General features: G+C 38.9%; 3 protein-coding genes and 3 non-coding genes across 6 annotated transcripts; 1 reads left to right on the top strand and 5 right to left on the bottom strand.

Annotated features, from left to right (window-relative positions):
- Window positions 1-30,439: 30,439 nt before the first annotated feature.
- WDR43 (WD repeat domain 43) lies at window positions 30,440-80,868 on the bottom strand. The gene is made up of 18 exons (XM_055327004.1): window positions 80,366-80,868; window positions 72,491-72,628; window positions 70,098-70,219; window positions 64,880-65,000; window positions 63,981-64,120; window positions 60,442-60,544; window positions 59,794-59,858; window positions 57,432-57,603; window positions 55,314-55,400; window positions 54,316-54,447; window positions 53,443-53,574; window positions 45,647-45,733; window positions 44,855-44,886; window positions 43,238-43,301; window positions 40,395-40,508; window positions 39,802-39,871; window positions 30,967-31,016; window positions 30,440-30,862 (listed from the first exon to the last, which is right to left on the bottom strand). The coding sequence occupies exons 1-18, from the start codon at window positions 80,588-80,590 to the stop codon at window positions 30,671-30,673; spliced, it is 2,046 nt and encodes a 681-aa protein (XP_055182979.1). The 5' UTR covers window positions 80,591-80,868; the 3' UTR covers window positions 30,440-30,670.
- LOC129511230 (small nucleolar RNA SNORD53/SNORD92) lies at window positions 53,938-54,013 on the bottom strand. The gene has a single exon (XR_008664779.1). It is a non-coding gene; the product is annotated as a small nucleolar RNA SNORD53/SNORD92 (small nucleolar RNA).
- LOC129511229 (small nucleolar RNA SNORD53/SNORD92) lies at window positions 54,763-54,842 on the bottom strand. Its single transcript, XR_008664778.1, has one exon. It is a non-coding gene; the product is annotated as a small nucleolar RNA SNORD53/SNORD92 (small nucleolar RNA).
- LOC129511231 (small nucleolar RNA SNORD53/SNORD92) lies at window positions 64,428-64,512 on the bottom strand. Its single transcript, XR_008664780.1, has one exon. It is a non-coding gene; the product is annotated as a small nucleolar RNA SNORD53/SNORD92 (small nucleolar RNA).
- Window positions 80,869-92,532: 11,664 nt separating the features above from the next.
- Window positions 92,533-107,825, top strand: TRMT61B (tRNA methyltransferase 61B). Its single transcript, XM_055327006.1, has 7 exons — window positions 92,533-93,180; window positions 97,455-97,557; window positions 100,614-100,804; window positions 105,346-105,437; window positions 106,307-106,533; window positions 107,451-107,531; window positions 107,615-107,825. Exons 1-7 carry the CDS (start codon window positions 92,551-92,553, stop codon window positions 107,656-107,658), a joined length of 1,368 nt encoding a protein of 455 aa, XP_055182981.1. The 5' UTR covers window positions 92,533-92,550; the 3' UTR covers window positions 107,659-107,825.
- Window positions 107,826-107,873: 48 nt separating this feature from the next.
- Window positions 107,874-136,092, bottom strand: SPDYA (speedy/RINGO cell cycle regulator family member A). Its single transcript, XM_055327007.1, has 7 exons — window positions 135,843-136,092; window positions 132,831-132,889; window positions 130,403-130,488; window positions 125,353-125,524; window positions 114,913-115,201; window positions 114,839-114,841; window positions 107,874-108,003 (listed from the first exon to the last, which is right to left on the bottom strand). Exons 1-7 carry the CDS (start codon window positions 136,075-136,077, stop codon window positions 107,915-107,917), a joined length of 933 nt encoding a protein of 310 aa, XP_055182982.1. The 5' UTR covers window positions 136,078-136,092; the 3' UTR covers window positions 107,874-107,914.
- Window positions 136,093-139,811: the final 3,719 nt, after the last annotated feature.

Below are 139,811 nucleotides of genomic sequence, written 5' to 3'. Positions count from 1 at the left end.
TCAAGCCTGCCTGAAACACAGCCACTGGCTGCCACTCGGAAGCCTTCTGCCCATCCTCCCTGACATTTCCACCATTGAGGTCTGAGTGGTCCAAGGGTTTGATCCTAGTCCTGGAGTCTGACGCAAAGTCGCCCAATCCACTGCCCCAGGAAGGCTTTCTGCTTGGCTTCTCCGCTCGGGGACCCCTGCCCAGCAGCGGGAGCTCCACTCCGTGAGCACTTACAGGTATGAGAGGACCTGAAGGGCTGAGAAGAATTAAACATCTCTTCCAATCAGCATCTCAGCAAACTTGGGGTGGCCCTGCCTAGCGTCTAAATGACTGTTCTGTGCCAGGAAATGGCTCTTCACAAAAGTCTCCCTGTTAGAAGCTCAGCAGACTTTGGACCACTAGCTCTGTCCTTTCCCGGTGGCCCCAGGAGAAAGCTGACTGTGCTTGACCAAACGCTAGAACCTTCCAGGTGCCTCTCCAGGACATATGCCAGGTTTTGCCTGGAAAACTGAAAGGGCTTCTGTGGAGGGCCATTTCTTCTGTCCTTATTTTACTGAAAGGGAAAGCCAAGGCCCAAGAAATGACACAAGGAGGGCCCAAATCCATAGGTTTTGAAGTACAAACACAGAGAAAATCTCAGACCTGCAGACAGCTGCTCAGAAGTCTGGGACTGCTGCTCCAAGATCGATGGCAGAGGAATGACATGGATGAATGATTGTCCCCTCAGAAGGAGAATGGAGGCAAAGGGACAGAGGGGTCTACAGGACAGAGAGGAAAACAGAGATTGGGAAACAGCACAATGAAGATGCTGAGCAAGGAGACCAGGGGCAGGTCCAAAAAGGAGGGAAGCCAGGAGGAAGAAAGACAAATAAGGCCCCGACCCACTGCTGATCAGGAAAATGCAAATTAGTTAGGACACTTCCAGTCTGCAAAGATTGCCAAAAAAATGATGACATCCAGTGCTGCTGTGACGCAGCGCAGCCGGGCCCTGATGCAGGGCTGGCGATTGGGACAGGGGCACAGCCTCGGGGGAAAGCCGTCTGGTTCATCTAATAAAGTTAGAGACATGCAAGCCCTATGCCCAGCAAGACCACCCCCGGGCATGTACCCTAGAGAAAACCTTGCACGTTGTGAACCAACACAGAAGTATGAGAATGTTCCAAGCAGCTCTGATGGCAATGGCCCAAATCTGGAAATAATCCCAATGCCCAACAGGAAACTGGAGAAAAAAGTTATGGGTATTGATGCCGTGGAATATTCCACGGCAATGAAAATGAGAAAAACTACTCAACCCCACTCCGCTCAGCGCCATGGTGACTCCCCAGAGCAGTGTTTATTGGAAGAAGCCGGGCACGAAAGACTCCAGAGGGTACCATTCTGTTTGTATGGAGTTCAAAGGAAGACAAAATTCAACAGCTTAGATATGCATGCAGAGATGCTAAGACTTCATGGGAAAGCCAGAGGACGTGGGGAGTGTGGTCAGCCCTGGGGGGCAGGGAGGGGCCTGTGGGGGAGCCTTCAGGAGGCTGCCATGGGGGGCGTCTCTTTCCTGCCCTGGGCGGTGGTGGCTACACATTGACTTTATAATCCTACTTGACACAGTTGGTGAGTTTTATACATTTTTCTGGCTGCCAAGAGGTTGAGTATAAAACAATAAACTTCTAAGCGTCCACGCCAGTGAGCAGAGCCAGGTGCCTGTGAGGTGGCCCCAGTAGGTCCCTCCCGAGCTCAGCCTGACACCTCCCCATCACTTGCTCCCATGACATTCCTCCTTCTTCTAGACTCCTAGGCCAAGGCTACAGGGCCGAGGTGGCAGCCTGGGGTTAGAGGGGACCCGCCTGGCTACACCCCTGCACCCTCTGCCTGGGTGACCCTCTGCAGCGATGCATCCGCAAAGCTCAGGCCCTACAGCCCCTCCCAGGGCTCTGGAGGTAACACTAGCCCTTTGAGGTCCCCAGCCAATGTGAGTCCTTGTCCTGGAGACGTGGTTCACAAAACCCTTGTTTCTGGAGCCTTTGTTTCTGCTCTGGAAAGGAACACGATCATCTCCCCTGTAGTAATAATGGCATCAACAAAAGTAACTTCCGTTTAGCACAGGGGCCAACACTCTCCCCTCTCTCTCCTTACCACCTCCACCCTTCACAGGCAGCCCCAAGGGACACATCACTTAACCCCCACTTTATAGGCAAGGAAACTGAGGCTCAGGATGAAAAAACCCTAAGTCCACACAGCCAGTAAGAGGCGGAGCCAGAATTCAAACCCAGCCGCAGAAACACAGGTAGTGTGAACACCCAGGCCTGGGCAGCCCGAAGTGTTGGCTTTGAATCCTGCTTTTTCCAGCCGGCCCACAGCCTGTGCCCCTAACACAGAGTCCTCCTCATCCCTCCGACACCTTCACCCTCGGCATCCCAGGGAGTGGAGCTGGCCCCCACTCAGGAAGCTCTGCCAGAGGTCATGGCCAGGAGGAGAGCACAGCCCCCTTCTTTAGCTCCAGGCTCAGAGAACCGCAGGCTCCAGAGAGAGGAGGGGCCTGCCCACGCCCCACAGCCTCCATCCCTGGGTGCCCTTTGTCCTTGCTCTAGATCTGTCCTCCAAGGACTCCAGGCAGGCTGACCCTCCGCCCACTCCCTTTGCCTTGCACACCCCCTTACCTCTCTGTCCAGAGGCCAACCCCTGTCACTGGAGGAATCCAGGCTCTGCAATCTCTCTGTGGACAATGTGGCCCATGGGCCCAAGGGGGCAAGGACGACGTGGCCCCACACCTGGCCAGCCCCAGGCTGTTGGAGAGCCCCTGGTCCTGCTGCTGGCGTGCTCCTGGCCTCTGCCAGGCTCTCCTTGAATAAACAAGGCTGCATAGCAACCACTGCCCTGAAGGAGCCCGTAGCTCCTGCATGAGGGAGAGAGGGAGCCAGGAGACATTTCCCCTTGGCCTCATTTCCTCTGGGGCCGCGCCAGGCGCTGGGCACTCCCAAGTGGTTGACCTGTTCTGTGGGGCTGCCGGTGAGAGTCACCTGGGCCCTACTTCTCAGTGACCACGGCAAGGGAGTGCACGGCAGGCTTGCGGCAGGAATGCCCCTGGCAGTGAGCCCCTGGATTTGCTGCAGGGGCCCGTGGGCCCAATTCTGGGTAGTTCTCGAGCTATGTCTAGATGCAGAAGAGCAGGTAGTGTGAGCGCCCAGGCCTCGGCAATCGGCAGAACTACCTTTGAATCCTGGTCCTGCTTTTTCCAGCTGTATGACCTCTGGCCAGTCTTTAACCTTTCTCAGCTTCTGTTTCCTCATCTATAAAATGGGGACAACAAGACTGACTTGGTAGGGGAGCTGTAAGGATTAAGCAGAGCATGTAACAGGCTTGTGATTTTGTCCAGCCCACCATACACCCCGCATCCGTTAGTGCCCGTCGCCAGCACGTGCAGAAACAGATGCATAGCAAGAAGCCTCTGGTCTCTGCCTCAGCCAGATTGCACTCCCCCAGCTTTTGGGAAATGTGAGTCCTAGTAGCTCATGTGTGCTTCCTCGTTGAGCCCAGGCCCTTGGCAGAAACACCTCATTGACATTGCCCTGCCTCAAGTGACAACTGCTTCCATTCCTCACGCCACCCCCTTCTAACTCTCACCACCCAAGGGGCACGAGGTGGGGACAGGGGGAGCCAGAGGCCTCATTGACTTTATGCAGCCTTGTAAAGAGCCACTTGCCCAAAGACACTACACAGTTTTCCAGGCAGATCCCCCAAGTTTACAGGGGACCAGGCAGGCGTACAGAGCAGGGAAAGCTGGCAGGGGGTTGGTCGCACATCCAGGAGGCCTGGCTGACTGATTCATATGTGCCCAGGGCTGACTGACTGAACCCTTTCCTGGACCTGCCAGCACTTTCCTGGGTTCTCTCCTTTTCTCTGATACACACCGAGAGCAGGTTTCTCTCTTGAGGCCCTGAAAGGAGCAGGTTTTGTTAACCACCCTCCATGAGGGGCCTGGGAGTGCCAGCCCATGAGCACTGAGAAGATGACCCATGGCAGACACTGGCCCTGGGCCGGAAACCCACAAGTCCCCATCACTCCCCAGGGGGCAAGCTGGCAAGGTGAACTGAGCTCCTGAGCATCCTTTAGCAGAGGCCCCAGGAAGGAGGCACTTCCTCCAAACCAGAACTGGTGGCAGCTAGAAGCAGGAAGAGGCTTCCATTTGTTTTGCACTGGACTCTCCCCCTGCACCGTAGGCATGAAGTGACAGATGGCCCATGTGACTGAGTGTCACATACCTTGAAGTGACTGAGGCCCAGCAGGGTAAGCCCTTGCCCCGGTTTCATAGCTTATAAGTGACAGTGATTCATCAGTGGCAAGGCCAGACAGGGCAGGGACAGGATGAAGCCAGCCTTTATGTTCCTGAGCTCTGCTAGGAGAGGGCATGTGTGTACTGCCCCCTGACTGCATCCTCACATCACAGCCCGAGAGCCAGAGCTTCAGAACTACAGATCCGATGATCACTCCCCAGCCGGACACCCCTTGTGGCTCCCAGTGCCCTTGGGTAAAGGCCACGCTGGGCACCACGTCTGACAAGCCCCTCCACTGTGGTCCCCGTCCGGTCCTCTTGCTCTCTACCTGCCCCTGCTAGACCATGGAGCATAACGCATCTCCTGAGGACTTCCTATGCCACATTCTCTGCCAGATGCCAGAAACACGGGAAAGACTACAGTTTGCCCTCAGGAGCTGGATAATGCAGAGAGATCCTCCCCCCTCGCAAACCACCTGTGTATTCCTGCATCCCCTGCACTAAGGGAGGTACATTTTGTGCAGCCCTTGAGAAGTGGAGCTTGCGAGGTGGGCTGGATGTGATTCCAGCCCAAGCATGACCTTGGGCAAGAAACAAGCTCTTGGAGCTTGGGTTTCCCCACATGCCAGCCTGGGAGGAGCACAGCTCTCCCCTCCTCCCAGTGTATTGAACCCACAGAGGGCACTCTGTGCTCTGCTGGGCACAGAACAGGCCCTCGGGGAGTCACATGCTCCCCACTGCTGTGACCACGTGATGAGAGTAAGCCCAGGGGCCGTGATGCGTGGCGTAAGCCTGAAGCCTGAAGGGTAAGGAGCTGGCCAGGTGCCAGCAGGGGTGGAAGCTGCAGAACTCCATCCACTCCCAGGGCCTGGGAGCCAGAGGAGTTGCCCAAATGGGAGAGGGGGCCTGGGGGCAGGCTGCCATCTGAAAGCTTTCTAGTCACTCACCTGAGGAGATCCCAGAAGGAAGGGCCTTGAATCTCCTGCCTCACCAATTTGTTGTGATTTCTTGTGTCATCCTAAATATTTTCAGATCTAATTTTGTCTTCTTTCTTAAAAAAGCCCCTGAATTGTTTAAGCTGCAAGTCCCACAAAGCTTGGATCAATCCCCAGGCAGAGGAATTCCAGGAGGTGGGAGCCTGCAGGGCACAGGTGAAGGGGTAAGGGAGGAGAGATCAGATCTCAGCATCATCCAAGCCACCTGAAAGACCCCCACCAAATGGCTCTCAGGCCTCTGGGTATCTACCTACGTGGCACCACACACCCACACACCCACATATGTACCCACATACCCACACATGAATGCACACACACACACACACATGCACATATACATGCATGCACTCACACATATACTTGTGCATATACACATGTGCACACACGTGGATAAATGTGTGCTCACACACATATACACACATGCACATACACACATGCATAAATACACACATATATCCATGTGCATATACACATACACATGGGCATACAAATATACATACACCCATGCTTGTTTGCTTACTGAACCCCCAGGCAAGACATAATTTTTTACGGGTTGAATTGTATCTTCTGAAAATTCATGTGTTGAAGTTTCAGGCCCCAATAACCCAGAATGGGACCTTACTTGGAAATAAAGTCTTACAAATCTAATTGGCTCAGTTAAGAGGAGGTCCTACTAGAGTTTGGTGGGCCCCTAATCCAATATGACTGGTGCTCTTATAAAAAGGGGAAATTTGTAGGGTTTTTTCATTTAAATTCAATTAATTAACAGTAATTAATTGAATTAATTGAATTTTTATATTACAATTGAATGATTATAATAAACAATTAATAGTATATTATTAGTTTCAGAGATAGAGTTCAGTGATTCATCAGTCTTATGTAACATCCAGTGCTTATCCCATCATGTGCCTTCCCTAATGCCTATCACCCAGTCACTCTATCCCCCCCCTCCCCCTCCCCTCCAGCAACCTGCAGTTTGTTTCCTATGATTAAGAGTCTCAGGGAAGCCCGGGTGGCTCAGTGGTTTAGCGCCGCCTTCAGCCCAGGGCATGATTCTGGAGACCCGGGATCAAGTCCCACGTTAGGCTCCCTGCATGGAGCCTGCTTCTCCCTCTGCCTGTGTCTCTGCCTCTCTCTCTCTCTCTCTCTCTCTCATGAATAAATAAATAAAATCTTAAAAAAAAAGAGTCTCTTATGGTTTGTCTCCCTCTCTGATTTGCCTAAAAAGGGGAAATTCGAACATGTGAGCACACATAGACACACACACGGAGAACGCTGTGGGAAGGTTGGAGTTAGGTTGCCACAACCAAGCAACTACCAGAAGCTGGGAACAAGGCCTGCACCATCCTTCCCTAGCACCTTCAGAGGATGTGTGGCCCTGCCAATAGGGTTGATTCTGGACTCGTGCGCATCTGTACTGTGAACCAATACACTTCTGATGTTCTAAGCCACCCAGTGTGTGGTACTTTCTATAGCAGGCCCAGGATACAGATACAGAGCTCAATCATCCTCTCCTGAGAGAAGCACCCCACTCCTTCCAGTAAGAGTCTGAGTACAAGATATCTCCTACTCCCCATTGCACCCCCATCCTCTCTCCCTCCTCTTCACTCTGCTCTGTGCCCACCTCGCCAGGCTACATCAACAGGCCCCCTGCCTTCTGGCTCCCTTGGGTTTGGCCAGTGGAAGACGGAGGAGAGAGGCCAGGGTTCTATTCCCCCAGCATCCTTCATGTGGTCCTGCTGCACTGGCTGTGCCCCTCACCTGAAGGTAACGGCTCTTCACACAAAGGTCATGGCTCCTGACAGGGAGCCCTCGTGTTTCTGAGGTCCTATAACTACTCCCTTCAAGCCTAGGGATGGTGGAGGCACCCAGCATGACCAGCAGACCCCAGTGCTTCCTCAGCGGTTTCTCTACATCCTTCCCACACCTGTATAAAACCCTCCCATGAAACTTGCCTCCAGTCACCCAATTTGAGTATGAGGCTGTCTCCATCCAGTCCCTATGTTCCCTGTCATCTCACTAATTCTCAAGTGAGCTTGATGACTCTATGTCTGTGCCCCCCACCATTCTGTGAGTTCCCTGAGCACAAGGACCATGAGTAATTATTTACATACACCCAACACAGGGCACAAGGCTCAGCTCACCCCAGAAGGCACTGAATAAATATTTCAGTGATGAATTAAATGGACTGACTGTGCAGAATCACAAGCTGGAAGGACTCTTGTACACACCAGATAAGTAGTCCCCACCATGTCCACAGAGGACAGTCCCTGCCTACCCAGCAGCAGCTGAAGATTTCAAAAACTGATAGACTTAAACTTACAACACATGATTGGGTAAATGGATGATGATTACATTTTACCCTATCCCTTCACTGAAAATATCCCTGAGGGTCCTCTTGGACCTTATTGACTTGTAAAATGAATTAAGCTGCTCTATTTCCAGCAGTGTAAAGGATTGGATATCCTGAACACACTTCCCATTGTAAAATATCTAGACATCTGGTTAAAATATGCCAATAAACCTCTAAATACATAACTGAGGGCACCCGGGTGGCTCAGTCAGGTTAAGCGTCTGCCTTCAGCTCAGGTCATGATCCCAGGGTCCTGGGATGCAGCTCCATATCAGGCTTCCTGCTCAGTGGGAGTCTGATTCTCCCTCTCTCTCTGCCCCTTTCCCCAGTCATGCTCTCGCTCGCTCGCTCACTTGCTCTCTCTCTCAGATAAATAAATAAAATCTTTTTAAAAAAATACATAACTGGGAAAAAGCCTTTCTCAAACCTTTTCCTACCCCTACATATACATATTGCCCCTGGCCAACTCCTGCTGTCCCTTGGGGAGCCCTCCTTGACTACTCAGGATCCCCTCTACTTCTCTAGCCTCACATGTCCCTGTCACAACTCCATTCAGCACACTGAGCTGTGATGGTCCACCTGGCCCAGCCCCCTCCCCCTGCCCCCAGCTAACTGCACACACACACTAAGCCATGAGCTCCCCAGACCATAGCACCAGCCAGAGTACACATAGACACTCAGTTCATGTGATGGGATTGACACAAACCCTGATGATGTAGAGAACAGAGGACAGTTAGTGGCACAGTGCTCCATTTCCTGTAACATTCAGCGCTTTTCCCAAGAACAGATATTAAAAACATCATCTCCAGGCCACAGACCAGTGTCCGAGCACCACATATCATATGGAAGTTGGAAAAGGGGGTCTGGGGTGACCCTTTGGCCAACATTGCCTCATTAAAAACCAGCATTGTCCTAGCCACAAATTAAGGTTAGCTCACATGCAGCAGGTGGGGAAGGCCCTTCTGCTGGAGACCCCAAAGAGGACAATGCCCAGGCTGGGCCTTGGGTTCACACCTCTCAGGATAAAGCAAGTCCAGTCTATTGATGATTAGCACATGGCCAGACCACGGGTTTAAGACAAGAAGACAAGGGGGTTGGTTCCAGTCCTGACCCTGTCATCAACTTTACTGGGTGGCTTCTGGCAAGTCCCCATCCTCTGTGGGCTTCCAAACTGTCATTTGTGAAACAAGGGGATCTGGTTCTAGATGACCTTCAGGTCCCTTCACACTGAGATACTGTGTATCCTGAGTCCTTCCCTGGCTGAGGAAAAGAGCTAGACGTCTCCCTCCCTTCCATATGACACACACTCCCACACAGGGAAGTAGAACAATGGGGGCAAGCTGGTACTGTTTCTAGACTGACACTTTGGCTGACTCATCCTCCCAAAATATCACTCATGTTCCTTCTTATCCCAGCCTACCTCTCAAAGCCCAGCCCACGGGAGCCTGGGAGGTGCTGACTACAGTGCAGGCTGGGTGCAGGTGCTCAGACTGCCAAGGGTACAGAAAAGGCCCCACTAAATGGGCATCCCCCTGTGGGCTGGCTCATTTCCTGGGAAGTTCCTGGGAAACTCCAAAATGATAGAGGCAACCCAAGTCACAGGGTCAAAGAGAGGACCAAGCCAAACCCTTCATATTACAGATGAGGGAAACTGAGGCCCAGAGGGTCTCAGAAGTCAGTGGTAGTAAGAGGACATGGACTGAAGCTTTCTGATTATGCTGCTTCTGGGCCAGCTGCCTCTCAGGGACTTCTCCCAAGAAAAGCCAGGCCCTCAGGGCACCTGGGTAGCTCAGTGGTTGAGCATCTGCCTTTGACTCAGTACATGATACAAGGGTCCTGGGATCAAGTCCTGCATCAGGTTCCCCATGAGGAGCCTGCTACTCCCTCTACCTATGTCTCTGCCTCTTTCTGTGTGTCTCTCATGAATAAATAGATAAAATCTTAAAAAAAAAAAGAAAACCCAGGCCCTCACCAAAGAAAACCCAGGCCATCACAAAACATAGGGTGTGCCCCTCCTTCTTTACCCCCACAGAAGAGTGTTAGAGAATAAAAGCTTATTGCCCCTACAGCCACAGAAGGAACATGAGGAAGGATACCTGTTCCTTCAATGATGGATGGATGGATGGATGGATGGATGGATGGATGGATGGATGGGAAGGAAAGGAAGAAAACTGATATATGAATAAATGAATAAATAAATGAAAGAATGAATGTAAAGAAAGATGCGGGGTAGAAGGAAAGAAGGAATCAGTAAGTGAATGAATAATTCTGGAGAATTCTGGGTGGGGAATAATAAAGAAAAATGATTTGATACATTTTTAATAGAACATGCCAAGATGGGGTATCTAGGTGGCTGAATCTGTTAAGCATCTGCCTTCAGTTCAGGTCATGATCCCAAAGTCCTAGGATCGAGCCCCTAGCTTCTCCTTTACCTCTGCTTGTGCTCTCTCTAATAAATAAGTTAAAAATCTTAGAAAAGAAAAAAAATGCACACATACAAAGAAATCAGAAAATTCTTAAAATGCCCCCACATTTCCAGTCTGTAAAAATTCATCACATGATATGTATACATTTCTGTACGTTTGTTTTTCTTCTTAAGGCTCCACCCAGCAGGGTCCAGTGGGGAATGGAACTTCCATCCCCACCCATTACAATCAGGCAAGGCATGGCAGTGTGAGGCAGGGCCCTGCTTTTGCTAGGATGGTGCCAGTGGGGCTCAGTGGGAAAAATCCCCACTTAGATCTTGGGCTACACCTAGATAGCCTAACTGCCTGAAAAAGAGGAGGCCAAGTAGGATCTAGAGTCTCACCACCTAATATCCAAAAGTCCAAGATACAACTGAAAATTATTCATCATACCAAGAACAAGAAAAATATCAAATGAGAAAAGACAATCAATGATACAACACCAAAATGACACAGATGTTAGGATTATCTAACAAGGATTTAAGAGCAACCATCATAAAATACTTTGATGAACATGCTTGAAACACATTAAAAAGTAGAAAGTCTTAGCAAGGAAATAGAATATATAAGGAAGAACCAATTGAAATTTTAGAACTGGAAAGTACAACTTAAATAAACAACTCAATGTGAATATAACTATGACAGATGGCAGAATCAGTAAACTTGAAGAGAGAAGAATAGAAATTACCCAATATGTACAACAGAGAGAAAACAGACTGAAAAGAAAGGAAAAGAACCTTGGGGACTTGTGGAACTATAACCAAAGCTCTAACATTTGTACAATTGGAGTGGAGAGGGAAAAGAGTGTGGGGCTAAAAAAAGTATTCAAAGATATAATCCCTGAAAGCTTTCCAAACATAGTGAAAGACTTTAATCTACAGATTCAAGAACTGAGCAGATTCCAAATGGAATAAACCTAAAGAAATCCACTCCTGGGGATCCCTGGGAGGCTCAGTGGTTTAGCACCTGCCTCCGGCCCAGGGCGCAATCCTGGAGTCCTGGGATCAAGTCCCACATCCAGGCTCCCTGCACGGAGCCTGCTTCTCCCTCTGCCTGTGTCTCTGCCTCTCTCTCTCTCTCTCTGTGTGTGTCTGTATGTCTCATGAATAAATGAAATCTTTAAAAAAAAAAAAGAAATCCACTCCAGGACATATCATAATCCAAGTTCAAAAAACTAAAAACAAAAACAAAAAACAAAAAACAAAAAAAATCTTGAAAGAAAAAAGCTGTCAACCCAGAATTCTATACTCATCAAAAAATACCCTTCAGGAATGGAACTGAAATCAAGACATCCTCAGACAAAAGAAACTAAGAGAATTTGTTATTCTCAGACCTAACCTAAAAGAATGGCTAAGAGAAGTTTTTCAAACAGAACAGAAATGGCAAAATAAGGAAACTGGAGACATTAGGAATGAAGAAAAAGGAAAGAGTAAAAAATACTGGTAAGTGGTTTTTTTCCCTGGAGCAGGGCAGACACATAGAGTAGCAACAGAGTGTCCCAAAGGCTTGTAAACCCTCACACAATTGGACACTATCAAGGGACAAAGTGAAAGGGTATGTTTGAGGCACTTTAGGCCACTGGGTCAAGCAACCCACAAGCCTTACTACCAAATGCCAACTGGTGTGCATGTAAGGTTTTTTTATTATGACATTTTGAGGAGGGTTTTCTATTACTTGAAGATGACAGTTTCCTAAATGATAAGGCAACTTGCTTGCTGAGACTTTCTACTCAAAGACCCTGTGCTAAAAACATAATGACTAAAATGGAAAGTCTTGACAAATCCTCCTCATTAGGGTGACACCTAATTCAGCCCATGTGAATACAAATCACATCTTTGGTGTGTACCTGTGTGGCATGGACAGTCTGTCTAATCAAAGAACCTATACATAAAAATTGCTGCCCTAGAAGACAAGCAGGTGAGAGCTTGACCCCTTCTAGACCAAAGACTAGAGGCAGGTGCTGCTCCAGACTCTGAAGGGAAATGTTCAGTCTGCTTTCAGACCTACTTCTCCTTACACCCTGTGGGAAGGATATTAGCAAACCACAGCCCATCCACAGGAACAAGAACATGACAGTGAGATCACAACATCATATAAGCAATTGTGAAGACATCAGAAAAAATGGACTCAGAGGCAAGTGTGAGGGCTCTGTTGATCCACTGAAGGGATAACAAGTCAAAATAAACTAGGCTTGGCTGCACAGGTCGAGAGGCTAGGGCACTACTTACTGGATGTGCAGGATGCTGCACTTCCTAACCCTCTAACAAATAGCTTCCCAGAAAGGAGTGAGCTCTCTATCCTTAGAGATGTATGAGGAGAAGCCAGACAACATCCTTCCAGGATGCTTAATAGGGATCCAGCCTCCTCCCACCTGGCCTTCCTTTCTCCAACCCCACTAGAACATTTATAGCTCCATGACTCTATAATGCACAGGAGATGGGAGAAGCAGTCTCCTGCATTTCAGGTGAATTCTATGTTTCCTTCCAGCTACATTCTGGAATGTAGAATGAATCTGGAATGTATAAAGAATTGCAATCAAGCCATCCCTCAATTGTGTTTCATGGAACAATTATGAATACAAAAAAAATTCCAATAAAGGAAGTTTAGGAAACATGGACTCAGATAATGTTGAACTAGTTTCTTAACTTGACCATGTTTCAGGACCTTTAATGTGTTCTATGTATTGTAATGCTCCAATAAGGGGTAGAGTATGAAGTGATTTCCAAATATATATGACCATAGACCCATATGAAGCAATTTCTAGATCTATGTGACCTTACAACTGTTTGTTCATGAACTACTTCTTAGGACCAGAGTTGTGAAGAATACATGTTACAAAACAAAGTTCTAATCTGTCTCAAAGTTTCCAGGGCAATTAGCCCAGAACTTGAGCCCAACTAAATAAGAAATGTATAATTCAATGCAAATCATATTTTACCTCTTGGTACCATCAAGACAAATCAGATCTCAAGAAAGTTGTTCAGATGAGTCAAGGTATGTATCTCCCTTGCCAGCTGGTACCAGAACACCAATACTTCCCTCCAGAAAAGTCATCAGAGCCATAAAAGGAGGAAAAAACCCTTCAGAGAAAAAAAAATACCTCAGAGCAGATATAAAAGAGAGATAGGATGTATCTTCCTACCATCATAAAGTCAATCAAGGATCTCCCCCCACAGACATCACCACCAATCTTCTTTCTAAATAAACATAAACTACCACAAATACAAGCTTTATTGAGTAATTTTGGCCCCCTCTGGACTACATCTGATAAATACTTCCCCAAGCCTCCCACCCATTACCTGAGGTACAGGCTTCGGGAGTGTTTTCAAAAGCAAGAAGTACCAGGCCCAGTTCTGCAGTGTCCAGGCCTGCTGGTCCTCAGCTGCCTCAAGCAGTCAGGCAGTGCACCCTGGGAGGGAGAAGTGAGGAGGAGGAGACACCCACATCCTCTCTGAAGAGATGAGCCAGCGCCAGCTGGAAGGAGAGCCAGGCCTGATGGTCTCTGAGCACCGGCTCTGTTTGATGAGGATGGAAAGAAAAGACTCTTGTTTCTCACTGTTCCCCTGGGTGACAGTTACCATGGATATGAATCAATTTAGGGTGCCTGTCAGTTGCCAATTGAATATAAAGAGCAAGCTCACCCTGAACCATAGTCATGCAGGGACACACCTGGCAGAGAGCCTGATGCTGGCTTGGGTCCACTGATGGAGTGGACACAAGGGGGTGGCTGCTCAGGGACCCCACCCTGGATCCTAACATGGCACTCACACATATACACAGGTCCTTGTGGAGAAGCAGTGTGACATAGGTAGGTACTGACTAACTCGCTTTACCCTTCATTAATATGCAGGATACCCAGAATTCTAAAGGACACATGACGTGTGCCTCCCAGAATGCCCAAAGAAAATATCCAAAACAAGCACCTGGGAGTAGGCCCTACAAGTAATGGGGCATTTTATTAAATGAGAGCCACCCCTTAATTGCCAGTCTAAGTACTTTATAGATACTAGCTCATTTATCCCCACAACAATCCTTGGGGGTAAATACACTACCTCCACTTTACAGACAAGGAAACTGAGGCACAGAGGTATCACCCAGGCAGCAGCAGTAGGGCCAGGATCAAAAACTTATCAAGTTCCCTAACAGTTCTCCTGTAATATCCAAGACTTTGGGGACCCAGACCCAGCTTGTCCCTGTGGCCTCGTGCAGATCAGTACATGTCTCTGTACCCCATTTTCTCATCTCTAAAATGGGAATAAAAATATTTTCCCTGCTTATGTCCTAGAACTGTTATAAGAATCATGTCAAGGCTAATCCAAATTTAGGGAAGAGAAAAGGTAAGGAAATTAGCATTCACTAATCACCTACTGTGTATCAGAGCACTTACATGGTTCTCACATAATGACTTATCTCTAGTTCTGCAAGAAAGATAAGGAACCTAAGCAGAAAGCCACGTATCAAAGACCTCATAGTCAGGAAGCCCAAGAGTCTGGATTCAGAAAAAAAACTTTTGTTTTTTATATTTCCTGTTCATTTGTTTTTGTATTCCAAATGTTATGGGTACAAAAAGACCCCACTAGCATTAATAATCTAAGTACCCATGGGACTCTGGTCTTCTAGAATCCTCATTTACCCCACCAGTGTGGGCATGTCCTGTCTCATGGGCCACAGAAAGGCTGCAGCTTCTAACTTCTGAAGTTAGGAAAGGTGACCACCCTATCCGAAGGCCCTCTGCCTCTGAGTCACCTGTAGCACCCACTGCTCTGTAGCACATCCCACCAGGCAATTACAGGCCCAAAACATTCACCTTTCAAAGGAACTAAAACCAGAACTGAAGGTTGCATGGCAAATCTCAACTCCTGGAGGTAGCATGCAGTACAATGCAAACGTTGCAAAACTCCTAAAGCCCAGCTATGATCCTCCTGAGACCTCTCTGTGCACAGAGTATCCCGATGCTTCATAAAACCCAGATGGGCATTTGCCATTCTTGCTGCAAACAGGAATGGCACATTCTTCTGGTGAGATCAAAGAGCAAAGAACCTGTATTTCTCTCATGCTGGTCTTCTTGGAGCTCACAAGATGGTTGGGAGATGGCCTCAACCACCTCAGGGGCAGGGTAAGCCTGCTTTGGGAACCCTCTGAAATGATGCCTGTGACTACTGCTGAAGCAATGGCTCTCTAAGGATCTGGAGGGTAACGGGGGAGTGGATCCCTAGAAACACATCCAGCATGTACACTTCCCTTAGGAGGTGAGCAGGTTAGAGGAGGGCAAAGGTGTAAAGGACAAAGATGGCTTCATCTCCACCAAATAGTCACATTGAGGAAAAAGGAAGCCTCGTGGATGGGGCAGAAATGGAGAAGACAGAGTCAGAGAGCAGTGAAGAGTCTAAAAGAGAGTGACAGCACAGCACATATCAGAGTGTAGAAGCCAAGGTGACTGCATAGAGAATTTGCAGCATTATGGGCAAAAAAAAAAGAGGCCCTAACTGGAAAATAGACAACGGTAGGGGGGATGAATGTATTCAGGGTTTGAAGAAGTGATTTGGTACTTACTTGATGATCTGCTGGCTCTACAGCCTGAAGCTAGTTTTGTAACATCTCTGTACACTGTGTGCTGCTGCTGCGGGACACACTAGAAACTTTAGTTTACTGAATCTTCACTGCCACCTTCAGAGCTGTACTCACTTTCACTCTGGATGAGGACACTGAGACTTGAGAAAGGTAAGGGCTTGCCAGAGCTCTGGGGCCTCCACACTCTACTACAAAGCTTCTGCCATCCTGGATTTCTTTATAGGAAAAGGCACGTGTGGCCAGGCAATGGCCACCTCTTATTGAGCCACTGTAGGCCGTGTCATGAGAAGAGCTAAAGAGTTTTAATGTGCACAGTTTTTTAAGCAGCATGGCCTATTTGTTTTTTCTTTTTAACTTTAAAAGATCCAAATTGATTAACAGTCTAGACTTGGAAAAATTTCTTGAAATCTGACAATCTGTAAAAAAAAAAAAAGTGTTCTTGGGACGTCTGGGTGGCTCAGTGGTTGAGTATCTGTCTTCAGCTCAGGTCACGATCCCGGGGTCCTGGGACTGAGTCCCGCATCGGGCTCCCTAGAGGGAGCCTGCTTCTCCCTCTGCCTATGTCTCTGCCTCTCTCTCTGTGTCTCTCATGAATAAATAAAAATCTTTAAAAATAAAATAACATTCTCAGTCTTTGCCCACTCAAACAATACATTTGAGGACAAGCCCCTTGGGGGCCTAAGAATTTAACATCAAACCTATTGCTTCTCTCCCTCTCTCTCACAAAATAAAAGTCTTCCTCTTATAAAGTTTTACATTTGCAAACTTGCAGACTTTAAAAAAAAAAAAAAGAACAAAGATAGTTTTCTCTTACACATGAAATTTCTCAAGTCCAGAGTCTTGCAAATGTCTCTGAAATGCAGTAGGGTTCTCCTGTGAAACTCATGAGTTGTCATAAAGCAGACGAAAAATGGACACCATTTCCCCAAGTTCTTGGAGAGTAGGCAGGTGTTATAAACCACCGTTGTGGTGGGGAGCGTAAGGTCTTATTTTTATATTTATAGATACATATGCACATAGAAAAGTCTCGAAGGATATATGCTAAAACATTATTTCTGCTTACTCTATGATGGAGGGGATTATGGATGATTTCTACTTCAATTGGTATTTCAAGGTTTTCTACTATGAACATAGATTATTTATATGCATTTTTAAATTACTATAATAAAGACTATGTAGCCACATAAAAAAGATCAATAATCAAAAGTTAAATGGGACTTCTTGTTCTGACATGAAAGAATAACATAGACTGGATTTACCCTCCCACAATAAACAATTAGAAAAACAGACAAAATATATGAAACAATTCTTTTCAGATACTGGACAACAGGTAGCACTCTGACTCTTGAGGGAAAGGAAATGGAAGTAGTAAGGCCTGAAGGAATCTTAACTTTCTGCTTGGAGGCACATTCCAGACCACAGAGCAGAGAAGGGGAGCCCCAATTCAGCTGAGGTTACAGAGATAGGGGGTTCAGAGAAGCTGAAGCAGCCAGAAGTTGCAAGACAGAGTTCTGGTAGAGAGAGAGGTAGGTGGAAAAACAGCTCCAAAAAAACCTACCCAGGCATCCCCTTCAGTCTTTACTGAATATCAAGATGCTCACATGTAGAGTGCAATCCTGGGAGGTCAGACAAAGCTATCAAGAAACAGTGAGCAGAGCAGTTCTCAGAACTTACACAGTATTGAATTTCCAACAGGCCAGAGAGGAGAGTCCTTCTTAATAACTCAGGGCATTCACTAGGGACTCATAGGGTCCTGTGCATTGTGATACATGTGGAAACCTACAGCCACCAGTAAAGAAAAAAAAAAAAAAAGTAGAGCAAATAAGACAATAGTGAAGATACAGTGGAATTTGTAAAACTATTAACCAAAAGTCAGTAAAAGAGATGGAATGAGGAAACAAAAGAGCAGAGAACAAACAGAAACAAAAAATTAGTAGCAAAATGATACACTTAATCCCAATCATACTGACTACTATAGTAAATGGACATAGTCTAAACATGCAAATCAAAAGAGTCAGATGACAAAAACAAGACTCAACTACAAGCTGCTTACAAGACATATACTTTCAAATTTAAAACACAGATAGGTATGGGGCAACTGGGTGGCTCAGTCAGTTAAATGGCTGGCTCCTGGTTTCAGCTTAGGTCATGATCTCAGAGTTCTGGGATCAAGCCCCACATCAGGCTCTGCACTCAGCAGGGAGTCTGCTTCTGGATTCCCTCTCTTCCTCTCCTTCTACCCCATCCCCGCTCATGTGCATGAGTGCTCTCTCTCTTTCAAATAAATAAATCTCTTTTTTTTTTAGATTTATTTTCTTATTTATTTGACAGAGAGCACAAGTAGGCAGAGTGGCAGGCAGTGGGAGAGGGAGAAGCAGGCTCCCTGTGGAGGAGAGAGCCCAATGCAGGGCTCCATTTCAGGACCCTGGGATCATGACCTGAGCCAAAGGCAGACACCCAACTGAGCTACCCAGGCATCCCATAAATAAATCTTTTTAAATAATACTTTAAAACACAGATACACAAAAAGTAAAAGGGTGGTAAAAGATTGATATCACACAAACAATAAGCATAAGGAAACTAGAATGTCTATGTTAATATCAGACAAAGGAGACATTAGGATCAATGTCACCAAGTACAAACAGTGACAAAGAATTCCATTCATCCAGGAGATATAACAATCTTAAATGTGTGTGTACCCAATAACAAAGCTTAATATACATGAAGCAAAAACTGTCAGAACTGAAGGAAAAACATTTATAGTTAAATAGTTGAACAGACTTTTTTCAATAATTGACAGGATAAGTAGACACAAAAAGTAGAAAACCTGAACAATACTGCCAGACAACTTGGCCTAACTGATATATTTTTTAAAGGTTTATTTATTTATTTATTTATTTATTTATTTATTTATTTATTTATTTATTTGAGAGAGAAAGAGAGAACATGAGTGGGAGGGGTAGAGTGAGATGGAGAGAGAGAATCTCAAGCAGACTCCACACTAGGGGGGAGCCCAATACAGGGGTCAATCTCACGACCTTGACATCATAACCTTGAGATCATGACCTGAGCTAAAACCAAGAGTTGGGCACTTAACCAACTGTGCCACCCAGGTGCCCCAGCCTAACTGATATTTATAGAACACTCTACCCAACAATAGCAAACACTCATTCTTTTTAAGTGCATAAGAAACATTCATTGAGATAGATAGGTTATGTTCTGAGCTATAAAAAAAAAAGCCCCAATAAATATAAAGAATTAGGTCATACAGAGGATGCTCTCTTACCACAACAGAATTAAGTTAGAAAATAATAATAGAAAAAATCCTCAGGAAATCCCCAAATAGCTGGAAATTAAAAATCACATGTCTAAATAATCCAGGAGTCAAAGGAGAACTCAAAAGAGAAAAGAGAAATTAGAGACTGTTTTGTACTGAATATAAATGAAAACACACAGCCTATCAAAATTTGTGGGTTACAGCAATGGGAAAGTCTGGCTTTTCATGCTAAACTGGAAACAACCCAGGTCTCCTTTAACAGAAGGAGTAAACAAATTGTGGCATACCCATGCAATGGAACACCACTTGGCAATAAAGGAAACAAATGTAGGTTCATGCAACAACATCAGTGAATCTCAAACACGTTATGTTGAATATCCTTCATTGGAAACTCAGAACCAAAAGAATACATTTATATGAATTTATTTACATAAAGCTCTTGGAAAGGTATCTATTCCGCAGTGACAGAAAGCCTATCAGTGGTCGCCTCAGACTTAGGGGGAGGAAGACATTTGGGATTTGTCTAGGAAGATGTACCAGGGAAATTTTGAGCTGATGGAAATTTCCTGTATTGGATCATGCCATGGTTATACAGATGGAAACATCTGTTTAACATGTATGCTTTTATTGATTATAAATTGTACCTCAATGAAGGGTTTTTTCAAACTAGCATCACTAATAGTGAGACAATGTGTTATTATCTTGCTTCCTGTTGTGTTGCCATATCAAGTATACAATGTCATCTTTAATGTCATATCAAAACTTTAAAGCCAAATCTGATTAAGTCTTAAGATCTGTGCTGTTCCCACCGAGGATCATAGGATAAGGGAGGGAAAACTGAGTGGGAAGTCATTAGAGTAGGAGAAAAACCATGAGAGACACTTAACTACAGAAAACAAAATGAGGGTTGCTGGAAGGGGGTAGGGGTGGGGGATGGGGTAATTGGGTGATCAGCATTAAGGAGAGCACATGAGCACTGGCTATTATACACAACTGATAAAATATTGAACTCTACATCCGAAATTAATGATGTACTATTTGTTGGCTGAGTTTAAATTAAAAAAAAAAAAAAAAAGATCGGGATCCCTGGGTGGCGCAGAGGTTTGGCGCCTGCCTTTGTTTGGCCCAGGGCGTGATCCTGGAGAACCGAGATCGAATCCCACGTCGGGCTCCCGGTGCATGGAGCCTGCTTCTCCCTCTGCCTGTGTCTCTGCCTCTCTCTCTCTCTCTCTGTGTGTGTGTGTGTGACTATCATAAATAAATAAAAATTAAAAAAAAAAAGATCTGTGCTGTTCAATACCATAGCTACTAGTTGCATGTAGCTATTTCAGTGTAAATGAATGAATGAAAATCTTAAAAAAAATGTAAAGTTCAGTTACTCAGTCATGCTGGCTACATTCTAAGTGTTTGATGACCACATCTGCATAGTGACTTCCATATTGGACATCTCAGAGAACATTTCCATCCTCACAGAAAATTCTATTGGATAGTACTGCAATGTCATATCCAGATTATAGAAAACACAGGGGATAAAAGAATTAGTCATACCCACACAGAGAAACCTTTAAATCCAGCATGTGGCTCATTCTACAAGACAACTGGCCTGGTCTCTTCTGTACATTGATGTCATAGAAAAACTAAAGAGGAAAAGGGGAAGAGATTGTTTTAGAGCAAAAGTAACTAAAGAAGACTTAGCCAGATCCAATGAGCAAAACTTGACTAGATCCTGGCTTGAAAAAAAAAGGACAGCTTAAAAAAATAAAAGAAAAATAAATAAATAAAAGTCATTTGGAGGACAGTTGGAAAAAAAAATTAAGTATGAACCAGACATCAGACAATATTAGGGAATTATTGTTTGGGTTTTTTTTTGGTATAATATTGGTATTATGATCATGTTGGAGGTCACAATTTTTAGTAACTTCACAATGAAGTATTTAGAAGTGTCATGACATCTCCAATTTCCTTTCTAAAACGTCAGCAAAAATAAATATGCCCACAAATATAGATGATGCAAAATATTAACAATGGTTTAATGTAAGTGGTGTGCATATAATAATTACATTATTCTTTTAGCTTTTCTGTATATTTGAAATTTTTATAAGTTGGGAGAAGTAGAAAAAATTCCTACCCCCCCCCTTCCTTTATTGTCATAGTATAAAATCATGGTTACCATGGATAAGGTTCTACAGGGAAAACTAATGCATTTGGTGTATGATATGTGTGATTTTTCTCTGATTTTTGGCTTTATCATTATTACTTCACTTTTAAGGGAAATGCAGAAAGGGAAATATTCAAACTTCCTAATGCTGGGCAACTCATACAAACTGCTGCTTCTGTCAGCTGGGCATTTTGTCAGGCAGATGCTTGTGGTCCAGTAGGGGGCAGGGGGAAGTGGTTGGCAAGCAGTTCTGAGAAGAGTGTAGACAAACCAGTTGCCTCCTCCGCAGCCACTGTCCAAATGGGCCAATCACCTGGAGACTGAACCTCCTCTAAATAGGGTTCACTTCAGGGTCCCTCTCACAATGCGCATTGCTGGGCCTGAGACACTCAGGCTCTGCTTTAGGACCAAAGTACCAGAAAAGAGTTGGGAAATTTGCAAAAAGCAAGGATGGCACCTAGTGGCTGTTTCTATATTGATGCTGTCCTTCTAAACTGATAAAGTAACCAGGGCAACTAGAAAAGGCCTGGGGAAGATGAGAGAAATTGCAATGCCCTGGTTCTAAATGCACCCACTAGATTCAGCAAACTGGAGCAAGAGCAATAAGCAACACACATGTGCACTCTAAACTGGACACTGTCGAGTGAGGGAGAAAGGACCATGTGGGACTACCTGAGAAAATTTTGCCATAGGCTCTCTGTTCATCAAAACTCATTTTGATTTCTTAAAAGTAGATAGTCTCCCACATTTCACTGATCAAAGACCTCAGTTCTAAGGTGTTCATGTTAGAAGTTTCTAGAACGTACATATTAAGCACCTATTTGCTGCTCACTTTTGTTGTTCTTGCTTCCTAAAAGACCCTCCCTCAGGCCTAGATCTATGTAGTAAAGTCATTCTGATCCCTGGTTGGCAAAAGTTTGTCCCCCCTTTCTCATGACTTCCTGGCACCTCTCTTATAAATGACATTTACTTCATTCTACCTTGTTTTCTAATTAGTTGTTCCATTTATCTCCTCACTTGTCCTCACTCCTAAACCGTTAAGTGTCCAAGTAGCAGTCCCAAGGACCTTCAATGCTGCATGTCAAACGCAGTCAACTGTGTGCAAAGGACTGAATACTCAGTCATGAAAGAAGAGAGGTCAAAAAACCCTTCCCATTGAAAAGATTCTCACTTATGCAGAACCACAGTGTTTCCCTTAGCCTATTGGAGTCCTAAATAAACATACAAAGTCATTCAAGCCTGAGGCAACAGCATAGCAAATATCTTGTGTAAGAATCTTTTTTTTTTTTAAAGAAAGATTTTATTTATTTACTCATGAGAGACAGAGAGAGACAAAGACACAGGCAGAGGGAGCAGCAGGCTCCATGCTGACGTGGGACTCGATCCCGGGTCTCCAGGATCAGGTAACCATCACAAGTGGTAAGATCCAAGGTGGTGGGCAAATTCAGTTTAGCCTTATACATAATGTTTTCATCCTTTCTTACAAGAATGGATTTCTGTGTTACTTGTCTAATTAATATTTATTTTTAAATGAGGTACCTAGAGTAATCAAATTCGAAGGCAGAAGGGCGAACAGTGATTGCCAGGGGCTACGGGGAAGGGGAGATGAGGAATTAATGTTTAATGCGTAAAGAGTGTCAATTTTAGAGGATGAAAAAGTTTTGGAGATGGATGGTGATGTTTGTAGAGTGTGAATGTACTTAATGCCATTGTACTATATACTTAAATGGTTAAAATGGTAAATTTTATACTATATATATTTTACATTAACTCAAAACTTGTTAAATATATTTTTTAAATGCTTCAACTCTCCTGAGGTAGACCACAGCTCAGTTCACAATGAACCTGACTTTGAGCAGACGACTGCCCCCTTCACTGAGGTAGGCTCCTGGAAGTCACCACTGTGGCACAGCTGATTGGGTATGGCAGACACCTGAATTGAAATAAAGCCAGTCTCCCAGGAATTAGCCATTTGGACTGGCTCAGACTCCCAGAGGAAGACAGGGAACTCCAGGGTGTCCGAGGAGTTTCATGAAGGGGCTACTTGCAAAGGCGTGACCAGAGTTAGGGGAAATTGTCCAGAGAGGGCAAGGCATTCCGAGACAGGCAAAGAAAGCAAAGCAAACTTTAAACTGCAGCCACTGGAGGAGCCAAGGAGGAGATTGTCACTGGCCTCCAGCTAGAGCCAAGCCCCTGACACCCCACAGCGAGGCAGGAAGCTTGCCAGCCCCAGGTGAATAAATAATGGCCTCCAGGTCTCCCATCCTCCAGGTCCTGCCAGGACCACCCACTGGCTGATCCCAACCAGTGCCCAGCCCAGGAGCCAGGCTGATGTAGTGCATAAAACTCAGCCTCCCAGGGCACAGAGCAGATGGAGAAACAGGAGAGTGGATCTGGAGAGGCAGAGAATACCCAGCTTCTCTGGAGACAGCAGTGGCTGGATTGTAACATCATAAACGTGGGCACTGTGGGGCCGCCAAATGACAAGAGAGATTTGAGGCAGCAGAGGGCAACAGAAAGGGACCTCAGGAAGACCCTGGCGGTTCGTCCCCCTCCCACCTGCAATGCTAGGACCCAGCTGGCTCTCTCTGCCTGTGTCCAGCGATGCTTTGGAACATACTACATTTGTTTTGCTTATGCTGCCTCCAGTTAAGTTTTCTTACATCTAAAGAATCTTTCCTTAATAGTATGGAAGAAAGAAAAAAACACACACACTTAGGAAACTATAGAAATAAAGATACCAAAACCAAAATTGAATTAATTATAAAGCTACAATAGTTCAAACTAATGTAGTACCGGTACAGGAAAACAGAGGTGTAGACAGAACAGATGGCAACGAAACAGACCTACCACCAGAGCAAGAGTCTATGGAATAAAGAGCATTAGTCTGCTTGGGCTGCTGTAATAAACTACCACACACTGGGGGCTTAGACGACAAACATTTAGTTCTCACAGTTCTGAAGGCTGACAAGTCCATGATTAAGGTGTCAGCAGATCTGGGGCCTGCTGAGAACCTGCTTCCTGGTTTGCAGATAGTGGTCCTCATTGCGCCCTCATATGGTCTTCCCTATAAGGCACTAATCCCACCATGAGGGATCCACTCTCCTGACTTGATTACCTCCCAAAGGCCGCAACTCCAAATACCATCACGTCAGGGATTAGGTTTTCGATATAAGAATTTTGGGAGGCCACAAATTCAGTCTGTAACCCACATTATTCAACAGTGTAGAGAAAACTGATGTGTGTAAGAGAAAACTAAGTTAGAGCCTCATCTCACAGAAACACACAAAGGAATTCCAAATGGATTACGGCAGCAGCTTTCAAGTATCTTACCCATAGAAACACATTTTACATTGCAACCTAACATATATATGCTCCTCAACAATTACTCTCAACTACATACATTTACTCTCAATGTACTGATAGCTCTTCTAGTTGTTTTTTCTACTTTGAAAAATGGTATCTGCAACCAACTTTATTTCCACATGTACTGATAAATCACAACTTGTTACTAGAGAGGTAAATATGAAAAAAGATAAAAATATAAAAGGACTAAAAATACAGGGAATATCCTCCTAGGGAAAGGTTTTTTTTAAGCTTAAAAATAAGAAAACTATAAAGGCAAATAGTATCATGCAAAAAAGGAAAAGGCAAAGTGGGGGAAATATTGGTGGCATATGTCTGGCAAGGGATGAGTATTTCTAATATATAGAAAGCCTTTACAACAGGTAAGTAAGACAATCCTTTGAAGCAAAGACAAGGACCTGAACTCACAAAACTCTAGAAATACAAGTGGCAATGAACAAAGCAAGTGAATGGGGTTCACAGTGAAACAGAAACATAAGCATTGCTTGTGGGACTAAAAAAGTCAATACAACCTTTCTGGAAAAGTAACAAATTTCTTAAGTCTGAAGAGCATATTTGGGGCACCTGGTGGCTTAGTCGGTTGAGCATCTGTCCTCCACTCAGGTCATGATCCCAGGGTCCTGGGATCGAGCCTCAAGTCAGGTTCCTTGCCTGGTTGGGAGTCTGCTTCTCCCTCTCCCTCTGCCTGCCACTCCCCTTGCTTGTGCTCTCTCAAATAAATAAATAAAATCTTAAAACAAAAAAAGCATATTCATGTACCTGAAATAATGCTACCCTTAAGAATATCTCATAAGCATACATTTAAAAAGAAATACAAAATGTGAGTAGAATTGTTCACCGTAACATTACCTCTAACAAATTTAGTTCAAGTATAGCATGGAATACCGAAAGAACCACAGACAGCATTATTTCAAAGGATAATTAATGATACTCTGTGACAAAGGGTAAAATGAAGATACTAGGATTCCAATTTCATAAGAAAGCTGTGTGTGCACTCAAAGAGAAAAAGATTAAAAGGAGATACACCAAAACAGTCTAAATGGTTATCTGTTAATATAATTTTATTTTCCTTCTTTATGCTTTTTGGTATTTTCCAAAACTTACTCAATGGATGTCATTACTTTTTAAAATAGATTTCAAAAATAAAGACAAGGAAAACGGTTCATTTCATTTTCACCTGTGGTCATGGGGGAGGGTTTACCCATAAGGTTGTGTGAATTAAGAATGCCAGAGACAGAAAGGAGTTTCCCTTAGAACTTGCACCCCATCCTCCCTTCTCATATTGGAAAAATGTCTGACAATTGTTCTGAAAACAAGCTCCTCACCAAGTACTGTGCCCTGGTGTTTGGTGTTCAGGGTCCCACGGACACTGCTGCATTTGGTTCTCACAGCATTCTTGTAATAGGCAGCACTGTTACTACTCTCCTGTCACAGACCAAAAAGGGAAGAATTTAAGTAAGTTTGTCATTGCCATGGTGCAGTGTAGGCCTAGAACTGAAATTTCTGGCACTAAATTTGGTTTCTCCACAATATACCGACTAAATTCATGTTTGCCCTCTTTCATTTCCTGGACCTGATCCTCTGACAAATTTCACCAATTGACTTTACCAGTTGCAACACAAGGTAAACATAATGAATGCCACAAAATTGTACACTTAAAAACCGTTTAAGATGGTGCATTTTATGTATATTTTACTAATAATAAAAGAAAAAGGGAGGAGCCAGATTTTGCTAGCTTAAATATAAAAAACAAGGTAAAAGTTTGTCTGAAAATAGCAAGTTTATTTCTCAGGCATTAACAGTATGGTGATGGTACCCATGGTCTGGAGAAAGCTGCCCCCTAAAAGATTGGAGTGTACACTAACTGGCTGTCCTAAGTGGGTGCCTGAGGAGACCCAAACCATTGGTATTCCAACCACAGCAACTGTCCTGTTAAAAGGAAAAGGATCAGGGGCACTGGGTGGCTCAGTTAAGTGTCTGCCTTCAGCTCAGGTCATGATCCCACAGTCCTGGAATCCAGCCCCACATCCGGCTCCCTGCTCAGTGGGGAGTCTGCTTCTCCTCTCCCTCTGCTCTATTGTGCTCTCTTTCTGCGTCAAATAAATAAATCTTAAAAAAAAAATCAGTATGAAGTAAGAGGACTCAGAGCAACACGTAGGGAAGCCAAGATCCCAATCTCTTCAAGTACAGACTACACACTGCCAATAACACTAGCTAATAAGACCAACCAGTTCATATCTTACTCCAATCCCACACACTAGTTCAAAGACAATCTTCCAGTTATAAAGCCATTTACTCTGTGGCTTCCCTGTGCAGAAGGAAGACAGGTCACCATGCAACATGAACACTCTGCTCCACTTGAGAGGTAGACTTCTCACTGTAAATACACCATTCAAATACCAATTCTTCTTAGAAGCTTGGTTAATGACTTCACTACATGAAATTGCATCGAGTCTAAGGACAAAGACAACATTAAGTTTTGGGGTTTTTTTTAACATTAAAAAGTTTTTGAACCTGTGAAGCTTTGACTCAGTTTCGGCGTATCACAACCACACCAGGCCAGTGAAGGCAGTCACCAAGTGGCCTCAGACTTCACCATTGGCACTGCCCCTTCCCCTCTAACTAGGGCCCAGGGTAGACCAAAATGCTTTCATACCTACTTACTTCCATCAGGAAACCCTTTAACTTCAGCAGAATACTTCCTCCCTCTTTGAGCCATTATTACCTACAAATATGCCAGGCAATTTTTACAGTGCTGATTTTCAACTTTTGGGTTTTTCATTTGATGTCCCTCACCACCTAAACAATTGCCCTGTTCTTCTCAAATCTACCTTCCTAATAAAAATTATCCACATATATATATATGAAAACCCATCATAGTACTGCCAAGAACAATCTGATTTTCTTACATCCTGTCAGCCAGCACTACAGAATGAACTCCATCTATCCTGTTCCTCGGCCAGACTGTTTCCTAATGATGCTGTCTACACTGCTATGGCCTCTCGTTCTGCGTTTTCTGATCCAGTATACAATTTGGAAACACAGTGGGTCAGCATTACAGTGGACAGTACTGAGGTGCCATAATGGTGAAGACTGATGACATTAGATTAATAAACTGTATGCCTGAGTTGCCTCTAAAAGAAGGGGATCAACAAATAGGCATATGAAGGGTAGGCACCATAACCACTGCGGCCTGAGAGGACTCATGGTAACACCACTTAGAGCTGAAAAAAAATCATAGCTGAAGGTTTTCATGAATTCAGATTTGAAGAGAATGAAGAGTAAATAAATGTCAAACCCTCCTACCTCTCAGTGTTTCTTGGATGTGTCCCTTGTGGTTTCTCTTCTTATTCTGATGCTGGAGCATGAGACCTGGGTGTCCGTACATTCACTCCATGGGAAGCTCATGCAGTCGCATGGCTTTATGTCACATACCCATCAATACCAAATCTCCATTCTCCCCTTCTTCCTGTTTGTCTCATTGACATCTCACTACAACAATCACTGGCGCTTTCCTTACCTAGAACACTCTTCCAGATACCCACTTGCTAACTTCTTCACCCCTCTTAGTCTATGATCAAATCTCACCTTCTCAATAAACCCTAACCTGATCATGTATTTAATTCTACAACCTACACTCGCCCACGCAGGCTCCCCATTTCCTTACTCCACTTCCCACCCCCTGTAAATTACCACCCTCTAACATACTACATAGAATTTACTTATTCTTTATACGTTGTTTTTGCCTGTTATCTTTTAGAACATCAGCTCCTCAGGACAGAATTCAGTGATATATATAACAAGGAACTACATATCTCCTGGCACAGAGTTGGCAATCAATCAATATTTGTTAAATGAATGAATGTACCATGCTAAGAGTTAACTTCCACAGAAAAGTGTTCTCACTACCAAGATCCAGTTTCTGACCCTCAAGCACCCCTCTGCACTACAACTTCCATTCAGAAACCTAAAAACTTGACCTCTACATATGTCAAAACACTTATAACCAATAGTCATCTGTACTGAAAGAACTTTTTACAAATTAATCTCAAATACCACTACCTATTTAGTATTCTTGCCCCAAAAGAAGAAAATTTAAGCCAGAATCTAATCATAAGTAAATAGACAAACCCAGATTGTAAAACATTCTACAATACAGCATAATACATGTGAAATCATTTAAATATCAAAATCATGAAACACAAACACAAAGGGAGAATTCTGATTATAATACAGCAGTAACACAACCAAATACAATGTGTAATCCTTGATGATGAACGGAAAGTTAACTTTTCAAAATAAAAGGTTGGGGGTGAAAAACTAATCTCAGAAAAGATGACCTCAGCCACACAGTGCTGTTGCCTGGACTAGTTGTTGAACAACATAGTGAAAAATACCCTGAACCAGAAATGTCTTTGGAACAAGCCTAATTAAGCCCTGGATGTCTAACCCAAAAAGTAATTAGGAAGCAATCACTACACCCTACAGTCTTCTACTCCTTCAGGGAGAGTAAGGTATAGTGAAATCAGACTCCCAGACCACAAGGCAGGATGCAGTACATGAGCATATAGGTCCTGGAGACTGCCACTGCAGCCTCGGGCTGTGGAAACACCACCCAGCCAGTGGAGCTGCATCGAAATTCAAAGTTCTTGGTTCATTCACTTCACTACGAAGTCTAGGGTTTCCAACAAACCCTGAGCACATTTACTTTTTAATGCTAGTGGAATAAAATTGCTTTTCTTGATATATTCACACAAGCCCAACCATATGGGCTGTGTTCCTCTACATATATCACAAGACAAGCACTGGGTAAAGATGAATATTTATTCACTTTACAAAGAGAATGGTATTAAATTGTCATAAACAGTTCCATTTATAGACAAATATAACTGTACATTACACCAGTAGCTGGCTCAAACTTGCTTTCCCAAGATGCTTGTGTGGCTCCAGCTCTATAAGTAGAGCACAGAAATCTCTGTTCTGCCACTGATGTTAAAAAGTCCCTCAGAGATAATGGTTTTTGTGTTTTACATATTCACAGGTGGTAAAAATAAACCCATCTCCCCTGCCCTCCCTTAGAGTTGAGCTTCCATCTGTATGTTCCCTAGTGAGCACTAAACAAATACTGGCTCATTTAAAAAAAAAAAAAACTGATAATATGAGGCTTTTGTAGCACACCAAAATACTTATTTATACATACATAAAAAATCTTGAGTCAGATTTATTATTTTAAAGGTAAACAGATATCCTAACACTGCCAAGAGTGGATAATGAAAAGGAAAACATTAAATTACTGAATTATAAAAATATTTTCTTTGGAAAAAAATTCCAACAAGGTTATCATTAATATCTAAAACCAAAGAGAAAAAATAAACAATTGTTCTTTGATCCATTAGTAATTTAAATAAAAATGAAAACCTCTTCAAAAGCAGCTATAACTGAATTCTTTAAAAAGTTGCAGGTAATGAGTACTTCTAAATCTATACACTGATGATTCTTTACAGGCAACTTGCAGTCAAGAAAAATCCTTAATATGGCTAATTCTTTAGTTTTTTAATTACCATAATTTTTTGTGTGTTTTAAAAAAATATTCCACATGACAGCTTAAAAAATAAGTGGCTGTTTGGGGGAAGCACTCCAAATATTCAACCTGACTCAAATCAGACACCTCCATTAATAGATAAGCTAGGGATACTGATATTTAACTTTTAAGTCCCAACCTTTTTTTACTCCAAATCTTTAGTTACCCTTTCATATTTTATGAAAATGTACTAAATTAAAAATTTTCACTAGTGCTGCTTCATATCTGGATCTGATGAAAGATACCAACCTGAGATAAGAGCTGACTCCTTCACAAAAGTCCAGTTCTTGAAACCCTACATGGGAAATGTCTGTGTCTTCACTTATGTCAATTCTTGCTAGAACCAACCATACTGGGATATTATATTATAAAAATATACCAAATATTGGACACTCATGTCAGTACATTGCAGAAAATGTGTCTATTTGCTGTGTAAAGTTTATTAACATTTGAAGGAAACACTCTTATTTACACAGTGAAGACTGGGGTGCTCAGGACAGCAAGACGGCATGGGGACCAGCACGAGGAATCTGGATATGTGCAACAGTCCCTGGCGCCTGTCCCAGAGACAACCCTTCCCAGGAGAAGTCGGCAGCATGGGGGAAGGCGCGTGCCAGAAGTGACAGAGTTCCATCAGCTTGTTCTCCATCCTCATTCTTCTTCACTTTCATTTTCAGGATCTAAGTCAGAATCTCCATTTAATTCTTTCTCACTGGCCACATCCCTGTCCTCCCCATTCTCCTCATCTCTTTCCTCAGCATCTTCCTCTTCTTCTTCATTCTCTTCATCAACATCCTCATCTTTTTCACTTTCATTCTCCTCCTCATCTTCATCCCAGTTATCCTGTTGGAAAGAGATGAAGCATAGAAAACATTCATGAAGCCCTTGTTCATACAGACTAGAAGGGTATAAAGGCAGATTTATGGACCAAAAAACAAGGTACTCACATCAGAGTCCTTCTCTGCAATTTCATCATCTGACTCCTCTTCAGAAGATTCTGCAAGGGGAAAAACCCAGCCTTAAGTATGTGATCAACTCTGCAGAGGGCAGAGCCCTAAAAACTAAATAAACAGAGTCAGATTCTTGAATTTACTTTTAGAAATATTACATTCAGTGATCATCCATCTAAGCAGTAACATTAATAATCTTATCTGCATAAAAGTCCATTAATTATTCCACCAAGATCTCACTGGGTAGGACAAAGTACCAAAACCCTAACAAAATCATCTTAAAAAACTAAGCCAAGGATGTGGAGAAAAGGGAACCCTCATGTGCTGTTGGTAGAAATGTAATTGGTGCAGGCATTATTGAAAACAGTATGGAGTTCCCCAAGAAATGAAAAATAAAGCTATCAGATGATCTGTCAATACCATTGCCGGACATATGTCAAAGGAAACAAAATCAGGATCTCAAAGAGATCCCTGCACCGCCCCCACATTCACTGCAGCATTATTTACAACAGCCAAGACATGAAAACAACCTAGGAGTTCATTGAAGGGCTGGATGGATGGTTAAAGAAAATGTGATATACATTCAGCCATTAAATTCCATTCAGCTATTAAAAAAAGGAAATCCTCCTATCTGTGACAACACAGATGGTGAGGGGACTGTACTAGGTGCAATAACACTGGAGAATACTGTATGATCTTACTCATGTGTGCAGTCTAACAACACCAAGCTTCTAAGACACAAAGAACAGACTGGTAATCACCAGAGGTATGGAGGGTGTAGTAAAGGAGTGAAAATCAGAAGGTACCAAGTTCTGGGGCACCTGGGTGGCTCAGTGGTTGAGCATCTATCTTCGGCTCAAGGTCATGATCTCAGGGTTCTGGATGGAGTCCCATATCGGGTTCCCATGGGGAGCCTGCTTCTCCCTCTGCTTATGTCTCTGCCTCTCACTCTGGCTCTCTCATGAATAAATAAAATCTTTTTTTTTTTTTTTAAAGGTACAAACTTCCAATTACAGGTCAGTCCTGGGGATATAATGTACAGCATGGTAACCACACTTAACAATACCATACTGTGTATTTGGAAGCTGTTAAAAGAGAGTAAAAAAAGTTCTCAGCATAAGAAAATAACCGCAACAATGAGTGGTGATGAATGTTGATTAAACATATTATGGTAATCATTTCACAATATATATCCAGAGATCATCAAATAATTATGTTGTATACCTAAAACAGTACAATATTATATATATCTCAATAAAACTGGAAAAAGTCTAAGTAATTAATAATAAAGTCTAATTTAGGTATGCTTTTATGTCCTTCAGTTATGTTTTATCATGCTCTCTATAAAGGTTTTGTTTCACTTATATTTCTAGGTACTTCTAGTTTTGATTCCTGCTGTGAATGAAATCTTTTTTCCTAATATATTTTCTGTAATACATTACTGAGACAATCATACTACTGACTCCTTTTTGTGATCTTGGTATTCCAGTAAACTTGTTTATTTTCATCTCATTAATGATGGTGTAACTAGATTCTGCTTCATTTTCTAAGTTGAGAAGGATAACTGCCAAGTCCAATGTTCTAGGATTCACTTCTTTCATACAATACTAGGCAGGATATGCAAAATAATAAAAGGTGCATTATTGTCTAGTTCCTGACTTTGTGGGAATACTTTCAAACTCTGATAAGACTAAGGAAATTCCTTTAAATTCCTAAGTTGCTTAGATTATCAATAATAAGATGATGAAAGGCTGAATTTTACTGAATTCTTTTTCTGTATCTACTAACGTATATTGTTCCCTGTTAATTTGTTAATGTGGTAACTACATTTAATAGATTTCCTGCTAATTTCCCTTAAAATCTTTAAATAAATTCTCCTCGGTAATGACATATTCTTTTACACAAGCACTTCTATAATAATCAACTTACTAGAGGCAGGAGGGGCAAGACTGCGGAAGAGTAGGGTCCCCAAATCACCTGTCCCCACCAAATTACCTAGATAACCTTCAAATCATCCTGAAAATCTACGAATTCGGCCTGAGATTTAAAGAGAGACCAGCTGGAATGCTACAGTGAGAAGAGTTCGCGCTTCTATCAAGGTAGGAAGACGGAGAAAAGAAAGAAACAAAAGGCCTCCAAGGGGGAGGGGCCCCACGAGGAGCCAGGTTGAGACCGGGGCGAGCGTCCCCAGGACAGGAGAGCCCCGTCCCGGAGAAGCAGGAGCTGCACCAACCTTCCCGGACGGGCGGAAAGGGGCTCGCAGGGAGGTGGAGCAGGACCCAGGAGGGCGGGGATGCCCTCGGGCTCCCTGGGACACTTAACAGACACCTGCGCCTGGGAGAGTGCGCCGAGCTCCCTAAGGGCTGCGGCGGCTCAGAGGGGCTCCAGCGGCGGCTCCACGGAGGGGGCTGCGCGGCTCCGGGAGCAGCTCGGCGGCGGCGGCTCGGGCAGAGGAAGAGGCTCAGCGCGGAGCGGGCTGCGCGGCCGGGAGCAGCTCGGAGGGGCTTGGGCGGCGGCTCCGCAGAGCGGCGGCTGCGCGACCGGGAGCGCGAATCCAACAGCGCAGGCCCCAGACCACAGGGCGCCAGGACACAGCCCAGGATCTGGTCTCCCCCCGGGACAGGCAGAGGCCGGGAGGGCCCAGGACAACCAGGACGCTCCTGCCCCGAGCTGAGCAGATCAGCGGCCCCGCCCCAGAGCCTCCAGGCCCTGCGGACGGAGAGCCCCATAGTTCCTGCGGGGGCTGACTCCAGGCTTCCAGAGCTGCCATAACCACTGGGGCTGTTCCTCCTGGGGCCTCACGGGGTAAACAACCCCCACTGAGCCCTGCAGCAGGCAGGGGCAGAGCAGCTCCCCCAAGTGCTAACACCTGAAAATCAGCACAGCAGGCCCCTCCCCCAGAAGACCAGCTGGACGGACCAGTTCCAGGGGAAGTCAAGGGACTTAAAGTCTACAGAATCAGAAGATACTCCCCCATGTTTTTTGTTTTTTTTCTTTTTTCTTTTCTTTTTGATTTCTGATTGCTTCCCCCACCCCCCCCTTTTTTTTCACCTTTTTCTTTCTCTTTTTCTCCTTTTTTCTTTTTTCTTTTTCTCTTTTCTTTCCTTCTCTTTCTCTCCTTTTCCCAATACAACTTGTTTTTGGCCACTCTGCACTGAGCAAAATGACTAGAAGGAAAACCTCACCTCAAAAGAAAGAATCAGAAACAGCCCTCTCTCCCACAGAGTTACAAAATCTGGATTACAATTCAATGTCAGAAAGCCAATTCAGAAGCACTATTATACAGCTACTGGTGGCTCTAGAAAAAAGCATTAAGGACTCACGAGACTTCATGACTGCAGAATTTAGATCCAATCAGGCAGAAATTAAAAATCAATTGAATGAGATGCAATCCAAACTAGAAGTCCTAACGACAAGGGTTAACGAGGTGGAAGAACGAGTGAGTGACATAGAAGACAAGTTAATGGCAAAGAGGGAAACTGAGGAAAAAAAGAGACAATTAAAAGACCATGAAGACAGATTAAGGGAAATAAATGACAGCCTAAGGAAGAAAAACCTACGTTTAATTGGGGTTCCCGAGGGCGCCGAAAGGGACAGAGGGCCAGAATATGTATTTGAACAAATCCTACCTGAAAACTTTCCCAATCTGGGAAGGGAAACAGGCATTCAGATCCAGGAAATAGAGAGATTCCCCCCCCCAAAATCAATAAAAACCGTTCAACACCTCGACATCTAATAGTGAAGCTAGCAAATTCCAAAGATAAAGAGAAGATCCTTAAACCAGCAAGAGACAAGAAGTCCCTGACTTTCATGGGGAGGAGTATTAGGGTAACACCAGACCTCTCCACAGAGACATGGCAGGCCAGAAAGGGCTGGCAGGATATATTCAGGGTCCTAAATGAGAAGAACTTGCAACCAAGAATACTTTATCCAGCAAGGCTCTCATTCAAAATGGAAGGAGAGATAAAGAGCTTCCAAGACAGGCAGGAACTGAAAGAATATGTGACCTCCAAACCAGTTCTGCAAGAAATTTTAAGGGGGACTCTTAAAATTCCCCTTTAAGAAGAAGTTCAGTGGAACAATCCACAAAAACAAGGACTGAATAGATATCATGATGACACTAAACTCATTATCTGTCAACAGTAACTCTGAACGTGAACGGGCTTAATGACCCCATCAAAAGGCGCAGGGTTTCAGACTGGATAAAAAAGCAGGAGCCATCTATTTGCTGTCTACAAGAGACTCATTTTAGACAGAAGGACACCTACAGCCTGAAAATAAAAGGTTGGAGAACCATTTACCATTCAAATGGTTCTCAAAAGAAAGCAGGGGTAGCCATCCTTATATCAGATAAACTAAAATTTACCCCGAAGACAGTAGCAAGAGACGAAGAGGGACACTATATCATACTTAAAGGATCTATCCAGCAAGAGGATTTAACAATCCTCAATATATATGCCCCGAATGTGGGAGCTGCCAAATACTTAAACGAATTATTAACCAAAGTGAAGAAATACTTAGATAATAATACACTTATACTTGGTGACTTCAATCTAGCTCTTTCTACCCTCAATAGGTCTTCTCAGCACAACATCTCCAAAGAAACGAGAGCTTTAAATGATACACTGGACCAGATAGATTTCACAGATATCTACAGAACTTTACATCCAAACTCAACTGAATACACATTCTTCTCAAGTGCACATGGAACTTTCTCCAGAATAGACCACATACTGGGACACAAATTGGGTCTGAACTGATACCAAAAGATTGGGATCGTCCCCTGCATATTCTCAGACCATAACGCCTTGAAATTAGAACTCAATCACAAGAAGTTTGGAAGGACATCAGACACGTGGAGGTTAAGGACCATCCTGCTAAAAGATAAAAGGGTCAACCAGGAAATTAAGGAAGAATTAAAAAGACTCATGGAAACTAATGAGAATGAAGATACAACCGTTCAAAATCTTTGGGATGCAGCAAAAGCAGTCCTGAGGGGGAAATACATCGCAATACAAGCATCCATTCAAAAACTGGAAAGAACTCAAATACAAAAGCTAACCTTACACATAAAGGAGCTAGAGAAGAAGCAGCAAATCGACCTGACGCCCAGCAGAAGAAGAGAGTTAATTAAAATTCGAGAACTCAACGAAATTGAGACCAGAAGAACTGTGGAACAGATCAATAGAACCAAGAGTTGGTTCTTTGAAAGAATTAATAAGATAGATAAACCATTAGCCAACCTTATTAAAAAGAAGAGAGAGAAGACTCAAATTAATAAAATCAATCATGAATGAGAAAGGAGAGATCACTACCAACACCAAGGAAATACAAACGATTTTAAAAACATATTATGAACAGCTCTACGCCAATAAATTAGGCAATCTAGAAGAAATGGACACATTCCTGGAAAGCCACAAACTACCAAAACTGGAACAGGAAGAAATAGAAAACCTGAACAGGCCAATAACCAGGGAGGAAATTGAAGCAGTCATCAAAAACCTCCCAAGACACAAGAGTCCAGGGCCAGATGGCTTCCCAGGGGAATTCTATCAAACGTTTAAAGAAGAAATCATACCTATTCTACTAAAGCTGTTTGGAAAGATAGAAAGAGATGGAGTACTTCCAAATTCGTTCTATGAGGCCAGCATCACCTTAGTTCCAAAACCAGACAAAGACCCCACCAAAAAGGAGAATTACAGACCAATATCCCTGATGAACATGGATGCAAAAATTCTCAACAAGACACTAGCCAATAGGATCCAACAACACATTAAGAAAATTATTCACCATGACCAAGTAGGATTTATCCCCGGGACACAAGGCTGGTTCAACACTCGTAAAACAATCAATGTGATTCATCATATCAGCAAGAGAAAAACCAAGAACCATATGATCCTCTCATTAGATGCAGAGAAAGCATTTGACAAAATACAGCATCCATTCCTGATCAAAACTCTTCAGAGTGTAGGGATAGAGGGAACTTTCCTCGACATCTTAAAAGCCATCTACGAAAAGCCCACAGCAAATATCATTCTCAATGGGGAAGCACTGGGAGCCTTTCCCCTAAGATCAGGAACAAGACAGGGATGTCCACTCTCACCACTGCTATTCAACATAGTATTGGAAGTCCTAGCCTCAGCAATCAGACAACAAAAAGACATTAAAGGCATTCAAATTGGCAAAGAAGAAGTCAAACTCTCCCTCTTCGCCGATGACATGATACTCTACATAGAAAACCCAAAAGCCTCCACCCCAAGATTGCTGGAACTCATACAGCAATTTGGTAGCGTGGCAGGATACAAAATCAATGCCCAGAAATCAATGGCATTTCTATACACTAACAATGAGACTGAAGAAAGAGAAATTAAGGAGTCAATCCCATTTACAATAGCATCCAAAAGCATAAGATACCTAGGAATAAACCTAACCAAAGAGGTAAAGGATCTATACCCTAAAAACTATAGAACACTTCTGAAAGAAATTGAGGAAGACACAAAGAGATGGAAAAATATTCCATGCTCATGGATTGGCAGAATTAATATTGTGAAAATGTCAATGTTACCCAGGGCAATTTACACGTTTAATGCAATCCCTGTCAAAATACCATGGACTTTCTTCAGAGAGTTAGAACAAATTATTTTAAGATTTGTGTGGAATCAGAAAAGACCCCGAATAGCCAGGGGAATTTTAAAAAAGAAAACCATATCTGGGGGCATCACAATGCCAGATTTCAGGTTGTACTACAAAGCTGTGGTCATCAAGACAGTGTGGTACTGGCACAAAAACAGACACATAGATCAATGGAACAGAAGAGAGAACCCAGAAGTGGACCCTGAACTTTATGGTCAACTAATATTCGATAAAGGAGGAAAGACGATCCACTGGAAGAAAGACAGTCTCTTCAATAAATGGTGCTGGGAAAATTGGACATCCACATGCAGAAGAATGAAACTAGACCACTCTCTTGCACCATACACAAAGATAAACTCAAAATGGATGAAAGATCTAAATGTGAGACAAGATTCCATCAAAATCCTAGAGGAGAACACAGGCAACACCCTTTTTGAACTTGGCCACAGTAACTTCTTGCAAGATACATCCACGAAAGCAAAAGAAACAAAAGCAAAAATGAACTACTGGGACTTCATCAAGATAAGAAGCTTTTGCACAGCAAAGGATACAGTCAACAAAACTCAAAGACAACCTACAGAATGGGAGAAGATATTTGCAAATGATGTATCAGATAAAGGGCTAGTTTCCAAAATCTATAAAGAACTTATTAAACTCAACACCAAAGAAACAAACAATCCAATCATGAAATGGGCAAAAGACATGAAGAGAAATCTCACAGAGGAAGACATAGACATGGCCAACATGCACATGAGAAAATGCTCTGCATCACTTGCCATCAGGGAAATACAAATCAAAACCACAATGAGATACCACCTCACACCAGTGAGAATGGGGAAAATTAACAAGGCAGGAAACCACAAATGTTGGAGAGGATGCGGAGAAAAGGGAACACTCTTACACTGTTGGTGGGAATGTGAACTGGTGCAGCCACTCTGGAAAACTGTGTGGAGGTTCCTCAAAGAGTTAAAAATAGACCTGCCCTATGACCCAGCAATTGCACTGTTAGGGATTTACCCCAAAGATTCAGATGCAATGAAACGCTGGGACACCTGCACCCCGATGTTTCTAGCAGCCATGTCCACAATAGCCAAACTGTGGAAGGAGCCTCGGTGTCCATCGAAAGATGAATGGATAAAGAAGATGTGGTTTATGTATACAATGGAATATTCCTCAGCCATTAGAAACGACAAATACCCACCATTTGCTTCAACGTGGATGGAACTGGAGGGTATTATGCTGAGTGAAGTAAGTCAATCGGAGAAAGACAAACAGTGTATGTTCTCATTCATTTGGGGAATATGAATAATAGTGAAAGGGAATATAAGGGAAGGGAGAAGAAATGTGTGGGAAATATCAGAAAGGGACACAGAACATCAAGACTCCTAACTCTGGGAAACGAACTAGGGGTGGTGGAAGGGGAGGAGGGCGGGGGGTGGGGGTGAATGGGTGATGGGCACTGAGGGGGACACTTGACAGGATGAGCACTGGGTGTTATTCTGTATGTTGGTAAATTGAACAATAAAAATTATTTAAAAAAAATAATAATCAACTTACTATTCAGGATATTTGAAGATGACCTAAAATCTTGTTTCCTTAACTATCATCCTTATTTGGTTTGACTCATAAAATGCATGAGTTGTTTATACAGGACAAAAATGAATTGTTCATTGAAAGATTGACAAAATATATCTATAAAAACTCTGTGCCTGCTGAGGAGGAGACTTGATGGGATGAGCAATGGGTGTTGCACTATATGTGAACAAACTGAATTTAAATAAAAAATTTTAAATAAAACTCTGTGCCTGACATCTCTGAGCAAATGTTTTGATTAAATCAATTTAAGGCCACTATCTTATTCTAGGTTTCTATTTCTTTTTAAGTCACTTTTGGTCATTACTGTTTCCTAAGAAATTAGTTATTCTCATCTAGGATTTTAATGTGCTGGCATAAAAGTTTATTCATAGTGTCTTCCTATTTAAATCTCTTCCACACCTAGTGTGCCTTCTTATTTACTGTACATTTGCACCTTCTCTTTTACTGGATCATATTTTTGCCACAGGTTTGCCCATTTTCTTAGAAAAAGCGTGCCATAGCATGATCTTACTCACATTCATATTCTACAAAATAAGGTAACAGAACTCAACATTAAATAATGAATGTTCCAATTCTAAACTCCACACTCCCTTCAAGCCTCACCTTCCTCATACACCAATTTTGCCTTTTGCGCAGGACAAGTCATTTCCTTTGTTTTTTCTGATGCTGTAACCTGAAAGGTAATCAAGTGTTGTTAGGAAGAGTACAAAGTTATCTCAAGGATGGCAGCCACCACCATGCTCACTCCACCTTCCCAAACAGTGAACTTGCCCTCAAACACTACGATAGATGACCTCAATAGGAATAGAGACCAAATACAGGACAAAAAATAAATTTGTCAAATAAAAGAATAAAGAATTATTCTGTTAAAGTTGAACCTCTTAAGGTGATCAGAATTTTTCTGTGCCAAAACTGTAACTGAATAAATACCCTGTAACTTGCTATTCATAGTAGCACAACCATCCTAACTGTATCAAAAACTAAAATAGGATGCTGAGAACCTTTGAGGAAAAGGTCAATCAGGCATAAGTTTACTTACTATCAAATATATAACATTTCCAAGTTAAAGACTGGATCCTGATTTATCAATTTTTTGCTGAAACATGGGGCTTTCAATGATCAGGTAAACATTCCTTATTCCTCACTCTATTCCTATCTCATTCAAAGCTTAGCACAAAACAATCTGATTTACTCACTTGAGTGATTAGAAGAATAAGCTTTCCGTGAAGATGTGAGAGTTTCTGAAAAGTTTTTACTCTGCTTTCCATTAATTGGTATAGTGTTCCCAGCTGGGGTACCAGATCAGGCAACTGAAGGGAGAAAAGATATCTCATACTATCATGACAAAGTACAGATAACAAACATACAAATCATGCTCAGATACACTCAAGTACTGAGTCACTGCATCACAAGCATCTGCTACAGCTCCAGTGGCAGTGGCTGCTTGGCACATTACCTAGCAACATCTCAAATTTTTCATAGCCTTTCTATGTCCTAAAGGCAAAAAATAGTTTTTAAAAAATAATGATGGAGGGGGCACCTGGGTACCTCAGTTAGGCTGATCTAAGCCTGGTGAGTTCAAGCCCTGAGTTGGGCTCTACACTGGGCATGAAGCCTACTAAAAGAATAAAAAATAAAAATAAAAAATAAGGGAGCCTGCATGGCTCAGTGGTTGAGCATCTGCCTTTGGCTCAGGTCATGGGCCCGGGATCCTGGGATCAAGATCCCTATAGGGTTCCCTGAGGAGAGCCTGCTTCTCCCTTGGCCGATGTCTCTGCCTTTCTCTGTGTGTTTCTCACAAATAAATAAAAAATCTTTAAAATAATAATTTTTTAAAGATTTTTTTTATTCATGACAGACACAGAGAGAGAGACACAGACAGAGGGAGAAACAGGCTCCATGCAGGGAGCCCAACGTGGGACTCATCCGGGGTCTCCAGGATCACGCCCCGGGGCCAAAGGCGGTGCTAAACTGCTGGGCCACGGGGGCTGCCCTAAAATAATTTTTAAAAATTAAAAATAAAATATTGAGGGAAGGCCAGTGTAATTGAGACAAAAAAAAAAAAAAAAAAAAGAAACCACCACGTAGCTCTGGGCTTTCCTCTGAAATTTACTCTGATAATATCACATTATCTACCTTCTACCATAAGACCCTATCAAACTAAAGGAACGTTTTCACAGCTTCCTGAGAACAGCACTGACAGAGCGACAGAATACAAAGCTGACCTTAGAGTATTTCAAATATACTCCCTATTAAAGAATCCTCTGAACTATGCTTAAGGAATTGAAGCATGAAATCTGTCCCTCCAGGGGGACAAAAAAAAAAAAGAACTCACTCAGCCCTTTAGCCTGTACTTACCCTTCTACTGCTGACAATTTAGCATAACTAAGAGTTTCATTCAAATGTTAAACTTTAAAACTGCAAACAAGGCAGCCTGGGTGGCTCAGAGGTTTATCACCACCTTCAGCCCAGGGCTGGATCCTGGAGACCCAGGATAGAGTCCCACGTCCAGCTCCCTGCGTGAAGCCTGCTTCTCCCTCTGCCTGTGTCTGTCTGTCTGTCTCTCTTTCATAAACAAACAAACAAACAAATATCTTAAAAATAAATAAAACAGCATACAGGCACAAAATGATTAAAACAAAGTTTAACATGATCACATTCCAATTGTCATTCAACTCTTTCTTTATCTGTCCCTACTGGGACAATAAGCTCCAGAAAAAGGGGGATTAGGGCATCTGTCCATTACTTAAGCCTCAGGCTTAGCACAGTCCCTTGGCTTAGAAAAGGTAACACCTGATAAAGAGGAGGAAACGAAGGGAAAGCACTGTCTGAGGAGAGAAAATTGCTCACCCACCCCCACAATGGAGCCCTCTTCATACCATGCTTCTTTGATCTGTTCAGCCAGACTGAATGTTTATACTACTACTACTCCAGCAGTTCACCCTTAGCAGTTGGTTCCAGAAGGGATTTCATTACAAGGCCTCCTTAGGCTCTTTTTTACTTGTAAGCATGTAAATGAGGTTACAAAAAAAAAAAAAAGTGTCCTGTTTCCCACAAATCCGGATGCCTAGGGGAATTTCCTGTGCCCACCACCCACCACTCAGCCACTGCACTCATAGTTGCCTTCACCTCATCTCCCAAGATTCTGTAAGCGGGGAAACCCAGCAGCCATTCTGACCATCTCCTGTACCTCCCCCAATTCTAACATCCTGACGGAATTCCCTCCAGACTCATAGAACTGCTGGCCTCAAAGCAGGTTATCCATTTGTTTTCCCTATTTCAAACTACTGAAGGCAAAAGAAGTCTGAGAAAGAACAAGGAACAGTGACCAGGCTGAGCTGGATAAATGAAACTGTGTTAAGAAAGGAAGAGCAATTAAGAATTTTCTCCAACTGTTCACTATAACCTCTTAAGAAAATCTATTATAAGGTCCTAGGTAATAAAATTAAAGAAAAAGGAAAAAGGAAATTGTGTAAATTTTTTTCTAGCTTAAAATATAACTGACTTAGTGGGCGAAGAACCCAATTCATATTATGACATATAACACTGTGTTTTCTGGTGTTGCTTTAAAACTGTTTCCTCCTTTCCATTTGCATAGATAACAAAGAGTGACAGAAGCCCCACAAAATGACATGTATTAAATATTTAACTTCATTTTTACCACAAGCTATCTTTCATTGTCCTGGGACAAGATAGAAGAATGGGGAGATACACATTATATAAAAATAATTTTGCTAAACAGGTTATATATTTTTTAAAACACCTAAAGACTAGTATGCCAATGTTAACTTTTCTCCTTTCTGTATTTCTCAACGTTTTCTATAGAATATATATTACTTCTAAAATCCAGAGCAAAAAAAAAAAAAAAGGCCAATTTCCAAAGTCAACAATGGTGACATTACATTGCACCTGGGGTAAAATAAAACCTTTAAAAGCAGTAGCTGACGGTTGAAGGGCAGGTTGAGGGAGGATGCTTTCATTAACACATCAGTTTCTAATCCTTATCAGAGCCACTGAGCAACAACAGCTGAAGACTTACTGTGGATAGATAGGATGCATGGACCGTTAACACACATTTGAGCCACTGAACCATTAACACAGCACTGAAAAAAAAAAATCCAAGTAAACAAATATTCATGAATTCAAAATTAAATACAACAGAGCTGTAATATTAGAAAACTCCGGCCAAGTGAAGATCTATAAATTGTGCCCCGTGAAAAACAACACTACTAAATAAATCATTGACTTTGACAGTCTTCTCATCCCTTTATGAGTCTGAGATCTGTGAAAACAGACTCATCTCATGGGGAGGAGAGGGGGGTAATATGGACTGAACATAACTCCCTTCCTCTAAAACAATTCAAGAATAAAACCAATGCTTTACTTCATAATTAACTGATACCAAGGCAATAAACTGAGCTCAAATCACTTGGCATTTTATGCCCACCATCTACTCACCATAAGGTACAAATAGCAAAAGATTTCCATGCCACGTTAAAAGACAAATATAAACCAAAAAATGTGTAAGGTGGGCCTAATCAATGAATTCTCTGGCTTTTCTCTGTGAGTTCCAAACACAAATGGAGTCTATCAGGGGAAAAAACTTAGAAAAGAAAAACTAGGGGGGCCTAGGTGGTTTAGTTGGTTTAAGCATCTGCCTTCAGCTCAAGTCATGATCTCAGGATCCTGGGATGAGCATAGGGCTCCCTGCTCAGCAGGGAGTCAGCTTCTTCCTCTCCCTGTGCCCTTCCAACTACACCCCCCACCCCATGTGCTCTCTCTCAAATAAATAACATCTTTAAAAAAAAAAAGAAAAAAAAACAACTATATACTGTAGCACTGATAAAACTACACTGTCAGCTTAGGATCCCTGAGATACCAACCCCCTATTCAAATACTTCATCATCAAAGTATTAATAAAAACACAAAATTCAGTCCTATAAAATATTTCCTTACAGTGTCTTAGCAACTACCAGAGGTTGGGGAAGTTCTACAAATGGCAATTTTACATCTGATTAGGACTAAATCATTAAGACTAATTCATTACACAACCTGATAATGAAAAATTACACAGGAGTTTTCTTTAAAAAGAGAAGGAAGAAGAAGAAGAAAAGAAAGAAGAAGAAGAAGAAGAAGAAGAAAGGAAGAAGAAGAAGAAATGGAGGAGGAGGAGGAGAAGGAGAAGGAGAAGGAGAAGGAGAAGAAGAAGAAGAAGAAGAAGAAGAAGAAGAAAAGAAAAAAAAAAAACTGTACTACTGTACTAAAATCTTAGGATTAAGAGTTATTCAATCTTGGGCAGCCCCGGTGGCTCAGCAGTTTAGTGCCACCTTTGGCGCAGGGCCTGATGATCCTGGAGACCTGGGATCAAAACCCAAGTCAGGCTCCCTGCATGGAGCCTGCTTCTCCCTCTTGCCTGTGTCTCTGCCTCTCTCTCTCTGTCTCTCATTAATAAATAAATAAAATCTTAAAAAAAATAAAAAAGAGTTATTCAATCTACAGTAAGTGTGGGGAATGCAGTATCTGACCCTTCTAGAGTTTTACCAATTAAGTGTGGAGCTATCCACTATGTAATTTCATGCTGTCAGAAAATGTTTTTAACAATCACCTCTAAAATATTAATAAAATCAAAGCAATGTAAGTCCCCTAAATATCTTACCTATTAGGATGTCCCTGCAATCTCTTCGTAAGCTGAGGGGGAGAAAAACCGTATTAGTGACAGCACTTCAGAGACAGCCAATGTGCATCAATTCCCACAATACACACATCCAGGAGAACAAAAAACAAAAAAGAATATTAACAGGGCGTGCCTGGACATCCAACTCTTGATTTCAGCTCAGATCTTAATTTCAGGAGAAGATTGAGCCCCAGAATAAGGGCTCTGTGCAGGGCAGAGAAAACCTGCTTAAGATTCTCTCTCCCTCTCCCCCATCCAAAAAAGACTATTAGGAAATCAATATTCCTAAAGAATTCCTAAATTTCCTAATTCCTCACTGTTCAAGGAACATAACATAATCTAGGAACACATTCTCACAATAAGAGTAATTACCACCTGATAAAAATCTAAGCTACAAGTTATATAAATGAATGTTCAAAACAGGCAAACCCAGGGACAGAAAATAATCTGTGGCTGCCAGAAACTGGGAGTAAGGGAGAATGGTGAACGGCTAACTGGCACACAAATTTTTTGGTGTGACAACTGCACAACCTGTAGATTTTTAAAGAAAAACACAGCACAATGCATATACATACTAAGAGTATATATTATGGTATATGAATTATATCTCAATAAAAAATACACTAAAAAATGTGAACTAGGTAAATTTTGAATAGATCTATTATCTACTCTAAGTACCCTGCTTGCTTACATATTACAAATCCATTTCTCTAAACACTAGATTTTCTCTTAACTCACAGTGTTAGGACCTTAAAATGAAAAGAGTACAGTTACCTCTTGTAACAATGGAATAACAGCATGCAGGGGCATCCTTAATACAGTCCTCTTAATTAGGTTTAAATTCCTAGTTTGAAGTACTTTCTGTGAGAAAATAAAAGAAACATAAAGATAAGTATATGCAGAAGCTAAAGACACTAAAGGAAAAACAGTAAAAATGATATTTTTTCTTTTTTAAATTCAATTTAATCAACATACAGTGTACTATTAGTTTCAGGGAAAGAATTCAGTGATTCCTCAGTAGCATAGAACACCCAGTGCTCATTACATCAAATGCCCTTCTTAATGCTCATAACCCGATTACCCCATCCTCCACCCACCTTCCCTTCAGCAACCCTCAGTTTGTTTTCCGTAGTTAGAGTCTCTTATGGTTTGCCTCCCTGTTGTCTTATTTTCCTTCCCTTCTATGTTGATTTGTTTTGTTTCTTAAATTTCACATAGGAGTGAAATCATATGGTTCTTTTTCTGACTTTTTTCACTTAGCATAATACCCTCTAGTTCCATCTACGTCACTGCAAATGGCAAGACTTCATTCTTTATGGTTGAGTAATACTCCAGTGCATGTGTAAAACACTCCATTGTATGTGTCTATATATATGTATATACACATACATCTATAACACATCTTCATTATCCATTCATGTATCAATAGACATTTGAGCTCTTTCCACACTTTCGCCACTGCAGACATGCTTCTATAAACATTGGGGTGCATGTGCCCCTTCAAATCACTACGTTTGTATCCTCTGGATAAATATCTAGTAGTACAATTGCTAGGTGGTAGGGTAGTTCTATATTTAACTTTTTGTGGAACCTCCATACGGTTTTTAGGAGTGGCTGCACCCATTTGTATTCCCATCAACAGTGCAAGAAGGTTCCCCTTTCTCCTCATCCTTGCCAACGGCTGCCGTTTCCTGAGTTGTTCATTTTAATAATTTTGAGCAGTGTGAAGTGGTAGCTCATTGTGATTTTGATTTGTATTTCCCTGATGCCGAGTAATGTTGAGCATTTTTCTTGTGTCTGTTTTAACAACCAAACAATAAAATACCAACTGAATTTTAGTGAATGAAGATTGGAAGGGCTGACTGGAAAATGTTATGTTATGGTCTTTGGCTCTCAAAAAGAATAATCTTCGGGAATCAAGACATTTACTTTGATGAACGGAGTTTCTTCTCTACAGATTCTAAACTTTATGAAATTTTTACATAAAATAGAACACCTCTAGACATTTACAGATATATGCCACTTTAGAGAAGCTATCAAACTGCCATTTTATGAAATCAGAGATATATCCACATATGATTGAGCAAAACATACTAAAACCACACTTAGAAAGCAACAAATCTTTTAAAATTATCAACTTTTGATAAAATTTTAAGATAATTAAAAGATCATACATAACGAATGCTTGAATCAAAACCCTGGGAGAGTACCTCAACTGGAGAAACCCAGTCTCCACTACAGGGTACAGAAAATGAGAGAGAGAGAGTAGTCCTAATCCTGGCAGGCTTTTCAATGTCTCCAAACCCCAGATGCTTCATCTATAGGCAAGAGTGTGAAATACAAGTCCTTTCAGGTTCTCAAAATCTTCATTCTCCCCTTCCTCTTGAACTTTTCTATGTATTTATTCTTTCCAAAGAGTTTAATTCCCAGAGGAACTTCCCTGATGATGGATGCATGCTGTTTTGGTGATGATTGGTACTCTAAAGGCCATGCTTAAAATATAAACAGCAGAAGTACCAAAGGGCAATATACAGAAGACTGATAATAGCCTATTTTAACAGCATCTTTTCAGAATTCCCTATGAATTTTATTTACTTATAAAAATATCTTTACACCAAGCCCTTTCAAATCCATCAAAAACTACACAAAAACTACCACTGGAATAATTGCATAGTTCCTCATGCAAAAGAAATAAAACTTTTTATAAAAGTGAGGAATGGACTGTCCTGATTAAACAGTTTCAATTAACCTAAATTTATATTTTCAAATAATCAGAATACAAGATTCAAAGCAAAATATGTTGATCAGAACTTCAACAGTAATTCAGAAGATGCGTGATGATACTAAACATTCCTCAAATCATGTTATTATAAATACCAGTTATCACAAAGTTTGAACAATCTACAGGTTATAGGGAACAATCTATCTGAACTAGTCTACAAATTACTATTTGAAATAAGACCCACTCTTGTTAAGGTCCTCAATTTTCACAAGATGTTCACCAAACTATCAGGTTTCATGGTCTTAACTGGCCAAGTAGGATAGTAGCCCTTCAAGTCACGGGATATAAACTTGAATCTATTGTTGTACATTATTTATACCAAAAGCTTAGTTAAAAACAATATAGGAATGAGGGTTTAAAAAATATGTAGTATGTGAAATCTCCTGGTGCTCTAAAATATAATGTGATCATATAATTTGTTGTCTAAACTAGGACACATGACAATGAAAGTCACTATTAATTATTATACCAAGATAAGAGGTATAAACTAGAACTGTCAAAGGCCAACAAGAGTACATATGGCTTAGAGCACTTGGGTGGCTCAATTGGTTAAGTGCCCATCTTGACTTTGTCTCAGGTCAAGATCTCAACAGGATTGTAAGAAAGAGCCCCACCTAATTATCTCCCTCTCCCTCTCATCTGCTCTCCTTCTCTCTTTAAAAAAAAAAAAAAAAAAAAAAAAAAAGAGTACGTATGGCCTAGCTATTTAGAAGTTATATCAAACTGCTGGACAGAAGAATTTTTAACAAGCTCTCAAGTAATTCTTATACTAACTAACAAGAGGGTCTATGATAATTTTCCAAATTAAAATAAGTAAAAGCAAGTTACCATAAGCCAAAGTAAAGTGTTAATGGATATAGAAGTTAGCATTAACTTCCACTGAAAATATATTTAAAGGGACAACCCTATAAACCACAGTTGTAACTAGCCAAGATAATATTGAAGGTTTTTCTTTTACAAGTCTGCTACACTATAACTGAAGCATAATAAACAGTACACACTTAAATATACTATTTAATCAGTATGACATAAACATTTATCCATGAAGCAAACACTATGATAAACATTCCATCACCTTCAAGCCTCCTTAGGCCCCTTAACATTCTAATCGTCCACCCTCACCCCCAGGTAACCACTGAACTATATATATTGGTCTGCATTTCCTAGAATTTTTATATAAATAGAATCATAAAGAGCATGTACTCTTTGGCTTCTTTCTCACAGCCTAAGTTTGAGATTCATCCATGTTGCTAATGTATCAATAATATATTCCTAACAGTGCTACATAAAGAATTTATTTGTTCATATGTTGAGGAACATGTGTTCTCTCAAGGTTACAATTATTTAAAAAATATAAAGTTGCTAGCATCATTCATGTACAAGTCTTTATATGAACATGTTTTTGATTCTCCAGGTAAATACCTATCAGTAGAATATGGCTGGGTCTTATGGGAGATGAATCTTTAACTTTTAAGAAACTGCCTAATTCTTTTCCAAAGTAGCTGTACCATTTTATATTCCCACCAGCAAGATATGAGATTCCAACTGTACCACATTCTCACCAACAGAAGGATCTTTTAAATTTTAATCAACCCACTGCAGGTATGTAGTGTTAGCTCACTGTCATGCTAATTTGCATTGGTGGTGATCCATGATATGTAATACTTTTAAATGCACTTACTGGCCATTTAAATTCTTTTGTGAAGTACCTGTTCACACCTTTACCAGATTTTTATTTGAGTTGAGTCTCATTATTGAGTCTTTTATATTTTCTGGATAGGAACACTTGTCTGATGTAAGGATTGCAAATATTCTGCCAGCCCGCAGCTTACCTTTCCTCTCTCTTAACAGTGTCATTTCAAGAGTAAAAGATTTTTAACTTTCATTAAGTCCAAATGACCGCTTTTTTCCTGGAGTGTGTAATGCTTTTTGTGATGCCATCAAGACTCTGTCCACTAATGTTTGCATATATTTTATCCTATCTTCTAGAAGTTTCGTAGATTTTTTTTTTATAATTTTTATTTATTTATGATAGTCACACACAGAGAGAGAGAGAGAGAGAGAGAGGCAGAGACATAGGCAGATGGAGAAGCAGGCTCCATGCACCGGGAGCCCGATGTGGGATTCGATCCGGGTCCTCCAGGATCGCGCCCCGGGCCAAAGGCAGGCGCTAAACCGCTGCGCCACCCAGGGATCCCAGTTTCCCCAGTTTCGTAGATTTCGGTTTTACATTTATCTATTTTGAGTCAACTTTTGTGAAATAAGAGCTGAGATGTATTTTTTTTTTCCATATGGATATTTGGTTGGTACAGGATTAATTGTTGGAATGATTTTACTTTCTCCATTAACTCAACTAATTGTGTATGGTCTATTTCTGGACTATTTTGGTTCCTTAATCTGTATTTATTTTTCACCATTATCAAACTATCTTGATTACTATACTTTATCTTGAAACTGAGTAGGTGGGATCCCTGGGTGGTGCAGCGGTTTGGCGCGAGTCCCACCCACATCGGGCTCCTGGTGCATGGAGCCTGCTTCTTCCTCTGCCTGTGTCTCTGCCTCTCTCTCTCTCTCTCTCTGTGACTATCATAAATAAATAAAATTTAAAAAAAAAAAAAAAAAAGAAACTGAGTAGGCTTGGGACGCCTGGATGTTTCAGTGGTTGAGCGTCTGCCTTCTGCTCTGGGCATGATCCTGGAGTCCAGGATCGAGTCCTACATCGGGTTCCTTACGGGAACCTACTTCTCCCTCTACCTATGTCTCTGCCTCTTTCTCTATATCTCTCGTGAATGAATAAATAAAATCTTAGAAAGAAGAAAGAAAGAAAGAAAGAAAGAAAGAAAGAAAGAAAGAAAGAAAGAAAGAAAGAAAGAAAGAAAGAAAGAAAGAAAAGAAAAGAAAAGAAAAGAAAAGAAAGAAGGGGAAGGGGAAAGGGAAAGGGAAAGGGAAAGGGAAAGGGAAAGGGAAAGGAAAAGAAAAGAAAAGAAAAGAAAAGAAAAGAAAAGAAAAGAAAAGAAAAGAAAAGAAAAGAAAAAAGAAAAGAAAAGAAAAGAAAAGAAAAGAAAAGAAAAGAAAAGAAAAGAAAAGAAAAGAAAAGAAAAGAAAGAAAAGAAATTGAGTAGGCTAAGTCCTCCAATTTTACCTGGAGATGCTGCTGAAATTTAATTGGGAATGCACTGAATACACAGAAAAGTATGGGGGGGGTGGGGGGAATTCCTCGTTTAACAGTATTAAATCTTTCAACCATAAACATCACTACTCAAATCTTTGTTAATTTCTCTCAATTTTTGTAATGCAGAGGTAGAGGCATCTTTTATAGTGTATTTTACAGAATTTATCCTACTGTAAATGGCACAAAATTATTTACATACATTTTTAAAAATCTAAAAATAGCTGTCGTCTGTGGATGCCATGAATTACATAAATGACTAGACTTCTCATAAGCTATAGACATTTTCTTTGAGTCAAATTTCCACCTTTCTAAAGCCACAAATTTAATGTCAAGTTTTCTACGGTAGGGATTCTTCTCACTTCTAGTCATATGATACACTCCTGCCACTGCTCATTGCCTTCTTTCATTTTTATTGTCCTCCTGCTATATTTCATGTATAATCATAAGGTAACTTTTGGGATTAAAGAAGAGTATTTTTAGGAGAAAAAAACTATTGGGGGGCATGGTCTGGGTGGCTTAGTCAGCTAAGTATCTGCCTTCGGCTGAGGTCATAACCTCAGGGTCCTGTTCAACGGAGAGTCTCTTTCTCCCTCTCACTCTGCCTCTTCCCCTCCTCCCTGCTTGTGTTCTCCGCTCTCAAATAAATAAAATCTTAAAAAAAATTATATATATATTTTACTTATCTTTTTTAAAGGGTTATTTTAAAAGAAGCTCTTCACTCTAACTTTTACAGGTCTTTTCCAGCACACAATGTTTCAGGATTCTAGTTTCCAATTACTTCTACTTAATACAATGTATCACCTAAAGACCTCTAATAATGAAAAAATCTTGCGTGTACAACCCTTCACAATTTAAGAAGTGCTTCCAAAAAGGTCATACTGTTTCCCCAACAACTCTGTGATGTCTGATAAATACACTGTCACCTTTGAAGTGCCAAAAGATTTTAACCTGAATCTCTACAAGCTTTTAGATCCAACTACCAGTGTACAAGAAGTATGTTAGAGGAACATGTTAAATGTATCATTTACTGGATTAAATGACACAACAAAATGGAGTTTTACAGAAGGCAAAAATCCAGAATGTGAGAATCTCTTCAGGGCAAATAACATAGCTTCCCCAAAAACTTAACTGCAAGACACAGAAGAGGCATTATCTCCCCAATACTGTGTGTACTTCATGGGGATCCCATTTTGAAGAAAGCAAATATAAAAACTTAAGAAGTTCATGAGACAATCAGGGAACTATAAACCTACTAACTGAATATTTGATGATTTCAAAGAATTGATGTTTACTTTTTTAAGGTGTAATAATGGATTGTGGTTGTTTTTAAAAGGAGTTGTTACTGTCAGAGTTGAACAAGGATGTATTTACGGATAAAATGTCGTCTCTATGCTTCACTATAACCTAGGGAGGCCTGTGGGCAGATACATGACACAATGACAAATAGATTGGCTAGTGCTGATAATTTCTGAAACTCAGTGATGAGTGCGTGGGGGGGTCCACTGTAATAATTCTAAATGTTTTGAAATGTTTCTTTAAAAAAAAATCGGTAGCTGATTTACTTGTATCACTGAGAAAGGTTTCAAAGTATAGTTAAGGAGACAACAGCAGTAGATAAATTACGTTACATTTTAAAAACATTGTCCATTGTTTTCTACAGCTTATTTTCATCTAGGTTTCTATGCCATGTAACTAAAATCCACCTTTCAAATTACATATACTCACAAACTATTTTACAAGTAATTTTACAAAAAATTTTAGGATGTGATTTCCCCTCGTTTTGTAAAATCACCTTAGACATAAATGATATTCACATTTAGATCAAAATATAAATCAGAAAGACGCTATTCATAGGTTACATGATTAAAGTAGCCTATGAATAAAGTCACATCAATACTAAGTGGCACCATAATATTGAATCACTAAGAAAATGTAAACTGATTTTATCTAATCAGGCAGCGCTTAAATCCAATTTTTACATTAAATTTTCTCTACAGACCACTATTAAATTCTAGAATTTAAGAGGACCTAATTATGTTACTTCATACAAGCAGTCACCAACCTACAAACACAGAAATAATAAATACCTCCGTTATATAAATTTCTAGTACTTTTACCTCTAAATACTTCAAACATAACCCCCAACCCTCTTGAATTTTTCCCCCAAACCTCCTACCCATTGCCAAGGTTCCACCTCACCGCCCCCTCTCACGGCCAGGGGGAAATAAGTTTCTGGAATCCAGAGTAAAAACTCAGGAACGCATTTTCCTACAGAAAAAAATATAAATTGTGATCTAGAATGCTGAGTATTATAGTTCAGCTACACTATGTTTATAAAAGGCTTTTGTGAACTAAAGCCTAAGACCTAATAACAAGTCAGAACAATATTTCTATGAGAAAATGCATTCCAGGTTCAAAATAATTTAACACAATGCCTTTGTAGGTTGGTGACTGTCTGTATAGTGCCACCAAGTGATCTATCCTTGACTACAGTCAGAAAATATTAAATTCAAAATAGCTATATCACATGACTATTCACTTGAGTGTGCTAGGTCAATCACTTTCTAAGAAAAATTAACTGTCTTAATTCATTTGAAAAACTGCTGTAATACTTACATTTAGCATTTCGAAATCATTACTTTCTAAACCCTGTGTGAGAAGAACTGGAAAGCTATTTGTCTGTGGAAGGTCAACCTTTTCTTTCTTTGTATCTATATCCAGTGCTCCCAGGCGCTCTTCAATGCTAACCTGCAGAACAGAAATGATCTATTAATGTGAAACCAGACAAGGCCTAAAGTAGCTTGGTCCAGGGGCAAATGGGTGGCTCAGTCAGTTAAGTGTCTGCCTTTGACTCAGGTCATGATCACAGGGTCCTGAGACCAAGTCCTGCATCTGGCTCCCTGCTCAGCAGGGAATCTGCTTCTCCCTCTCCCCCACCACCCACTCATGGCTCGCTTACTCTCTCAAATAAAAATCTTAAGAAAAAAAAAAAAAAGCTGCAGAGACAAGTACAATAACCACAGGAAGGAAGGTCTAGGGAGCTGAGAAAAAATGAAATTTTATAAGTTAAGAGGTTAAAATGATGACCAACTATCACTAAACTAGCCAGGACTGCTCAGACAGCCAAGAGAAGAGGCATCACTGGAAGTCAGCAACATGCGAAACCCAATGGAAATCATCACAGCAAGTCCTGGCTTGATGTATTCAATTATGTGACCCAGCTGACCACTAACAAAGGCCAAAACAGCACCTTCTGTAGTTAGTACAATGTCTTCTCCATTAACAGTGGCCAAGTAAACATCTCACAGTCTACAATCTGGAATTTCAGGAACCTGTGCTGCTGGGGATGAGAGAGAGAGTTAACAGCAGCAATCTCAGTTCCTCAAGTTCCAAGTCTGGCTCTATCCGATATATGTGTTAGAGTCTCAAGAGCAATCTCAAAAATCGTCAGAGTGCGAATCTCAAACATCGTCAGAGTGCCTCTATTACCTCATTTTCCCCCAATTTCCTCTTGCTCTCTACTTCCTCAGTTTGTGGAGGAGCAGGCTTGATGGCTGCATGATGACCAGGCACCCCTGGCACCAAAACTTTTGCTTCAGAATTCATCACTGGTGTTCTCACCTGTTGAATAGGAACAGCAGGGACGTGACCAAAGAAATGGTGCCTTTGTCCTAGCAAGATTTAGCCCCAATGAGAAAACGAACTAAAAGGTTCTTCTATTGCAAAAATCTAACATAACTAACTTAATATATGAATTAAAGATAAATTTTAACTGAATGTTGGCAAATATGTTTTTAAATTATAATCTGAAAGTTCAGTTTTACAGTTTTCAATACATTAGAGTAAAAACCAGGAACAATGTTTATAGATTACAGTTTACTTAAAAACATTAGAGTATGTTTTGCAACCATCTCCAGTAATCGAGCTTTGCCAGAAATGCTCAGACAGCCAAGAGAAAGGTGTCATCTCTGGAACTCAGCCAGAAGCGAAACCATATATGGATGTCATCATAGCATGTATTGGCTTTCCCTTTCTCATTAAACTGCCAAACATATGATATCTACATATAGACGCCATGTTATATTCAAAATAAAGCATGATGATGATTAGTGTATATACGGTGTTCAATTCCAGACCCATCATTTTAGGCTTTATTTCACCTTTAAATGTAAGATTCTTCTCAAAGTTATGCTCCTTTAAATATTGACATTGGTAAAATAATTTGATAAATGTGATGTTTATTTAATGATCATACGTGGGGGCAGAGGCTAACTCCCAGGTTTCAACTTCTAGTTATCTATTCACTCATGCACTTAACAAATCAAGAGCAAAAGAGTTTTATAATCTTGTTATCTGAGACCTAATCCCACAAACTTGTTAAAACAAAATCATAAAGAGATGGTATCAAAGAGTCTAAACAGTATTACGTAACAATTCGATTCACCTAAATCTCATTTTTCTCAATTTCTAATATAAAATGCACTCACCTTTGTTATAGCCGGTTCTACTTTGGGGGCCCAGCAGTTTGAAATATCTCTTATTAAACACATATGAGGTTCTTTGGAACTTAAAGCCTGGGAATATAATTTTAAAGAGGAGAGGGTATGATGGAGAAAAAAAAAAAAAAAAGAGTGTCAAATAAAGGAATTGGGAATAAAACATGAAAAGCAAATGCCTACTTGTGCATTTTTTATAAAAATACAAAAAAGCACAGAAAGCTTCCCCACAAAACTGAGCCACTCAGACTGATGACCATTCAGATTGACGGCAGCAGAGAAAAGTGGGTCAGTATTAAGCATAATGTGTACTTTCTTCAGTTAGGAACCGCTCGAATTTTTCATGTGTATAGTTTTAAAAGATCAACTGGTTTTGTTGTTTTTTTTTTTTTTAATTTATTCATGAAAGACACACACAGAGAGAGGCAGAGACATAGGCAGAGGGAGAAGCAGGCTCCCTGCAGGGGATCCTAGGACTCAATCCTAGGACCCCAGGATCACCTCCTGGGCCAAAGGCAGATGCTCAACCACTGGGCCACCCAGGTACCCCAGATCAACAGGTTTTGTGTTTTTTTTGGGGTTTTTTTTCCCCATGAGAAACACAGAGAGGAGAGAGAGAGAGAGGCAGAGACACAGGCAGAGGGAGAAGCAGGCTCCATGCAGGGAGCTTGACATGGGATTCGATCCCGGGTCTTCAGGATCACGCCCTGGGCTGAAGGCAGTGCTAAACCGCTGAGCCACCCGGGCTGCCCGATCAACAGGTTTTTAAGTGCAACAGATTTTAAAGAAAACATTCCAGTTTGTCACCCCTATAAAGAATAGTATAGGCTAAAAAAAGAATATTTCTATCCTAAAAAAGAATGTTTCTATCCTAAAATTTCCTACTGCTATATTTCCCACAACCAAGTCAAAGAAAGCACTGCTGATGAACAAAAATGCTCTAGGGTCCACATTCAAACGGTGGGAATAATCAGATGCTGCAAAGTACAGGTTACCCATAAGGTGTTATGGTTATATGTAATCCTCTATAACCATATAACCAATTAGTATCCAGAAAGACCCCAAACAAGCAGAAACAATGGCTTTATCTGCAGAGAAGGGTTAGGGGGTCCACATACAGCAAGAAGACTTAGGTTTACAGCTTAACACCTTTCTCCTTTCATTAAACCATATCCATGTGTTAAGTTTTTAAAAAGCAAAGAATTAAATAAACTCAACAAGAGCTTAAATTTAAGCTTAAAATAAACTCAGCCGGAGTTTGCTTGGGCATGTAATATTCCACTCATCATCTCCCAGGGGGCCTTACTGAATAAAAGCAGTATAGGGACACCTCGGTGGTTCAGTGGTTGAGCATCTGCCTTCAGCTCAGGGTGTGATCCCAGGGTCCTGGGATCCAATCCCATATCAGGCTCCCCATGAGAAGCCTGCTTCTCCTTCTGCCTAGGTCTCTGGGCAGAGACAGAGAGGGAATCCCTCTCTTTGTCTCTCATGAATAAATAAAATCTTAAAAAAAAATAGTACAAATGCAAGCTGAAGAAATCACCTATTGGACATGCTCATCACTTACCAAAAGTCTCCAAAGAAACTTCTATAATCAAAAGTTAAGTAACTGTACCACTCATTAAATTTCCACTGAGAAAATTCAGTGAGTACTATTACCAAGGGCTCATTTATTAAGATTTAGCTTTGGGAGAATTGAGCAAAATTCACTCATACCTATGTTGACCAAAATATTACCTACTAGGGACATGGAGGTACTTAACACTTGAAATGAGGCTATTCCAAACTGAGATGTGTTTGTAAGTGAAAATATACACCAAACATCAAAGACATAATATTAAATAAAGGAGGAAAGAGAATAAACTATCTCAAATAATTTTCATATTGACTAAGGATTAAAATATTTTCGATATGCTGGGTTAAGTAAAATTATATCCATAGCTCTCACGAACTAAAATAAACCACCCAGTGAAAGGTCCTTCAGTTAAGGGAAAATATGTGACTTCTTTAAGTATTCCAATAAGCAGACCAAGGAATCATTTCAAAATCATTTTCTTCCATGGCCATATTGATGTTGTATTGCTCTACTCCAGAGTAGCATCTACGTACCACTCGCTCAATGATGGGCTGAAACCAATTCCCATATACAAGCAACAATGACATTTTGTCTGAGCAAAAACCAGCTGCTAGAATAGGGATGGGTTTTGGTGTTGATTTCTTGCCTTTCCCAGGTGTTGCTATCTGAATTGTGCAGTTTGAAGTCAAAGGCTTTTTGCAGTATCTAGAAGTGAAAAAAAATTAATTAGAAAATTTGAGGTAACATCTCATACGAATGCTTTGAAGTTGGCATTGAGTCAGAAAATGCAACCCTCCTGTGGCCTCCACACTACAACTCGCGTGACCAGGGTCCCCAACAGCACTAGTGTTGCTGTCAAGACCTTATCTATCATCTAGCAAGACTTCACCATCAAAATTTGCCTGGAGACCCATGTGCCCTCCTATCCCACTGTCAAGTTCCACAAGGGGCCCAAGCTCCCAGGTGCTCTCTCACTGCCTTGAGCTTCAGCACCAGATGACTGACTATATCTGCTCCAATCAGCTCCATCTCCAATTGTTTCCAACCCCCAAAAGCCTCACTAGGATCTCTGCAACACAGTTCCAGGAGCAAAATTTCAGCAAAATTTTATCAAAAGAATCCCATCCTCAATTTCTTCTCTCAGGACTTTCTTCACCTTCTTGCTCTATGCTGGCTCATGAGGACAGATCTCCCAGGTCGTACCTGTTTTGCCTCCATAGCCTTTGTGTCAGCAGCCCTGGACAGGATTTAAGTGTGCTTCCTGTTTGTCACAAACATTTCAAGACAAGTAGTCTCTCCCTCTTTCACCTCTAAAACCTTGCAAAGTGTTGTCACCAGATACCAGCTACCTCCATCTCCTGCTGTCATCCATTCATTTCTGGGTCACTCCCCTTTATTTCTTAAATATTTTAGTGGCTCCACTGTCAATCCATCCAACACTTTCTTAGTGGTCTCCATATTCACCACACAGCCTGATAATCTGACACATGGTCCTCTCAGTTCCATACCCTTGCCACCTCCAACAACCGTGGCCTCTACTGTGTCTCAGTCACTTACTCCTCCCATCACAGACATCTTATCACCCACAAGTATACCACACTGCTCCTATCTTTCCAACTCACTCCTCCTAGTTATCTGGACTCCACAATCATCTGTCCAGGACTTCTGGTCTCTGCTTTGGCCTTTCACCCCTCTGTAGGCTATTCTCAACACATCAGACAGAATGGCTTAAAGCTTAATGTCTTAATACTTAGGTCAAACCTCATCAATCTTCTGCATAAAAGCCAATGGCTTACTGTATTGCCTAAGGAGAAGTGCCCAAGTCCTCACTGCTGCCCACTACTTCCAGGCCCTCAATTATAATTTTTATTTATTTATGATAGTCACACAGAGAGAGAGAGAGAGAGAGAGAGGCAGAGACATAGGCAGAGGGAGAAGCAGGCTCCATGCACCGGGAGCCCGACGTGGGACTCAATCTCGGGTCTCCAGGATCGCGCCCTGGGCCAAAGGCAGGCGCCAAACCGCTGCACCACCCAGGATCCCCTAGACCCTCAATTATATATTCCACGTACATGCATGACTGTAAATAAAGGCCTCAAGTGTTACACAAAAAATGTGAACAGTTACCTCTAGGGAATAGAACTCAGTGGAGGGAGAATTATGCTTAATAATCAATTGTCTATATATCCTAAATAATGTTTTATGCTTTCATACACTATTTTATATTTAAATAAAGTCCTACACCAGGATTATAAAAGGAAAGACCAACTGACAAAAAGTTGAAATAACTTTAAAGTTTACATGACTGAGTTTTAGACCATGTTTATAGAGTATGGGTAAAGGTTGGCAAACTTTCTATAAAGAACAGATAATATTTTAGTTTTGGGCACCACATATGATCATACTGATTTGACCCACAGGTCATAATTTACTGACCCTTGGTCTATGACTACTACACATCCCACCAGCCTCACTCCCCTCTACTCACCAAAACATTAGCATTGCCATGTTTCACTGACCCACATATGTATTATCTAAGTTAGAAATTAAGGTTTTACCAAGTTCACAAGCAAAGTTTTCCAACCGAACCACTTTCTTTTAAAATAGATTATCAGAACTACTAACATTTACTAAGCATATTATTATAAAACTACTTTACTAACCACATATATGAAGAAATGGTCCATGATTCTAAAAACTTTTGAGTTCTCACTAAGAATGTATGTAGTCATATGGATAATTAATAATGCTTTCAAAATAATTGGTCATATGGATAAGCAATAATGCTTTCAAAATAATCTAACTGAAAAGTAATCATAATGCAAAGAATATTGAAGTGGGAATAAAAAAGAATAACAAATCAGGGAAAGAAAATAAACTTGAGAAATTTCTTACCCATTTAATATGTGTTCAAAAAGATGAACTTGACCATCTCTGCAAACAACAGCTAACTTGACAGGCTAAAAGAAAAATTTACTGATTATTCTAAGGGGTTAATACACTTCAGTCTACTCTAATGGATAATTGCTTTAATACACTTATCAAATTTAAGCTGTTCTCCCCCAAACCCAACCCTTTAAATAACCAGAGAAGTTAGAACACCAAGGTTACACAATTGCTGCATTTAAAAATCATTACTCTCATCAAAATGACAATTGGAGTTTTTGTAAAGTTTAGAAATCAAAGTTTAGGGGAAGAAGTTATTAGTCAAGGAGAATACAGCCTGGAAGTCAAAGGAGCGAAGTCACCACTACCAAGTGCAGAGACTGGCAAAAGGGAATAGGTAGGCCTTGCATGTAAGAGCAGTAGGGATTGCTGAAAACACCTCTGCCCACAGTCCCCATCCCCCATCCATAAGCATTCACCACAGTGATTTACCTTGAACAGTCTAAGCTTACTTGAACAGTCTAAGATTTTTGTTGTATTTTGTTCTTCCTCCTTTGTGTCCCCTTCTTTCCCAAATCATTAAATCATCAATACACTAATTTTAAAAATACAATTTGCAAAATCCAAAAACAAATTCTCAAAAATCAGGCCATTTACCTCTTCTTTATTTTCTGACAAAGTCAAATCAATATACACAGGTTCATCTGTAACTGTAAAAGACATCACTGCATTCTTTTCTCTGTTTTCTGACCGGACCTGCCTAGATAACAAAACCAATGATTAGATAAAAAGAAATTTAAAAAACAAACAAAAAATCATGAGCGCCTATGGGGAATCACAACATTAGATTCCCCACAGCTTTTGTATCTTGAAAGGTTTCTACAGATCACACACTCAGGGACACATCTGTGTCACTGCCATTTACCATGGATGATGAAAGGAAGAGAAAAAGCACTAATGCACTTACGGAGATTTAAACAATGAGTAATATTCTCTATTCTTTTCCACTATTATTTGCCTATCTTGATGCCAGTACCACATTGTATCGATTATTATAGCTTAACAACTCAGGAAATTAGGCAATGTGAGCTCTCCAACTTTTTCTGCTTTTTCAACATTGTTTTGCTCCTCTATGTCCTCTGTATTTTCATTTGAATTTTAAAATCAGACTGTCAATTTCTATAAAAGTGTCTTCTAAGATTTTGACTGGGTTCACACTGAAGCTACAGATTAATCTGAGAATTTTATCACACCACTACGAAGAAGAAAAGAGTCCGGAAACAGACCTATATGTGTATTCACCCAAATGATCCTTATTAATTGTTGATTCATTGTTTAAGAATTTGCCTACTTGCTAAAATTTATTTATAAACCCCCAAATCAGTACTTGTGGAACTTCCATGGTCTTAACAGGGTATGCTCATAGCAGTGAAAAATAAGAGTTGCCGACAATGTTAAACAAGGCTATCCTCTGACTTACATCAGCTCTCATACAACAAACTAGTATTATTAGTATTATTTAGAATACTAAAAAGATTTTTTAGTGCCACGTTTTTTGCTTTTATGCTTTTTGTTGGTGATTTTTTTAAGATTTATTTATTTATGATAGACATGGAGAGAAAGAGAGGCAGAGACACAGGAGGAGGGAGAAGCAGGCTCCATGCCGGGAGCCCGATGTGGGACTCGATCCTGGGACTCCAGGATGGCGCCTTGGGCCAAAGGCAGGCACTAAACTACTGAGCCACCCAGGGATCCCCTTGTTGGTGATTTTGCTTTTAAAATGTCCCCTATGAATGTACCTAAGAGAAAAAAAGCTGATATTCCTTATGGAAAAAAATATTTGTGCTAGGTAAACTCTGTTATGGTATGAATTAATCAACTGTGTGTCTGTATAATAAAGTATTATTAAATAGAAACACATAAGACAAGGTTATGTATTGATTAAATGACAAAGATGTGACCAACGAGGCTTGCAGAAACCTAGCCTTGTATTTCCCAGAGAAATAATAGTTCAACCTCACCAACTCAGTGCTCATGAGGACTTATTATAACATAACTACTGCAAATAACCAGAACTGACTGTATGTGTATACCCATGTATATGTGCAAACCCAGTTCACTGGAAATACTCTTTTCAATAAATGGTACTGGGACACTGAATATTTCCAATACAGAAACATAAATTTCCATCCATTCCTTGGGAATGCAAACTGGTACAGCCATACTGGAAAACAGCATGCAAGTTCTTCAAAAAGTGATCCAGCAATCACATTACTAGGTATTTACCCAAAGAATACAAAAATACTAACTCAAAGGGATACATGCACCCTGATGTTTCTGCAGTAACAAATATCTACAAGAGTCAAATTATGGAAACAGCCCACATGTCCATCAATTGATGAATAAAGATGATGTGATTCATACACACACACACAAATGGTGTATTCAATTAAAAAAAAATGAAAACTTGCCATTTGCAGAGACATGGGTGGAGCTAGGCATTGTGCCTGCAATTCTCTCCATCTCCCTCTGCCCCCACCACATTGCTCTTAAAAAAAAAAAAAAGGCGTGCCCTTGTAATGAGCACCAGGTGCTATGTGGAAATACTGAATCAGCATATTGTAATATTGTACACCAGAAACTAATATTATACTGTATGTTAACTAACTGGAATTTAAATAAAAACTTTTTTAAGAGATGTCTGGGTGGCTCAACGGTTTGAGTGTCTGCCTTTGGCTCAGGGCGTGATCCCTGGGTCCTGGGATTGAGTCCCACATCAGCCTCCCCACAGGGAGCCTACTTCTCCCTCTGCCTATGTCTCTGCCTCTCTGTGTCTCTCATGAATAAATTAAAAAAAAAACAAAACACAAAATTTTCCATAAATGGCCCTCTGGGGCAGCCTTTTAAAGTGAGTTTTTAATTTTTCAAGTTTACTCCTGTTACCAGGAAGTCCTCAGACCTACACATAACAATTTGAGGGATGTTAAAACAAAAATCAACTTCTCTTTTATAGAAGAAATTTTGTGCTAGAGACCTTTAGGTCTAGGGAGCCAAAGAGGTGAAGCATTTTTAAGACTAAGATCAGGAGGTTTTGGTGGCAGATTTTAACTTTTTGGCATTACTAATTTCTTAAGTTTTAAATCTTATGAAACTAAAAGGAATTATCCCAACTGGCATGCCTCAAAAACTAGAAACAGGAGAGAAAACCAACACAATGTGATTATGAGGGACATAATTAGGAACTATGGCTCAGCCAAAAGTTTGAAGGTGAAAAGAAGTCCACATTAGGCCTTATGAACCTATCTCCACCCAACTATGTCAAGATTACATATGTGATAAGGCCCACTTGTATAAGGACCACTTGTATCTGAATATTATGTAGCATAAATTCATAATAACTTGATATGATAGAAGAACACATTCAACTAATTTATTACTAGGATGAGAAAATAGTTTTTTTAAATCTCCACTTATTCTATCCATGAATAGCAGCTTTTAAAAAAAAAAGTTCACTCTCAGATCTCATAAAATCCAAGAAAACTCTTATCTTCTTCAAATTAAAAATTGCCCAATGGCTATTTAATACCAAATTAACTTTTACTTTTTAAAGTAGTTCCAGGGGCACCTAGCTGGCTCAGTCAGTAGAGCACATCAATTCTTGATCTCCGGGTTGTAAATTCAAGCCCCACATTGGTTGTAGAGATAACTTAAAAATAAAATCTTAAAAAAAAAAAATTACGAAAAAAAAAGGGGAGAGTTCCAAGGAAAGTTAATAACAGCAACTATTGCAAAAAAGGGGGTGGGGGAGCTACCTGGAGATTTCCAGACAAAGCCAAAGAATTAAATGTCCTCAGTGAAACATCCATAAATAGACATTACTGCACTAACCTAGAAGTCCTATCTATTTCAACAAAATCAGAGATTAGCCCAAATTTTTAAAAGGTTATTTATAACTTGCCCAGTCACAAAAATATTTAGACCACTATACCTCTAAACAAGCAAGGAGGAGGTTCTATTAAATGCTCTTACGGTTTTCTTATACCTGTTTTTTTAGGCAGGCTCTATTCTTCATTACAAGTAAATCTAACATTAAGTACAATAAAATAAGTCTCACATTTATCACTTATATGAACCGTACAGGCTGTGACATATTCTTTCAAGGCAATGCTACCTCCCAGATCCAAAAGACTACATACCAGACGTTGAGTAACCGGTCATGTACTGCTCCAGACAAGAAATAAAGACCTGTGATTCCATCAAACGGCTGGCTCTCATTAGGAGGTCTGATAGTAGTGAAGGTAAGTGATGAAACTGGCGTTGCATGGCCTGTGAAGTGCTAGAGAAAGTCAAATCTCATTTAGGAGAGGGCACAGAGCAGCAACAAAAATTAAGAGTCCACGTGGACGGACCATAAGCAATACATATGATCCATATCTGAAATCAGAACTCCAGGATAAAGGTAACAGCTAAACTGAATTCTAAGTAAGTGAGGTTATTTGTGCTACATTCCTCTCACTTTTAAAAACTCCATCTGAAAATACTGAAAAATCACAATGTCCTTCTAACTCTCACCACCCTACTCTTTCTTCCATTTTTGCATTAAAAATCCACTTAATTCTATGCATGTTTAAAGGGATGCCTGGGTGCTCAGACACAGCCAAGGAATTGTAGGTCCTCATTTTACTCTCAGTGAGTCGAAACCACAATTTTAAGGCATCATCACAGCACCAAAAGTACACCCCTGACACACTCAAAATGCAATATTATATCGCTATAGTAAATTCTGCAAACGTACTAAATGCTGGATGTAAGCTAGAAATAAAACTATCATTCTATAGCAGAATAAAAAATTTTTAATTCAAACTCTACTTATTTGTTCTATTCATTTTTCAAATGCATTTGAAATTGACACGTCTAACCTATTTAATATCAACAAACCAGATTTGGAAGTAACTGCTACAGATTCTACTATTTGATATGTATGAAAACAACAAATCTGTATTCTTAAAACAATATGCTATGGCTCAGACTTTCTTCCCTTCTCCACACTTACTCTAGATGACTATGAGGCTTACAACTAATTTGATTCACTCACTCTGTAGATTTCTTTGGTCTCCAAAACCCACAGTTTGATTGTTCGGCCAGCTGAAAGCAACATCTTTCCATCTGGGCTGATACACAGGGAGCTGACACTGCTATTGTCGCCTTTCCATTTGCTGTATTGTGAAGAGAAATAAAAACATCTCAATGAATTTGGAGAAAACAGAGCAAAAAGATAACAAAAAACAAATCAGGCGTTAAAATATTACTTAACGTTCAATGCCACATTGCATTCCCTAAAAACCTGTGTCAAGTGACTAACCACAGAAGTACACTAAGGTAAAGCCTGGCCAATAAAACAAATTCTCAAGAAGTACCAGAAAATGTAAGAGTAAGAGTTTTAAAAATGTAAAATGAGAAGTTGTGCCCCCTGTGATCTATAATCTATAGATTTTGTGAATGTCCAAGAAACTCTATCAGGCTGACTGGACCACAAGTCCATCCTATCCCCACCATGGTTCCTGCACTCTGTGGAAGGGTGGCCTTTAGTTTACTTAGCAACACAAATTATTTCTCAAGCTACAGTCCAAAAAAGTTATTTCTATCCCAAATCAACATAGATATACCCCAATCTGACAAAGCAAAGTAAATTAGGTCTAGATGATCCCCTTCCAATATTTTAAACATGAGTAGCAACATGAATCTTTGCAGGTCGTCACACACATTAATATATTTATACACAACAAGGAGCTTGGCTATTCACTTATAAAATCAAGAAACAACAGTAGCAATCTTCTTCCCAAAAAAGGTTAGTTATAAGTAAAAAAAAAATACTGCTCTGCCAGTCACATTGGAATATGTCAAATTAGGGATCCCTGGGTAGCGCAGCGGTTTGGCGCCTGCCTTTGGCCCAGGGCGCGATCCTGGAGACCCGGGATCGAGTCCCACATCGGGCTCCCGGTGCATGGAGCCTGCTTCTCCCTCTGCCTATGTCTCTGCCTCTCTCTCTCTCTCTCTCTGTGACTATCATAAATAAATAAAAGAATTAAAAAAAAAAAAAATAAAAAAAAATAAAAAAAAAGGAATATGTCAAATTACTCATTTGGAAAAACAAAAGTAGATTCCTCTCTTACACTACACACACAAAAAACTGATTAAACTAAAACTGATGAAAATTAAGTATTAAAAAATGTATAGAAGAGTGTTTTTACAATCCTGGCTTAGGAAAGACGTTCCAAAGCAGTTACAAACCATAAATCATAATGGGAAAAATAATCTGATTTAAATAAATAAAAATTCTGTACTACAAATCATATATTTAAAAGCAAAAGGCTAGAAAATATCAAAAATATAAACTATGAGAAAAGGATTAATATTCAAAATACATGAATAGCTCTTTATATTAAAAAAAAATAACTCAAGTCCAAAAAAAGAACTCAAAATAAAAACACATGAAAGAAATAAACAGGCAATTCATACAAGAAATACAAATTGTCAATAAACATGAAAACACTCAACTTTACTAGTTATCAAGGAGAGACAGCAGTAACATAGGAGACCTCTTCCTTTATCCTTTTCAGCTAACACTTTCAACAATTTCTCAGGAATTCCCACAGCTTCAACATTTTATATTCATTATTCCACACATATTCACTTAACACACATATTTTAAAAAAGACAGGGTCACCATCTGACAAGCTTCCTTGAATCTACCTTCCCACTCAGCACTGAAACAGTCACAGAACTACCACTGCCACAGCTCCCCCCTTCTACCACCAACCCTCCCCCCCCATTAAGAGCTGTGCAACTCACAAAGTAACCTCCTACACATCAGTATCACCTGAGAACTTATTAGAATTTGACTCCCAAACCCCACCTGGACCTACTGAATCAGCTCAGCTGTCTGCGCAAGTAATTCACATGCACATCACAGCACTAGAAGATTTCTCTGTAGAAAATGTGACTGAGGGCAAAGTAATAACCCACACAATCTGACATTTGAAGCCTTCCTCATCACTCTACAAATGAAGCCCACAATTGAGCCACCCACCCACACAGGCCTTCCAATCGGCTTTTTAATATTTTATTTTCAAATAACAGGCAGCCAAGGATCCTCAGTCATTTGAAGAATGCCTTTAACATAGAAGAAGCTAAAATCAAAAATCACAACACATCTTTAAGAGAGAGATGATATAAGGAATAAAAGAAAAATACTTTAAATCCTGTAATTATTATCTTCAGAGAGTTAGAAAATATTATATCCATGAAGGAAACATGAAGCAACCAAAAGAAATATTAAAAGAACAAAAACAAAGCTCCCAGAAGTTAAAAGTATGGGTAGAGAAATTTAAAAATTGGCTCCAAGGTTGGAAGATGAAATAGGGGAAATCTCCTCCGTAACAAAAGAAAAGGACAAAAGGGAAAATAAGAATAAATTTAAGGGATTAGTCCAGGAGATAACATCTATGTAAGGGTAGGTTACACTAGAGAAAGATCAAAGACAACAGAGGGATGAAATTGTCAAAAAAACCGTTGAAGGAAAAATGAAGAACATGAATACTCCCGGGGTAAATGGTCCCTTGAGTAATTCACTAACTAAATAAAAACACACTGGATATTTTAGAACATAAGGATAATTAATACTGAAAACTAAAAACCAATGAACCATAAATAAATCAATGAACCAATGCTTCAAAATCCTGAGTTATTTCCAACCTAAAATTCTCTCTTCACACTCTTAAGTCAACTGTGATGATACAATAAAGCCGTCGGTAGATGCGCAAAATCTCAGTAAATTTACTGTCCACATACTTGTCTTAGGAAGCTACCAATTAGTGGATTTCACAAAAAAGAGAAGAGTAATCCAACGAAGAGAAAATGGGATCCAAGAAAGAGGTTCCATCTGACAAAGAGAATTCTCAGGATAATAATGAAAGAAAATCCCAGGAACATCACTGATCAGCAGATCCTGGAAGAAAGCTGAGAAGTCCTCCAAGAAATAGATGAACCTTGGAGGGAAGCCTTCAAGAAATAAATATAACTGGTATAACTGGTATGTCTGGGTGGCTCAGCAGTTGAGGGTCTGCCTTCAACTCAAGGTGTGATCCTAGGGGTCCTAGGATGGAGTCAGAGCCTGCTTCTCCCTCTGCCTATGTCTCTACTTCTCTCTCAGTGTCTCTCATGAATAAAATCTTTAAAATAAATAAATAAAAATAAATAAATATAACTGATTAACTGATGTGTCCCCCAAATAACATCCTACTGTGAAAGTGAAAATGAGCAAATAATAGGTATATACAAAACTAAGCAAACGAACAGTAAGGCAACTCTATGACCTAAGAAAAGCACAGTTTCATGCCAAAAAATAATATAAACCTGGTAGAGTACAAGGCTTATCTGTAATAATATTTAATGCAAACAGTGAACAGCCCTTCATCAAAAAACTGTGATGTAACAATACTGAGAGAATGAAAAGAGGAGAGGCTAGAGGCCAAGGGCTAAATTCTCATCTTCCATAGTAGGAAGTAAACACATAATAACTAAAATGGAACACGGAATCTATTAACAGTAGCCTAAGAATGCCAATAATGAAGGTAGAAACACGGTATCGTATGGGACATAGTGGGGATGAGAGTTCAGGCTCAGATCCAACCTATTTCTGGGATTAAACCCAACACTGTAGAATGTGAACAAGAGCCCTGAACATTAGAAGCCCTTATGTGAAGCACATACAGTTGCAGGGGCCCCACCCCAGACCTAGTGGAGAATCTCCACAGGTATTTCTGACAGTCATCAGTGGGGAAAATACTGCCACAGATAAATGGAGGTACAATATTTATGGAACCTCCAGGCAGATGACTTGTTCATCTGCACCTCCTGCCCCAAGCCCTCCTTCAAATTCTAAGCCTTTATCACCACCCCACCTGCTTGACTTTCATGTATTATTTCAAATTCAACTTGTCTGAAAACTCAAAACCATTTTGCTCTTCTGGCTGTAATTTCCACGAACTGAACCACTACTCTCCTGGTAAATTCACAAAGCTGAAAAGTTAAGAGTTACATTTAACTTCTTTCTGTTACTTAATACCCCCTTCCATGTTACCCAAATGTTCTTAGTTGGTATCTTTTCCATTTTCACCTCTCACTTAACCAGACCACTCTTGAACTACTACAACCACTTGGAATCTGGCTCCTTTGCCTTTGAACCAGATCTTTTCCATTTATTCTACACAATGCTGGCAGATCACCTTTTCCTAAAGTATCATCTTGGTGACTTTATTCTTAAGACATAAAGTTCAGGGATGCCTGGGTGGTTCAGAGGTTGAGTGTCTGCCTTTGGCTCAGGTTGTGATCCTGGAGTGCCCAGATGGGAGTCCCACATCAGGCTCCCTGCATGGAGCCTGCTTCTCCCTCTGCCTGTGTCTCTGCCTCTCTCCCTCTATGTCTCTCATGTATAAAGAAATAAAATAAAATAAAATAAAAAAAAACATGACGTTCAGTGGCACTCTCTCCTGCTTATGACATAGAATCTAGAACTCCAAGAAAACAACTTTAAAACAGCAGGAAAACACTGGACCAGAATCCAAGACAGCAGATAAGAACTTCTTTCCTGCCGCTTACTAGCTAGAAGACCACAGGCTTCATTATCGTTCCTAGGGTCCTCATCTGCCTAAGCTGAACTAATTCAACATTTACTAAACATCTATTATAAAGCCTATCATAGGATTAGGTGCTTGAACTAGAAAAGTTGTCTGAGATTTTTATGTATGACAGGTAAGGCCAGACTCTTAAGATACTTTGGCCCATATCCTCTACTAGCCATTATTCCCTAGTATGTAAATCCTCTAAATCTTTCACGTCCCTTTCTCCTAGCCTTGGTCTTGCCATCTCCCCACCCACCTTCCTCCCCTGCCCCCCAAAGGATTCTTCTACCCTCTTCATTTCAGATCTTACCTCTCCTAAAGGCCAAATCAAATCCCTTCTCTACCACCAGGCCTTGCCAACACTATCCAACTCATGGATATGTCTTATGGTATGTCTTGTGCAATTATTTTACTCTCATATCATTTAACATTAATGTATTAAAATCTTACAAGCCTGATTAAAAAGTTCTTTGACAGCCTATAACCTCATTAGTATTTATCTACTTTCTGTGTGTCCAAAATCAAACTCGACCTACAGCCAAGAACAGTCTTTGATTGGTCAACTCTAATGCATTTTCAACAATAACCAAGTTACCCCTCCAATACCATGGAACCATCAATATTACTCACCACTTTACTTTGCATGTCTGTGTATTCCATTCCACAATATATTTATCATCTGAACAACTATACAAACAACCATTATCTTGATGCCACTGTATGCAGTTGACCTTATTGTCATGTCCACCATTCTACAGATTAAAAAAAAAAAAGAGAGAGAGATTAAAAGAAAAAAAAAACACCTGATATAATTACACATCCTGGAATAATTAATAACAGCCAATAAAAAAGATAGGCTTTAATGTAACTAAAAACACCCTAACCTACATCTACCCATTTCCAAAATCAAAAAAGAGATAAATCACCTATAAATACATCAAGTGTCAACTTTCCCTTTTTTTCTGGAAAAATATACGTCCACATCATAAGTCAAAGGATTCTAGTTCTAAATGCCACTTGCTTGACAGGAATGCCATCACTACTAAGACAAGATAAAATACTTTGTGTACAGTGGCAGTTTGTGACAATTGAGTGAACTAATAGAGTCAAATCTCAGATTTTAAAGTCCGTATTTAAGATAAAAGGCATGTCTAGCCAAAACTATCCTTGAAAATTCCTTTTTAAAAAAACTACCAAAACCATCTCTCAATAAAGAAATCAGTTTCTTCAGGTAAACATTAAATATTTCCTCATGTTATGGAAGATACCATACCAACGATACTTTAAACATTCAACACAGCTAGATGATCACTCACTCAGCAGCAAACAGGAATGGAGACATCAACAGGGGAAGGGCAAGTTCAACTCTCCCACCAACCTCACACACATTCCAGGACAAACTCATTCAGTAGAATAAGGTGTTACATCATCTAAACTGTGAGCAATTATGATTTTCACTTTTCTACTTAAATTCACATTACAATGAAATGAATACATGAATCACCATCATGTACTTATGTAAGCTAAGAATAAAACTCAAAATCACTACTTCTATTACACAGATTGCTCCAACCTCAAAAGAAAAATACTTCTAAATATCAAGTTCAGCTATGTCCTTTCCCAAGAATGAGCTATCGACTCAAGGAACTAAGTCCTATATCACTGACACAAAAGAACTGAATAAAGGATATAAACAGGTAAATTCCGTAGAAAAAATTTAGTAAGAAAATAAGATTTTCCAAGTTAGTATACTATGCATAAAAAGCCTTAACATTTTGACTCATTAATTACAGATTAGTAATTCTGGGAATCCATGTAAACAGCAAACAAAATATTTAACAACAAAAAACTGGAAGACACTTTAATTCTCAGTAATTATTAAGTCACCAAGGGATTATCTAATTTAGTAGGATTTTAGGCAGTCATTGAAACTAGTCCTTGGCATATATGAAAACTGCTCATGTTGTAATTTAATGGGAAATACCAGGAAATGAAATAGATGAGAATTATATTGCTTAAACACATGCATAAAGAAACCACAATCTATTAAACATCTCTCAGTGATAGAACAATTTTTTTTTCCCTTTTCAACATTATGTAGGTCCAAATGATCTATGGAGAATGTTACTTAAAATAGAAAACACTTTGATTCATACATACATAAAGCATTCCTATATAAAGACAGAAGCTCAGGAAACACCAAAAACATAATGTAATAGATAACGTCTGAAACAAATTATGCTAAGTTAAATCACTGCCCTGTAGTGCCAAACTCTCACTTTGTTCTGTGATGCTGAGGCTGGAACTCCAGACCACATTTCTGCTTCGCCAGCTAGGTGGCCAGGAGGCTCCACCAATAAGGCGTGCTAGAGGGAGATAAGGCTGAAAGAGGAACAAGGAACTTGTTCTATCCTGTCTACTAGTGTGCATCAGCCAGGTGTTTCTTCACCCTAGCAGAGAAATCCTTTCAGTAGCAGCTGAACCCAATATGCAATTGTTCTAATATCTGAGGAACTAGTCTCCCCTCTCTTCAGAGACACCCGCAGTCAGCTAGCGCTCTGTCCTCAGAGGTCTGGACCCCAAACCCACGGGGTCACTCCTCCACAAGAGACAGCAGCAAAGAGAGCAACACCTGCTCCTCAAAGGTCGGCATTTCAGCAGTGATCCCAACTGTCTCCTTTGTCACCCAGTCCAAAAGGTGGTAAGCGCTTTCCTGCAGTCACAATTTGTGGTACCTAGAATTCCTTTTACCCTTTATTTTAAACCTTGTCAAATAAATAAATAAATAAACAAACAAAGCTCGTCAACAGTTCTTCATATTCTAGCCTATAATAAAGATTATGTTACCTATTATAGCTATTAACAAACATTACCACAATTTTAAAGGTGGGGGCAGAAAAATGCCCCATGGTGTAAATCCTGTAACATTATTCTGTTGTTTTTAATAAATCTCTAATAATCAGTTTCTTCATCATTTCTTTTATATATGATACACATCCACACACACACACATCTATACTTACTATCAATTTACTGTGTAATTCTCCTTTCACTGTACTGTATAATAAAATACTACCAACTGCTGTACCAAGGGCCAACAAGTCAATCTGGTTACTCGTTCCTATAGCTTCTGATTTCCTTTTTTTCCTCTGGGGACTTTCCTAGGGGGAAAAAAAACAAATGGTTCATTTTGTATTTCAAACACAAGACATCATTAACACATAAATGTAAATGCCCACTAACCCACAAATGAAATGACCACTACCAAAAGACACTTACCATGGAGGGGGAATGGACAACTCTGAAATGCTTTCTCACTTTGGGGGGGGGGGGGGACGACACACTCCAATGGGAAGAAGAGCTTAAAATTCTTTGTCCCTGTCTCCTACCTCTCTGGAAGGAATGGGACAAATAAGACATGCTCTTGGTATTCTCTTAAAAGGTCCAAGCAGTCTCCCTGATGCTTCTACTTCTCAGAAATGAACCACTCGTGACAGTTCCAAGTGAAGCCTCCACTCTCAAGCAGAGATGACAGATCCATACCAGAGCAATCAACACTTCCTTTTTGTGTTCCCTCCTCATCTTTGTGTTCTAGCTTCATTCTCAGGAAAGGCTACTCAAATGTTTTTATAAACATACATTTACTTCAGTTTCAGTCAAAAAATAGTTGTAACTAGTAGAGTACACTAAAGTTGCTCTATCATGTGAGAATTAAGGGTGGTGAGTCTGAGTGTTCCTCATGGTCTTGGTGATCCCAATGACTTACGAGGCACAAGTTCCAACCTAGTGTCAAATGCCACAAAACTACTTTTGATTTACTTCAAAAATAATACTAACAACTCCTGTCTGTCCAAAGATAATCAAGATCACAACTTCAGAGTATTACATCAGAGTTTACAACGCTGAAAATTTGTAATTTCAGAACTTCTCTTACGTATGATGTTTTTTAAATTAAAGCTTGCCAGCCTGTGCTTTAGCATAAAGCTCTAAGAAATCCATTCTTTTAACATAAAACAGACCACTACCTCAGGAAAAAGAACATTTTCTCAATAGGGCAAGATCTTTGTTCTATAGTACAAAAAGCAGCAGCCCAGCCAGGATACATAAAAATTTGCCCAACCCAAAAATCGCCAATGAAAACTACGATGTTTCAGGTGTATAAAAAATATCAAGAGTAGATTTTAAAGTACTCTCCTTTTTTTTTTCTCTTAGTTATAGGGATGTTGCATTTGAAGAATTGTATTCACTAGACACACTTAGGTCAACAAAAGTAAAAAGATTTAACAATAGTAACTTTTTACACATATATAAAATACACATTTTGCAAGTCCAAAGAAATGTATCTACATTAATAATAAACCCCAAAGAAAAGTTACAATTAAAAGCCAAGTATAAAACTATCTGATGGTCTTATCAGCAACATTTAATTTACTTGAAACATTGAAACTTTAGCACAAGCAATGTCCTAGGTCCCACCTTCATTCAGTTCAATGAATGTTTAAATCTACCTCTGAATGATCCGACAAGGCAGATGAGGTTTCTGCACAAGGTTACGAATACAAACAACTATTTCAGGCAAGAGCAGTGGGGGAAAGCATACCAATCTCCTACTATACCTCATCAGATTCTAGAAATTACTTCTCCAACTCTTGGTTTTCCCAAATCAAGTTAAAAATGATCTCACGCTGAGGTTTCTAATGTGTGAAACACAGGCTGGTCCAAATACGTGTATGTTTTTCTACAGATATGAATTTGCATTAAAAAGCACATAAAGCGGTGTCTTCCAACTTCCTCAGTTGGAAGAGCACAGAACTTGATCTTAGGTTGTGAGTTCAAGCCTCATGCTGGGTGTAGAGATTTTTTTAACAAGACAAAAAAAATAAATAAAAAGCACCAAGAAATTTTAGATATTAAACATTAACATATTCAAATACTAATTTCCCTATCAACAAAATCTGTGTATTTTGGGAGAAGCAAGCAGAGGCAACTGGAAGAGCATCCACAGAACCTATGCCCAATTTTGAGGATCACTGGTCTAAGCACACAATGCATCTCAAAGAACTACTGACTCATACATATTTTCTCAGAGTTGGACGATCTTTTTAAAAATCACTTTCCAGTTAGCAGGAGGAGCATGTCTGAACAGGTCAACCAGGTAAGTTTATAAAAACAATGTGCATTTTTTTTAAAAGATTTTATGTATTTATTCATGAGAGACATATAGAGAGAGAGAGAGGCAGAGACACAGGCAGAGGGAGAAGCAAGGAGCCCGACATAGGACTTGATCCCAGGTCTCCAGGATCACACCCTGGGCTGCAAGGCGGCGCTAAACCGCTGCGCCACTGGGGCTGCCTAGCAATGTGAATTTTAATAAATCTACTATTTTAAATATTACCAAGAATATAGTGCTGACGATTATAGATTATGACAGACCTTTGCTGGCATTTTCTTTCTGAACTTGTTGCTCCTATGATCAAAAAGTTCAGTGACTCCCCAGAGAAGAATGAATCAATACAAGCAACTGTCTGGTATTCAAAAGCATCTGCAATTTGCCTCCAGACCACCTTTTCCAATCTTCTTTCCAATTCCATCTTTATATTACACTCCCTAATCACAAATACTTTCCCATTTTGCTTCTGCTTTTCCCTCAACTTGGAGGGACCTTTTCCTGCTCACTTCAATTTTCTTTTGGTTAAAGATCTAGTATCCATGCCTCAAGGTCCACCCTAACTCTCATCCCTCCACAAAAACTTCTTTCTCTTAAGGTATACATCATACTGTGCTTCTCACTACAGACACAGTATATCTGAATTGTCTATTTCTTCCTTAATGTGTCTCAGTCACATGCAATTTTACTTCCTCTGAAGTACCTAGCACAATGTCATGTACACACTCATTACACATGTAAATACATAAAGTAATGAAAAGGGTAAGCTAAAACTTTAGTTTACATTTGTGACTGGAAAATCTGGAGTTCCTAGAGGTACCAGGAGTGAAGACCCAAAAGTTGTGATTTCTCTCTTTTTTAAAAGATTTTATTTATTTGAGAGAGGGAGAAAGAGTGAATGAGTAGGGGAGAGGGGAAAAGAGAGAAGCAGGCTCCCCCACTGAGCAGGGAGCCAGACTTGGGGCTTGATCCCAGGGCCCAGGGATTATGACCCGAGCCCAAGACAGACACTTAACCAATTGAGCCACCCAGGCGCCCAGAAATGTGATTTCTTAGAGTCTTTTTCAGTGTGAAGAGTCTGACTAGGTTACGCAATAAAGAGTAGCACCAGTCTGAAAAAGTTTATCAGCACGTGATCCAGAAGGCAGTAAGAAGGCTGAGTGAGAATCTCAAGGGGCTAAGTGCATGATTTACAAAAGCAAGACATAGGGCAGATGTGGTGAAGACAGGAGGAAAAAAAAAAATCCAAGTGATAAATCTGAGTCTGATCAATTAAGCAATGAGTTTTTAGACTGAGTTCCCAGAGTAAGAAGAGTTTACATGGAGAGCCAATACACACACTCATAAAAACATATGTATATATAATTGAAACAAGCTCCACAAAAAACTCTTTCCCATGCTAAATACACCATTTTTTTAACTCTATCACAACCCACTAAATCTGTTTCATAATCTACTAATGGATCAAAACCTATTTTTGAAAAATCCTGACCTCTAGACACTGAAAATTATGCCCAAGTTTCAAGTTCCATTCTGCAATTAGTCTCCTACCCCTTTTCTTGGCCTACCTTACTGTCACTTCTCTGACAAATGTTTAAGTTTCATGGATAACTGTGAACAAAATGTGTGCATTTTACATGTAATTACACAGTATTTATATTGAAAACAAATTCTGATAACCAGGAACTTCTATTCCTGCCAACAGGATCTCATCTGCAAATTTTCCCTTGTCTTGAGGTTTAAATACTAGAAAGACCCTAAGATAAAGCATCATATATTCACAAACACAACTGGACTGTACTATATCTCCTAGGGCTGGGAATAGGGATACTCAACTCAGATTCCTCCTAGAAACATTCTTAATGCTACTGTGCTTGCCCTGTCTCATGTCTGAAATGCCATGTACTTCATTCAACAAGCACTACTAAGCTGTGTGAGATCATTTTAACTGCAGTGACAGCAAAGCAGCATAAATACATTTACTGTGGTAGCTGATAGTAGACAAGGTCTGTTTCGTCAGGGCTATAGCCCATCTAGGAAAGGAAAAGTAGAAAAGTTTGAGAGATTTCAGGGGGTGATGAAATAGCAGGGTCAGTGACAGGTGGCTCAGGCACTTACTGTGTGGCTTTGGCATATCAGTTAACATCTCAGCCTCAGTTTACACACACATACCTGAAGAGCTTTAAAAACAGCATCCATCTCTACAGTCCATCAATCTGTTTCCTTGCACTTTTCTTATCATCATTAGAGGTCCTCTCTTCCCAGGTTCCATCAACCAAATGATATGCTCATCTATATGATATGTACAAAAACCCTCTAAACACTATTATGGCATATATAATCATTCTTGGCCAAGAACAAGAAAGAGCAATTTGATTCTTCTAAACATTTAAGAACCACTGCTTTAACTCTTGTTACCTAAGCAACTCAGTACCAACTCATTTTTCTCCACTCACAGGAGTGATATCATCAAACTTTGTCCTTGGGTGGCAACTTGCCACTTACTGAACTAGATATAGGATACTCTTACAAAATGATTTACACTGAGGATTGTAGCAGTAAATTATAAAATGAGCCCACAGGGAATGGTCAATGAATCATTCAATAACAACTAATATTTACTGAGCACTTACTACATCAATTATATACACTGCCTCATTTAATTATCTGAGAAGCCTGAAAGGTGGGTGGCATAACCTCCACTTCATGTTTGTTTGTTTTTAAATATTTTATTTATTTATTCATGAGAGACACAGAGAGAAGGCAGAGACATAGGTAGAGGGAGAAGCAGACCCCTCACAGGAGCCCGAGGTGAGACTCACACCCGGAACTCCAAGATCACATCCTGAGCCAAAAGCAGATACTTAACCACTGAGCCACCCAGACATCCCTCCACTTCATGTTTGAGTAACAAAAATCTTAAGGTGTTGGGAATGCAGGATAAAATCCTTTCCAAGCCTGAAACTCTAATCCTCAAAGATGTAAAATAAAAGGGTTTAATAAAATGAGAGCATCTTAACATTTCAGTGGCAAGGATCATAAACCAGGGACCTGGGAACAGAGATGAAGCAGCTGCTACAAATCACTCACTTTCCAGCTTTAGAAAAGTCATGTGACTTTATAATTTTATGCCATAACATCTGTGTACACTTAAGAGAACCACTTCTCTAATCTTCAAGTAAAATTGATGCTCTAGGACACATCCCCAATATGATGAAGACTGGATGTTCTTCCTACATTCCCCCCAACTCTCAATTTTATGACTCAAGATCTAGAGTTACAGTGTTAAGAACAGTAGACCAGAAGTCAGGGGACCTTAACCCTGGTGGTCACAGTGTCTTTATTGGTTATTAAAGCTTTGATGAAGTCACTTGGAACTTCCCTAGTTCTGATTCTCAGTTTTTAAAAATTTTATTTCAGGGTATTTCTTAGATTGTGTGGCTAAAATGAAAGCATCCAGATAAAATGATACTGAAACTTATACAAACTTTTTTTTTTTTTTTAAGTCAAACTCCTTTTTCAATGAGGCCCTTCAATGAGTGACTTGCTCAATGTGACAAAAGCAAGTGTGAGTTGAGTTCTGGATATGAAACCAAATCCAGATATTTTTCTACTATTTCAGAGTGCTATACATAATCCAAAACTATGACTTTCAAAAAGAAACTTAAGACGAGGCCAAAGTTTTGTTCTTGAGCCATATAATGTGACATAAGTCAACAGAAAGGCAAAGGGGGACAGGGCAACAAATTTTTGCCAGCCTAATATTAACTATTATTTGTTGTAGATAATGGAGAACGAAGCTCTAAATATCTGGGTTCTAGTCCTGGTTCTATTTTTGGGGTTTTTTTTGCAAGTTGCTTAATTTTCCAGAGGCTCAGCTTCTTCTTCAGAAGCAAGGCAAAAAGTTAGTCTTTATCTACCTTCCAGGACTAACCATACAAATACATTAATTTAAAAAATAAAAAATAAAAAACCTTGTAGCACTTACATACACCAATCTAAATGTTTCCGCATTATCAAACAAGTTCACCTTCACAACCACTCTATGAGGTGGGTTCTGTTACTCCCATTTTACAAATGAGGAACTAGAGGCACAATTACTACTATGAAGCCAAACCTAGATTTAAATGTAAGTGGTAGAGCTTGGATCCATGTATCTAATCATTGCTCCAGGTTTTCCCTCAGCATCAGTATCAGTATCATCAGTATCATCAGTATCACTTTACAGGACTGTTAAAACAGAAATATAGAAAACAACTTTAAAAAGGAAAAATATGCAGACTGCTGCAACTAACAATGACGACTATTTTTTTTAAGTCCAAGTTTGCCTTAAGAACCCTGAAATGGTTTATTTATCAACTAAAGTCACTTCATCTAGAAACTAGGAAAATCTATTTTAAGATCTGAAAAATAGGGATCCCTGGGTGGCGCAGCGGTTTGGCGCCTGCCTTTGGCCCAGGGCGCGATCCTGGAGACCCGGGATCGAATCCCACGTCGGGCTCCCGGTGCATAGAGCCTGCTTCTCCCTCTGCCTGTGTCTCTGCCTCTCTCTCTCTCTCTGTGACTATCATAAATAAATAAAAGTTAAAAAAAAAAATTTAAAAAAAAAAATCTGAAAAATACCTAAACATACTCATCCAAAGCATAGTTAGGTGTACCCCTACTTTCAACCTAAAAATTTAGCAGTTCCCCTACGGTAGTCAGATGGGAGTTAAAAATCTGTCTTAAATACTAGCCTCTGAAGTTTTACACACGGTGTCAGCTAAACACTCACAATACCTGATGCTTCCGCATCACATTAGACTGATTCGGTGTGACTACCCTATACCTGCAGTCCCACGTGCATGTGAGTTAGAGCAGACGTGGTCGAGTGACTCAACAGCGAATGGCATCTTACCTGAGATGGGGCCCTAAGAGAGAAGCCTTCCCTAACTTGGCAACGTCCCATCTAAGAGAAACTTCACCTGGATTCACATTCATTACATTAAACCAGCTACTTCGCTTTACCCCCACATCCAAAAGCGGACTTCAGACTTAACGAGGGGGTGCATAAAGGGGGAGCTGAGCAGATGTTAAAAATGAAAAAGCATGAAGTTTCAAATGACTGAGCCTGGAAACGAGACCGAGAAATCAAGAGTTTCAAGAGTGAGAGTCCTACACACTGGACGTGGAAGACAACACGTGGTGAGCCTGCACCCAAGGGTTCTGGGGTGGGGTGGGGGGGGTGGGGGGGTTGTCCGGAAGCAAGGAAACAGGCTTCACTCATTCCAATCGCCTTAGGCAAAGTTGGTGAGCTAGAGAAATCGGAGAAGAGTAGTACAGTCCCAAGGAGGGGCTCTGTCAAAATCCAGGACACCGAAGAGCACATGTTGCTGCGCGAGGACTGGCAGAAGGAAGCCGCCCTGGGGCACCGGGGGCCTACGCGAACATGGCGGCCCCGGCGACAGCGGGGCGCGGGGCTCCGAGCGCAAGGAGCCCGTCGGCGGGGCTCCAGTCTACAGTCCCTCGCGCCGGGCCGCGCCCTCTTTCGCTACTCTGCGGGCAGGCCGCACGCGGGACTCGCGAAGTGGCCGAGTCCGCGCCGCCGCCGCCGCCGCCGCCGCGCTCCGTGCCTCCTCGCCCCGGGCCTCGGAGGGCCGCGCGAGACGCCGGGCCACGCGCCGTCGGGCCGGGGGTGCTGAGGGGCCGAGCCCGGGCGGACGCCCACCCCCCGCCGGCCCGCCCGCTTTACCTTGGCCTGCAGCCGCGCGGGCGCCCAGGCCAGGCAGGTGCAGGTACCGCTGAGGTGCGCGGAAGGCACGTACTCCTGGTGCAGCCTATTGTTGGCGGTCTCCCACACTCGCAACTGACCGTCGGCAGACGCCAAGGCGAAGTAGGCCTGGTTCAGCGGGGAGAAGGCGCAGGGGACCCCTGCCGGGGACAGGGGGTCGGCAACTCCGCCGCCACCCGCCGCCATTGCTGCCCTGGCTCCGCGGCAGCCACGTGTTCGCCCGTGCGCATGCGCACCGGCACGGGGCGGGGCCTGGAGGGAGGAAGTGGGGCGGGGGAGCGCAGGGAGCCGAGGGAGTGGCTCTTCGCTGCTCCAGCTCGCGTTGGGTGGGCCCGGCCTGTGGACGGTGGCCCGGAGGACCCAATGCTAACTTGTCCGGTTGGTTGCGGGAGGGGACGTGCGGAGGGACTGGGCTGCAGACTGGAGTGCAGGCCAGGTCCTTGAAAAAAAAAAAAAAAAAGGTTTGGTGCTTTGTTTTGTTTTGTTTTGTTTTGTTTTTAATAACATGATTGAACGAAATGTTTAAAAAAAATAACCACTTATAACTTCATGATTGTAGCAATTGTTTGCATTTTTTCTCATCCACTTCCAGGCTATAACCATGTGTGTGTGTCTATATATATATATATATATACATAGCAGTCTATTCAGTCATAATCGTGTAAAAGTAACGGTAGGATCTGCTATCCACCCCCTCCCTTATTTGGTCAGGATCAATCCCATGTTACTACATCAAATAGACCATTTGTAATGACGCCGTAATATTTCACTAAATCTATGCATTGTGATTCAAGAAATGCCAGCTATTAATATCAATACAAAATGTTCTGCTCATAGAATAATTATACATATATATGATAATATAATAATATTCAGCTCACAGTTTGTTGCCCAGCAGGAAAGACAAAAAAACACTACCCTCAGGAAGGGCTTTTACAGCCAGGGAGTGCCATGGTGACGTTTGCGCTTTAGATTATTTATAATGATAAACATTTACATTTTTTAGAAAGCTTCCTGGATTCCAACGGAGATGGTATAGGGGTAAGAAGGAAAACCCACACGTGATGTAGCACAATAGTGAGTCAGACTCACATGAAAGCAGTAAAGGTCAGGACCCCTGGGTGGCTCAGTGGTTGAGCGGCTGCCTTCCACTCAGGATGTGATCCCGGGGTCCTGGGATTCAGTCCCCCATCCGGCTCTCCGCAGAGATCCTGCTTCTCCCTCTACCTGTCTCTGCCTCTCTGTGTCTCTCATGAATAAATAAATAAAATCTTTAAAGAAAAAAAGAAAGAGAAAGCAGTAAAGGTGAGGAGAAGTGCCCAGATTCCAGATAGATTCTGAAGTTAGAGTCAACAAGGCTTGCTAAATGATTGCACAGGGTGAAAAAAAGACAAATGAAGGGACGACACCAAGGCCTGAGCAAACTAGTGAATGGTGATTCCATCAGCTAGATTGGGGAAACGAGTTTGACTGGAGTGACGATCAACTGTTTTGGACAGTTGAATATGATATGCCTACTGTACCTCCAAATTGAGTTGCTCAGCAGGAGTTGGCTACAGGAGAATAAGATCACAGAGATCTAGTTTGGATGCACTAGCATACAGATAGATGTTATTTGAAACTGTGGGACTAGTCAGATCATGTTGGGCGCAAGTATGGATGGAAAAGAAAACTTAGGGTAGCCTGGGTGGCTCAGTGGTTTAGCGCCGCCTTCAGCCCAGGGCCTGATCCTGGATTCCCGGGATCCAGTCCCACATCAGGCTCACTGCTTGGAGCCTGCTTCTCCCTCTGCCTGTGTCTCTCTCTCTCTCTCTCTCTCTCTCTCTCTCTCTCTCGAATAAATAAATAAATAAAATCTTTAAAAAAAGAAAAGAAAAGAAAACTTAGCCCAAACTGTGCAATATTAGAGGTCAGAAAGAGGAGGAAGATCCAGCAAAGAAGATTAAGAATGGGTAGGATGAAAGCCCAGGAGAATGAGATGTCCTGGAAACCAAATCTTTTATATATATATATATATATATATATTTAATTTATTTATTAATGAGAGACACAGAGAGAGAGGCAGAGACATAGGCAGAGAGAGGAGCAGGCTCCATGCAGGGAGCCCAATGTGGGACTCGATCCTGGGACTCTGTGATCATGCCCTGGGCATGAAGGCAGGCACTCAATCACTGAGCCACCAAGGCTCCTGAAACCAAATCTTTATAAGGATTTAGGAACCTGGACGCCTGGGTGGCCCAGCAGTTGAGTGCCTCCCTTTGGCCCAGGGCATGATCCCAGAGTCCCAAGATCGAGTCCCACATTGGGCTCCCTGCATGGAGCCTGCTCTTCTCTCTGCCTATGTCTCTGCCTCTCTCTCTATGTCTCTCATTAATAAATAAATAAAATCTTTGAAAAAAAGAAAGAAAAGGATTTAGGAACCAAGACTTGATCAGAGCCATGTCAAATATTGATGAAGACTGAGAATGAACCAGATTTGGCAAGACAAGATCATTGATTTAAAAGCATTTGAGGGATGCCTGACTGGCTTAGAAGGTGGAGCATGCGACTCTTGATCTCAGGATTATGGGTTTAAGCCCTATGTTGGATGTGGAGATTAATTACAAATAAAATCTTTTATAAAAAGAAAACACAAAAAAGCAAAACAAAAGCAGTTAGGGCAGGGTATTTACTTTAGAGAGGGGAAGAGAAAAAGAGATATGAGAAAGAGTAGAAAAGGGATTTTCAGAAAAGTTTTCAAGGGTTTTTGTTATAAAGGAACATATATGAGCCTGTATGAAGAAAAGTCTGAGCTAGAGTTATAGATCAGTTAGTCATAAATATACAAATAAAAATAAAATCTTATTGTGCACTCACTGTATTTCCAGTACTGTTGTCAGTATTTTACGTGCATTAATACATTTAGTCCTCACAACGGCCCTAGGATGTAGAAACTTTGAGTATCTCCATTTTTCAGATAACAAAACTGGAGTATAGAGCTGAGCAGTGGAGGAGGAGCTGGATTTCTGACCTAAGTCATCTCTGCATATGAACAACTTGACCCAATGAGACTACAGAGAGTTCACATAGATGATCCTTCAATACCCAAAACATCATTCCTTGACCTCCTCCCTTTCAATGATCTTGGCCTCTATACTACACCAGCCACTTCCTCCCATGGTCATGGCTCAGATCTTATTACAACAGCTGCTCCACCTTCGTAATCTTGATTTTCACACACCATTCTCTAACCACTGACTTCTATCTTTCCAGCTTGCTCTCACTAAATTCCAAACTTTAGGCAGTCTTATCCCACCTGACTGTCAAGCCACTGATCCTACAATGTTTTCACGTGCCCTCACCCCTCCTCCTAGATGACTGCTATTCCCTTTTAATTTATCTTAAACTTGGGCAGCTCGGGTGGCTCCGCGGTTTAGTGCCGCCTTCAGCCCAGGGCCTGATCCTGGAGATCTGGGATCGAGTCCCACGTTGACTCCCTGCGTGGAGCCTGCTTCTCCCTCTGCCTGTGTCTCTGCCTCTCTCTGTATCTCTCATGAATAGATAAATAAAATCTTTTTTAAAAAAAAATAATTTATCTTAAACTCTATCATTACAACTCTCAAATCCCTCGCCTCTTTCCCACATCATCATCCCTTCCATGGTTAAACTTCAAACCTGGTAAAATCTAACTTTCCGCCCAAAAGCAGCTGAAAGTAACAAGAGAAAAGTCACAGCCACCTGTTCTGACTCTTACCCACCTTAAATTTATGGTCACAAACTTCACGTGGGAAGTCAATGCTACCAAGTTATCAACTGTTCCTAGTATATTCATACTTTCACTCTCCAACACACTAATTCATATCTTTCTTCTACTCCCACTTCAAATCTACCCCTCCTTTTTTGCTCTCAGTGAATGACTTTGCTACCTATTTATTCAGAAAATAGAAGTAATCCCAAGAGAACTTCCACAAGCTCCCAGTACACAAACTCTAATCAACCTGTCCTCCACCACTCCTGGCACTACAGGTGAAAAGGCCACCCAGAAAAGGCCACCCCTCCACCTAAGTCCTAGATTACATTTTTCCAAAAAGTCTTTCCTCTCTCTACTGGCATCAATTTTACTTCTCAGCTTGATTCCTCTCATCAACACATACATATACTGTTATTTCTTTCTTCCTAAAACATAAAATTCCCTTTACCTTACTTCCTCCTACAGTCACAGTCCCAGTATTTTCTTTCCTTAAAAAAACATAAATTAGGGATCCCTGGGTGGCGCAGCGGTTTGGCGCCTGCCTTTGGCCCAGGGCGCGATCCTGGAGACCCGGGATCGAGTCCCACATCGGGCTCCCGGTGCATGGAGCCTGCTTCTCCCTCTGCCTATGTCTCTGCCTCTCTCTCTCTCTCTCTCTCTCTCTCTCTCTCTCTCTCTCTATCATAAGTAAATAAAATAAAATAATAATAATAATAAAAAAAAAACAGGTTGTGGGACTCTTGGGTGGCTCCGTGGTTGAATGTCTGCCTTTGGCTCAGGGCGTGATCCCAGAGTCCTGGGATCGAATCCCACATCTGGCTCCCTGCATGGAGCCTGCTTCTCCCTCTGCCTATGTCTCTGCCTCTCTCTGTGTCTTTCATGAATAAATAAATAAAATCTTTAAAAAAAACATTTTAATTTTCTTAACCTCTCTCCTCTAATTTATCTCCTCCAATGGAACCTTCATCCCAACCTACTACTACACCAAAATTCTCAGCAAGGCCACCAGTAACCTCCATATTGCTAAATATGTGTCCATCCTAAGTCTGCATCTCCTGTGACTTGTCATTAGCACACTTGTATTCCATGACATAATACTTCCCTGGCTTTTCTCTTACTTCTCTGGCTCCCCTTCTCAGTCTCCTCTCCTGGATCTTTCTTATCTCTCACTTTCTAACACCAGGGTGCTTGAGACACTTCTTTACCTGGGCATGTGACAATTCCAGAATAAAAACTACATTTTCCAGCTTTCTTTGCAAACTGTGAGGCCATGGGACTACTAGCCAGCACAAAAATATCCTTAAAGTGACAGGGTGTACTATTCTTCATCGCTTTTTTTTTAATTCCTGGAATTCAAATGTGATGGTCAAAAGTTAGAGCATCCACAATGGACTCTGAGGAGAAAATAATATGCTAAGAATAGCAGATAGAAGGATCTAGAGACACAAGCATGATGTATGACCTGGACCAACTTCTTGAGCCTCTTTTACACAAAAGAAAATAAACTTCTCTTCTGTTTAAAACTACAGTATTTTAGGTTATGTTACATGCAGCTGAATCAGATAGTGCTCATTCTTTTATAACCTTTGCCCCGGTTGGTGATACTCTCAGCCATCCAGTTAGCCATTGGAGAAAGCCAGAAACCAGCCCGGCTTATTAGCCAATCCCACGTCTTATTTCTGCCCAAACACATATGCACATTTGATCAATCATTAGATCCTATTTTATCTCTTATATAATTCTCTATTCAATTTCCTCACCTCCATCCAATTTTACCACTCTGTCTTTATCGGAGAGCCTTATCTCTCACTGGAACTGTCACCACTGTTTATATTGGACTCTCTTTCTCCATGCTTGCCCCGTAGTATGATCCTTGCAAATTATTAATCTGACCATTCCACTTCTCTACTTAAAACCCTTCACCTGGTGCACCTGGGTGACACAGTTGGTTAAGTGTATGACTTCCAGTTTTGGCTCAGGTCCTGATCTCAGGGTCCTGAGATCAAGCCCCTAGTTGGGCTCCATGCTCAGCAGGCAATCTGCTTAAGACTCTTTCTCCCTCTGCTCCTCCCTGTGTGCTCTCTCTCTCTCAAATAAATAAATGAATAAATCTTAAAAAAAAAACACAAGCACAAGCTTTCTGGCACCTACAGAAGAGACTCTATGCTGCTCAATATATTTGGATACAAAACAACCTGTAATCTGGTCCCTGTCAGCCTCCCCAAAAACACTAATTAAAGCCTCATCTGCTTCTGGTTTCTTGTCCTTGTCATCCTTGTTATGGGTCCTGCTCTTTTGCTCTGCCTTTAATTTAGGCTCATCGAGTTCTCTCTCTGCCCCAATGCTAGCTCTTCATCAAACTTACTAACAATTCAACTGTTAACTAATCCTTTTTATCATAAAGTGATAGATCCTACAATCTCTAATCCTTAACAAAATACTTCCAAATCAAGTAGCAATATATATATATATATACAAAAGATTAAATACCATGATCAAATGGGATTTCTCCCAGGAATACAAGGTTGGTTTAACATTAAAAAATAAAAAATTATAATATACCATGTTAACAGGATAAAGGATCAAAAATACATGATATTCTTAAAGATAAAGATTTTAACAAAATCCAACACACATTCAAAATTTTTTTTAAAAAAACACAAATTTTGGGGGCACCTGAGTGGCTCAGGTCATGATCTCAAGGTCCGGAGCTCAAGCTCCGTATCAGGCTCCAGGCTCAGCAGGGCGTATCTTGAGATTCTTCCTCCCCTTGCTCTCCCTCCCTCTCTGTCCCTCTCCTCAGTTGCTCTCTCTCTCTTTCAAATAAATTCATGAGAGACATAGAGAAAGAGAGGCAGAGACACAGGCAGAAGGAGAAGCAGGCTCCATGCAGGAAGCCCGATGTGGGACTTGATCCTGGGACTCTGGGATCACACCCCAAGCCAAAGGCAGATGCTCAACCGCTGAGTCACGCAGGTGTCCCAAATCTTATAAATAAATAAATAAATAAATAAATAAATAAATAAATAAATAAATTTTTAACGAAGTAGGGACTTCGTTAAGAGAATATCCTCAACCTGATAAAGAGAATCTACAAAAAGCTCACATCTCACTTCATACTTAATGGCGAAAGATTGATGCTTTCCTCCTAAGACTTAAATGCTGTCCACTCTCATCAATTCTATTTAATATTTTACTGAAGTTCTAGCTAGTGCAATAAAGTAAACAATAATAATAATAATAGCATCCAAATTGGAGAGAAAGGAGTAGAAGTATTTTTATTTACAGACGACTTATAGAAAATTTCAAGGAATTCATAAAAAAATCTAAAACTAATAAATTACCAATATCTCAAGATATAAGATAAACATTCAAAACCAATGGTATTTCTGCATTCTATTGGTGGACAATCAAAATTAAATTGAGAATGACTCCATTTTCAATAGCACCAGAAAGAATAAAATAATTGGGAAAAAATTAACAGAAGTTCGAGACTTGTTTTCTAAAAAGTTTAAAATATTGCTGAGAGAACTCAAAGGACAAGTAAATAAATGAAAAGACATTGAATGTTCGTTAATTGATAAAGTTAATATTTTCAAGACAGCAATGCTACTCAATTTGTTCTGTAAATTCAATATAAATCCTATCAGAATCTTAGCAGAACTTTTTGTAGAAATTGATTCTTAAATTAATCCTTATGCTAAGTGAAACAATTATCTAAAAGAAAAACAAGTTGGTATACTCATACTACCTGATTTCAAAACTAACGATAAAGCAACAGTATCAAGACAGTGTAAGAACTTTTAAGAGGTACTTTCCTAGCAACTTTCAAATATGCAACACAATATTATTAACTATTGTCAGCATGTTGTACATTACATCCTCAGGACTTACTTATTTTATAACTAGAGGTTTGTGCCTTTTCACATCCTTCAGTTGATTCCTCCAATTTGTAATACACAACAGTAAATCCTGGAGGAGTTCTACAGAATCCAGATTCAAGTTCAGTAGCAACTGGGGAAACAAATGAAAAGGCAAGAGAAAAGCAGTTATATTCTCAGATTTGGATACTTTATCTTTCACTGAAATTCTAAAACCATTATGAACTTGGGCATCTGGGTGGCTCAGTCAGTTAAAGTCTGTCTGGCTTCAGTTCATTCAGGTCATGATCCTGGGATTGAGTCCCAAGCCAGGTTCCTTGCTGAGCAGGGGAGTCTGCTTCTTCCTCTCTGCCCCTGCTCATGCTCTCTTTCTTCCTCATCCACTCTCTCAAATAAATAAAGAAAAAAATTTAAAAAAAATTAAAAATTATGAACGTCAACAGTTCTATTAAATTAATTAATTAATTAATTAATTTTTTATTGGAGTTCAATTTGCCAACATATAGCATAACACCCAGTGCTCATCCCACCAAGTTCTATTAAATTCTAAATACCTGGGGTGCCTGGGTAGCTCAGTGGGCTAAGGATCTGCCTTCAGCTCAGGTCATGATCTCAGGGTCCTGGAATTGGAGCATTGGGTTTTCTCTCTCTGCTCCTTCCCCTGCTTTTGTGTGTTCTCTCACTCTCTCAAGTAAATAATATCTTTGAAAAAAATAAAATCAAATCTAAATACATGTAAAGATACACAATAAAATACACAACTATTAAATATATTTGAACCGTACTTGGATGCTGAATTATTTAGTAGAGGCACCTACATATCAGGACTGCTGGTTTTCTCATTTCCTACTTTCTTCATTCATTTATTCAACAAATATAGTTTGAGGATATATTGTGTTCCAGGCACTATGACAGGTAATGGAATTATAATGATGAATTAGACACAGTCCTCTCTACAATTTTATCCTACTTGGGAATTGGTAAATAAACAACGATTTCATGTAATCTGACATGCACCGTCGGGGGTTGGTCTAAAGACAGGATATGTCAGGAACACAAAGGAGAGGCATTTCTCTCATTTTCACCATTCTGGCAAAGCTGATACCTGAAGGATGAGGGGAAAGTATACAAAACAGTAGAAAGAAACACACACACACACACTCACACGCACACACACAAATAGGTAAAGGACAACATTTGTGGAATTAGAACTAGTGATCTACTTTTACTGGAGATTTTTAGATGGCAGCCATCGGCCATAGTACTTCTTGATAGCTATTTGGACTTTAAAGTAATTGCTTGACTAAATGCTACTAGAAGACAGTGTCTTTCTGGCCTTATAACAAATGTGACAAGTCAATGATGTCTCATATCCTCAGGCAATAGTTTCAGAGTGCAGGCTGACAGTTTCATAGGGGAGACAGGAGGAAAAGGAAAAGTATAACTAAAAATAAAAAGGCACACATAGTGACTTTTTTTTTAGCTTAAATGCTTTGAAAGATCATGAATAAGGAATAATTATATTTTTCAACACATATTAATGTATTTCATTAGATGTGTATATAACAAAATATTTATAACCCCATGTCTTATTCAGAAATAAAATGGGATGCCACTTACTCCTTACAGTTTATCTTAGAAATCAAAGATATGTAAATTTATTTCCCATATTATCAATATATCTTCTCTTCGAGTCCTACTCCTTCTTAAATAACAGACAAAAATAACTTAATCGTTTTTAAGAGATAACAAATTAGGAATGCTAAATTTTAAAACCATTAGTAGGGCCTAGGAATCAGAAAGTTCCAACATGGGATGCCTGGGTGGCTCTGCAGTTGAGCATCTGGCTCAGGGTGTGATCCCAGATTCCTGGGATCAAGTCCCCCATGGGGCTCCTTGCATGGAGCCTGCTTCTCCTCCCTCTGCTATATTCTTGCCTCTCTTCCTGTGTCTCTCAAATAAATAAATAAAATCTTTAAAAGAAATTCCAACTCTGGCCCTTATTTGACAGTAATAATAAAAATATTGGTCATAAAAACTTTTTTAAAAAACAAATCAAGGGATGCCTGACTGGCTCAGCGGTGGAGCGTCTTCCTTTGGCTCAGGTCTTGATCCCAGGGTCCTGGGATCGAGTCCTGCATCGGGCTCCCTGCAGGGAAACTGCTTCTCTCTCTACTTGTGTCTTAACTTCTCTCTGGGTCTCTCGTGAATAAATAAAATCTTAAAAAATAAAAATCAAAACCAGAAGTGAGACGTAAAGTCTGGGTGGAAGGAGAGCAGTTTATTCACTTCTAGGCCTGAGAGAGAGAAATCCTGATAATGGAGTTTGTGGTGGCTGATGGTTTAGAAAGCACAGTTCAGAAAGTATTACTTTATGTTTTCAAAAGTAATAACAAGACTTATTTTTTATCAAATTTAAACTAAGTTCATAGCCCTTTGAGCATATTTTGACTTTAAATTCAATTGTACTGTTGACTGGCCTTTGAGAAGGGGTGCTACAGTACAAAGAACATGGACTGCTGAACCAGACTGACCTAGGTCAGAAACCCTGCCATGCCACTTGTCAACTATCAGATGGTGCCAAAATCATTTACTCTCCCTGTGTCAGTTTTCTTATGCATAAAGCAGGAATACTTATTTCTAACACAGGGTGTCGTAAACTTAAGTGAAGTAAATATCTAATGTGCTTGGTCTTGTCAAACCCTCAATAAACTTTTGCCAAGTGAAGTAATATTAAACATGTTTGTGATATTTAACGTCAGCTCCTTTGTAGTCCAAAGTCCTTTTTCTGGCTTTGTTTTTAGAATGAAAGAAATGTATTTCTATTTAATTCTTTTGGGGTGGGGTGCCAAAACCTAGAGTAAATTATTCAAAAAAATATTATTTATTTGAGAGAGAGAGAGAGAGAGAGAGAGAGAGAGGAGAAGGATTGCAGGGAGAGGAGCAGAGGGAGAGGGAGAAGGGGAGATCTATGTGGGCTCCATCCCAGGACCCTGAGATCATGACCAGAGCAGAAACCAAGAGGCAGATGCTCAACCAACTGAGCCACCCAGGTGCCCCTAGAATAAAAGTTTTTTTTAAGCAATCCAATAAAAAAGAGAATCAGGGGTCCCCTGGGTGGCTCAGTCATTGAGCGTCTGCCTTCCTCTGATCCCTGCTTAGGTCCTGATCCCTGCTTGGCTGGGAGTCTGCTTCTCCCTCTCTGTCTCTGCCCCTCCTCCTGTTCGTGCTCTCTCTCTCAAATAAAATAAATAAAAATCCTTAATAGTAAAAAAAAAAAAAATACAGGCAATGTATTTTTTTCCCCCCTTCTTACACAACAAATTTATTTTTTCGCAGTTCTGGAGCATGTAAGTCCAACATCAAGCTGCCGGCAGGTTTGGTCTCTTCCGAGGCCACTCCGCTTGGCTTGTAGATGGACATCTGCAGGTCTTCCCGGCGTGCCTGTGTTCTAATCTCCTTTCCTCATAAGCACACTCCTCACAGCTAATGACTTCATTTTAACTTAGTTATCTCTTTAACCCTATCCCCAAAGACAGTCCCATCCTGACGTACTGGGAATTGGGACTTCAAGGCATGAATCTTGAGGGGATTAAATTCAGTCCCTCCCTTTGCCCTGCAACCGTTTTAGCAAGGGCCGTGGCTCTCCCCCACTTCAAGATGACTCTATTTAGTTTTAGGGGGTAGTAGATTAACCATTGCGTTTTATTTTAAATATTTTATTTATTTATTTATCTATTTATTTATTTATTTATCTATTTATTTATCTATTTATTTATTTATTTATCTATCTATTTATTTATCTATCTATCTATTTATTTATTATTTTATCTATCTATCTATCTATCTATCTATCTATCTATCTATCTATCTATCTATCTATCTATCTATCTATCTATCTATCTATCTATTTGAGAGACAGAGAGAGAGAGGAGCAGAAGCAGGCTCCCTGCAGGGAGCCCGATGTGGGACTCGATCCCCGGTGTCCAGGATCAGGCCCTGGGCTGCAGGCGGCGCTAAACCGCTGAGCCACCCGGGCTGCCCCAACCGCTACGTTTTAATTACTCAGAAACGACCGTGCTACGCAAGCCCCGCATGAGCCCTGTCACTCCCCGGGGCCCGTGCAGCCGGGCAGAGGCTTGCTAGCGCGGGCAGGGGAGGACTGCGCGGTCCGCTGGCAAGGGACGCGGTGTGCGGGCGGCCTGCCCAGACGGCGAGGCTCCCCGGGCCGAGGCGGGTGAAGATCTGTCGGCGGCCGACGGCTTCTCTGCCCACATTCCGAGGAGAAAACGAGCCGGTGCCGGGGCGAGGGGCTCGCTCTCGGGATCCTGAGCGGCACCCGAGCCCCCAGCGCGCACTGCCCCGCCCCCCCGCGCGCACGCGCACGCGCACGCGCACGCGCACGCGCCGCTGCGGAGCTCCTCGCGGAAAAGCCTGCGGGTACCCGAGGCGGCTGCGTCGTCAGCGCGTCCCGCGGGGAGAGGGCCTCGCCGGGCTCACGTCACTCGTGTGCGACGTCGCCGGCGCCACACACCATGCTGTCCGCCGGGCGGCGAGGTCCGGCCTTCCTGCGGCTGCGGCGCCTCAGGAGGTGGCTGGGGCGCGGGGCTCCTCCGGCCCTGCGCGGCCTTGGGCAAGAGCCCCTGGAGACAGCGCGGGCGCTGTGCGGCGAATCCTGGGCTGCGCCCGAGCTGGACGGGGAGCGACGACGCGAAGCGCCACGGAGGAAGGCTCCCGGCGTGGAGTCGCCCCCGAGTCTCGGTCCGCGCGCGCGAGGCCCCGGGATCGGATGTCTTTCCTCAGGGGAAAGCCTCGGACTGCCGACGCCGCAGGAGGAGCCACCCTCCCGGGAGCGCGAGGACTCGCGCGGGGGCGCGCCCCCTCCGGCCCAGGCCGTGCCCCAGGTCGAAGGGCCCTTTCGCGTCGGGGAGCTCATCTTGGCGGAGACTGGGAAGCGGGAAACACAGTTTAGGAAATTATTCAGGCTGAGTGACGCCGGACACTTAACTGGTAGCTGGGGAGCGGTCCCGTTCAGCGAGATCGTGGGGCGGTTTCCCGGCCAGATGCTGAGGAGCTCCTCTGGGAAGCACTTCACGCTGAGGAGGCCGGCTTTGGAGGACTACGTACTGCTGATGGAAAGAGGCCCGGCCATAACGTACCCTAAGGTAAAGCTACCTCACCTTAGGGAACTAGCTACGGACTGGCTCCGGAGCCGAACGGCAGTCTGCAGCGCGTCTCAGAACGTTTACGGTTCTTACTGCTCTCGGACTTAAAAAACAAACACAGTGCATGTGAGTTTTTACGTGCTTTGTGATTGCTGATTTTAGGAGGGAAGAGCCACCTCTCATTTTTAATTTGGGAGCGTAGATTCTCTCATCTGTAAAGCGAAGACACTGTTGACCTGCTGCATAGAGTTATGTGGAGCAACTAGGCACGTGAGTGCTCCCCATGTGTTTGTTCCCCATAACCCTTAAGTTTGCAAATTAAGGACTGGAGGATGTTCAACTCTCTTGGTACCGTTATGGAGATATTCTCATCATCGTTTAATAATAAGGCATGTTACTAGGGCTATATTTTATCAATGATAGATATGTTACTATGCTTTAATCTTTAGGGGAAAAATAGAGTTTTGTATTAAAACAGCTAACAAAAAAGAAAAAGCTAACATTAAACACTAAGCATAAGAGAATTCTTTATTATAAATTAACTGCCTAGTTCTTGTTACTACTTTATACTAATTGTCCACTGCTAGTGGTTTATTTCACTTCTTAATCATAGTCAAGGTCCTTGAGTAGAGTGTTCCTTTGTAATTGTAACAACTCCTTCTGTCCCCGGATGAGGAGTCGTTCATCATTTATTCAGCAAATAACTGCCTGTCCTCTATATTCAGGGGAGGTATGGTGATGAGCCACAGTCCTCACTCACTCTCTCTCTCTCTCTCTCTCTCTCTCTCTCTTTTTTTTTAAAGATTTTATTTATTTATTCATGAGAGACACAGAGAGAGAGAGGCAGAGACACAGGCAGGGAGAAGCAGGCTCTGTGCAGGGAGCCCAACGTGGGACTTGATCCCAGGTCTCCAGGATCACGCCCTGGGCTGAAGGCGGCGCTAAACCACTGAGCCACCGAGGCTGCCCCCATTCCTCACTCTCAACCTAGATGTTACACCCTAGAGAGGATGACAGACAACACACAAGTAAATGAAAGAATAATTTCAGGTAGTGCTAAGTGCCGGGAAGACAAATAGATTCATAAAGACAAATAGGTTAACAACAACATGCTGGGTGACCTGGGGGAGAATACTTTGTCAGATGGTTAGAGAAGGTGTCAAAAGAGAGATACTACCTTTCATAGGAAACCTAATTAAGGAAAAGCCAGCCATGCAAAGATCCAGGAGCCCAGTATTGTCGCACAGGGAAGAGTAGTGCAGATATCCTATTAGGGCCTGAGTGAGGTGAGGGAGAGAGTGGTATAAGATGTGGTTATTCCATGTGCCTTGGGGCCTTGGAATGTTCTAAGTGGGAATCCAATTTATATTTTACGAGGTCCACCTAGGAACCAAGAAAACCTTTTTGGAGACATTAGACCAATGGGGTATCATAAACTCTTGACGGAAACTTTTATCTTTTCTGACTGTTCAGTCTAGCCACAAAAAAAATTTTTTTTTTTTTTTGTAATTTCATCTTGCTTCCCCACATCTTTTTCCTCCCACTAGACAAAACTGTAAGAGAATAGTTATATTTTATAAAGTTATAAAGATAAATCTTTAGTCCACTTTCTGCCTTTCCATTTGTCACAGATAAAAGTCCTAGTGCTCCATCCTAAGGAGGAATTTAAATACTGGATATGATAACTGTTGATTTCTTTTTTCATTTCCCAAATGGTGGCTGCAGGAACTTTGACTTCAACCTTTACAACTTTGAAGTGCTTTTTAAGGGAATACCTCAATTGATTTGAAAGCTGGTCTCCGTGTTAGAATTACATAGTTTGTCTTAACAGTAAAAGTGGGTCTGTGGGATAATTTTATTTTATTTGTTTTTTTGTGGGAGTGATTTTAAATAAACTTCCTAACAGTTACTTGTGAAGAGTTGATATTTCACATTGGTCAGTATCAAGCACTTTTAGGTTTGGAGTAGAAATATAAAATGGAAAACACTCCCCCAATTTTTATTTTTTAGTTTTTTAAAAGGTTTTATTTATTTTAAGAGAGAGAGAGCAGGGGGCAGAGGACTCTGTGCTGAGTGTGGAGCCTGACTTGGGGCTTGATCTCACGATCCTGAGATCATGCCCTGGGCTGAAACCAAGAGTCAGATGCTTAAACAACAGCCACTCAGGTGCTCCCACTCTCCAATTTTTAAATCAATCTTTTCTGCTGATGTCCATGATTGTAGCACTTATAGAAGAACAACTGGGCAGTAGAAATTGTTGCAATTTAATGAACCCTAAAGTGCAGCCCACTTATCAAAACTTAGGGTGAGGATTAGATTTATATTAGTGTATTAATCTGGAAAGAGATTGGAATTCATGTTGAGAAAAAAATGTAAGTTTGAAAGGGTTGTTCTTTCATGAGGTTCTAAAATGTGCAGAAAACTCAATAGTAGAATGATAGTCATAACTTTGGAGGACTCTCCCCATAGCTTTAAATCCCTTTTGGGAAGAGGCAGGGAAATGAATTAAGTGCTAATGTCACACTCCAGTTTTGAACTGAAATTGCTAGGATGTATATAGTGATATCCAATCTAGAAAACTCATCCCCTTGAGACCATCTAACATAAATGGCAGGAAGCAAAAGCTAAAGCGTGCTAAAGTTTTTTATTTCATGATAGTAAGATTTTTTATCTTATGTGAATAATTCAAGAAAATAGAACTGCCTTCTGCAGGACATTTCAGTGATATGACTACTGAAGCTGCTTCCACTTCTGTATGAAGTTGTACTCCCTGCTCTACCCTCAGGTGCCTGGCATGTAGGAGAGGATATGTATGTGTGCAAGACTCAGCATTTGTGAACGAAACTTTTGGACTAATACAGCTTAAAAGTTGTGTGTCTGTGCATCATCCGGTCCAAGCCTTAGTCCTGCATTTCAGAAATACATTTTGGTTTCTAATTAGACAACTGTACCTGTTAAAATTCTTGTGCAATGAAACTTATATTTAATATAGAAGTTTCCGTGACTTGAAAGGGTTCTAGAAACCCTCCTCTTGAAGAATTTTCACAACAGCTTTTCCCAAAGAAGGAAAAGCTAGTAAAAACTTCCTAGATGTGCTGCTTATTTCTTAGCAGCTTTGAAAGGTTGGTTGCGGAGTGTTGAAATAAATCCTAATGTTAAAAATTCTCTGTATCACATGTGGTATGGTATAATGATCAACATCGTGGTCTTTTTGCGTTCGACATCTGTTCTTTTTCTGACTTGCCCACTTAATTCCTGGCTTTGTGACTTTGGGGAAATTACTTAACCTCTTTGATTTGTCTATATAATGGGAGTGATGATACTTTTCTTATATTATTATCCTGATTAAACAAGACTATGAAAGCAATTTGCATATTTAACCCCGGCACATACATGATAAAGTTTCAATAAATAGCCCTTATTACTATCATCCATGATATTCCTGTTAACAATTCTTTAATTATAGCATTTGTGAAATAGGTCCTCCTATATATTACTGGTATCCTAATACTAAATAAGAAGTTCATTTCCTTTCATGCAGAGATTATGTAATAACTTCCTAACTGGTCTTCCACTGGCCTCTAATTTTTCTCTTCCCTAGTATATCCTGCATTTCCCTGTCAGATTAATCTTCATAAAATGCCATTTATTACCTTTGTGACATGCTCCAGTTACTGACCAGGTCAAATTCAAATGCTTTAGCCTGACATTCAGTTTTCTCCTTTTCTCTTCTTCTGAGATGGGCAGACTGTGCTTATTGTACCTCTTTTGTTTAACACTGTTTCTACTTCGTGGTTTTTTTTTTTAAGATTTTATTTATTTATTCATGAGAGAGGCAGAGACACAGGCAGAGGGAGAAGCAGGCTCCATGCAGGGAGTCTGATGCGGGACTGGATCCCAGGACTCCAGGATCAGGCCCTGGGCTGAACGAAGGCGCTAAACTGCTGAGCCACCCAGGGATCCTGTACTTCATGATTTTTTCCTTAAATTCTCTGTCTTTAAGTTCAGGCCTTCTGCTGATATCTCTATTCTCTGAACTATTGCTACTTATTGTCTATAATTTTGGTATTTTGCTGTAGTGCTGCTTTGCTAATTGATTCTTGAATCTCTTATTTCACCAAGTAAAAGATCAACTCTTGGTAGGGCAGGCCAGATTTTAATCCTTTTTTTTTTCATTCGTTTCTTCTCCAACTCCAATGTAGTGTTTGATAAGAGTCTGTACTTAGTACATATTTATTGGTCACTGAGTCACCCATACTCTCTTTCAATCATAGGATATGAGTATGATACTGTTGATGATGGATATCCACCCAGGTGATACTGTTTTGGAAGCTGGCTCAGGCTCTGGTGGAATGAGCTTATTTTTATCCAAAGCAGGTAAGAGATTGGGAGAAATGAGCTGAATTTAGATGAGCAAAGAAAACACTCATAACAACAGAAAGTTAAGTGGATAAAGATGTTTTAGAAAATATTTACATAACTTTGTGATAGAGAGCATTCTCCTTGAAATCAAATGCAAGCAACTATTTATCCACCTTGTACGTTTATTCTAGTCATTCTCTCTATCCATCTCTCCGTTTTCGGTGCTTTCTCTTGCTCCCTCCAGGTTTTTTAAAGCTGCTTCTTCTTCTTCTTCTTTCTTCTTTCTTCTTCCTCCTCCTTCTTTTTCTTCCTCCTCCTTCTTTCTTCTTCCTCCTCCTTCTTCTTTCTTCTTTCTTCTTCTTCTTCTTCTTCTTCTTCTTCTTCTTTCTTCTTCTTTCTTCTTCTTTCTTCTTCTTCTTCTTCTTCTTCTTCTTTTTAAGCTAAACTTATTTGGACCTAACACAGCTATAGTTCACAGATCATAAATATTTAGACCTCAGAGAATTTTTAACATAGTGACTGTACTCAAGTAGTTATCACCCAGATCAAGACAGGGAATATTGTTGCTTTACAGAAACCTCCTCATTCTCCTTAGTCATAATCCTCCCCAAAGATAACCACTATTTTGCCTTTTATCATCATTGATTAGTTTTGCCTTCTTTGAACACTGTATAAAAGGAACATACAGTATGTAACTTTTGAATGTGGCTCCTTTCATTCAAAATTCTGTTTGTGAGAGTCAGCTATTGCATATAACAGTAGTTCTTTCATTTTAGTGGCTGTGTAGGTACTCCATTTTGTAAACAAATCACAGCTTATCCATTCTGTTAGTGGGCATTTGAGTTGAATATTATGAACAGTGCTGCTCTGAACATTCTTATATTTGTTTTTTGGTGCATATGTGTGCATATTTTTGTTAATAATAATTCCAGATGAATATTCAGTATGAGAGAAATAGAAGGTAGAGGGTGGTCAGCTGCTGGGAAAGAATCATATACTATTAAGGGCAAAGAATGATAGTTGGTGTTTATAAATAATCATAACAGAACTATTAAAGCTAGATCATGTAGAGTCTTCCTTTCTTTAAGAAAGTCTCAAAATTGTCAGTTGGTAAAAGTCTTGCTTGATTGAGGGTAGCACCTGATCAAAAATCAAGAGATGAACAGTAAACATAAATATCTGTTCATGTTCCCATCACTTGATTTCTGGTTACTTTTAATTTATTATTGCTCTCTTCCTTTGCCTACTTAATTCCTCTATGTGTTAAGGTTGCTTTGGCTGCTCTGGCTGCCTGTGGAATTGTCCTTCCTCAGCTAATGATAGACTGCTGAATAGTGACTGCACTCTCTTTGGGTACATTTTTTTTTTCTTTTTGGATCATATTGTTCTTTATTAGTGCATTATTTCTTAAATAATCAGCTTTGCTAGAGCTGTTGTATGTGTATATGGGTAGATTTTATAAAGAATACAAATAGAAGTATACCGAACTGAACTTAAACCTTTTGTTCTTTCACCTAATGCCATCACATACAAACATAATCCAGTTTATGCTAGGTCAGAAATTCATTCTGGCCTCCTCAAATCTTTTTTTTTTTTTTCTTGAGTCTTTTCTGTACGTAGTTAAAGACAGTCATTTCTTCACAATCAATGACTGAATCCTAAAAACATTTAACAGAGTGAATTTATAAAAATTTGTGTGAGCAGACAAGTGCCCATATTTCTAATATCTATAGTATCAGTGGTGTCATGGCATGAATAGTCCCACACTATGAGTGATCAAGAAATTATTGCTATTTACCTTTGGGATGGATTTTTTTTCTCCATAATTTTCTTTTCCAATTATTTAGCTTATGCTATTGTTAACATTAATTTCTCTGCCTTGAGAACACGGTGAATTGAAGCTGGAGTTATATTTCAAAAGACATCCTAGAATTTAAACTTTTCATGAGTAAATTATAGATTTATTGATCTAGGACAGCTCCCAAATGATATCAAATCACCTCAAATAGAGGTGGCTGGAGAATTAATTGCCTTTAACTAAAATGCAAGTAGTCTTTTTTTTTTCTTTTTTTAAAGATTTTATTTATTTATTCATGAGAGACACAGAGAGAGAGAGGCAGAGACACAGGCAGAGGGAGCAGGCTCCATACAGGGAGCCTGACATGGGACTCAATCCCAGGTCTCCAGGATCATGCCCTGGGCTGAAGGCGGCACTAAACCACTGAGCCACCAGGGCTGCCCTGTAAGTAGTCTTCTGTAGAAACTGCACTATTACTATGCTAAACAGTTTTCTTTAGGCATATACAAAAATACAAATATCTTTTAAATATATGAAATGACTAACTTCATCCGTAACAAAAGAAATGTAAATTACAACTAAATGATAAACTATTTTCAGTTTTTAGATTGACAGAGATAAAAAGTTTGAAAACTCTTTGTTGGAGAAAGTATGGAGAAATAGGTGCTTTACTACTTTGTTGGTAGAGTGTAAATTGGTATTATTCTTTGGGAGGAGAATTTGGTAATAATTTTCAAAATAAAAAATTCACATACCTCTTGAACTGGTAATTTCATTTTAAAGACTTTGTCTTTTCATTGATAAAAAGGTTTAGGCAACATAATTTTCATTGCAATATTGTTTAAGACTAAAAACAAGCTAAATGTTCATCCGTAGGTGACTGGTTAAATAAACTATGGCATAGCCATACAATGGAACATAATAGGTCTTAAAAAGAACATAGTAGATCATTAATCACTGAAGTAACATTAGTAAGTATAAGGAAAGTGTATGGGATAGTATATATAACACATGTATGTTTTAAAGTATGTTAAAAATAGGGAGAGACACTTTGCACATTTATATAGGCACCAACTATCTTGTGAAGGGTAAATAACTGGTGATATGGTTGCCTCTGAAGAGGAAGATTGATTAAGGATCTGGGATGGGATAGTTTTGTAACCCTGAAGTATTTGAATTATTTTTTCACATCAGTGTAATACCTTTGTGTTATAGTTTTTTACATTCTTTTATGAAATGAATCAATAAAATATCATAAATTCTTTTAATTAAGTTGGATCACAAGGACGAGTCATAAGCTTTGAAATACGAAAAGACCACCATGAATTGGCTAAGAAGAATTACAAAAATTGGTGTGATTCATGGAAAATGAGTCATGTAGAAGAGTGGCCAGACAATGTGAATTTTATTCATAAGGATATTTCAGGAGCAACTGAAGATGTAAAATCTTTAATATTTGATGCGGTAAGTTTTCTAAAGTGGGTCCTATGATATTATCTAATAGTGACTACATAGAAAACAAGGATTGCACTTCTTTTGTATGGAAAAGGCTCTTCCTTCATTATTTGCCGTGTTTCTATTTGTAGAAGTAGGGAGGAATATTTTCCTTTAATATTATGGTAGAATTTAGAGCAGATAGACATATTGAATCAGGTGCCAAAGCTGTTACTAAGTCTGGAGTAATGACCAGATAGTAAGAGGAGTAGTTGAACATCATGAACCTCACCATTTCTAGGATAAAGGAATAATAATTTAGGAGCAGCATTGGGAGCATATTGATTGATCCCAGAGCCTGACCTCACGTTGTGAGATTTGGAGGAATAAATGGCCCTCATTTGTGAGGGAACAGGCAACAGGCATCTTAAGACAATTAACATGAAGATGTCGATGAGTGTTCATTTAAAATATTGAGGTCAGAGGCATTTACTATGAACATAGCTTCAGAAAGTGGAGTAGATGGATTTGTGAGGTGCAGGAATGGTGAAAGATTGAGCTGGGGAGAAGAAGCAGAGAAATATGAAGATAAAAGGATAGACGATGAAGGGATATTTTAGGCTGTGACCAGCGATGGTAGAGATATGGGACATGGAGGTATTAGTTGGCTTCAGAGTTTCAGAATTCTAGTGTAAGTTACACTTATCCTTGATGATTTCATTATCATTTCATAGCTTGGCACTACAGACTGAGGTCTAGGTTGTCTTTGCTTTTTTAAATTGGCTGTTTGGAAAGTTGAATTACTTTAGGACATTTATGAGGGAAACTAGTTGAAAAATGAAGAAAGAGGAGACTTTTTTAAAATCAGGACTGGTTCCCATCTCTAATATTAAAGTCTGTAGTTTTGGTGACACAGATTCCTGGACACAAAGACCACAGTTCTTTTTCCTTATCCTTGTTTGGCTTGCATATTACAGCTCAGTAAGGGCCAGAAGAAAAGAAATTTTTCTACATAGGCTATCCATAAGACTGTTAGAATGTTACAGATACCTGAGAGGTTAATAAGAGATCATCTGAAATTTGCTGGATGATCATGAAGGACAAAAGAGGATTTTAATGATATTGTTGAAGCTTTGTAGAAACCTGCTGAATCATCCCTGATCTAAAAGAAAGAATGTGGGCGGGCGGGTATCTCAGCGGTTTAGCGCCACCTTCAGCCCAGGGCGTAATCCTGGAGACCCAGGATTGAGTCCTGTGTTGGGCTCCCTTGTATGGAGCCTGCTTTTCCCTCTGCCTGTGTGTCTGCCTCTCTCTCTCTGTGTGTGTCTCATGAATAAATAAATAAGATCTTTAAAACAATTAAAAGAATGTTCCTTACTAGATTTATTTGGGTGAACTCTCTTGAGTAATAGTGCCAAATAGTTACACATGGTTCTCAGTATGAGAAAATATAGGAGGATCCATACCCCTGCAATCCAAAATGATGGTGAACATAAAAGGTATTAAACCACAAAGGAGAACAAAAGGAGAAAAAAATGGCTAATAAAATATTTTTAACAAATTTTTAAAAGCCTAACCATCAGAAGATGAATGGACACAATGGAATACTAAAAATAGTATTATTTAACATAGTGAAATAAATGTACTGTATTTACATCAGTAAATCTCAAAGACATGGTGCTTAGTGGAAAAAAGTATTATAAAAGAGTATGTATGGAATGGCCATATATATCTAAAATTTAAAACTATGCAAAACAGTACCATGGTACTGTTTATAGCTATATACATATGTCATAAAAGTATAAATTATTTGGGAACATTACCAACTTCAGGACAGTGATTATCTGAGGAGAGAAAGGGAGAGGGGAAGAGGGAACTAAGTTTTGTGGTCCATTCAGCCTGGTTCCCATATAGCCAAGAAGATCTTGGATAAGTTACTTAAACTTTCTGTGCCCAGGCCCCTCACATATTAAACAGGAATGATGATAATATTTCATATTTCATAGAGGTGTTGAGGATTAAATAAGATATTTCATAAAAAGTGCATAGAACAGTACCTGGTATATAGTAAGCATTAAAGAAATATTAGCTATGATTTTCATCATTATTTCCTTCCTTCTCTCTGTTTAAATTCTATTTTCTCTTTAAAAGTTTAGATCAAAGGTCATGATCTCTTTCATGAAATGTACCTTATTCATCTACCTGCTGGATTATCATCTTTCTCTGAATTATTGAACTACTGTTTCTAATTCAATAAGCAATTATTAAAGACCTGCCATGTGCCATGTACTATGCTAAGACCAAAGTGAATTTATACATTTAGCATTCTAGAAGATAGACATATAAACAATTACTGGAAAGACTCAGAAGCGTGGAACACCATGGCTGTAGAAATTGGGTATCATGAGATGAAGCTGTAAATGCAGTCTTAATGGTCTAGATAATGAAGAATACTTGTATGTATATTAAGCTAAGGCATAGAGACATTCATTATCTTACAGATAATGGGAACTATTGATGAGTTCCTAAGTTGGGGAGCAGAATGTTTTAGATTCCTGTTTTAGATTCTTAGCAGATTCCTATTTTAAAGTAATTTTTTTTTAATTCCACTATCGTTAACATACCACAATTCATTTCAGGTATACAATGTAGTGATTCAGCAATTCCAAATGTTACTCAGTACTCCTCAAGATAAGTATATTCTTCCATTTTAGAGTAATTCTGGTGGAAGAATGAGGCTGAGTCTATGTAGAAAGCTATTGTAATGTTACAACAGGATACAGTGAGGTTCTGATCTAAGGCATTAACAGCCCGATGAATTTGAGAAATGCCAAATAGATAAGATTTCTGGGGCTGGATAATTTTCCAGACAGAAACATCAAAACCCCAATGATTCTCAAAAGAGAATTTGAGGTAAAGAAAATGATGACCACAACAAGTGAGGTTTGAGTGACTGGATGAACGGAAATGTTGAGAATATTCAAGAGGATTGGCAGGTTTCTTGGTTATCTGATTTGTGGTCCTCATCAATAACATAGGCAAACTCTGTAGTTACAGCCAAAGAAGCCCATTTATGTTTATCATGTTAACCCTTGGATTCAGTCATTGAGATCTTTCCTTGAGATCTGATAAGCATTTTAAACTCCTGTCCAAACCTGAATTCTTGATTATTTCTGCTAAGCCTGCCCCTCCCATAGTCTTTACCATTTCCCTCATTCTTTCAGTGGCTTAGGCTATAAAAACACTGGATTCATCCTGACTCCTCTTTCTCTTTATCCTACAACCAATCCTAATTCTAATTGGTTCTACCTTTTCAAAATATATACCACTTATCATCACATCCAGTGCTGTTTGCTATACCAGGTCACCATCATCCTTCCTCGCCTTCTCTCAGTCTTTTCTTTGTTTAGATCTAAAAATTAAGTCAGAATGTACTTAATGCCACTGAATTGTACACTCAGAATTCATTTCTTGTTACAATTTTCCCCCTTTTGTCTCCACTGCAGCGACAGTGGCCTTCTCAGACTCACCAAGTATCCTACAACCTCAGAGTATTTGTATTTGCTGTTCTGTCCATCTGGAGTATACTTCCCCCCTAAATTTCTACAGGGTAAGCTTAATCATCATCTTCAGGTCTTTTCACTGACTAGCCTATGTATAAAATAGCACTTCCTTCCATTAGTCTCTATCCCTCATATTCTGTTTTATAATTCTATACTTGATGTCACTTATCCTCCGGTGACTTACATACTTCTTGGATTTTTGTTTAATGGCTGTCCCTTCTTTAGAATATATGTTCCCTTGAAACAAAATGGAATGAAAGCTCCTGTTACATCCTTACTACTTAGCAAAATGCTTGGCACATGGAAGGTGCTCAGTAAATATTTGGTGAATGAATTAATAATGAATGATTACTCATTAATACTATTTTTAAAAACAAATAATGGAATAATTTCTAATTTAGTAATATGTTGATGTGCCAACTACTCTTAGCTTTTCAGAGTTATCCATCAATAAAAGCAACTTTACTTTCTATTTTGGGCATATTTATTTTTGTTTTAAATTAATTAAAAAAAATTTCACATACTCATTGTATTCATTTGACATCTTTGTGAATACACAGCCTGTATTCTGCAATTGGATGAAGAATAAAGAACTAAAGGTCAGGATTCTTGCATTTTAGAATCTCTCAAATTAATAACTTTCCTTTTGAACATAAAAATATATATTTGAAAAATTTGAATTTCTGTTGCCAAAAGCTGAACTCTATCATTAAAATTTTATATATATGTATGCATTTGTGTATATTAGATGTAGCTGTAGAAAGATTCCTGTAGTGTTGATATTGCCAAGTGCACGACAAACCATTATGATTTTCATGTAGTCAAGTACTGTGACATTTTGTATAATAATAAATACATCTTTTTGAGAGAGCAAAATGATGGTTAATAGTATTAGAGTTTAAAAATGAGAACTTTAACTGGGTAATTGCTTTCTAAAAGTTTTATAATAGTAAGAAAGAAGACCTGTGCTTTGTCTAAACAAAACTCTGATTTGCTTCCCCCTGACAGGTAGTTTTGGACATGTTGAATCCTCAAGTTGCTTTGCCTGTTTTATACCCAAATCTTAAACAGGGCGGTGTGTGTGCTGTATATCTAGCAAAGTGAGTAATGTGGCTATTTTTCTTTGTAATGTGATTTTAAACATACTTTTATTTTGACTTAAGGACTTGGCTACAGTGTTCATTTTATAATCGAATTAGGTGTATATGTCAATTTGTAAAACTTAAGAACCAATATATATCACAACAAATTTATATTGCTGTTTAAACCACTCTTTACCTGAATGATAAGATGGACGTTTCTTCTGACAGTTCAGAAGAAAAGTTTTAAAAGTATAATTTGAACAGTAATGTAAAATCATAGTTTCTGCATTTTTTTACTTAGTATTCTATGAAATTGCATATTATGTGCTCGAACTTGCATGCATATTTTTCCCCCTTGGTTTAACTATAGCATTTAAATTTGGGTTAAGAGGGCAGCCCTGGTGGCTCAGCAGTTTAGCATTGCCTTCAGCCCAGGGTGTGATCCTGGAGACCCGGGATCGAGTCCCACGTTGGGCTCCCAGCATAGAGCCTGTATCTCCCTCTGCCTGTGTCTCTGCCTCTCTCTCTCTCTCTGTATGACTATCGTAAATAAAATTTAAAAAAAAATTTTTTTTTAAAAAAAAGATTTTATTTATTTATTCACGAGATACACAGAGAGAGAGAGAGAGAGGCAGAGACACAGGCAGAGGGAGAAGCAGGCTCCATGCACCGGGAGCCCGACGTGGGATTCGATCCCGGGTCTCCAGGATCGCGCCCTGGGCCAAAGGCAGGCGCCAAACCACTGCACCACCCAGGGATCCCTAAATAAATAAAATCTTTTAAAAAAATAAATAAAATAAATTTGGGTTGAGAGGTATAGTGAACTTAAGTATCAAGTTATTATTGTAGTAGAAATTTAAAGTACTTTTTTTCACTTTTTCTAAAAGCATCACACAGGTTATTGAACTGTTAGATGGAATTCGCATCTGTGAACTTGCTCTCTCATGTGAAAAGATAAGTGAAGTCATTGTCAGAGATTGGTTGGTTTGCCTTGCAAAACAGAAAAATGGAATTTTAGCTCAAAAAGTAGAACCTAAAATCAACACAGATTTACAATTACATTCTCAAAAGAAAATTAGAATTGAAGGTGAGATGTTTCAAGAGGATGACCATGGTGAGTTTCAATTTTATTTCATATGTGTTTGCAATAATAAATGGAGAATAGCTTCGTGAGTGTATTGAACAATGATTATAAAACTATTTCTCAGGGATTTTTTTTTTTTAAAGGAAGATCTTTATTTTTTTTTTTAATTTTTATTTATTTATGATAGTCACAGAGAGAGAGAGAGGCGCAGAGACACAGGCAGAGGGAGAAGCAGGCTCCATGCACCGGGAGCCGGATGTGGGATTCGATCCTGGGTCTCCAGGATTGCGCCCTGGGCCAAAGGCAGGCGCCAAACCACTGCGCCACCCAGGGATCCCATTTCTCAGGGATTTGTTCTCTTTTCTTAGAGATATTGAAATATGGTATTTCTTCTGTGAAATTAAAATCTCTAAAGGACAGAATAATGACTTTTTTTGCCTTTTATGTAAAAGTTTGATACCTTTGAAGAATTGAGCTTTGTATGATATTCATATTTTGCTTGTATCAAAGCAGTTGGCTTATGTAATACTTTAAATATATTACAGGATGTTTTAAATTTAGGTCAGTGATTATTACTGAAGGGAAAGAATTTAATAGGACTTGATATGCAAATAGCTAATATTCTAAAAAGCAACTGGAATTCCTCAGAGAACTAAATTTAGGTCCTTGTTGTACTCATTATTTAGGATATGAACAAGTTTTCAAATATCCATTAATTGATGATATATGGGCTTATCCATTTAGTTATAAAACCATATATGTTTATCATTTAATCCTTGACAAATTGTTTCTGTAAGATAACTGGCAGAGTAGTTTCAAAACAAATGCTGAAAAAATGAGTTCTGAGAGAAAACCATAAAGGGGCAGTAATTTGTATTTTAACAGTTTTGTCAACAAATTATAAAATATTTTATGTAGCTTATAATATATATTTTGTTCTACAACAGAAGAATCACATTCTGATTTTCCATATGGATCATCATCTCCTTATATTGCTAGACCTATACACTGGCAAACTGGTCATACAGGTGAGTGATGTTTTCAGGCCATAGTAAGTGATGTTTTTTTCTGGTTATTGTAATAACTTTACCTTTTTCTTTCCTTAAATTAGCTTTTCTTGTCAAGCTGAGGAAGTTTAAACCACAACCCGAGTAGTACCTCAGCAACTGATTGGAAGGTGAAAAAATATCAAAACAGAACTTTATATTGTGAATCACTACTTCCATGGATTGGAATTGTTAGCTATTACTATGATTTGTATAATTTTTATGTATAATTTTGAAAAATAATAAAAGCTAAAGGAAGATGTGTAACATTTCAAAACTGTTTAAATGTCTCATTTTGACACTTGTCTTGTAGTTATTTTGACATGTTGTAGTTAACGATTCCAAATTGGTTTAGTTGAGCCATCTCACTCTTCACTTCCTGTAAACCACTCCATAGATTTGTCTTTCTTCATAAAATTAGTTTTCTTTTCTTTGTTTGATTGATGGTCATTGGCTACCAAAATAAAAAATGATTTTAAGACAAATTTTATATATCTGTTTACATATTTTAATGGCTTGTATGTATCTTAAGAAGTAAAGCAATCTGGATTATAGTAAATAATACGAAGAAAACTGATAATGATATAACCATCTTAAAAATTACAACAAAAGGTGTAATTCTTGAATCTCTTTTATCCTTCTCAGAATCATTTTAACTAATTTGAAAGAATATCAGAATTAGAGGTTTATTCATAGGCACCAATTACTTAGCATCTACCCTACATTGTTTTAAGAACTTATTATAATGTTTTTTCAGTTAATATGTATACCTCATCTTTAAGGTTATCCATATTTTACAGATAAACAAAAACTTAAGAGTAGTTATTGTTTAAATAGATGTTTTATAGGTTTTAAAGGGTTATACCTGGGAGAATAAATGCTGCTATTCCTGAGTTTCTCTCTTAGGCTAGAGCCATTTAAAATAATATATATATTGTAAATAACACTTTACATATTTTTCAGTATGTGGAAACTTTTAACATAAAATCTCTGCCTTTTTATACTATCATCTAAAAAAAAAGTCTAATTAGACTTTGAGTTATAACACAAATAGAAAACTAAAATTGTTATGAATGCTCCAAAGAAGTACAGAGTAATATAATCCAGGGTTTTACTTTGGTTAAGTAATTACCTATGCAAGTGACAATTGAGCTGTGATCTGAGTGCTAAGTAGAAGTTGATTATATAAGGGAAAATGAGAACAAAAAAGGCCAGTGATGCTGGGGTTGAGTGAAAGACTGGAAAAATAGGTAGGGGTCAGGCCATGCAGGATCTTATAGACCTCTTAAGGAGTTTGTCTATCCTAAGTAAAATAGGGTCTCACTAAAGGATTTAGTGAAGTGAGGGGTAACATGTCCAGATCTGTGTTTTGAAAAAAAAAAAAAAAATCACTCTGGTTGCATTTTTAAGAACTGATGGAATCACAAGCAGAGTAGTCTTCTGGTGTCCTTTTTCTTAATGGTAACTATCTGAACACTCTTATAGTAATAATGGTTTTATTTTTCATAACATTGCCAGATATATAGAAGCTCTGAAGTACATTTTTAAGTTCTGTCCAGAACTACTACTCTTTCTTCTGCTGTTCTATTTAACCAATAGTAAAATACTGTCCTTCATGTATCGTTGTGAATGCAAGCTCTAATTGTATTACTTGGAAAAAGAGCTGGTTTAAGAGCAAAGAAAAGTTGTACCTTCTACTCCTGTTTGTTTCTTTTTTTTTTTTTTTTTTTTTTTTTTTTAGTAGGCACCATGCTAGTAGGCATGGAGCCAAATAGGAGTCCTGAATTCAGGACCCTGAGATTAATAGACCTGAGCTGAGATTGAGTCAGACACTTTACTGACTGAGCCACCCATGTGCCTCATTCTATTCCTATTTCATGTAGAAATTTAGTTTCTGTTCAGTCCACTGTCAATAGATGTTGAATTGAACAAAACTTGTTTAACAGTGTCCCTTCTAATATTAAGCTGAAATGAAAACCAAACTACATAAGCAAGTAAGCATTTATTTATATAGTTAAAGTCCAGCTTAAGCCTTTCTCCATGTCTCCACTGACCATTAAGCATATTTACAATCTTACTTATGGGACAGATGTGTTCTTCTAAATTTAGCTTTCTAAATTCACATCTGGCTCTCATCTACTATGCTGTAAACTCACAGATTTGTGACTGACTCAACTGTCCTCCTAGTACCTTCCAGAAGTCCCACCTTTTTGACCTAGTAAATGGTCAATAAAAGTGTGCTGATGGCTACAAGGCTACACTTGATCTGTATCTACACTACATCCATATTTGTATCTATACTACACTATATCTGTATATATCCTACTGACTTGGTTGTTCTAAGGAGAAATTTAGGCATGGACTCTGAGAGAATTGGAGTTAGAATTCTACTTCAGAGGCAGTAGGGACTCCTGAAGGTTCTATGGTCATGTAAAAGGAGGTATTTTTTTTAAAGTTAGTCTGTAAATATGAATATTTAAAGGAAGTATCTATGAGTATTTAAAGGAAGGAAAAACAATTGAATCAGAAATTTCACAGTTAACACACGGTATACATTATGAGTTGATTGGTAGTAATATACAACTATTAGGTGAGGAAAAGGGGCAGATGTAAAAAATACTGTGAAGGAATAACCACATGAGCTGGTAATTCACTGAATATAGATTAAGATTTTAAGTTCTGCTACTGCATGATTAGAACAGTTGTAGAGACTGAAATAAGTTCAGAAGAGGATCTTTTTTTTTTGAGAAAAAAATTATTTTAGATTAAATAATAATTGCAATGTCCCAGGCTTGCTCATGTGAATCAGTAATAAGGTTTGCTATATTGCTTTTTGCCTTTGGTTTTGCTCTAAAATCTGAGGCGTCCTCTGCATATTCATGTTTCAGAGAGATTAATTTAGGTGTCATAAGGCTTAAAACAGCATAAGGTACAGAGAGACTGTGTGGTTTAGTATAAAAATAGGCTATATATTCAGATAGAACTGAGTCCCATTTTGCTGTTTTTATTGTTGGTGTTGTTTTACCTTGCAACTGTAACTTTCCTTTGTCACTAAAATGTGTGTCATGATGCCACTTATAGATTGCTTGGGGAGAGGGTCAAGTGTTAAATGAGGCTACCTTTATAATATGCCTGGAACATGACTGGTGACTGTGATGTATATAAATTCGTAAAGAATGCCTCATTAATTTCCCAGCCTTGTCAAAATGACAACTATTTTATTCCTAATAAATATCATAAACATGTTTATCTGAAACTTGTTTTTTGAATATGTTTTGAGAATTTTTAATGGTAGAAAAATAGGGTTTTTGTTTTGTTTTTTTGTAGGCCCCTAAGAAAACCATGTTTACTTCTCCAAGACCAATGTCCAGTCTACATCCATATGAGCACATACTTTTACATGGCAGTAATAACAGCAAATCTTCTATTTTATGCCTCTTTAATTGTCTGCCGTATTATAAGCATTTTCAAGTGGTAATAACACTTTCATAATTATGGTTCAGCATGACTGCATAAAACAAAATAGAAATTTTACCTGAAAAGCAAGAAGTTGCTTGTGTATGAAGATAGAAGCATTGAAAAGCATCTACTGCTATATTTTACCATAAAAGCCTGGAGTAGAGCATCAGCTCTTTGTGTTTCTTATAGAATGATGAATTGAGTTTTCTGCAACCATAAACCATTAAGTGATTCCAACCACTTTAAGTGGACTGAAGGAAGAAAATTTTGCTAGCAGAGGTCACTACTGGGAATCAGCTTACTGCTGAGGCAGTAAGACTCTGACCCCTGCTCCTGATAACCTTGTGTTACCTTTAAATGCTCTCACACCCCCAATTAGCTCACTTTCTATTAAGCCTACTGAGGGAAAATGAATGTATATGTTTATTGGTCAAGTGTTTTTTTCCAACATATTGCCTACCCTCTGTCATCCTGAAACAAAAGGTTTTACATTTAACTTTAATACTCTTTAGTTCAGAGTAATGAGTAAATACTTGTTCCTTCCTGTAGAGGATCTGTGTATATCCTAAACCAGGGATGGGATGAAAGCAGTTTCATTTACAACTCCCTTAAGTGCTCCACTTCTCATCCACAGTCCCTCAAAGTCATGCTTTTTTTCAAAGCAAACTGGCAGAGCCCCTTCCTCCCTGGACGTACTGTGTTTTCTTGAGATATCAAAGTGTAAAATACGGTGTACTTGATATCTACAGGTGCTAGTATGAGTAAAACATAACTACTTATGTTCTGCTTTCTATAAATATCTGTTCAAATTGTAGTTGGAATTCTCTCCCAATTCACTCCATACAATCTTTCATCAGGAACTTGGTTCTTAATACTTTCACCACCTCCTTAGTCCTCAGTAGTCTACTAAAAAGACTTCTGTGGCAACTTTTTTTTTCACCACCAATGGTAAGATTACATCAAAGGGGGCAGTAGAGCATAATAGGAATTCAGGCTGTAGTCTAGAGTCAGACAGACCTGGGTTCAAATGTCGCTCCACCACTTTGAGCAAATGATTTAACCTCTCTAAGCCTCAGTCTCCTTATCTGCAAAGTAGAGATAATAGTATTTATCATAGGGTTGGCTGTGAACATTAAGTGAGATTATCAATGTAAAATGTTTAACACATTGCATGGAACATTTTAAACATCTAGTAAATCTTAACCTATTACAAGAATCAAAGAATGTAGGTAAAAGTTGCTGGGATAGAAAGGAGGGATGCTAAAAGGCAATTTTTATAATTTAGCCTAAGGTAGATCCTGCTTACCTTCAGATACAAGAGAACGAATAAAAACTATGCTTGGAGGTGTTGCAAGGGAAGAGACTATACTATTAGTCAAATTTGTTTAGTGATTACTAAGGCCAGGGAATAGAACAATGACTGAAATGTGACTCCTACCTTGAAGAGTCTTAAGAGTTTAATTTCTCTTTTAATAAAACTTCAGTAGTCACTGTTAATCTCATAAGGATATAGCAAAAATAAATGCGATATTCTGAAATAATACAGATCTCATTGTGGAACTGACGAAGAACCATAAGAAATCTGGCAGTCCTAAAGGCTTTTTAAGAAGTAAAAAGGATCACTGCTCGTAGAATATTACTGAGAATTGAGAAGTGTCAGAGATACCCTATCTTCATAAATATAATTTGAATGAAAATTACAGAGTGGTTGACTAAAAGCATTTCCAGTTCACGATTGGTTACCATTTTTCAAAGTCATCAAATCCCAACAAAAGTGAAATGTGCAAATAAATTATGATACTTATACCATATCATGATTAAAAATCAGATTTCCAAAGACTAATGACATGGGGAAGTGCTTTATGGTAGTGAAAAAAAGCAGGCCTAGACATAGTACGCTTCTAATTTTTTTTAAGTAGAAGATAGAAAAGTATATAGTATTACAAGATTATAGTAATCAAAAACACTATGGTATTTGCATAAAACTGACCCATAGAGAAATGGAACAGCATACAGAGCCCAGAAGTAAACTCAACGCATATAGGGTCAATTAATTTATGACAAAAGAGCCAACAAGTGGAACCAATAGCCTCTTCAATAAATGGTGTTGTAAAAACTGGACAGTATCATGCAAAAGAAATGAAGAGCGCTATCTTATACCATGCATAAAAAAAATCAACTCACAAAAGATTAAAGGCTTGGATTTAAGACCTGAAACCATAAAACTAGAACAAAGTGGGAAGACACTCATCTTGCCAATGGCTTTTTGGATTGGACATCAAAAATAAAGGTAACAAAGCAAAAATGAACAGTGGAATTACATCAAATTAAAAAACTTCTGTGTAGCAAAGAAAGCCATCAACAAAATGAAAAGGCAACCTATGGAATGGGAGAAAATATTTACTAATCATATATGATAAGGGGTTCATATCCAAATTATGTAAAAAAAAACTCCTACAGCTCAATAGGAAAAAATCCAATTAAAAAATGTACAGGGAAATGAACAGACATTTTTTCAAAGAAAACAAATAGCCAACAGTTACACAAAAAGGTGTTCAACATCACCAATTATCAGGGAAATGCAAATCAAAACCACAATGAGGTGTCATTTTATACTTATTAGAATGGCTATTATCAAAAAGATAAATAATAAGTGTTAGTGAGGACTTGGAGAAAAAAAGGAACCCTTGTACACTATTGGTGGTAATGTAAGTTGCTGCAGCCACTGTGGAAAAACAATATGGAGGTTCCTCAAAAAATTAAAGATAGAACTACTATATGATCCAGCAATTCTGTATCTGGTATCTATCCTAAAGAACAAATTCACTATGTCAAAAAGGTATCTGCACCCCTTTGTTCATTGTAGCATTTACAATAGTCAAAACATGGAACAATGTTAAGTGTTCATCAACTGATGAATGGATAAAGAAAATGTGGGAAAAAAAAAAGAAAATGTGGGGTGTTTGCGTAAGCGTGTGTGTACAGACTATCATTCAGCTATATAATATCACAGGAATGGAGTATCAGTCAAAAATAAGGAAATCCTGCCATCTGTGACAACACGGATGATCTTGAGGGCATTATGCTAAGTGAAATACTTTAGACAGAAAAATAAAAATACTGTGTAACCTTACTTATATGTGGAATCTAAAAACAAAACAAGACAGAAAAAAATCCTCACAGATACAGAGAGCAGACTGGTGTTTGCCAGAGGCGGGGATACACAGTGGGCAAAATGGGTGAAGGTGATCAAAAGATACAAACTTCCAGTTATAAATCAGTCCTGGGGTGCAATGAACAACATGGTGACTATAGTTCACAATACTGTATTGTATATTTGAAGGTTGTGAAGAATATATCTTAAATGTTCCCATCACATAAAAATATATGTGGTGAGAGATGTTAACTTACTGTGGTAACAATTACACAATGTATCAAATCATTATGTTGTACATCTAAAACTAATACAATGTTATATGTCAATTATATCTGAATTTTTAAAAAGTGTATATAATAAAACCAGTAGTTAATCACTGATAAAACTGGGGAGATTAGTATATTTATTTTCTTTTTTGAAATGTCTATTGAATAAAATATTTCAAAGAAAATGATTCAGGCTCTTCACATGCTTAATACTTTAAAATACTTGAAACCCATGGTATATTAGGTTTCAGTTTAACATAAGTCACACTAAAAATCTTTTAGTTTAGTTAAGCTACCATAAAACCAGGTACTGACACAAGACAAATAGTAACTGAAAACTTTCGATACTAATTTAACTCATATTGTTCTAGTATATAAAATTAGTATGTACCCCTGCCTGTAAGGACTTACTACAGTTCAATAAATAACTCAGATTTAATAGCTTGCATAAATCTAATTGCTACATATTACTAAATCATACCTTGAGAATAGCTATGAGCTTGAGAACGATCAACTACTATGTCCATGGAGTTATGTGATTCCTGAGAATGTTTCTCCATCACCTCTACTGTATCACTGGATGAAGATGATGAAGACAATCCCAGTCTAACATATCTTCCTTTTTTACCACAGAGTGAACAATCTACTGGTGTGGCACTAGGTCCCCGGGGCAGTTGAACTTCATCTCTGTTGTAGTTTCTAACAGCTCCACTGTGATGCACAGAACGTTCCCGTTGCCATATATAATGAGTTGGAGCAATAGCCATAACCTATGGTGGAAAGCTTTCTTTTAGAATTTTCATAAGATTTTAAAATTTGGTAAGATTAAGTAAAAGAATTATGACTCACAGACCGCTATTTCTAAAACTAGACCTAAAAACCTAAGTTACTGATGTTTAAAAAAAAGTAGGCCTCTCCAGATAAGACAGTATTACCTATAAAGTGATTCACTGCTTGGATTCTTAAGATAATAACTAACAAAGTACTGAAATTACTTCAAATATTTCAACCTTCCAAGTTTTTCAATTCAGAATATTCTAAGTTTGGGATAGATAACACAATTAGTCCAAAACAACACATAATTCTTAACTTTGGAATGTACTGGGTTGAAAATAACATTGTTGAGGTTTCTTTCTTTTTTTTTTTTAAAGACTTTATTTATTTATTCATAGAGACACACAGAGAGAGAGAGAGAGGGAGGCAGAAACACAGGCAGAGGGAGAAATAGGCACCATGCAGAGAGCCCGAAGTGGGACTCCACCCAGGGTCTCCAGGATCACGCCCTGGGCTGCAGGCGGCACCAAACTGCTGCGCCACCCGGGCTGCCCCATTGTTGAGGTTTCTAACTATGTTGTTAGGCTAATTTTAACATGCTTGCAATTATGGCAAGGGAAGTGGTGAGTAAGAAGATGGGTAAATTACCTAACCTCTCTGTGCCTCAGTTTCCTTATCTGTAATATGAAGAGAATAATAGAGTCTCCTTTAGAGGATTTTGCAAGGATTAGATGAGGAATTAATTATAAAACACTTAAGATTGTTGGGCATTGTTCTCGAAGGTTAAATAAAATACTTCCTTTGGAGTCAGGATAGACTTAGTTTTTTATTTTTTTAACCTGGCTCTGCCACTTGCTAGCTGTATGATATTGGGCAACTTAACCTTTCTGAGGCTTAACTTCCTCATATTTAAAATGGGGATATTATCTGCATCATAGGAGGGTTAGATATGTATAAAATCCTTATCACAAAGTAAGCAGATGATAGTCATTGAAGAAGTCAAAGTAGGGAAATAAACCTACATATGTTAACCCTATGATGTCTAAAATTTCTAAGCAGTGTTGGAATATTGCTTCAAAGCAAAAAATGTTTAGTTGCAGTTATCAATGACCAAAGTAAATAAGAATTATAGAATTTGAGAGTTAAGCTTAACTCGTTTAATGCTTAAACGAATGATTTTCAACTTGTTTCAGGAGCTCTGTGTTTTCATAGATTATATTAGGTGTCCCAGAATGGGATATGGGAAGACCAATCAAGAAAAGAACCTCAATTTAGGGGATTATGTATAAAATTTTGCTTGGAAAGATACTTTTGTGGTTAAAAATGAAAACTTAAAAACCCCCAGACTGAGACCAGTCCACTTAGAAAACAGGGAACCTATGGCTTCCTCCAAAATGATATAAAGAATGCTAGCTATGCTAATTTTTTAAAGTATATTTTAGGATTGAATTTATTTTATAATCCACCTTTTAAATTCTCCAAAAAGGGATCCCTGGGTGGCGCAGCGGTTTGGCGCCTGCCTTTGGCCCAGGGCGCGATCCTGGAGACCCGCGATCGAATCCCACATCGGGCTCCCGGTGCATGGAGACTGCTTCTCCCTCTGCCTGTGTCTCTGCCTCTCTCTCTCTCTCTCTCTCTCTCTCTGTGACTATCATAAATAAATTTTTAAAAAAATTATTTAAAAATAAATAACTTCTCCAAAAAAGTTTTCAACAAACATGTAATAAAGTTACATATCTTCTAAAAAGTAGATGTAAAGATATTAATTCTAACAATAAATATTTTCATAACAATGTAAAACTAGGTTCAGAGCTATGTAAAGTGAGGAAGTAGAATACAGAATTTCTTATTCCTTCCATATTTTTCTATTTCTTCCTCAACATTTGTACATCCTTATTTCCATTTCTGGAATGTCCTCTCCCTTTTGTCTTGGTATTGCTTTTCCTTCAGTGCTGAGCATAAGTCCCACCTTTCTAAAACTCCAGTTTTTAGATTGTACTGTTTTATTTTTAATGCTACGTAAGGACTTTTAGCATGTGTCTAAAACTCAGATATATCTCTTTTTATGAATGCAATCTATTGAAAACTCTGTGCAGGAATATTCTCTCATATGCCTCTCTATCAAATGCCTTCCACACAATATTATGTAGTAACTGTATATTTCCTATTGATAGATAAAAATAATTAAGAATTAGAGGCCACTGACATTATAAACTTCCAACAACATGATTTTTTTAAGGATCCTGTAGCAAATTCTAGTGAGAAGATCAGAGAAAAATAGGAAGCAAAAGGCACCAGATAGGTTTAGTAAACTGTTCTTTCTACAACAAACTAGCATCAGTCTCTCTACATACAAACCCAGCTAGAAAAACGCACGCACACATACTTGTGTACTTTTAAATATGTTTGCACATATTTTACAGATATTATTAGAATGTTATTGTGATAACAACAGAGAATTACAAAAATTGTAAGAGGGTCAAGGAAGCAGGATTTTGGTCTTCTATTAGTTCTATGACCTTGGGCAAATTACATAACCTTTTGGGCTACAAGGTATCTTTTGCATATGAGAAAACAGGTCATTTACAGTCCTCAAACTCTATGACTTATGAAAGTAACTTCTTTGAAGCATTAGTAGCACTTGATCTACTAGAAATATTATGCTACATTTTATTTTACTCGTCATTTTTAGTGATTTTTTTTGGTGCCTTTGATGGGTATCCCAAAATTTAATACTTGGCCCTATTTTTCTCTATATATTCTACTTCTCTGTGATCTCGAGATAGTATAGAGTAGGTATTAAAAACAAGGACCCTGGAATCAGACTTCCTAGGTTGAATACTAGCGTGCTGCTTGACTAATTCTGTGACCTTAGAGAAGTTATTTAGCCTTTTTGTGCCTGTTTCCTCTTCTGGGATTACCTAGCTAGCTATAAGAACTGTTGTGAGAGTTAACACATATGCAGTACTTAGAACAGTGCCTGACAAGTGTCCCAAAAGTATTAACATTACGTTCACCTTGACTCTTATCTACTCTACCAAGCTTTAAATATCACTTGCATATGATGACTCATTTTATACTCATGCCTCACTTAATTATCCAAATATACCTTAAATTCATGTCTTATACCAAATTACTTATTTTTCCAATAAATCAGTTTGTTTCTTTAGTGTTTCCTATTTCCATTATGGAACACATTACCCTTTCTGTTCTATAGATTTGAAACTCTGAAAGCTCACTCTCCCATACGCCCTATGTCCAACTGGTCACCAAATAGTGACAACTATAATTTTATGACATTGACTTTTCTTTGGCATTGCTATCTTCAGCACTGTTTACACCTTCCTTCTGAACTATAGGAAGTTTAACACTTTCCAGTACCTTCCCTATTTGGGTCTCTGCTGCATTTAGTCATTGGATTGTTTTGTCCAAAACTGTTTATGTCACATCTCTGCTTTCTAAATTCTAATCTGGAATCAAGTAGTAGCTGACAGACAAATCAGCTATGATGATACTGTGCCATCTAGGCCAGAGTACATAACAAGAACAGAGAAAAGCTTCCTTTTGATAAAATTGCTACCATCATGTATAAAGGGACTGGAATTGGAGTCTAACTCTTTCTCATCAGATTGGTATTTTCCATAATCTGTAAAACAATCTAGAAATTAAGTTATCAACCTAAATAAATTCCACCTCAGAGGAGCTGATATCCAAAAAAGGTAAACTCATTATAAGATAGTAAGATCAGAATAAATACGGAAATTGTCTTTACTCTTTTCTAGAGAAGCTCTGTATTTTTCAATATAATCATACCTCATCTCTTTCCAAAAAAGGACTTGAGGCAGCTGACAAAAAGTAAAAACAACAACAAAAATTTTCTAGGATCCAGAAGGGAAAATTAGGCTAAAGGAAGAAAGCACACAGGCTGGTAGTAAAAGGTGATATAATTAATGTAGTTAGGGATAAAACTTGGCTCTTAGTTTCTTTGCAGCAACCAAGGTTAAAAAAAGAGACAAATTTTTAAAATTCATACTATCTGAAAGGAGAGAGTAAGTTTTTTGACAGTAGTATGTAATGGAAAGAGTGCCAAGTTTAAGAACTAGCTGGTTCTACCATTTATTAACGACCATGGACAAGTTACAACCCTTCAAAGCCCCAGTTTGTCAGAAAAATGGACAAAATACTTATGCTATTTAATTCCTTTTTAAAATGCTTTTTAATTCCTGAGATAAAATAACATAACAGATATAAATTTGATTTCCAAATTAACCAATATAACCAGTGGAAGGTAGCTGTCAGAGAAAACAGAAAACACTGGGAAGTTATTAGATATGAAGTTCTGGGTTTAACACTTAATTGATGTATGGTCTTGAGTAAACCTCAATCTCCTTGGTTCTCAGTTTCATCAGATGTAAAATGAAAATTCTACAACCCTCATAGGTACTTTTATTGAGGATAAGATAATTTATATGAAAATATTTATGAATTTGTTAGAGCATAATGCAAATGTAAAGTATTATTGTAAACCAACTTGTAAATGCTATCATAACTTGGGTTTACTCTAGGATGAGACTAAAGAAATGGACTTGTCAATACTGGGTTCTCAATAACAAATGCATAGAATATTTAACTAAATTTCTAACATGTTTTGCCACTTAAATGCATCAAACTTCAGGGCAAGGATAATATAATCACTTCTTTATAACAACCCCCATAGCATTGAAGTTAAATGTCTTACTCATAAGTTAGCTATTGAATGAATAGTTAACAGAATAAAGTCTAGATAATTTCTGTTCCTATATACCACCATGATTCAACTGTTCCTGGCTGCAACAGTCCTAAGAAAGACTATCTATGTCCTCCTATTGTAAAAGGCAGTGCCAAGTCAGCTCAGTAAAGAAATCTTATAGTTTATTCTTTTTCTACTACATAGATAAGAAGGTATGAAAAAAAAATCGCAAGCTTTAAGTTCCATTCACTTTGTCAGTCAGCAGTATTTACTAAGTACTCTATGCCATGCACTATTCTGGGATAAAAATAAAGATCATGGCCTCTTGGAATTTATACTCTAGCAGGGGGAAATAGACATTAGCAAGATAGGTAAAACAATATATTATATGATGGTTAAATGCTATGAAGAAAACTTGGAAAAGGAATACAAAGGAATAGTGGGAGGTACTACTTGTTATTTTAGCAGCTTTATTGGGGTATAACTCAAATACTATACAATTCACCCACTTATACAATGGCTTTAGTATATTCAGTTGTACAACCATTACCACAGTCAATTTTAGAACATTTTTATCACTCCATAAAAAATGAAATCATGCCCCATTTTCTCCCTCCCCTCAGCCTTTGGCAACTTCTAATCTACTTTATTATATCTTTGGATGTCTCTCTTAGACAGTTCATTTAAATGGAATCATAAAATGTGTGATCCTTTCATAACTGACTTCTTTCACTTAGCATAATGTTTTCAGGTTCATCCATGTTGTAGCGTGTTATCAGTACTTCATTCCTTTTAATTGCCAAGTAATCTATCATTGTATAGATATACTGTATTGTTTATCCATTCGTTCACTGGACATTTGGGTTTTCACTTTTTGACTACTACAAATGTTGCTGCTATGAATATTCATGTCCAAGTTATTGTGTGGATATAGCTTTCATTTCCTTTGTGTATATAACTAGAACTGGAATTGCTGGGTTGTAATGATAACTCTACGTTTAGCCTTTTGAGGAACTGCTACAGTTTTCCAACCACTATTTTAAATTCCCACCAGAAGTGTATGAGGGTTCCATTTCCTCCACATCTTTACCAATACTTTTTATATTTGTCTTTTTCACGATAACCATCCTAGTGGGTGTGAAGTGATATCTCCTTGTTGTTTTGATTTTGCATTTCTCTGATGGCTAATGATGTTGAGCATCTTTCCATGTGCTTTTTTGCCCATTTGTATATCTTCTTTTGAAAAGCCTTTTCAGATCCTTACCCTTTTAAAAATTGAGTAGTCTTTTTATTGCTGAGTTGTAAGAGCTCTTTATCTACTCTAGATTCAAGTCCCTTATTGGACAGATAATTGGAAAGAATTTTCTCCCACTTGTATTTTGTCTCTTCACTTTCACGGTGTTCTTTGAAGGGCAATTTTTCAATTTTGATGATGATCTCTATTTTCTTTTGTTGCTTGTGCTTTTGGCATCATCTCTAAGAAACTTAATTCAAGGTAATGAAGATTTACCCCTATGTATAAAGAGTTTTATAGTTTTTAGCTCTTATATTTGGGTCTTTGATCCATTTTGAGTTTGTTTTTATATATGATATGAAATGGGAGTCCAATGGCATTCATTTGCATGTGGATATACAGTTGTCCTAGCATCATTTGTTGAAAAGACTCATTTCTCCATTGAATTTTCTTGGTACCCTTGTCAAAATTCAATTGAACATAAAAATGAAGGTTTATTTCTGGACTCTTCAATTTTATTCCATTCCAGGAGATACTACTAGATACAGGGTGGTAAGGAAAGGTTTCTCTGAGATTATAAATTTAGGTAGAGTCCTGAATAAAGTGAGGAAGTGAAGCATAATGATATCTGGGGGAAAAGCATTCCAGGTAAAAAAAATCCTGAGGTGGGAATGTCCTTATTGTGTTTGAAGAACTGCAAGGAGGCCAGTATACTTGGAGGGAAGTGAGACAAAGTAAAAAAGATTAGAGTTGGCAGACCAGTTAGAACCATGATAAGATTTTTCCTTAAAAAAACCCCACAAAAACAAAACTTATTTATTTGAGAGAGAGCTAGAGATAGCAAGAGAGAGCAGAGCAGGAGGGAAAGGCAGAGAGAGAAGCAGGTTACCCACTGAGCAGGAAGCCTGATACAGGGCTTGGTCATAACCTGGGATCATAAGCTGAGCCGAAGGCAGAGGCTTAACCAATTGAACCACCCAGGTACCCCAGGGTTTTGCCTTTTATTCTATGTGAGATGGGAAGCTGTTGGGGACTTGGAAGTAGAGGAATCATGATTTGACTTACTTCTGAAAGATTTACTCTGGCTAGTGTATGAAAATAGACTACAGGACAGAGAGATTATGAGACTACTTGGAAAGTTATGGCAATAATTGAGGCACAAGGGGACAATCAAAGTAGGGCTTAGTAGTAGAGGAGGTGAGAAATGGTAGGGTGCTATATTTTTTTTTTTTTAAGGTATGGCTATAAGAAAAGTATAGGGCAACAGTTTTTTTTGCTTGAACAATTAGAATGATGAAGTTACCATTTATTAACATGTAGAAGATTGCAGGAGGAGTTAAGTTTGAGTTCTATGTGAGGGAATCATAAACTGGATTTTCAGCATGTTAAATTTGAGGTATCTACTAGACAATGAAATAGGATAGGAAATTTGATAAGCACATCTAGAATTAGGGGAGAGATCTGTTGTCAGTGTTGAAGCCTTGAGAGACTCAACTTTTCTATAAATCCCATTACATAACTGAGTTTACAGCTATCTAAAACTTTTTAGTCTTTTACATATACACCATTAAGCCGTACCATTCTCTGGCTGCTTAAAAGTCTGATGCCAGTAACTGAAGTAATCCCAGCTCCAATTGTGTAAATTAAATTGCTGCAGTTATAGCACTAGTTGTTCTATCTTAGGAATGGGGGGGGGGGCAATCTGCCATGAGGTGAGCATTACCTATCCCCGCCTCTTGCCTCTGGTACCCACTCCATGCTCTTAGCTAAGTGCCGTGGGGCTTGAAGTGTTTACTTTGAAAAAATATCAGAGTGTTCCAATAAGACCTACTATCATGTCCAAGGATGGCATAGGTTCACAAATTACCCACTCCTGACCTGGGGAGGGAATGATAAAAAAATAGCAATGCAGGGCTCTTCCAATGCCCTGTTAATTTAGAATGAATTGTTTAAATCCTTTAATGAGGATCCATTAATTTGGGGAAGGTGAGATACATAACCAATTTTTCGTATTTTCTTAATGAATTCAATCCTGAAAAAACCTCACCTGCTATTCAGTCTTCTAAGTTGTTTTTGAATCCTTTCATTTCCCCAACATTCTACAGTCCTCTTAATTTAATCTACAACTATGCATGCTTTCTAATATCTTCATCTTATTAATAAATATAATTAACAAGTTTAATTCTGGGCATACCCTCAAAATATTTCCTGAAGTTTGACACTAATCCATTAATTGGCTTTTGGCCTATCATCATTTACTAGCTATGACTTTATTTCATTACAGCATTATCTAATTCACATTTTACCAAACTTTACTAAACTAGTATTGGCTTACAATGATCACTGCCCACTATTTAATTTTCTTCTTTTTTCTTTTTTTTTACTATTTAATTTTCTACTCTAGAATATTTCTTTAGATTGCACCATTAACATTTTTCTTTATTGGAAACCAGAACATTAGATAAAATAACCCATCTTTTGTTTCATAATTTTGATTTAAACTCAATTAACATATAGTGTATTATTAGTTTCAGAGGTAGAGTTTAGTGATTCATCAGCTATATAAAACACCTAGTGCTTATTACATCACATGCCCTCCTTAAAGCCTATCACAGTTACCACCCCGACCCCTAACCCCTCTCCCCTCCAGCAACCTTCAGTTTGGTTCCTAGTTAAGAGTCTCTTACGGTTTCTTTCCCTCCCTGATTTTGTCTTATTTTTCCCTCCCTTCCCCTATGATCCTGTTTTGTTTCTTAATTCCACATGAATGAAATCAGATGATAACTGGCTTTCTCTGATGGAGTTATTTCACTTAGCATAATACCCTCATTCTATTCATGTCATTGCAAATGGTAAGATTTCATATTTTTAGATGGCTAATATTCCATTGTGTGTATATGTATGTGTGTGTGTGTGTATGTGATATATATATATATATATATATATATCACATCTTCTTTATCCATTCATATGTTGATGAAAATCTAGATGTTCCATAGTTTGGCTATTGTGGACATAGTTTGGCTATTGCGGACATTGCTGCTATAAACATTGGGGCGCACCAATGTTTGTAACTTTGGGGATCACCATGTTTGTATCTTTGGGGTAAATAACCAGTAGTGCAATTGCTGGGTAGTAGGGTAGTTCTATTTTTAAGTTTTGAGGAACCTTTACACTGTTTTCCAGAGTGGTTGTACCAGCTTGCATTCCCACTAGCAGTATAAGAGTGTTCCCCTTTTTCCACATCCTCACCAATATTTGTTGTTTCCTGACTTGTTAATTTTAGCCATTCTGACTTGTGTGAGGTGGTAACTCATTGTGGTTTTGATGTGTATTTTCCTGATGCCAAATGATATGGAGCATTTTTTCATGTCTGTTGGCCATTTGTATGTCTTCTTTGGAGAAAAGTCTGTTCATGTCTTCTGCCATTTCTTGACCAGATTATTTGTTCTTTGGGTGTTGAGTTTAAGTTCTTTATAGATTTTGGATACTAGCCCTTTATCTGATAAGACATTTGCAAATATATTCTCCCATTCTGTAGGTTGTCTTTTGGTTTGGTTGATTGTTTCCCTTGCTGTGCAAAGGTTTTTTTATCTTGATGAAGTCCCAATAGTTCATTTTTGCTTTTATTTCCCAAAATAACCTATCTTTTTATTTTTAGTGTCTTTCTGTTTTATCTTAATAGAATCTGGCATCAAGAAAACTTACCTTATATATTATTCTATGTGAAAAGAGGTACTATTTTTAACATATTTAAATTTATTTAAAATTTTTAGCATACAGTTTGCATTTCAATCTTGGGAACTCGAAATTTCACATACTTTGTTTAATGGAAATTATTATTCAGCTCCAAATGTTATTAACATATTTTGGAATATGCATACTGTTCTTTCCCAATTTATTTCTGATCTCTTAGACCAGAGAAACATACTAAAATAGAAATACTTACTATAGAAGTAGGCTGCTCTGAAAAACAGAAATGACAATTTTAAATTATTGTGGTATATTAAAACATCAACATTGTAGTATACAAGTTGTATTCATGGTAACCATTAACCAGGGTTAATAGTCTACCCTTACATATATAAAAAATGAAATATCAGAAGCACATTAAAAATAAGACAAGAGAAATTACATAAAGAGAAAACAGAGATTACCTATATAAAGTATTTAAAAAATCTTACCTCCTCACAGCATCGCCTGCTTACAATAGCCCTATAGTCAATTCTATCCCAGAGTTGGTCCCTTAACTTTAAGAAATTAGGGAACAATTTTCTCCAGTTTTTCCCTAAAGCCCATGGAAAAATTTCATATTTGGATTCTTCTTCATCTTCTTCAACTGTGTTAGCCAGATACCTAACAAAAAAGACCAATAACTCAAAAAAGAAGTAGGAAAAGAACAGGAACAGGCAGTTCACATACACAAACATACACAGAAAATCACTTGTAAACACATAAAAGATGTTCAACCTTACTGATAATTAAGGAAATATAGATAAAAAATAGAAATACAGTGAATTTTACCTTGTTGAGTTCTGGATATTTTTGTATTCCTATAAATCTTGAACTTTGTTCTGAGATGCATTTAAGTTACTTGGAAACAGTGTGATCCTTTCAGGTCTTGCTTTTATGATTTGTTAGGAGGATCTGGAGCAATGTTCAGACTGGGGCTAATTATTCCCCACTACTGATGTAAGACATTCCTGAGTACTGTACTCAATATCCTGTGAATTATGAGTTTTTTTCAGTCTGGCTGGTGAGAACAAGCACTATTTCCAGTCCTGGGGAAATGTTAAGCATTGTTCCCTCTAATCCTTTCTTATGATCTTTCCCCTCACCCAAGTAGTTTCCTTATAGACATATGGAAATCCATATCCTCCTAAACACTTGAGGGGGATTGGGCATATACAGAAGCAGGAAAACATGACCCAAAATAAAAAGAATCCTCAATCAAAACTGATACATGTTAGAAATAACAGACATTAAACAGACAAGGACATTAAAACAGTTGTATTTATTCCAGATGTTCAAAAAGATAAGGAGACACATTCAAAGTGTACTTCTAGAGATGAAAACTACATGTACAATGAAAAATACATAGAGTAGGATTAATAGACTAAATATTGCAGAAGAAAAGATTTGTGCACTGAAGACAGCAATATAAACTATCCAAAATGAAACACACACACACGAAAAGAAACTAAAATAATAGAGCATCAGTGAGCTATGAGACTTCAAGTAGTCTAATAAAGGTGAAACTGGAGTCCCTAATGAGCATTGGATGGACAAAAAAATTTGAAGAAACAATGGCTGAAAAATTTTGAAATTTGATTAAAACTATAAAAATACTAAGAAGCTCAATGAAAAAAATATGCTCACAGCACAAAATATAAATAAAATTACACCAATGCACATCATAATCAAATTCTTCAGAACCAGTGATGAAAAAAATCTTAAGAGCAGCCAGGCAAAAAAAAAAAAAAAAAAAAAAAAAGACAAGTTAGATAACACAGAAACACAGATACAGATAGAAATTTTCCACTAGAAACAATGAAAACCCTATAGATGACTTTCCAAGAAAAATAGACAACTTACAATAAGAAAATTACAAAACGCCTAAAAGAACAAGGCACCATCAACAGAAACAGACCCTGAAGTGTGAAGAAACTGAAGTAGACAGACATTAAAGGATAAAAGATCGTAAAAGCATAATAAAGGAAGGCAAATGATCCTAAGTGGAAAGTTTGAGATGCAAGAAGGAATAGTAAGCAAAGATATAAATATGTGGGTAAATCTAAATAAATATTTGATGTATAAAACAATGACAATAATATGTCTCTAACTTTTTGGAGAGTTTCCTGTAGAACTACAGAATTGTAAAACAAGAGAATATAAGTTGAGAAGGGGGTGACTGGAGTTAAAATACTTAAAGTTCTTGATTAAAAAATAACTGGGATAGAGCTTCCTGGTGGATGAACACATGGAGATCAGATACACTGAGAGGGTATGGAAGCTCTATGCCCTTTCCCCATACACTGCCCTATGCATCTTCAATCTGGCTGTTCTTGAGTTATATCCTTTTATAACAAAACTGGTTATCTAGTAAGTTAAAAAAAATAAGTAATTGGGATAACTGCTAAAAAAAAACAGATATAGACTGCATAATTTCCAAACAAGTAGAGGAAAAAAGAATCAAAAAATAAAAATTTAAAAAATCTCAATGAAAAAGATAAAAATGGAGTGGGAAGAAGAAACAGAAAAAGTGGGACATAAAGACAAGATAGTAAAAAAAGAAAAAAAGAAAAAGAAAATATATAAGCAATAATAGAATATTATTGTGCAGTGAAAATGAACCAGACCTATACACGTCAATATTAACAAATTTCAAAATCATAAAGCAAAAGAAGGAAGTTACAGGAGAACAGCACATATGATTATTTTACATACAGATTAAAAACAGGAAAAACGAAACAATATATTATTTGGAGGTTTATACATAAAATATAGAAAATCAAGAAAATTACTATCTGTGAGAAGAAGCAGTACTAACTGGGAAACTGTGTACTGTGAGCTTCTAAGATTCTGGCAATGTTCTATTATTAGGCTGAGTCATGGGTACACGAATATTTGTTTTGCCTTTTTCTTCAACAAACATACATATACATACCCCATACACTTCCTTTGTAGATCTCACATTAGAAATTTTTAAAAGGCACAGAAGTATATAGTACACTTCTATTCAGGTAATACATACACTGGGTCATGTACACAAAGTTATTTCTAGACAGATACATGTGAAACCTTAATGGTCCTCGAAGAAGGATGTTAAGGCCTTGAGATATGAGGGAGACTTACTTTAAATTGTATACTCACTTATGTCTTTTAAAAAAACTATATGCATATTCAATTTGGTTATATTAATATAAAGTTAGCACCTATTACTTTAACTTCCCTTAAAATATCTGTACATATTTTAATATTACCTTAATATAAAGCACCTCATTGCTTAACCCATTCGGTTACATGGATTATATAATGTCCTCTGTAAAATTACATCAAGTAATTTCTTACTTTATTATCCCTGATGGGGCTTAGTTAAGGGTAGACTTCTAGAAGCCAGAGGTTGGCCTTTTAGCATGCCTGTTGACTAAGGGAAACACATAAAATCTATAATCAGAACTCCATTGTGATTCTATTCTAGATTAACAATTTTTCAGGATCAGTGTGATAAAATATCTATATTGTATACATGTAAGTCAACTTCTAGTCTGAAATAGATTTTCTTGGAGCAGAGTCCATTTTTTTTGGCGTAATAGTTAATTATGTTTATCCAAATAAAGAATTAAGAACATCCATATGTTAAAGGGTGCAAAAAAAAAAAAAGTTAGATACACATTCCTTGCCTTTAAGAAGCCTACAGTCAAGTAGAAGAGGCAACTAAGTATGGAACAAACAACTGTGCAAGAGAATATGGAATAATAACAATAAAAGTTCAGAGTGTTATAAGAATATATAGGAGAGAAAAGGACCTGAGTGAGAATTGTGGCTGAGAAAATACTTAATAAGAACTATTGAGTCAGGCTATAAAAAAAGTATGACTAGATACAAAATGGAAGTTATAATCCATGTTATTTTTAACACGGAATTTATTATACCATGTGCAATGCAACTGCACATACTACTATATAGTGTAAGCTGACACAGTGCTTCACTGGTAATAACATTACTAAAACATCAAATAAATCCAATTTCGGGAATCTGGTAAGAATTAAAACTAAAGCATCCTTTGGTTTGTTTTTAATTTTCAAGTGGGGAAAAAACTACAAAATAGATATTGCATGAACATTCAGATACAATATAATACTAAAGAGACATGTAAACAGCAATGTAACTTAGTGGTTAATCACTGAATTTGGCCATTGGCAAGTCACACCTGAATTTGCATCCCAGCTCTGCCACTACTAACTTTTGTAAGATTGAGAAGTACTTTTCTTCCTAAGTCTCAATTTCACCAACTGTAAAATGAAGATAATTAAATAATGTATCTCATAGTAAGATTTAAGGAGCTTATTTAAAAAAACATTTTTGTGGTGTCTTGCATATAACATTCAATATTAGCTATTACTATTATATTCTCCCAATTTATCAATCATCACCAAATTTTATAGAGTTCATTTTTCCTCCAGCATGGGGAAATGTGTCTTCTGAATAAAATTAGGGATCAGTTTCTTCCAGTCCTATTCCTTGAATCACACTGAGTCTGAATTAAAGTCTGAGTTAAAACTCATTCATCACTGCGAATAGTTGTGCTATTCACCTTAATTATTTTTATATGTAGTTCCCTAGTTAAGTACTTAAAATTATATTCATACATCCCCAACTGCAGTATTTTATCTAGGTAGTAGGTAGAAAAAGTTTCAAGATTGAGATAGATTTTCTTAAACTACATTGCTTCTAGTAGAATTCTGACCTGTAGATTGGAAAGCCATGTAAATAAAACCATTTAATAGATCACAAAGCTAATATGAACTGTCTAACACAAAGTCAATACAAGAACTGGAAAACAAAACTATATTCCTTGGTCAAAGTTCACTGTGTTAAGTAAGAGTCAGTCGTTACTAAAGGTATCAGTTATGAATAACTTCTATGTTATAGGCATAAACCTACAATCAGTATGTCTACAGCATTTTCCACAAACCGTTTAATGTAAAAGGGCAATGATGATGATTTTTACTATAAATTTACTGGAAGTTTCAGAGAGACTATTTTGGCTTTTAAAACATATCTAAGTTCAAAAGGGGAGAATTTGAGATAATTTATATGGAGCACTCTGAAAAATGAAAAAGTACAATACAAACTTAAGTGGAATACTTAATAACAAATCTTAAGCATACAGCAAGATCAGATCAGTGAAAAGAACATAAAAATACCATATTAAAGTAAAAACACTATATCTTCTACATATAAAGGCCTATACAAAGATATATATCAGGTTTTTAAAAGCCTGTTTTATTTTTTTATGAGTCGCAATGTTAACTTTATTTACTTATTTCTTTAAGTAGGCTCTATGCCCAATGTGGGGCCCAAACTCACCACCCCAGAGATCTAGAGTTACATGCTCTACCAACCAACCAAGCCAGCCAGGCGCCCCAAAATAGCCTCTGTTTTAAATTAGATATCATACATATATTATGAATAAGTACCACAAAAATCACTTATAGAAAGCATACTTACAGAGCAATAAAGAAATTTATCCTGGTATGCTCATTTATAGTAAATTTAGCTCTCTTGAAATACACAAAGGTCATAGCCAAAAGATACTATAGGGAAAAAAGTAAAAGTTAATATTAATGTTTTGTTTTCATAAGTAAAACTGCTTTAAAATAGTTATCTTTAAGATGAAGAATAAACTAAAAATAATACAGCATTATTTATCTTTATTACAGAATTACCTATTTATATTTGGGTCCTTATTTTTTGACTTCCTATATGATACAGTGAGAAATAGTTCTGAACCATTTAACATGATTAAGATTAGAATGAACTCCTAAGTTTTATTATTGCCAATATTTTTTGAACCAAAACCTCAATTTTTTCTATCTTAAATTTCAAATCCAAAGAGAAGTTGAAATAATAATTACAAAAACCATACATCCTTGTCCTAGATTCACCAAATGTTAGTATGTTGCCACATTGATTTGATGTATATATCTCTACAAAATTTTTTTCCTGACTCATTAATTGTAGATATCCATACTCACTATTGATTGACTGATTGAAGGGGGAGCAATTTTTAAGTCGAGGTAAAACCGACAAAGTTGCTTATAAAGTTTACAATGTGATGATTTGATATACATATACATTGTGAAATGAACATCAAAATCATAACACATCCATCATCACACAGAATTATCTTTTTTTCTTTTAAGACAACATAGGATCTAGTCTCTAGCAATTTCATATACTTACTTTTTAAAATAATCTTTTAAAAATAACTTCTAGTCAGAAATTATAACATGGCTCTATTTTCATTGGAAAAAAATGTTTTAAATGTGTTATTAGAAAGATTTATCAAGTTTGGTATTAGGACACTATGCCAGGTTCTATCTGTCCAAATTAAAAAGGACTTATAGTACTGATGTATTTGTTTCCCTCTCATAAAATACCTATTTATTCTACCTTCATAGGATTGACTACAAAGGTGAGTCCAAGTTTTCAAGGTAGCTTTCAGTAGAGAACTCTTGAAATAGTGTTTTAAGGTATGGTATGCTTGTTAGCTACTTTAAAAGCACTGCCCCCTGCTGTCCAGCAACTTTAATTACCGTAATGCACTTCAAGTTGAAAACTACAACTCCACATGCACTTAATCTGCATAGATAGATATTTTATATGAAGGCGTTACTGTTACTTTTTAAAAATGTTAGTGACTTTGTGAATATATTTTATTTTGTTTTTATTTTATTTTTTATTTTTATTTATGATAGTCACACAGACTGTGAGAGAGAGAGAGGCAGAGACATAGGCAGAGGGAGAAGCAGGCTCCATGCACTGGGGAGCCCGATGTGGGATTCAATCCCGGGTCTCCAGGATAGCGCCCTGAGCCAAAGGCAGGCGCTAAACCGCTGCGCCACCCAGGAATCCCTGTGAATATATTTTAAAAGATCTCATATTTTAGAAGTATAACATGAAAAATTCACGGATAAAATGTTAGGATGTCTGAGATTTGCTTCAAAATAACCCAGTTTTGGGAAGAATTAGAAGAAACAAGCGGAGCCATAAATTGATGTTTATTGTAGCTACATGATAGACACATGGAGGGTCTTTGTTCTATTTTCTCTACCTCAAGGTATATATATTTGAAATTTTCCAGAATTAGATTTCCAAAATCCAAAATTAAGAAAACCAAACTCTGATTTTATCTTTGTTACCTTAACTTGAAATAAAAAAGTTCCTATCAATATTAACTTGATGGGTATTTAACCATAAACTAGTCTTCTACTCATCCCTAGCCCATTGGTTGGCACATTAAATTTAAGCGTGATGTGAATTCATGCTGAATCTTCTGATATGACTACCTGGTCTAAGATAGCATTTACAAAGCTGAAATCATAACTGTCCAGCCAAATCTAAAGAGAATGGAAATACCATGGTCCCTAGTATGTACATGAGCATCAAGATGATCTTTTATGAAACACTGATTCCTAAATAAAGAATATAATAAACTAATTTTACTCTACAAAATTATTGGAATTTGTTTTATCTAAGTTACCTACAAAATATTAAAATGTATAATAGACTTCCTTAGCAGAATGAATGTCAGAATGTTCAGAATATTCTTTCTCTACAGGCTGATAAAAGGTAGTAATTCTGATCAAAACATAGTAAGTCTATACTGATTCTTGTTTTCAAACAAATATAGACTTAAGGTCATTTAAATCTAATAAATAATACTCTACAATTCCTCAAGTATAAAAATGAATCTCTAATGTATGCTAATTTCAAAAATTAATGTGTAAGGATTTCACTTTGAAGGAGCAACACAGGCTAGTTCTTTTCCTAACCTTAATTGATATGACCGAAAATTCTATAAGGTTTTTTAAAAGTTCTGATGGTCTAGTAACATAATAATGCTGTTTAATGATTACATTGTTATCTAATTTACCTTGTCTGCAATTTTACAGCAGCAGTCCATCCACAAGAAATCTTGAATTAAATCGTCATCTACAACAAAAGATAGCTATAACTTGTTTTTTAAATTTTTATTTCTATGACTTGTTTTTTAAAAATAGAATGTTTCCTTTTGAAGAATCAATTTCTAGATAGATTATAAATGATGCTTAGAAAGCAAACAAAAATGGCTGGAGTAGTGTTATTTAAAATGTAGTTTGCATTTCTTTGGTGTATTTACCATTGCAAGCATTGCACAAAGAGCTACTGCTTTACTCAGGTTTCCCATCTGATTTGCTCAGAGTGAAGGGGATATGGTGGAACGGTTTGGTTTCCTGACGATCCCAATAGCTCTTAGAGAAAAATATCTTGGGTAATTCTAGATTAGCTCTTTATTATTTTCAAAAATCAACCTTTACTGGTGGAAATGGAACCTGATAAAAGATAATGCAGTCTTTAGTAAATAATGGCTTAATGAATATTATTTGTTTTCTAAAGATGTTTTACTCTTGGGACGCCTGGGTGGCTCAGTAGTTGAGTATCTTGCCTTTGGTTCAGGTTATGATCTGGAGGCCATGGGATTGAGTCCTGCATGGAGCCTGCTTCTCCTTCTGGCTATGTCTTTGTCTCTCTCTCTCTCACAAATAAATATAAATAAAATCTTTGAAAAAAAATATGTTTTACTCTTTCTACTACTTTCTCCTGATAGCCTCTTATTTATCTCTGTCCAATTATCTATTATCCAAACATCAATGAAAATGTCTATATAAAGAAGATTCACAATTTATTAGCTATTTATAATTAACATTTAATTTTAGAAAAACAGTATTAATGACAAAAGATCAACAAAAATATTTTTAAAATATGTAAAAAGTAGGTCAAAAATACTTATTCAATTTTAAAAGGCTAAAATATATAATCCCTAAATATGAGTAGTTGTCAGAATATAATCTGAGAAAATCTGCTTTCGCCCATTCCCCTCTTCAAGTTATATAACAAACAAAACATACTTCTGTACACTGATTTTTACATCCTAGAAATATCATCAATATGGTCAAATATATGGAAGGTTCCAAAAATAAGTACTCATTTTCTTAGACTAATTAATTTCTGCCTTAATTCTATTCTTAAAAAGAAAACTCTATGTCAAACGTGGGGTTGTAACTCACAATTCCAAGAGTCAGATGCATGCCCTGATTGAGCCAGCCAGGCACCCAACTATTTCTTAAATTACACACGGTAGAGCCAGGTATTTTCTCTTATTTCTCATGATCAGTTATGAACAATAAAAATGTTCGTGGGTAATAGTTTTGCACTAGTCTTTTTTTTTTAAGATTTTATTTATTTATTCATGAGAAACAGAGAGAAAGAGGCAGAGACACAGGCAGATGGAGAAGCAGGCTCCATGCAGTGAGCCTGACTAGGGACTCCATCCTGGGACTCCAGGATCATGCCCTGGGCCGAAGGCAGTGCTAATCCGTTGAGCTACCCAGGCTGCCCAGTTTTGCACTAGTCTTAAAGAGAAAAGGGAAACTTATATTAACAGCATTCTAGATCCTGACAGGAAACATCCTGGTAGTTCAACATTTTCCTACTTATACTACTTACATTTTTTTTCCTTCTCACCTCATGTTCTTATTTTGCTTTTCTTTAAATCTTAACCAGCTTGTTCTCCTTTTCCTTCTTTCTCCCTTTCTTTTTCTCTCCCCCCCTCTTTTTTTAAGATTTTTGTCTTTTAAGCAGGGTAAACACTCTTGCCCCCAACTGTCTTTTTTTAAAAAAAATTTTATTTATTCATGAGAGACACAGAGAGAAAGGCAGAGACACAGGCAGAGGGAAAAGCAGGCCCCTTGCGGGGAGCCTGACATGGGACCTGATCCCAGGACCCCGGGATCACCACCTGAGCCAAAGGCAGATGCTCAACTATTCAGCCACCCAAGCATCTCATGTCCCCAACTCTCTTAGACACTAATGCCTGTCACCTGGATCTAACAGACTATGATATCTGTTTGACTGGATTCATTCCTATGGATATATACCAGAATTCGTCTATCCACTCTTTAATCTACCTTACCTTAAAAAAAAATCTAAAAAAAACCCTTCCCTTTCTTGGCTAATGGAAGTAATATAAAGGGGAGCCTGGGTGGCTCAGTTAGTTAAGCATCTGCCTTTGGCTCAGGTCATGATCCCAGGATTCTGGGGTTGAGCCTGGTATTGGGCTTCCTGCTGAGTGGGGAATCTGCTTGTTGAAGTTTGTTAAGAATTTTTTTTTAAAGATTTTATTTATTTATTCATGAGAGACACACACACACACAGAGAGAGAGAGAGGCACAGACACAGGCAGAAGGAGTAGCAGGCTCCATGCAGGGAGTCCGACGTGGGGCTGGATCCCGACGTGGGGCTGGATCCCGGGTCTCCAGGATCGTATCCTGGGCTGAAGGCGGCACTAAACCCCTGGGCCACCAGGTCTGCCCTTGTTAAGAAATTTGTCAGCAATGTCTTATGACGCTGTCTTATTGACATTCCAAATCATTGCTTATTATCTGAACAAATAAATTTAAAATCACTTTCATTATAGGAACATGATGATAAAGGATAATTTTTAACAATATTCCCCATATGTGGAGGGACAATATTCCCTGGCTGGCTCAATTGGAAGAGCACGCAACTCCTGATCTTGGGGTCAGGTCATGATCCCGTAGTCCCAGGACTGAGCCCCACATGAGGCTCCCTGCTTAGCGGGGAGTTGGGCTCCCTGCTTAAAGGGAGTCAAGCTTCTTCCTCTGACCCTCCCTTCTCTTGTGCTCTCTTTCAAATAAATAAATAAAATATTTTAAAAAACAAAAAGCAACTCAAATAAAACAAAAACAAATTGGTTGGAGACTGAGAATCTAACATAGAAAATAACATGCTCTTAGATTATTATGAAAAGAATAAAGTAGATCTTTAGATTCTCTTATTTTTTAAGTACTTTACAATTACCACTATTAAAATATTTTAAACCTACCAAATAATTTAAAGAAAGCAGTCATTTCCTGACGCTGTATAACTAGACAGGGTCCTTTGGGGCGTTTAGACTTGTTGGTATTATGTGCATTTTTTTCAGATGCTGGCCAACTATCTTTAAAAATAGGACGCTTCAGGTTAATGGGTTTTTTAGGCTGATGTGATCTATTTGACCCTGATTTTACATGAACAGTGACAGTAGGTGGTGTCTTACAACACAGCTGATTATGTCTCATTTTGCTTTCCCAAGATTCCTGTAAAAACAAAACATGTAATTATTTACCACACTCTTATTCATTTTTATATAAAAACAACTAATTGGATGACATTACCAGATGCATTCATATAAGATGTTACTCAACTTGCTACTAAAATGTTATTTGTTATAGTGACCCACATAAGAAATTGCTTTTAGAATTCAGTGCTTAGAAATGCTGTTTCCTTTGGATAACTGATATACCTTCTCTTCCCAATAATAAGATCCTGTATACCATTTTGCTTTGACTAGGGACTCTTAAACCAAATTTGAAAGTTAATTATAGGAACTATGCTGAGTCTATAATATATTTGTGATATTCTTTTTTTCCTAATATGTTTAATTTTGCTTCCATTGACATAGTTTTGTCATGCGGTTATTATATGCCACTTCAAATTTTTTATAGAACAAGGCAAACTATTTCCAGAACTAAATTATTATCATATCAAGTCTTATATTGAAAGCAATCCCCCCACCACACACAAAATATTTTCTTACTGGGTAATTCCTTGATATGTTACAAAATTCACTTATTCAACAAGAATTTACTGGTATTTACTGCAAAATTAAAGACATTTTTAGCAAAGAAATGTAGGGTATATGTCCTTTGAGAGATCCTTGTAAATTGATCGCTCTAATTTTTAAAGTTGCGAGTATATGACCATATTATCTGAGTGACTGACTATAAGTGTATATGAATGTACAGTGTTATAATCCAATAAAATCAGAAACAAAATTAATTCATCAGTATTTAACAATATGCACGATCACTACCATTTGGTGGTAATTAGTTCACATAATTACTAGTTAGTATTACTTTTGTGGTCAAAGTACTTACAGGTGACAGGAAATGGAGGCATGCATAGACAAAGCATGAAACTACTCTAAGACCCTAATGAGAACCTCTGAATCCATAACTCACAGTGACCCAGGCAGCCATGCCTCCCTTGGTGTTCAAGGAGTTAGGTACAGATTCTCCTTCCTGACCCTCAGAAACTTCTCTGCTGAAGGAAGGAATGGAAAGTAAGATTGGATATAGTAGGGCTAGATCAGCAATGTCGAATATACTGTGAGCCACATATGTAATTTTATATTTTTAAAGCTTCATTACAGAAGTACAAATAAGCAAAATGAAATGAATTTTAGTAATATATTTTATGTAATCTAGTATACCTAAAATATCATTTTAATGTGTAATCAATATAAGAATTAATGATATTTTACATACTTTATTTTTCACACTAAGTTTTTGAAATCTGGTGTGTATTTACATTTACAGTATATCTCAATTCAGCTGCTAAATTTCTAACAGAGTGAAATGTAGTCTTACCAAAACAGTAGTAAGTAAAAATATTTTACACTCTTTCAGTACTTTAAAAATTCTTCAGTTGCACCATCCACATTTCAACTGCTCATCAGCCACATGTAGCTAGTTGCTACCATATGAGACAGCAGAGGGCTAGATACTGAAGAACTAGGCAGAGGAAATTATATTCAATCAATTCTATAATTGCTTCTCCTCTGTTTCACTTCCCTCCCTCATCTTTCTTCTTAGATCCTAAGGTCTAACCAAACTGAAGACAGTTCTGGAGTTGGAGCTGGTGGTGTTACAAACTCCAGAGAAAAAGGAATGGGTGATAACTGAACCTTGAGACTTCCATAAAAACTTTCTGCTATTTCCAACCCACCTCCTCAGGGAGACAGCTCGAGGTCTCATCTGCATCTTCCCTCCCCCCCCACCCCAAAGTAAGAGCAGCTTTATGATCTAGATGGAAAAAAATGATGTCAGGCTTCTCAAACTGGGGTGAGGCATCTAAGCTTGGGGGTGGGAAGTACCAGAATACAGAAGAACTATGGCATATCTCCCAGGAGGTAAGTTTTATTCAATATTAAGTAAATAACTTAAAAGTGTTGTTATTTTAGACAACCATGGATATACTGTGAAATAGAATGCAAATATTATTATATAAATAAATATATATGTTCACAGTATAGGCATTACACTATTACACTAAACCCTTATGTGTTGGGATAGTTCATATAAAATTTGAAGAGATAAAGAACTGCTGAAATTTCCTAAATAGAGAGATTCATTGAAGTTAATCAGCAAACACTGGCAGGAAAGTTACAGAGGAACTTAAGCAGAGAAGCTATCAATGCTCTACTCTTGGTCATATTCTACCTTGAGGTAGTTTTAAATTTTGCTCTTTATTTAGATATACTGAGAGAATAGAGTTCTCATAGCAAGAGGAAAAGAATGCAAGGCAAATAAAAAATTATAAGCCATTACAGGAGGCACCTGGGTGGCTAAGTCAGTTAAACATCTGCCTTTGGCTCAGGCTGGATCCCCAGGGTCCTGGGATCCAGCCGTTCTTTTGGCTCCTGCCTCAGCCAGGAGGAGTCTGCTTCTCCCTCTCCTGCTGCAGCTCCCCCTGCTTGTTCTCTGTCTCAAGCACTCTCTTTCTCAAATAAATAAATAAATAAATAGCCATTTCAGGAAAAGGTAAGAGAAGGGGAAACTAGGAGAAACTATGCTTATATGGAAAAATCCTTTAATGAGTTTTTACATGGGTTCCACCGACATGAAAAAAAATCATAACAGAATTCACACTTCAATAGGATGTCTGGGATTTTTTGTTTTTGTTTGTAAATAGACCACAGCCAATCTAGAAGCATCTGAAATAATTTCTTTTCTCTAGAGATAGTAACATAAAGAGTGTTAGGGGTGGTGGTCCACAGAATCATACAACAGAAGTAGTATTTGGGGACTCATCTGCCTATATGAAATATCTAATTGCAATATCCAATGGCAATTCAGGGCAGGAAGGGAAACCTTAAATTCCTTATAATTATAGTCTCATAATGAGCACTTAATATGTGCCAGACTTTGTGCTAAAAGTTTTACATATTTTCTCATTTAATCCTCAGAATATTTCTATAAAAGAAATATTATTTTCTAGATGAGAAATTTGAGGTTTAGGGAAGAAGAAATTTGCCTGTGGACACGTAATTAGCGAGTGATAAAGTTAGGACTTGATCTGGGATTGTTTGACACTAAAGTCCCACATACTCTAACCACCATTTTAAAATCAGGGGGTTTTTTTATTTAAGATTTTATTTATTTATTCATGAGAAACACAGAGAGAAGCAGAGACACAGGCAGAGGGAAAAGCAGACTTGCTGCACAGACCCCAGGACCCCAGGATCATGACTTGAGCCAAAGGCAGATGCTTAACTACTGAGCCACCCAGGTGCCCTTAAAAACCAGTTTTAAAAATTAAGTGAATTCATGTGTAATATACATGGCACATGGTAAGCAGTCCAATATTACTGTCATCTTGCCAGGAAAACAAAGCCAGTTTATGAGCTTACGCTTTATAAAAATTTAAGTCTAGCATTTGCATTGTAAATGTGCACAATACATTGTGACTTAATGGTTAAATAAGCCATTGTTTTAGGGAAGACGGATGGGCTTATCACCTGTTTGCTAAAATAAAATGACTCTTAAAAAAGGATCCTTATATTTTTAAATGACTACAGCATTTTTCTCTATCAGAACCACAAAATTAAAGTTGTTAAAAGAACAAGATAGCAAATTTAAGAAAAATATTCTGGCAAAATTGCTGGAAGCTTTGATGGACTATTATCAAATCTCGATTATTTTGATGTTTTAGTTTTTTTCTGATTTAATTTATCATCTAATGGTTATAGTAT

The sequence above is a fragment of the Nyctereutes procyonoides genome, unplaced genomic scaffold (assembly GCF_905146905.1).
Source record: "Nyctereutes procyonoides isolate TBG_1078 unplaced genomic scaffold, NYPRO_anot_genome, whole genome shotgun sequence".
Taxonomy (NCBI): domain Eukaryota; kingdom Metazoa; phylum Chordata; class Mammalia; order Carnivora; family Canidae; genus Nyctereutes; species Nyctereutes procyonoides.
The sequence above is the reverse complement of the archived record's forward strand: the minus strand, read 5'-3'. Positions and strand labels throughout refer to the sequence as shown.

Coding starts and splice junctions, on each gene's coding strand:
- TRMT61B (XM_055327006.1), top strand. CDS start 92,551: ATGCTGTCCGCCGGGCGGCGAGGTCCGGCCTTCCTGCGGCTGCGGCGC. Junction 97,558..100,613: donor CTTATTTTTATCCAAAGCAG/GTAAGAGATTGG, acceptor CTTTTAATTAAG/TTGGATCACAAGGACGAGTC. Junction 105,438..106,306: donor TGTGCTGTATATCTAGCAAA/GTGAGTAATGTG, acceptor TTTTTCTAAAAG/CATCACACAGGTTATTGAAC.
- SPDYA (XM_055327007.1), bottom strand. CDS start 136,077: ATGAGACATAATCAGCTGTGTTGTAAGACACCACCTACTGTCACTGTT. Junction 130,489..132,830: donor GCTGTAAAATTGCAGACAAG/GTAAATTAGATA, acceptor TTTTCCCTATAG/TATCTTTTGGCTATGACCTT. Junction 115,202..125,352: donor GCAGGCGATGCTGTGAGGAG/GTAAGATTTTTT, acceptor TTTCCACCATAG/GTTATGGCTATTGCTCCAAC.
- WDR43 (XM_055327004.1), bottom strand. CDS start 80,590: ATGGCGGCGGGTGGCGGCGGAGTTGCCGACCCCCTGTCCCCGGCAGGG. Junction 60,545..63,980: donor GACCGGTTACTCAACGTCTG/GTATGTAGTCTT, acceptor TTTGTTATCTAG/GCAGGTCCGGTCAGAAAACA. Junction 45,734..53,442: donor ATGATTTCGAAATGCTAAAT/GTAAGTATTACA, acceptor ATTTTCTCACAG/AAAGTACTTCAAACTAGGAA.